The 105,766-nt window shown below is 37.8% G+C and overlaps 15 protein-coding genes and 1 pseudogene across 22 annotated transcripts; 11 read left to right on the top strand and 5 right to left on the bottom strand.

Moving 5' to 3' along the window:
* The first annotated feature begins 803 nt into the window (after positions 1-803).
* On the top strand, positions 804-5,497 carry LOC113770226 (uncharacterized PE-PGRS family protein PE_PGRS54). 4 transcript variants are annotated; one of them, XM_027314635.1, is made up of 3 exons: positions 804-915; positions 1,070-3,592; positions 5,023-5,497. In XM_027314635.1, the coding sequence occupies exon 2, from the start codon at positions 1,097-1,099 to the stop codon at positions 3,359-3,361; it is 2,265 nt and encodes a 754-aa protein (XP_027170436.1). In that variant the 5' UTR covers positions 804-915; positions 1,070-1,096; the 3' UTR covers positions 3,362-3,592; positions 5,023-5,497. The 4 variants fall into 4 exon arrangements, with proteins under 4 accessions (XP_027170436.1, XP_027170434.1, XP_027170435.1 ...); XM_027314633.1 differs by having other exon boundaries at positions 1,037-3,592; XM_027314634.1 differs by having other exon boundaries at positions 1,025-3,592.
* Positions 5,498-9,402: 3,905 nt separating this feature from the next.
* Positions 9,403-11,152, top strand: LOC113770228 (nuclear transcription factor Y subunit B-3). The gene has a single exon (XM_027314637.1). The coding sequence runs from the start codon at positions 10,207-10,209 to the stop codon at positions 10,837-10,839; it is 633 nt and encodes a 210-aa protein (XP_027170438.1). The 5' UTR covers positions 9,403-10,206; the 3' UTR covers positions 10,840-11,152.
* Positions 11,153-12,854: 1,702 nt separating this feature from the next.
* Positions 12,855-21,249, bottom strand: LOC113770189 (DNA ligase 1). The gene is made up of 12 exons (XM_027314583.1): positions 21,146-21,249; positions 19,993-20,650; positions 19,836-19,869; positions 17,361-17,440; positions 16,373-16,432; positions 16,179-16,289; positions 15,794-15,874; positions 15,578-15,661; positions 14,353-14,833; positions 13,937-14,049; positions 13,780-13,810; positions 12,855-13,333 (listed from the first exon to the last, which is right to left on the bottom strand). The coding sequence occupies exons 2-12, from the start codon at positions 20,605-20,607 to the stop codon at positions 13,173-13,175; spliced, it is 1,851 nt and encodes a 616-aa protein (XP_027170384.1). The 5' UTR covers positions 20,608-20,650; positions 21,146-21,249; the 3' UTR covers positions 12,855-13,172.
* Positions 21,250-25,032: 3,783 nt separating this feature from the next.
* On the top strand, positions 25,033-27,762 carry LOC113772144. The gene is made up of 3 exons (XM_027316710.1): positions 25,033-25,391; positions 26,909-27,006; positions 27,172-27,762. The coding sequence occupies exons 1-3, from the start codon at positions 25,340-25,342 to the stop codon at positions 27,445-27,447; spliced, it is 426 nt and encodes a 141-aa protein (XP_027172511.1). The 5' UTR covers positions 25,033-25,339; the 3' UTR covers positions 27,448-27,762.
* A 969-nt stretch (positions 27,763-28,731) lies between these two features.
* LOC113771974 lies at positions 28,732-31,017 on the top strand (annotated as a pseudogene).
* Positions 31,018-40,097: 9,080 nt separating this feature from the next.
* LOC113772185 (two-pore potassium channel 1) lies at positions 40,098-43,038 on the bottom strand. 5 transcript variants are annotated; one of them, XM_027316756.1, is made up of 5 exons: positions 42,937-43,038; positions 42,629-42,835; positions 41,840-42,016; positions 40,721-41,644; positions 40,098-40,572 (listed from the first exon to the last, which is right to left on the bottom strand). In XM_027316756.1, the coding sequence occupies exons 3-5, from the start codon at positions 41,869-41,871 to the stop codon at positions 40,422-40,424; spliced, it is 1,107 nt and encodes a 368-aa protein (XP_027172557.1). In that variant the 5' UTR covers positions 41,872-42,016; positions 42,629-42,835; positions 42,937-43,038; the 3' UTR covers positions 40,098-40,421. The 5 variants fall into 5 exon arrangements, with proteins under 5 accessions (XP_027172557.1, XP_027172559.1, XP_027172560.1 ...); XM_027316758.1 differs by having other exon boundaries at positions 41,884-42,016; XM_027316759.1 differs by having other exon boundaries at positions 41,906-42,016.
* Positions 43,039-44,542: 1,504 nt separating this feature from the next.
* On the top strand, positions 44,543-49,097 carry LOC113772209 (meiotic recombination protein SPO11-1). The gene is made up of 15 exons (XM_027316795.1): positions 44,543-44,606; positions 44,696-44,795; positions 45,202-45,275; positions 45,507-45,608; positions 45,987-46,060; positions 46,671-46,687; positions 47,193-47,262; positions 47,347-47,383; positions 47,612-47,659; positions 47,755-47,813; positions 47,944-47,975; positions 48,078-48,183; positions 48,353-48,473; positions 48,621-48,684; positions 48,765-49,097. Exons 1-15 carry the CDS (start codon positions 44,543-44,545, stop codon positions 48,889-48,891), a joined length of 1,095 nt encoding a protein of 364 aa, XP_027172596.1. The 3' UTR covers positions 48,892-49,097.
* Positions 49,098-49,979: 882 nt separating this feature from the next.
* Positions 49,980-51,063, top strand: LOC113771973 (heavy metal-associated isoprenylated plant protein 34-like). Its single transcript, XM_027316516.1, has 3 exons — positions 49,980-50,000; positions 50,522-50,597; positions 50,702-51,063. The coding sequence occupies exons 1-3, from the start codon at positions 49,980-49,982 to the stop codon at positions 51,061-51,063; spliced, it is 459 nt and encodes a 152-aa protein (XP_027172317.1).
* A 9,169-nt stretch (positions 51,064-60,232) lies between these two features.
* On the bottom strand, positions 60,233-61,423 carry LOC113770505. The gene has a single exon (XM_027314976.1). The coding sequence runs from the start codon at positions 61,319-61,321 to the stop codon at positions 60,476-60,478; it is 846 nt and encodes a 281-aa protein (XP_027170777.1). The 5' UTR covers positions 61,322-61,423; the 3' UTR covers positions 60,233-60,475.
* Positions 61,424-64,166: 2,743 nt separating this feature from the next.
* LOC113771972 lies at positions 64,167-64,485 on the bottom strand. Its single transcript, XM_027316515.1, has 2 exons — positions 64,420-64,485; positions 64,167-64,364 (listed from the first exon to the last, which is right to left on the bottom strand). Exons 1-2 carry the CDS (start codon positions 64,483-64,485, stop codon positions 64,167-64,169), a joined length of 264 nt encoding a protein of 87 aa, XP_027172316.1.
* Positions 64,486-65,509: 1,024 nt separating this feature from the next.
* LOC113770490 (mitochondrial import inner membrane translocase subunit TIM50) lies at positions 65,510-71,446 on the top strand. Its single transcript, XM_027314959.1, has 10 exons — positions 65,510-65,890; positions 66,945-67,033; positions 67,562-67,598; positions 67,944-68,005; positions 68,123-68,242; positions 68,746-68,850; positions 68,932-69,033; positions 69,906-70,062; positions 70,158-70,260; positions 70,776-71,446. Exons 1-10 carry the CDS (start codon positions 65,611-65,613, stop codon positions 70,813-70,815), a joined length of 1,095 nt encoding a protein of 364 aa, XP_027170760.1. The 5' UTR covers positions 65,510-65,610; the 3' UTR covers positions 70,816-71,446.
* A 1,946-nt stretch (positions 71,447-73,392) lies between these two features.
* Positions 73,393-75,784, top strand: LOC113770701 (zinc transporter 11-like). The gene is made up of 3 exons (XM_027315251.1): positions 73,393-74,085; positions 74,820-74,878; positions 74,976-75,784. Exons 1-3 carry the CDS (start codon positions 73,590-73,592, stop codon positions 75,492-75,494), a joined length of 1,074 nt encoding a protein of 357 aa, XP_027171052.1. The 5' UTR covers positions 73,393-73,589; the 3' UTR covers positions 75,495-75,784.
* Positions 75,785-75,886: 102 nt separating this feature from the next.
* On the top strand, positions 75,887-77,634 carry LOC113770703 (DNA-dependent metalloprotease WSS1-like). Its single transcript, XM_027315254.1, has 3 exons — positions 75,887-75,971; positions 76,732-76,899; positions 77,322-77,634. Exons 1-3 carry the CDS (start codon positions 75,943-75,945, stop codon positions 77,575-77,577), a joined length of 453 nt encoding a protein of 150 aa, XP_027171055.1. The 5' UTR covers positions 75,887-75,942; the 3' UTR covers positions 77,578-77,634.
* Positions 77,635-77,860: 226 nt separating this feature from the next.
* LOC113770702 lies at positions 77,861-79,203 on the top strand. The gene is made up of 3 exons (XM_027315252.1): positions 77,861-78,158; positions 78,232-78,353; positions 78,827-79,203. The coding sequence occupies exons 1-3, from the start codon at positions 77,861-77,863 to the stop codon at positions 78,968-78,970; spliced, it is 564 nt and encodes a 187-aa protein (XP_027171053.1). The 3' UTR covers positions 78,971-79,203.
* A 2,308-nt stretch (positions 79,204-81,511) lies between these two features.
* Positions 81,512-86,308, top strand: LOC113770746. The gene is made up of 6 exons (XM_027315316.1): positions 81,512-82,614; positions 83,445-83,509; positions 83,585-83,707; positions 83,987-84,721; positions 85,119-85,335; positions 85,468-86,308. Exons 1-6 carry the CDS (start codon positions 82,320-82,322, stop codon positions 85,959-85,961), a joined length of 1,929 nt encoding a protein of 642 aa, XP_027171117.1. The 5' UTR covers positions 81,512-82,319; the 3' UTR covers positions 85,962-86,308.
* A 300-nt stretch (positions 86,309-86,608) lies between these two features.
* Positions 86,609-91,133, bottom strand: LOC113771971 (pectinesterase QRT1-like). Its single transcript, XM_027316514.1, has 6 exons — positions 91,032-91,133; positions 88,017-88,243; positions 87,485-87,680; positions 87,158-87,361; positions 86,829-87,064; positions 86,609-86,759 (listed from the first exon to the last, which is right to left on the bottom strand). Exons 1-6 carry the CDS (start codon positions 91,131-91,133, stop codon positions 86,609-86,611), a joined length of 1,116 nt encoding a protein of 371 aa, XP_027172315.1.
* Positions 91,134-105,766: the final 14,633 nt, after the last annotated feature.

Here is a 105,766-nt window from a genome sequence, read left to right as displayed (position 1 = left end):
AATCCTAATTCATGCTGTGTATATCCTTTTATTCTTTGATCCACACTTGTTCTTAGTGATAGAGTTGAAGGACAACTAAACTCCTCGATATTTGAATTGCATCCGATTCAATAACAACTCGTTCAAGTAACTAGTCAAATTAAATTTGAATAACATTTTGTGTTTCGTAAATTTTTCAAAGTTGACTTAAACTTGACTCGATTACCATAAAATTATAATTTATGTTTAAAAAATTTAAGGCCTTGTTTGGATTATCAATTTTTTCAAAAAAATTTATTATATTTTCAGTGAGCACATTTTTAAATTATCTTTTTGACCCCATATAAATCAAATCGTTGTATTACATTTTTTTTAATAAAAATTTCAAAAAGTAGCAATCCAAAAGGGACTTAAGTTACTCGAGTTCAGTCCGATAAAAATTCATTTGAATTCAACTCGATAAAAATAAATAAACTAAATTTGAATATAATTATAAATTCATCAAAATAATCAAATAAATTTAAATATTAGAGTGCAACTAGCGTGGTTAATTAAACTCCTTTATATCCCTATTTGGTAATCGCAATAGAGCAAAAATATTTTTAGTATGAGGTTATTTGCGTTTTTTGATTTTTTTTTTTTGGAGGTTTTTTTGGAGGTGCAAGTAGTGTGGTATTGTGCTACAGGGGCACATGCACCGTGGCACACCGGAGAATTCGCAACGTAACCATACTCACTCAAGTAGTCCAGTGTACTATGACGTCCAATAGATAGCTCTGGCGTCTCCCTCTCTCCATTCTTCTTTACTTTTTTGCCTTTTTTTTTTCCTCCCCAAATACAAGTACTACGAGTACAAATCAAAATCGAGTCACAACACGACTTTCCGGATTAGGGTTTCTTTCTGCTTTCTTCCCCAAACTCCGTTTCACTCTTCTGGTAAGATCCTCAAAACCCCCCTTCTTCTGTACTTTTTTTTTTCCTTTTCCTTTTAGTGTCTGGTTCAGTAGTTTCTTGTAATTTTGGGTATTCATTTGGGCTTTCTTAGAAACTTATGTAGCTGGGGGAAAAAATATTGAAACCCTAACCTTAGGTTTTGTGAGAAAGAGGGGAAGAAGACATGGAGGAGAACGAAGGTGGAGGCGGGTTCGGTGGAGATCCGAACGACCACCACTTCCACAGGAACGAAGCGATCTCGGCCGTTGCGGACGAGGGTTTTCTTGGGGAAGAGGACGATGACTACGAGGATCTTTATAACGATGTTAATGTCGGGGAGAATTTTCTTCAGTCAATTAGAAAGACTGAGGATTTTGGGGTTCGAAAGGAGGAGGGACTGTCTGAGAAAAGGGTTGTTCAGATGGCTGGGAATCCCTCTTCGCAGGCGCTGCCGTTGCCTCCTCCACCGCAAAGGGCGCTGGATGGTGGTGGTGTTGTAGGAGGAGGAGGAGGAGGAGGAGGGGAGGAGAGGAACTTTGAGAGAGATGAGGTAGGGTCTACTGCTGTTAGGGCGCCATCTGGTAGAGTTGTTGATGGATATCAGCAGCAGCCACAGCAGCCGCAGCAGCAGCAGCAGCAGCAAAATATGGTGTTTAGGGGACCAGGTGTTGGTGCTGGAGGTGGTCCCACTGGGACATCTAGCGGTGGTGGTGGGCTGAGGGTTGAGTTAGGGCAGCCTTCGAGTAATAAGCGGGCAGGTGAGTTAGAAGAGCAAACTGTTAGCAATAGTGTTGTGAATCAAGGGGGTATGGTTCACCAGCAGCCTCCTCCACATCATCATGCACCATCTGGTGGTAGCTTAGCAGGTCCTGTAGGAAACATGGGGAGTGTAGGAAATATGGGTGGAATTGAGGGCACAGTGAGGCCAGGAGGTGCAAATGTAAATGGAGCTGGTGGAAACGGGTATGGCAATGTTGGTGGCACTGTCGGTGGTGGAGGTGGGGCTGGTGCTGGGGGTGGCCAAGGGACTATTCTTTTTGTAGGTGATTTGCACTGGTGGACGACAGATGCTGAGCTCGAGAGTGAATTGAGCAAGTATGGGCCTGTGAAAGAGGTGAAATTTTTTGATGAGAAGGCTAGTGGGAAGTCAAAAGGGTATTGCCAGGTTGAGTTTTATGATCCCGCAGCTGCCACTGCATGTAAGGAGGGAATGAATGGGCATCTCTTTAATGGCAGACCATGTGTTGTTGCATTTGCCTCTCCCTATACTGTCAAGAGGATGGGTGAGGCTCAGGTGAACAGGAATCAGCAAATGGCTCAATCTACTGTTACTCAAGGTAGGAGAGGGACTGGAGATCAGCCGGGTAAGCCTGGTGGTAGCAACATTGCAACAGGTGGTAATTACCAGGGTGGTGGTGAAAATAATAGAGCGTATGGGAGAGGAAATTGGGGTAGAGGTAATGCTCAAGGGATGGGCAATAGGGGAGCTATGAATCCAATGAGAAGTAGGGGTGGTGGAATGGGTGGACGGGGTATGATGGGGAATGGTGGGAATGGATTTGGGCAGGGCATTGGTCCAACTCCTCCCCTTATGCATCCTCAAACAATGATGGGCCAAGGCTTTGACCCTGGCTTCGGAGGGCCTATGGGAAGAATGGGTGGTTATGGTGGATTTCCTGGTGCCCCAACCCCTCCATTTTCAGGGATTCTGTCTTCATTTCCACCAGTTGGAAGTGTGGGTTTGCCTGGTGTAGCTCCTCACGTGAATCCAGCATTTTTTGGGAGAGGGATGCCTATGAACACTATGGGCATGATGCCCACAGCTGGAGTTGATGGACCTAATATGGGAATGTGGTCTGATCCTAATATGGGTGGATGGGCTGGTGAAGACCATGGTGGGAGAGCAGGAGAGTCTAGTTATGGGGAAGATGCTGTATCTGATCATCAGTACGGAGAAGTAAGTCATGACAGAGGGGCTTGGCCCAATGCCATCAAAGAAAAAGATAGAGGCTCAGAAAGAGACTGGTCTGGTTCTTCGGAGAGGAGATATCGTGACGAAAGAGAACCAGGGTATGACCGAGATATACCAAGAGAAAAAGATGCGGGACATGAAAATGAGTGGTCAGAAAGGAGGCCACGCGATGAAAGAGATGTTGGACGAGACAGGGATCGGGAGCGAGATAGGGATCGGGAGCGTTCTCGAGACCGTGAGCGTGACCGAGATAGGGATCGTGATAGAGAACGTGACCGGGATCGTCATAGGGATGACAGGGACAGATATGCAGATCATCATAGATACAGGGAACGTGATCTAGAATACGATGATGAATGGGACAGGGGACGGTCTTCTAGGACTCACAGCAAGTCACGAATATCACATGAAGAAGAGCAAAGGTCAAGATCAAGGGATGCTGAATATGGGAAGAGGCGGCGATTAACCTCTGAATAACCAGGCTTGCAGGTGTATTGCTGTCCGGATTTGATTACTCAAAGATGATGATTGAAGTTACACGAACTGTGACATTCATTGAGATTCTCACCGAACTTGCCTGTTTGGTTGCCTGGCTTTGGCTTCACCAAATGACTTGTAGTATTCTCTATCTGTCATCTTTCAGATGCTGTGGATTTTTCCATAGCTCCTTTCTCAAGGGAGCACTGTTTTCTGCAGCAATTGGAAGGAGTAAGTCAGTTGTCCCACTTCTATTAGTTTCATTCAGCTCTTTGAGTTTTCTTTCTTAGAACAAATGTTTAACTTTTCACTACTTTACGACTTGAACCTGCTAAAATTGGTTGCATGTCGTTGCGTCTTGACATCTTGAGCTTTTTCCATGTTGCACTTGTTGTTTTATACATAACTTTTCTGTTGTGTTTCCGTTGTGTCGTAGGAATGTGTTACTATTGCTTCATGGTTCCTTTAGTGATTTCAAAAATTTATTGTGGCCGTACCAATTGATAGATAAACTGTAAATGAAAAATAGGAAAATAGCATCTCATGCATTTATTACCTTTCTTTTAGGCATTGGTCAGTTTGAAAAGGATATTGGCATGTCCTTGTGGTTGATTTAGTTTATTTGATGTTGGCATTTGTCTTCTGCATTATGGCTAAGCTCCAAATACAAGTGTATTTCATTCTTTAATTATTAACAAGGAATAAACTAGTCATTTTTTCTCGGTTGCCATGGTTCAACTGAGATTCCGTATTTTAACTTTAACTTTTGCCTCCGCAAAGTGGTATATAATGGTTTTCGCTCCTTTCTGAATCTTAAATGTCTTTGAAAAAGTAAAAGTTTTCCACTTATGGTGGTGTCTTCCCGGTTAATGGAGTTAATTTTGGAATGCTTTATGTGTCAATAAAATCTGAACCCTTTATTGCCTTTCCCGAGATCTTACTCAAGTTGGTTACCTACAACCGTACTTGCTCAAAGAAAGTAGCCATACTTTAGTGTTTTTTCATTATGTTGGCTGTGGTAATTCTTTTGCTACGATGCTGGTCTATCTTCACAGTGAAATTAGTTTTGGTCGTCTTCCTGGCATGGCATGTCCATTTTCTACGTTCATGCATAATACCGTAGTCTTCAATTTCATGCATCTGTCAAGATTATGCATGATGCAAATTTTTCTTTGCTGTTGCTGCATCTGATCTGGTTTCACTCCTTGTCCAAAATGGTACATTGTAATGTTCGTCTGAGCAATAGCTAAATAGGATTTAGTGTCTAATCTTCTTGATTTTAAATGTCTAATCGTCCAACTTAGCTATTGACATAAGTTCAAAATTGTGTAAGTTTTGTGTTGGTATATGATACTACTAATTGGTTGGGGGCAGTTTTGATGGCTTTAAAGTGTGTGCACTGTGTTCCACTCAGTTTGAACTCTGACAATTTCTTTGTTGGATACTTTCAATACTTTTCATGGGGCCTGTGTGAGTTCACAAATTGATATGTTTCATGTTGTTGTTGTCTGAATTTGATCAAGAACTTGTGCAACTGTGTTCTTGCAAAATTTAAGTTCATGATTAGTTATTGTTAATCTGGCATTTAAGTTTTTGTACTGACAGTGTTATATTAAGACATCAGGCTTGATTTTGTGGTCTTACTAGTTTTTTTTTCATAGCTTGAAGGATATTACTTCAGAAACGAAGCTGTTCAGCAGATGCCTGGAGTCATTGAAGATGGGGTTGGACATGAAGTTTCTGATGTGAGAGAGCATCCAATTCCATGCGTTACTTGTTTACTCAATTCTGTTGCTAGTGAACATTCCAACTAAGTTGTTAGCCACTTTTCTTCTATTTCTGTTTAGCTAATTGTCACTTGAACAAACCAGTGTTATGGATGATGATTGTGGCTTGAATGCTGAAGTCTGAGATGTGGTGGATAATTAGAATTTACTATTTGAATTTGATGTACTAGGATTGATACGCTGAGGATGTGACTAATCTGGCCCCTTTTTTGTATTGATCTTTTTGTTGTATTATCCTCACCCTTACCCCTATTTTTTGTTGGGTATGCTGTGTTGACCATACAATTTTTCTATGTAGATTTTTTTGTAGAATCTGACCTGTTGTAGTAGTGAAATTGTGTTTGGCACAGGAATTGTACAGTTTACTCCAGTGTTTAAGAAATGTACTGGTCTGTATTCCTGAATCAGCAATTTAACAAAGCCCAATCTCTTGTCTTGGGCATTTGATCTTTGTGCTCGGTTAGCTCGCCTAGTTTTTGGCCCTATATTTTTTTCCCTCCAATAGGCAATACCTGCTATTATTTGGCTTCTTTGCACAGATTCTGTTGTATTGACGGCAAATAATTTGCGGTAAAAGTTTGAATGTCCCAGAGCTTTTTGCCGAATTTGCAGCAAGGAGTATATCTTTTGTTTAATAGCCTTAGAAAACAAAGGCAGGTTCTGTGCATAAATTCGCATTGTTGTCGGGGGTTGAAGAAGATAGTACTTGATATGAGGCCACCGCCTCTCTATTGCAAGAGCTGTTTGGCGGTGGTAACTCCCTCTGCGCCAAGTATTTCTTGCAAGCTTTTACCGACAAAATGCCAAACATCAGATCAACTGTAATGACGAGGGATTTTGCTCGTCCATAGAAAGTTTGTTCCGACTGTGAATTACCTGGTTGCTGGAGGCCTGGAACAAAAATAGGGAGATGAGCCCGGTTAATGTCCATTACTTTGGTATCAATTGATGGGGTACGACTTACTTCCATGTTGTGTGAGGAATGTTGGTACCAAAATTCACACGAATCAATGTTGGGTGTGGATCTGGCCTTGTTTATGTTGGTCCAGCCTAGCTTTATATGGACTCGGACCGTTAACCAGCAGAAAGTGGTCGGGTAATCTAAATGGGAATGCAACTCCTCAGTTTCTGTCTGTCTTTAATAGCTTTTTTTTTTTCCAGATCAATCGTGGTATTCTACTCTTACTCCTGCTTATTAACTCTATTCCTACTCCTACTTATTAAAGAGATCTTTGAATTTTATTACAAAGTGCAGAGATCCGTAGCAAGCCCTGCACTTTATGTGTTCCACTTGGTGGCTAACTCGCTTTGGGAGAATTGGTTATTGTCTTTGATAGCTTGTATACCTTTTGTTGTTAAATCTTCCTTTGAATGGCAATAGTAGTACTTTCTTAGCGGAATTTTGTTAAATCTTCCTTCAAGAAAAAAAGAAAAAAGAAAAAAGCAAAGCTTAGCAGCACCATCCGGGACACAGCGAAATCCCTCCGATATCTATCACTAGTTCTAATTCTGACGGGGTGTGCAGAATTCTGTTTGTTATTTTCAAAGCTGTAGTACTCTCTTTCTTTTCTTGGCAAAAGAGATTTTGATTGACCGCAAGCTTTGATAGCCTGATACTATTTTTGCTAATACAGGAAACACTTGAAGACTGCAGTTACTAGTAGGGAAACTTGAGACGTTCCACTTCCACATTACTCCTGGCTGTTCAAGAAAATTGATTCCCGAATAGATTTTGATCTAAACACGAAATTACTAGATTGAGCCTCAAGTTTTTCCATTTTCCACCTTTTATTGTAAGTCTTGCTTATGTCGATAAAAAGGTCCTATGTTTTACAAATCGTATAGGATTGAAAAAACCACTAACTGTAGGAAAATGTTACTACTGTCAGAAAAACAAGCAGTATCTGTAGTAGTAAATAGCAAGCTTTCATGCACTATTTTGGTCAAGGCGAATGAGCGTGGGCTGGCTTTTAGGGCTAAAAATCAAAATGATGTAATACCAATCCATTCCACTGAGATTGCTTGTTCATTTACATTTTCTTTTTGTTTCTCTTCTTCTGTGTGTGTTGTGCGTGTATTTTGGGCAGTGGCTCTAAGGGTTGTGGTTTGATGCATGGCTATAATCATAATTCACATGGAAGATGGCTGAAATTGCAACTACCATCAGGAAAACCACATATGCTATAGTATCTGTGCACTGCATGCCATAACTTAAAAAATCTTTCATGGACTCTCTCTTTTAACTTAAAGCCTAAAGAGAGTGGACGGCTTTCCAGGCTAAAAATCAAAATAATCTATTACCAATCCATCCCATTCAGATTAATGCTTTACTTTTTATGTGTTTATTTCTGGTTTCTGGGTTTTCTTTCCTTTTGTGGTTGGGGGTTTTGTTGGGGGGCTTGAAGAATCTGTATTCATAATTCACGTAGCAGGGGTTGCATTTGCAGGGCTGAATGTGGTGGTCTTTGACTTTTGTAGTGGCTTAGGAATGCAAAGGAAGCGACCATGATTATGTCTCCCTCCATTTTGTCTGAATAATCTTATTAGTCTCCTCCTCCCCAGTCCCAAGTCCTCGGTTTTGTCTGAATATTGAAGAGGAAATTCCTAGTATTGGTCGACACTGTTGTTGGCGACCTAGAAATAGCTAATCCTCGCCTTCTTTACGGCCTACGTTGGTCAACAAATCAACTCATTCCATGCGGAAACGCGGGGACCGACCGACTTCTTGTGTTAGAGGAAGACATGGGGCCCAACTTTTTTGATTGTGTGAATGATTTTTTGGCCACCAAAATAAAGTTGAGTTAGCATCTCATTTTTTTTCCCGCAGAACAATCTCATTCTTAGAGTCCAGGTACATCAAAACTAATAGCATATCAAGTTAACAACCCCTTCCCCCAACCCCCCCACTAACAAAAGCAAAAGTTTAGCACCAAAAATGAAACGTATAAATTTGATTGCTCCTCCGTAGTGATGCATGGACTGAGATTGTCACTTCATATGAAATGTATAATATTTTTTTTCAATTACAGTTTCGAAAGAAAAATTAGTCGAATCAAGTCAAGTGAACAACACACTCTTTTTTTTTTTGGCCTTCCGACTAGATTAAAGTGATGTTCCGGTATCTCATTTGAATTTTTTTTCACTACAAGTGATATTCGAACCCCCGACCTACCTACGGTATAAAGATAGGTTTAATCCCTTTTTGTGGTCATTGAGTTAAAACTCAATGGGGTTTTTTTTTTTTTTGCACTTTTCGCACTGCGGTTGAGTTTTAAGGCAAAAAAAAAGAAAAAAAAAACCTCATGATCACTTGATTAATAATACTCTACCAACTAGCCTTGGTTCTAAGGACAAAAACAATCCTTTATTCATTTGGCAAGTTAGTCCTTTTATCGTTCCCAAATTTATACATTGGCCTTACTTTGCTTTAATTTAAGCCCCGAATTCATGTTAGACCTCATAATTTGTTTGTTCTCCAATCCATAACCAAAGTATTATTAAAAAAATTCTTGAAAACAACCATGGAAAATGTCAAAGCATCATTATATTTTTCAAAAAGTATTAAATACCTGAGAAGTATATTTAGGTAGTATCTAAACTAAATTAAATAAAACACACAATCAAGGAGAGGTAGGGTTTTCCATGGGGTAACTTTATGATACCTAAGATTTTCTTTAAATGCTTAATTTCTCTCTCTCTTTTTTATCTGCTACTTGCTTTTGCTAGTAGTATTTCCAAATCAAACATTATTGTAATCAAAGCTATTAAATTAGTCGGTAGGATTAGTGGGTCTAGCCGTCCAATTTGGTCTGGCCCCTCTATAAATGAAGGGTCACGATCTTGCAAAATAAATAACAAAAAAAAAAACTTTCTAATAGTATACAAAGTAAACCTTACAGAAAGGACTAGCACAAGATGATCAAACCTTTTTGTTAAAATGGAAAAATGAAAAGTTAAAAAAAAAATTAAAAAAGAAAAGATCGAGAAAGAAAAGGGGCAGATGATCAAAAATGAGAACAGCGTGGTCCACGTCATCAATGATGCCTCATCGCCATTGGGCATTAAAAAAAAATCGATCACCAGCAGCAGCCGACCACGTGCCAGATGCCACAGCAACGGTCCGGATTTCTCCACTTCCAGCCAATCGAATGGCTGAAAACTCGTCTCCGGGAACACATAGTTATCGGCATACAAGGGTCCATATTTGGCCACGTATCACTACTGATCGCATTATTATAGCATTTGATCCAACGGACCTCAACCTTCTCTCCTTGTCCAAAATTTCCTGAAATATCTCCCCCTCTTTTTGCCCCTAAAAAAGCCTCCCCGGAGCCGCCCCTGCGGCCACCGGATAAATTTTCCGCCGATTATCCCAGTTTACAACTGGTGTCTGTAAAAATTTCAGAAGTCTTACTTCAAAGGTTCTGAGAGTCAAAAAGGAAAAAAAAAAAAAGAGAGAGAGAGAGAGAGAGAAAAGAGGTCAAAGGCTTTTTTCTTCTTAAATTCTTTGTTTCCGCGGATGGGATATGTATCCGATTGTTGATTTCCCTAGTTCTTTAATCTTACACTACTGAAAAGCCCATAAAACTGATGGTATGTTTCAAGCTGTACTATTCCTCTACTGCTGCTGCTTGTACTCTCTCAATCATTCATGATCGCTTCATCTGCAAGTTCTAAACTCTCACTCTCAAAGTTCCTTCAAAAGCCTTTTATTTTATTCACAGAAAAATCCCATTTCAGTGGAATTTCGGAAATGATCAAAAACTAAGCCGTCTTTTTAATTTCCTGCCATAGCTTCTTCTCTCTTTAATTATTGAAATAGTTCGCCACTCATAATTAACATCGGGTTTCTATCTGTAATCAGAGCCCAGTTGTGCCTTCCCAAGAGAAGCCTTTTTTTTTTTTTTTTTTTGCTTTTTAAATCCACCAAGACTTCCGCTTTACTCTCACTGCACTATATATTAGCGAATTAAAAAGGTAGCTTTTTTAGGGTTGGGGGACTCTTCTTCAAGCAAAATTAATTAAAAAAAGAATCCAATCTTTGACTACTTTGCAACAATGGCTGATTCTGACAACGAGTCCGGAGGAAACAGAGATGGCAACAACCTCAGTGAAAGCTCTCCCAGAGAACAAGACAGGTTTCTTCCCATAGCGAACGTCAGCAGAATCATGAAGAAAGCTTTGCCTGCAAATGCAAAGATATCAAAAGATGCTAAAGAAACAGTTCAAGAGTGTGTTTCTGAGTTCATCAGCTTCATCACCGGAGAAGCCTCTGACAAGTGTCAAAGGGAGAAGAGGAAGACCATCAACGGTGATGATTTGTTGTGGGCCATGACCACTCTGGGGTTTGAAGATTATGTGGAGCCCTTGAAGATTTATTTGCAGAGGTTTAGGGACATGGAAGGGGAGAAGAGTGCCATGGCCGGACGGCAGGAGAAAGAAGGCGGCGGGGGGAATGGCAGCGTTGTGAATATGGGGAATTCTGGGGGAAGTTATGTAGGGGAGGGTGGCGGTGGGATGTATGGGGGTGCAACCGGGCTCATGATGGGGACAGCGCATCAGCAGCAGCATCATCATCAGGGGCACGTGTACGGCTCTGGGGTTTACAATCAGATGCCTGGTGGGGGGCCCGGAAAGGTTGGATCGGGTTACCTGGGATCCGGTTCATCTGCCCCAGGAAGGCCAAGGTAGGCAATATACTGTAGCAGATTGCCATTGCCTTGCCGGGAATGATTGACAAATAGTAGTAGCAGCTGAAATGAAATTGGGAATGTTTTAATATTTTCTATATATGTTCAAAATGGAATATTATATAGGAATTGTTCCTATACATGTATAAGAAATATGTTGGTAGTATGAATGTACATGAGGATTTGAATTTGATTAGAGTAAAATCTCGTTTTTTTCGGTTAGGGGTAATAAGCCTTTGAAAGTTTTGTCAGCTTTCAAGACTGATGTAGAGCAGCAGTACTATAAGGTAGTAGTTCAGTTGGACTTCACTTCAGCACAGCAGTTAAGACTTAAGACTTGAGAGAGAGAGAGCCACGACACGATTTACTTCCTTGATGGATTATTACCCTCGTAGTATACTCATTTGAGACTTATTCTGCTTCCTTGGCATACAAGTGAGATATTATGAAGTACAATCAAATCATATGAATAACTTCCTTTTACGTTAGGTATCAGAATTGCAATGCCCTTTTTTCTGGGGGATTTACCTGCTGCTTACCATTTAAATAGTAGTACAAGCTTCTTTGTCATTAAACAATTTCTTTTTTGACAACAGTCCACCAGTAGAAAAACTATAGAAAGCTTTTGGCTGCGGTTGTGGTTAGTGATTGCATTAAACGCGCACATGCGAAGCAATAAAAGGAAAAGGCCGGGATGCCCATGATGCAAAGTCAGTCACTCAGTACAAAGTGCTTTCATTTTTTCTTCAATTTTGTTAATCTGGGAACCAAGTGGACCCTTGAGAGCTTGGCAAGTGTCAGCACATAAAGATTGAATGATCATGCGTCTTTCCACGTCATCATTATGGCTAAGCTTTCAACTGCCAGTCGGGGAGGCCTGCAACGATGAGAGGGCATTTTTTTGGTGATTTTCTGCTTTGAACGTGGATCGGCCCACGAGGCAGGCATAAAGAAGATAATTCATCTTGTTCTCCTGTCTTCACTCTGTCTATCTTAATCCAATGAAAGCTATGGAAGATATTTTATTTACAAGAAACGTGCATCGAATCGGAGCAATTTCCCCTATGCACGAAAGAGAGTAAAATCTCAACCATCTCCATATCTTCAAATTGATTCAGCGGCGCAGCAAAAACCCATGAAAGATGAATCAAAACAACGAAATTCAATCCTGCCAGCGGCCTTCATGTTTTTTTTTGTAATCCCTGCGGTTGAAGGCACCGTTACAGTTGCGACCACACTGTTTAAATGCACCCAACAAGAATTGGAATTTGCTTTGGTCAACCCAACGACCAAGTCCTACGATCCTATATCACCAATGGTATCAATGCATCCACTTTTGTCCCATTAGGCACTGCAACGACTACAGTCATTCTACACTTTTTTTAACGAGTGCTCCACTACCACAACCACAAGGTGGATCCATTTGTCCCGGGCAACTCAAGTACTGAACAGCTAGAAAAGTTTTTAAAATTAAAAAAAAAAAAATTGATAACAACACTGTGCTGACCATGACATTGACATAAAGCACCGAGATTACGTCACAATTTCTAAACTCACATTGTATTGTTTTCCACTTATTGTCCACTTCCACAAGTTTCACGAGAGCGATTACCTATTCCGCAAGGTGCGCCAGACATGTCACCAAAAACCAAAAAGGGGATACAAGACTCGCTCCTTGTAAATCAAGAGCATCTATATTGCGGTAAAATGAGAAGAAATAACACTTGCTATAGCGACAAAATAAAAATACAGTAATTCGCGAATTCTTTGTCGAAATCCAGTGAACACCACAGCTCAGTAGATCGTACCGACCAGAGCCTGGAGAAGTTCAACTTCAGACTTTTGTCATAAATTTGCATGTGATATACGACATACTAATCTTGGAAACAGAGATTGCCCAACCTACCCACCTTCCCTAAAGAAGAACATGGAGAACAGCATAGAGAGTAGTTGCATTGGCAAAGCCTAATGAACGCAGAGTATGGATGTTAATCCAGCATGATGATGCTCCCGACACAAAACAACACAGTTAAACATCTGTTGATACTCCACTAAGGTTCAGTTAATTAGCCCAAAAAAGGCCACGAAAACAAGAAAGAAAATAAAACTCCTACAATGGTATGGGTTGTACATAACAGGGTGCGATTTTAAGCAGATACAAAGGAGGCAACTATGGGGGGATCCCAGGATACACAAGTTTGCCAGTGAAATGAACGCTAGAAAATAGATTACAACTACCTTAACAATCAGAAACACGAGACTACAAAGAAAGAAAAACGTCAGTCACAAAAGGCTTTACCATTATATCTCTGTGGTCATTTCCTATCTAGATTCTCAGGCCACAACATCTTGGCTTGAAGGCTGTCTTTCATCTTTTTCAGCATCACCCTCGTCTTCCTCATCATCTGCTTCATCAGCTAGTTTTGTAAGCTCATCCTGGATCATGAGCTTTATAGATGATTTTCTGGGCGTGAGATCTGTATTGAATTTCTTGGCTGAAAATAATGAGAATACCAATTTTGTCATCCAAAAAGAGATAACTCCTCACTGAAGAAAGGATCTTTTCCTAAACTGTCTTACAGAATGAATCTCTCATCACCCTCCAAGGCCTAAGTTGTGATGTTCTATCAAATCCAGGAGCTACAGATACAAATAGCAAGGGAGAGGCCAAGTTACAGATTGCACCCCCAATTTTGTTAATGACCAAAGGGCAATCTCCAAATCAGTGACAGTTTTCAAATGGATGCTAAAGAACACGAGCATTTGCAAATAATTCCCACCTTACTTGATTCACCCACCCACACCCACAGAAGTCAAATTTTCAGAAAAATAAATGAAAAGAAAAGAAAATAAACCTAGTACCAGTATTCTATGAACAAAAAGGGCATGTAGGATGACATCAAATTAAAAATAATGAACACTATAATACAAGGAACCATACCAAGTTGCTTCAAAATGTCAGTAAACGTAGCCTGCAGATGCAACAGATAGATGAAACAGCATGAGCCAAAGCATCAATGAGGAATAGCACAAACGGCTACACGAAAATAAACCCCCAAGGCAGCAGCTAAAAGAGTAGATGAAGATCAGATACTCACCGTGTTAAAGTCAACCTCTTTAAGAATTTCACAAATCGCCTTTCTGAGTGCAGCATCGCTCGGCTTCAATTTTTCTTCTTTAGGCTTTTCTCTCCCTTTGTCAACCTTTTTACCTTCAAGGAGACCAAAAAACCACAAAACCAGATATGTAAATTTTGAGGGGAAAATTGTAATTTTTCAACTTCAACATGAAATTTGTGAATTTTTCTTTGGTAATTCAGCATGTAGATGACGCCAATAATGGAAACATAATTTGGGAGTACACCAAACAGATGACATAAAGGTGGTAGTGCGGTTTGACAATATTAACTAAATCACAAGGTGCATGTAATATCAACACTACACACAGGCCAGACAAACGACTTCATAGGCTTCATTGACTTTAAAAAATGCATACAAGGCAAAATATGAGTTACCAGTACTCTCTTTGGACGCAGATTTCTTGGCAGTTGAGGTCCTCTCCTTAGCATCTACTTCCATTGTCTTCTTCTTTGAGGACACCTTTGGGCTGGAAATGGTTTTTTGAGTGACCTTCGAACGACTTGGTGGTGTCTTGGAAGGTGTGGACTTGGATGGTGGACTCGACATTTTAGGTGTAGAAACTCTTTTACTCTTAGAGCTTCCTGCAGAGTCCTCCTTTGTTGGTGCCTTCTTAGAGCCATGCTTGTCCTTTCCTTTTTCCTCCTCAGAATTAGCTTCAGACTCATGTTCCTTGTCACTTTCAGCTTGATCAGACAACTCATCATCTGATTTTTCTGGTACACCATTAGCATTCTCCTCCTCATCTGCTTCCTCCTGTTCCTCTTCTTCTTCCTCTACTTCTTCTGATTCGTCTTCCGATTCAGACACATCCTTTTTCTCGCCTTTTTCAGATGCAGTGTCAGTCTTTTTTTGACTCTGATGTGTATTTCAAAAAAAAAAAAATAGAATGAATATGAGGTAATAAGCTCTTATTTCCTTTTGTTTTTCTATTTCTTGGTTTTTTAGGAGTGTGCCATAGACACTAGGAGAGAATTACAGTCACTTGTTTAGAATTTGTCCACATGCAAATGAAGGCATCTAAGATCAATATAGAGATAGAATCTACTATACACGGTGAAAAGAGCCCCGAGTAAAATCTAAGAAGAAAACAGTGAACACGAAAATTGAACCCAACCCAAATTAAGCAACTGGTAAAGAAATGCCTAAGCAAAGAAACAAGACAATTGTATGCCTCCATACCATGTTTGAAAGCCATCATTAAAAACAAATATCATCTTTTTAATTAATCTAACCCTTAAAAGGAATAACTACTGCATACCTATGCTGCCCCAAAGAACTGCATTTAAACAGAAATAAATCCATGAACCACTATTCTCAAACCCAATAAATTTACCCTGTGCAGAAATATCATGCTTGTATTGGACCAACATGGAAAAAAAGAGTGTCCCCAACCTCAACTCTGACAGCAAACAAACATTTATTATGGATTGCAGTACAGCTACTTAAAAAGTGATTTAAAGGCAGAAACTTTGAATTACAGATGTCAAAACCAAGGTGACGAAACTTAAGCCAGAGACCAGTTACAAGTAGAACCTTGTTCCTACTTTTCAAGAACTAACAAGAGCTAAAGTATTCCTCTTTATACCAGAGAGTCAATACCTTAGCTGAGCTTTTTGAAGGTGTGCTTCCCGTTGCAGATCCACTACCTTTACTGACCCTCTTTCGCTTCTTCCCTTTACTTGACTGATCAACATACAAAAGATATAATATGAGAAACATAACAGGAAAGAAAATTACGATCCTCATCTCTTGATGAGAGAAACAAAAGTTCCTCTTTAGAGTTAAAATTTTAGGTGGGAAGTCAAGGCAACCAACCAGTTCCTTGTCAGCAAGCAACTCATCAGATGTAGCATGAGGAGCCTCCAAAAATTCTATTAACTTTACAACAATATCTTCCTGTACAAAGAATTCAATCAAATTGAAGCTTGTGCATAAGAGATGCAATGCATTAAAATTCCAAATTTTGCAACATAGGCAACTTCATTATAGCATCCAAACAAAAACTATGACCGAGTGCTTGGAATCAGTGAATTGAACCTCGTTTCAAATAGAAATATCCAAATGATTGATGTTGCAGTTGAAATGAGAACAGATGTACTTCTCAAAATGAAATAAATGTCTTCTGTAGATCTTGGGCACTGCTATTACAATACTCGCAAAAGATTCCAACAGAAAGAGCAACACAAACAAAGAAACTAACCTTCCTTGTATTAGTCTTCACAACTGGTATATCAAGCACATCACATATCTCCAACAATTTCTCTTTCACACACTTGTCCAACTTTTCTTTTACTTTTATTTTTTGTTTTTCCTGCGAGTGTAATCATATTTAAGACGCTTCAAGATTTCATATCATGTGAAATAGAAGAAATAAGTGACACTATGTTTGTTTACCTCATTATCATGCCAAACAAAGCCAGAAAACCGTGAAATGTTACTCTTGATCTGAGTTGCCTGCACTAGAAAAAAATTACAATCATAACAACAGAGTTGTAGTCAACTGAAACAAACACAACATGCACAATAATGTATAATGTCAAGGTAGTTGCAGGTAATCATCAAAAGTTGCATGACAGAGAGTGTGATAAGTGGTTGAGTAAGTCAGTATCCTGATAAAACATTTCATAATATCTAATGCTCATCCTATATCTATTTCCTCTCTTTATAGCTTTCAGGGGCGGGTGTATGTGGAATCCTTACCAATATAGAAGGTTCTTTTGAGAACATTTTGCGAAGGATGTGAACACAGAAAATGTGCGAGGAAAAACCAATTTTTGGTCAGATCAATTCAAATTCTCAAATTTCACTTTTTAATACAATGATAATTAGTAATAAATCATCCAAAGGACCATTCCATTGATTTACAACACTTTTATGGACTATAGAATCGAAAGGTTAGTCACAGAAAATCTACCAGGCTATCACGTAACCACCTCTAATCAGTATATATATTTGCAGTTGGGAAATGATTAGCAACACAAATGTTAGCTCCAATCACAAATATAGTTAGAAATCTAAACAGTTTATTCCACTGCAACAATTTTTTACTCTACAGCACAGTCCTCTGATTACCATATGTGTAGGATAAAACGTAATACTTTTGCAGAACTGTTAAGATATGCATCCCGAATATTAAGCTTTTTTTTGGGGGGGGGGGGGGGGATTTGGAGGGGTTGGATTCCTAATGACACGGTCGGTGTGGAAGTGTCCAAACTCGAGTTAGTAAATTAGCTATCCCATGACACTTAGATGGACACCCAGATGTATCTGATATTATCCACGCAACTTACTAAAGCAGCAGAGAAAAGTTGTCAAAGCAAGGTATCAAATGAGCCAAACCAAGAGACAGAAATAATGCAAAATTCAATTTATGAAACATCACCTTTCCTCTCCTCCCAAACAGTATTGTATGCAGCAACTTGAAAGTATCATCACTCTTCTTCCTTGCTAATTTGTATGCCACTGGAACAGAAAATAGGGTTTAGATAATGGCTTTAAATTCAACTGTTCTTTTCAGCTGCATAGCAGGTATACCAGAAAAGTATATATTAATAACTGTAAAAGTGAGCTTTCTACGATTTTCTACAAAAAAAAATCCCTCCTAATAATCAAATACAGGGATAGATTTAGAACAACTATTCATCAATTTCCATTAAAGGGAATCAAAGCCATTTCAGAACCCATGTTGGCCATCTTTTCATGCCAATAACCAGTGAACCAAAATCCAGACATAGTGTAATTGCAACTAGCAGCTGCCTCCACACTTCCAGCTGCTTTTTAAGCACAATGCGTCACAGCCAACAAGCTGCAAGATCAGTGTTTAAGTCATCATTTTAGGACCTCCCCCTTCCACAAGAAGCCAGTGGTCAGGGGCCACACCCTCGTCGATGTCAACAAGGCTTTTTTTGGAATAAAGGATATTGTTATTAGGCAGCATTTGCATGGCTGCATACAGAGTGAGGTTGATCAAATCAAATAAACCATTAAGCTTTTGAGTGCCTACAGGACACAAATTCTTGACCAGGCAGATGAAGCCTGTCAAGATCTTCCATAATAGTGCTGTTGTGGTTCTTACACTTGTTGTGCTGTTAAAGACAGTCTGATTTATGCATCAGTCAGATGGCGTCCTAGATGGATTGAGGAAGGATAGGTTGTCACTGGTGCAGCTATGTTGTCATTCAGACCCAGAGGAGGAGAGTGCACAATGTCATAGTTCATAAAAATTTGTATCTGTGGTTTAGACTTGGCTTTTGTGCAGGGAGGTTAACACGTCTTTTGAGATGAATACTGGCCTAGATAGCAGTACACATTTTTTTACTAAGAAAAGCACGAGCATTCAGAATACTCATATTACTAAATTTGAAATTTTAACTTCCACATTCCCTAGCACAAAGTTTTAGGCACAAATTAGAATCAAAACGTTGACTACAAGATTGATATACTTAGGGCCCATTTGGGGGTTGCGGTGACTTATCAAGAAGCACTTCATTAATAGAACTTATTGTCAAAGTACTTATTAAGTGGTAAATCATATTGTTTGGATGCATACTTGCCTAAGTACTTTTTCTATTTCACAATACATATTTTTGAATTTCTAACATATTTATCTCTTGATTTAGTTCAAAATTTATAATAAAATTGTTAAAGTTAATTTTTTATTTTTGAACATAAAAGTTGCTCTAAAAGCACCAATTTTAAGCTTATGCCAAAACTGCTTGAATGGCCAAAAGTTCTACTCCTAAATTCTGTGAAAGATGCTCACCAAACCACAACCGAAAATGGGGCCTTAGTACCCCTGTCTACCCACCGCTTAGAGTGGCTGTAAAGCACCAAATAGGAGACCAATATCAGGCAGGTACATATTCCTGGATGCTCTAGTTTTGCTGAAAATTGGTACATAATTTACATAGAAAGTCTGTTTGTTGAGCGTATGCCTACAAGAATGTTAGAAACAAACCAAACAGTAACTCCACCCATTAAAAGTACAAAGAAAAAAATGATCTGCGTATAGACTTTTGAGAATTGTCTGTTGTGGCAAAGTCAATTAGAAGGCAAAGAGTCTTCGTAAAGATTCTCAAAATTGCACACTCCAGGGCAACGACAAAAACCTTAGTCCTACAAATAATCTTTTACCAATTTCTGATGTAACTAACCTATGGCCAACGTATTTTCTTCAATAACCAAACTTTGCTTAAGCAACTGTTTCGTTGTTAAGTTCTAACCAATCATCCCAACACTGTCCCTATGCTCTCATGTAGAGCAGCGATATACCATGACTGATAACTATGTTGAAACTCCTTGTACCACAATAACAAAGAGACCATTTATCCATATTTGGGAGAAGCATCCATCTATTTGACTAAATAGACAAGGACGAGAAAATTCCAAAAAGAAAAATGCTTTGAACCCAAGTAGCAGATAACAGATAGACATCCATTACAATTGGAAACACAAAACAGTTTACATACAACTTTTCAAAAAAAAAAAGCTTAAATAAAACATATCAAAATTGAGTGATAGTTGAGACAATAAATCCACCATAGACAAGCAATTTATAGCATTTAAGATATTCTCCTGGCATACCAATGGTTCAGCACTTACTAGCAGCAGTATTATTTCATTTAGATTTGGGCTACTACCAACATACCACATAATCCAACAACCAAAAAGAGGGAGCTGACTATGAAATTAGATTGATGGGCCAATTAGAAGTAGATAGTTGCATCACAGCAGGGAAGTATCTTTTGCCCGGTTAAAGGGTTGCATATTGCTCCCATCAGAAAGAAAATGACAAGCACATTTATTGAAAAAAAAGATTTGCAAATGCAAGCAGAATAGAAATTGTCTAGAAATATACCATTAGGGATATCTTTTAGAGCAGTTCCATGACCCTGGATAACAATTAAAACACAAAGTAAATCTCCAAGCAAGAAGGTAAATTAAAAAACAAAACTAATGTATTTTTCCCTCTAAGCCAACAAAACACAGAAATAACAGGAAAGGGGGATGAGAACCTTTTCAATACGGAATTCTTTGGCACCTTCATTGTCAATTGCTGCCACCAGCCTCTCTACAGATTTCCTTTCACGTACAGGCCGTTCAATTGCAGGAGCAGCAGGAGTTTTTGGCTCCTCTTTCTTTTTCTTTTCCACCTCCTTTTTCTTGCTTTTGTCCTTTTCCCCAGAAACGGGCTTTCTTTTTGAACGCTTTTTTGAACCTTTCTGCTCTTTAACACTTTCTTTATCCTCTTTAACATCTTCCAAGTTTTCCTTTTCCTCTTTCAATCCGTCAACTTCTGCTTCAACCTTCTCCTCCTCATTCTCTTCATTCACTTTAGTGCCTGCATCCTCTTCCACCTCCTCACCCTTATTCTCTTCATTTCCTTCTTCCACTTTGCCCTCTTTTTCTTCTCCCTCAAATTCTTCTTTCTTTTCTTCAGTTTCTTCACCTTCTTTGTCTACATCCATTTTCTGATCCTCAACATTCTCATCATCTTTCTTGTCCTCTTCCATTTCAGTTACTTCTTCTTTTTCCACCTTCTCTGCCCCTGTTCCACTCTTTTCCTCTGGAGCAGCTTCCCCATTTGCTGTGGCCTCTGCTACCTCAGGCACAGCATCTTCCTCTCCCATTTCAAATAAACTTCAAACAAATACTCCAAACCAAAAATCCAGCCTTTGCTCAACAAGGGGCAAAAACCAACAAAATTAATTAGTAAACAGCACATACGCACAAAATCAAATGAGGAGAATATTGAGTTAAACACAAAAGGAGAAGGGAAAAAAGGCATAAAAGCAGTAATTCATAACAAATGCAGCACAAACTTTGCAGAAAAGTTAACAGGCGCATGCATTAAAAAAATAAATTTGTAGGTACAATCTGCGCACAAAAAAGAGCGCGTATTATTAGCCAATCAAGATCTACAGTATCAACAGGACAGTAACTAAATACAAACACAAACAAAAAGCTCAAAATTTCACTAATGAAGTAACAATATCATCAAAAATTAACAAATTTCCCAAATTGAGTTACCGAAAAACCCTAAGCTGCACAAAGTCCCAACTTTACACAAAAAATACCGGCAAATAACTAATTAAGAGGAAAAACGAGCAAAATATTTAAAATTTGAACACAAATTACGAGTAAGAAAAAGGGGAAAAATGAACTCACGGTGATTGTTGAGCTCGCTTTGATAACCGAGAAGCTGTTCGAGTTGCACTCTTCACTCTCTCTCTCCCTCTCTCTCTATCTCTCTGCTTTCAACGATTTCACACTTCGAGCATTAGTGCTGGGTGCACCTTTTCGGGACAGTGAATTTATACTCCGGACTTCAATTCCGGATTTAAAATACGGTTTTATGCCATGTCGGACTGGAGTGTCAGTGACACTGGGCGGAATTTCAAATCGGGAACTAAATCGACGGCATTGATCTATTTACGAGTAGAGTCTGAAAATGACCGGCCCAGATTGGATATTCGGTTTACAATTTAGAAAATTAGGTTGATATTTTTGTACCTCTAATAATATAAAACGAAAATAATTTTAGCTTGCCTTTTAGTTGTTTCGCAAATAAGAACGGACCTGATGATTCCATTTAAATTGCGTTTTCAGAAGTAATTTATTTTTTATATAAAAAAAACTATACAATACTTTCACAAAAGAATGCAAAACAGTAGTTGAAAAAACATACTACTTAAAAAAAATTCCAAATAAAAGGCAACCTAAAATAGGGTATTTCGATACCCATTATTCAGAAAAACTATTTATAATGACATTATATACTTTTTATGATGTGATTTATGTGAGATAAAATAGTAGTTAAATAGATAAAAGTATTGTTGGAAAGCTTGCTTATGATGCAATTGAAATAGATTTTTTCAAATAATTAAAAAAATAATGGTACGAACTCTAGAGGTACATATTTTTTTCAAATATGTACGAACTCTAGGGTGTATTTGGACTGAGAATATTTGAAATAAAATAATTAGCTTTACATATCCCAATTACCTTTTTTATCTCACATGTATCACATCACAAAAATTGCTACAATAATTATCTCAAATAAATCATTCAAATAAACTCCTATCCAAACAATCTCTAGAATTAATGTTCTAATCCTAAGCTTTTTTTGTTCTGACAAGCTAATCCTAAGCATATAAATTCTTTTGTCCTTGTAAGTTATTAAGAGCGTTAGTAATTTACATATTACCTTGTAGACATATGTCAGAGTTTTCAAAATTAAGAATGTTCATCAGTTTTTTTATGATGTCTAGGGATATAAATGAATTTAATCGAACTTAGGAAAATAATGGATTGGGTGGTTCAGAAAAGAAAGTGTAAATGAAATGTCTCAAATTTAAGTCATTATACTTTAAAAAAATATTTGTTTTGAGCTTTTTTTATTATTTTAATGAATTTGATATTTTGTTTATTTATTTACCAAACCAAACTCAAAAAAAAATTATTGAGTCATGTCTGAGTAATTTGAAATTTTTATATATAAAATCTAATTTTATACTAATCAAATAAAACTTGAGCTGAGTTTAAAATTTATTAAGCATAAAATACTATTCAAACTTTATTTGACTAGTTCACTAATCAAAGTCAAATGAACTCTTATCAAATCGACCTTGATTCAAGTATCGAGTAATTTATTTCATTTTTTAATCCTACAACTTCAAATGGGATCCCAACTTTAATAAACCATAACTCATCAAAATACACAATGTGCTATTATATTTGTAGAATAAATCCAAGTTGAAAGTAGCATACAGTTTTCCTCGCGCCACAGCAATTTTGATCCGAAACATATAAAGTTTAATTTTCCATGTGAAATATCTCTTCTTCTTTTTTTTGTCAAAAGGTCATCATTTAATATATATGTGAGAAAGGTTACAATATTCCTAGCATATACATACTACTGGCACACGGCCAGGACATCTTTGTGGGCTTCAGTCCTAAGCCACATAGGGAAATCTAGCTCCCACCTTGTTTCATTAATTAGGTTGATGGCAAATTTTGTCAAACCATGACTAGTGCGATTATATTCCCTTCCAATAAATATGAAGGAACATCGCCAAAAGGATCGACTAAGATGTATAATATCCTCTACCAACACATCTAACAAAGATAGCCCAAAACATATGTGATTAATTCTATTCACTAGACCTTTACAATCTGAATGTATAAGCAAAGATGTCCACCCTTCTTCCAGAGCTTTGAGCATGGCTGATTTGATTGCTTCAACTTCTAGTATGGCAGCATCATTCATCATTCCAATAGGGATTGCCCATGTTTTGACAAGTTTTCCATTATGGTTCTTTGTTGCGATGCGCAATCCCCTTCTACTTCTCTTTTTGTCCATTGCTGCATCCGTGAACATTAGGGTGGTATGTTGATCATGAAGTTCTTTTGTGATGGTCATCATTGGTTCTTCTGGATCATCCTTTTTCCTTTCCATTTTCTCAAAGTCCCATATCTGTTTGTATTCCATCCATTCTTCTAGAGCTCTATTTGAGATCAGGTAACCTTTTGTGCTTCCCTTGTTGAAGTTCCAGGCATTCCTTGCTTTCCACAATTGCCACAAGAAGTTTGTTGTGGCTTTTATGTGACTGATGCCGTTAACTCTGCTTCTAGCACCTTGCAACGCTTCCTACCACTTCCAGAAATTCCATGAGCTTTCTTGAATACCATCCCATTTGATAGGGAATGTCTTCCAAGCCTCTTCTATAGCTTTACAGTTGATAAAAAGGTGCTTTCTACCTCTTCGCCACAGCATTTGTACCACTTGTCCCATTTGCCAGTTCTTCTATACACTTCTTCATTTGTAGGTAGTATGTTATGAAGGCATTTCCATAGGAAGTTTTTCAGTTTATGTTTTATGTTTAGATCCCAGACTTGATGCCATAGTGTAGGATCATACTTCCTTGCGTTGGATCCCTCATTTGGTTACATCTTATTGGCCTTCTTGCTCATTTTTAATTTGGCTTGAGCATATTCTGACATGGTGGTGTAATCTCCACTGCTGCTATGCCGCAAAACGAACCTGTCATGCCTTTCATGGATACTGAGAGGGATCATTTGTATTTGTTCCGCCTCTTCTCTTGAGAAAATGGACTGAAATATCTCTATTTGTTAGGGAGAATATGTGTCTCAATAAATTTTCAAGATTTTTTTTTTTCAATTTAAAGAAGAGAACAAACCTTACAAAATTTTCCACTGTTTGTATTAAACGCCAGAGTCAGCTTCAACGCCCAATCAAAGTATTGGGCCTGTCTTAAAATGACAAAACAAAGTTCCAATAATGAAAAATATAAAAGAAAAAAGGGGTGCTCCGGTTTATTATACCCAAACCATCGTAATATTTTTTCCTTAGGAAAATTACAGAATGGCTTATGCCTTTTCCTCGCCAAGAAACCATCAAAACAGTTACTTTGGTATGATCTTATAAAGTAATAGGCATATTTTTTTTTGTGCGGAAATTTTCGTCACTTCTTAAACTTTTGTTTTACCCTCAAAACAAAGGATAAAAACTAATTTCTTTCTCAATTACCTAAAAACGCATGTCATCAACATAATCACTCATAAGTGTTGTAATAATTTTGTTTAGTAGTAAAAAGTTTCTAAAACATTATTTGATATAAAATTTTTAGCCCTTGTTTGGATTGTCATTTTTAAAAAAATAAATTTTACGTTTTTTGTAAACATAATTTTTAATCTTCTTTTTTACCTTAAACACATCAAATTATTACAGTATATATTTCTATAAAAACTTAAAAAAATAACAATCCTTATTTCCAGATTGCACAAACAATATGCGTGTCATCAACACATATTTTTTAAAATTTATTCTAGTTTACTCTTCTTCTTCTTCTTTTTTTTTTTTTTTTTTTTCTGTGTAAGGGTACAATAAGCAGTGGATGTTACGACTCGCGAGCTAGTTAGATCGAGAGATGAATTTTAGATCATGCAAGTAAATAAAAGGGCAGTTTCGGCATTCCACTTAAACGTGCAAATGAGTTGCCACGTAGCTTTGCTGGCATTCTGCAATAAAGAAATTGGGAGTCGGGAGATATACAGGTCTGATGGAGGGCTAGGGTTTCCCCCATTTTTCATCGATTTACTTCGCTTTACCCAAAACCATTGACCCCGTACTAAAGAGAGAGAGAGAGAGAGAGAGAGAGAGAGGGGGAGGGAAATAAAAAAAAGTTGCCAGTGTCGTATATTCCAATCGTCAAAATTCTGTAACTCGTCTGATAAAGTTTTCAGCTTTATTCCAATTCTTAGCGAATTGACTCGTCAGTTTAATTCCTCCCAGTTTTTTTCTCTCTGGACCAACTCAAAATCCATGATCATCTGCATTCCATGGACCCATCTCCAGTGCATACCACTCCTTCCACTGAAGAAGATGAGTGGGGTAATTTTTTTAATTCTTCTTTTAATGAGATTTTTTTGGAATGAGTACAATATTGCAGTGATTGATGATGGTTTGTATAAAATTTATTCCTTTTTCCCGTTACTGATAGTGATTGGTATTTTCTTGTGTAATCTATGTGATTAATTGATTTCTAATCTGTGAAGTTGTTGGTTATGCTAATAGGATGCTCGTAGTTTCTTAATGATTGGAGCAATGAGTTTTTCTGCCTAGTCCGAGTCTGAGAAACAGTGCATATGATATGCTGCTGCAAGTTTAGCGCATTGATATTATTTCAAGAATACAGGAGAATGATGTTGGTGTCAGGGAAATTGTGGATTAACTGATTATTGTTAGTGAAGTTGAGGTCCAAGTTTCACCTTCTAGCTAAAGTTATTGCTTGAGCTTATTGGAAGTGTATGTTTATATTGAACCTCTGATATGAAGTTGTTATAAGGGTATCGTTAAATCTGTTGTTGGAACGTCCACAGAAAGTGTTTGGAATTTATGGGACAGCTACAGCATAATGTGGTTATCGGTCAATGCTGTTACTCTCCGGCTGGTGGTTAATTCACTAACTTTTATTTATTTTTTGTTTTTTGTTTAAAACCTAACAGCTTTTAGTTTTGAACAAGGTTGTGGGATGTTGTCTAGCATAATCAAATGAGCAAAGTTCATGGTGAATTCATAGTTTTGTTGAGTTAATAATATTTTTCTTCGTATGTGAATTTGCAATGCAGATGCTATTCAATATCTACTATTCCATGTATTTCTTGTTGGAGAAGGTGATATTTGCGTCCTTAATTAAGTCTGTGTTTCCTCTTGCACTATTTTTCTTTCCTTGCATACTTTCTTGGTTTAGGATATGGTAAGTTCATCCATGAGGGAAGTATGTATTTCGGTTAAAATTTGGAGTCGAAATTCATCCACGAGGGAAGTACGTATTTCGGTTAAAATTTGGAGTTGAAACAAAATTAACTAAGGGGGCTCATCTTTCTATTGTGTAATCCTCTTGTTTGAGGATCATATCTAGTACATGTAGGATGCATATAGATTATGCATCACATCAAAAGATCTTTGCTCCTCTTCTTTGGTTAACCAGCTCAGGAAACAAATGTAGCCCGAGCTTGAGAACAGGAGGAGGAGATATGATTAGGAAGAAGCCATTTGATCGTTATCTGTGCAATTATGGTTATATCCATCTCGTGACCCAGAGATAGAATATCAAATTTGCGGTTGTTGACTGCACATTTTCTGGATTGAAGAATGCTGATGTCTGTGTGAAATGCTGATCTGAGTGGCCATGAACAATGATGTGAAGTTACCTAACCAATATAAAGCTTGACTAGGCTTTTGGTGTACTACAGTTCATTCTTATTTTTAGCATTTTGAGCAGCAAGTCATGAAATCTGCTGCATGTTGCCGATTTGGTGTCTAATTAACCCACTCAGTCTCAAAAGCTTATCAGCTTTTGTTTACAAGTCTTAGAATACAGACTGACTTCTTATTTCTTGGACTAGACACTGATGGATTTGTGATTCCAAGCTTGGGAATAAGCAATTCCGACCAAAAGAAATCAGATTCTCCAGGAGTAGCAGATCCTAACGTCTCGGTAAAGGTGAGCTGCAGCAAATATATTTCTGAAGCAAATCAGAATAAGCAAGCATTTGCAGGAACCTTCTTATTTAACAACTGCAAATCTTTCAAATGCTGCACGTGCATGCATGCACACACACATAACAAGACAGTATAGGATTATCACAAGCTGATTGCACTTGTGCAGGCCAAAAAGGACGATTATATATACCTTGGACCGCATGGTGCTCCGCCATCACATACGAGACAACAGGAGCAGAATTCTTCTAGTCGGAAACAGAGGTTTAAACAGAAACTAAAGGAGGCAGATGGGAGATTTGGTGGAACTGGTCGTGAAGATAAGGTGGACAATTTGAGAGAGCTTGTGGGTGGGAAAATGCCTGTCAACCCATCAAAGAGTTCTTCTAGGGATTGGCTAGACCCACATTGTCACGAGTCTCAGTTTGAGAGGAAACACCTTTGATACGTTTTGTGGCATCTGTTGCAGCTGTTCGTTCATTTTGGTGTCCTTTTCTTTTCTTGGCTTGAGGGTCATACTTGCTGTTTAGTGCTACAATAAATCTCTTAACTTCCTTGTCCTATCTCCCAGGGGAGGCAAAAATTGGAGTTTATGTATTTTCAGAATAATCCTCCCAATGATCATATTTGGGCGAATAATTTTTCAAAATTTCTCAGTAGCATTAGTGATTTTATCATTGTATATCAGGATTTACCTGTCTTGACACTAGATTTCCAATTGAAACTTTCTTGCCCAAATTTTGCTGGTATCTTGTTTGAAGACTTTGTCTTTGCTGCCTTTTGAAGCTGGTGCTCTTTTTCCAGTTCTGAAGTAGATAGGGTGGACATTTTTACACGTACTAATTTGTAGTGCTTTGCAGAAACACGGATAAGGTCTGAGGAGTGAGGACTGCGAGTAAGGTACAAAATTTTTTTCATCTAATACTAGTATGCAACTTTCTAGACATTGATTTGCCACTTACAGGTTCTATTGATCAAACCGTCAACAGCAGATGGCAAGCTGTTCAAGAATGGCTGCAAATGGCGACAATAAATGAAATATCGCATGAATGCTAACTAATCACATTGTTATACGAGGATGGCTTGCAATTTTACGTCTGATGTGGGAAAGATGAAGGATGGTTTTTCTTTTCGAAATTTCATGGGCAAATCGATAGGTTAGTACATTTGAACAAAAAATACAAGAACATCACTGTAACTTTGGCAGTTTTGAAGCAAACGAGGCATTGAAACTCTTACATTGCGCAGAGTCTTTTGGCACATTAACGTATGCAATCATACGCCCAAGAACTAATTAGTCCAATTCAATATACTCCAATTTGTGTTTTCGTTTTTTCCTAAAAGAAGTCAATTCTTATGTTGGACCCAAGAACGAATAAATAAACCTTCTACATCAATCCTCTCTTTACTCCAAGTCCGTGGACATGTTTTTCTTAGTCTCCAAGGTAAAGAGTTCCCTTATTCCACATTTTACGAGCTTAGAAGACAGCAATTGGAAATGTAGTAGTGAGCTAATTAGTCCATACTTACGAAGACTCCCCAAGTCCTCGGACATGTTTTTCTTAGTCTCCAAGGCCAACACTAACATCAACTGATTGCAATGGGAAGAGCGATGCCCCATTGGCTGGTAGACAGGTAGACTATTCATTGTAAAAGTAGCCATTCCACCCCTAAATAATTCTTCCAAATGACTTTACCCCGTGGGAAAGTATGCATAATCAATTGCAAGATGGCAATAAATACCACTGCTCGAAAAGAAAGGAAATTAACCCTCTCCACTTTTCTCTATACACATGCTTGCCTTGTTCAGCCGCTCAAGCACATAATCTCTAGCTTGTTAACGAAGAATTTCAAGACTTCAAAAGCTTTGGAAATGGCACTAATGGTCATTTCCTCTCTCGTTTACATGCTCATTTTCTGTGTTTTGGCTATTGTTGCGGGGGAAGTTCCTGAAAAAAGCAACTTAGAAACTTACATCGTTCACGTTGAGGCCCCGGATGGTCAGCTTTTTTTCCGAGTCAGAAGACTTGGAAATCTGGTAACGTTCATTTTTGCCAACAACAACTGAAAACTCAAATTTTAAGTCTCGCTTGGTTTATTCCTATCGCAATGTAATGAAGGGATTTGCCGCGAGATTATCTCCTGAAGGAGTGAAAGAAATGGAGAAAAAGATGGGTTTTATTTCTGCGCGCCCACGAGAAAACTATCCCTAGCTACACACGACTCATCCTCCTAGTTTTATGGGGTTACAACAAAATTTGGGATTCTGGAAAGACTCAAATTATGGTAACGGTGCGAGTGATCATTGGCATCTTGGACACCGGGATCACACCCGCCCACCCTTCCTTAAGTGATGAAGGAATCGCTCCTCCACCTGCCAAGTGGAAGGGGAAGTGTGAACTCAAACCTGCATCCTTGTGTAACAACAAAATCATTGGAGCACAACACTTCGTCCAAGATGATCAAAATGGTACATTAGCTGATGAATATGACCACGGTACCCATAGAGCAAGCACAGCTGCTGGAAACTTCGTCAAAGGTGCCATTGTCTACGGAAATGCTAATGGCACTGCTGCAGGCGTAGCGCCTCATGCACACTTGGCAATATATGAAGTATGCAGCTTTGGTTGCTCTGACAGTGACATATTGGCGGCAATGGACACTGCTATTGAGGATGGACAAGGGTATTTTTGTCAGTTGCTCAGATGGAAATGCAGGCCCTTTTAATTTCTCCTGAGGTAACGATGCCCCTTGGATTCTCACTGTCGGTGCAAGTACCATGGACAGGAAGATCTGGGCATCAGCAATGCTTGGAAACAATGAGAAACTAGAAGGGGAATCAGCTTTCCAACCTAAGGATTTTGCCTCAACAATGTTTCCTCTTCTTTATCCCGGATATAATGAGAGCAATCTGTTTGCTGCTTATTGTGTTCCTGATTCATTAAACAACACTGATGTCAAAGGAAAGACAGTCTTATGTAAGGCAGGTGGGCTAACAGGAGTTGAGAAGGGGAAATATGTGAAGGCTGCTGGAGGTGCAGCCATGATCATCATGAACTCAGTGCATCGGGGTTACACCACAGAAGCTGATGTTCATGCGGTTCCTGCTGCACATGTGAGTTATGTTGATGGAGTTAAGATCATGGGTTATATGAACTCCACAAACTTCCCTAAGGCTGCAATCTTCTGTAATGGAACTGCAATCGGAGATGATCGAGCTCCAGCTGTTGCTTCATTCTCGTCTAGAGGCCCAAGTGTGTAAAGTCCAGGCATCTTGAAACCAGACATAGTCGGCCCTGGGGTGAGTATTCTTGCAGCATGGCATCTCTCTGTTGAAAACAACCCCAACACAAAATCCACTTTCAATTTCGCTTCAGCCACCTCAATGTCTTGCCCACACCTCCGTGGTGTGGCAGCCTTGCTGGAGAGTGCACACCCTGATTGGTCTCCCGCTGCAATTAAATCTGCAATCATTACTACTGCTGATTCTGTCAACCTCGAAAAGAAGCCAATTGCGGATCAACAAAACCTCCTCCCTGCTGATGTCTTTGCCATTGGTGCAGGCCATGTGAAACCATCAGGAGCCAACAATCCAGGTCTCGTCTACGATATTGAACCTAAAGATTACATACCTTACCTGTGCGGCCTGAATTGCACAAATAGACAGGTTGGCATGCTACTACAACGTCATGTGAACTGCTCAGCAGAATCAAGGATACCGGATTCACAACTAAATTGTCCTTCTTTTTCCATCGTCTTTGAAGCAACTGTGCAGAGATTTACAAGAACAGTGACAAATGTTGGCGAGGTTGGTTCGGTTTACACAGTTAAGATTGTCCAACCACGAGGAGTAAGTGTGAATGTGGATCCAAATACGCTCAAATTCTCTGGGCTGCACCAGAAATTGACGCATGAAGTTAGATTCATTCGACTTGCAAATGCTCCAATCATTTCAAGTTCTCAAGGATCTCTGACATGGACTTCAGGTAAACTCTCTCCACCGAACAGTAACTGATAATTGCTGTTGAAAATTAAGTAGATGAGAAAGAGAAATGGATAACAGTAAGAGAGAGAGAGAGGGGGGGGGGGGGTTCAAGATTAAAATTAATTTTTTAGATAACAATTTGTCATCTAAAGCAAGAGCATAAATGGTCCAATATTGGCTTGAACGTTCATTGTTGCACATCGTTTGCAAGACTTACGTGATATATCGTCCACTCAGTGAAGGCCAGTCACTTTTTTTTTTCTTTGGGGTTAAACCCATTAATACAAAAAAGTATAAAACTCGTCCGAAGGCATAATTACAAGTTGCCCCCTGTAAAATGAGGTGAGCGGCAGATTACCTCCTATAATCCAAAAACTCAAAAATGCCCCCTCCAGACAAATGGTCAAACACATGGATCAACATAAAAGGCATTCATGTGCTCAGTTACGCGATACTTTGATACTTTTATCTTTTAGAAATGATGTTATAATAAGTTTCCATAGAAGAATATTGTAGTGTGTAAAAAATGATGGCATAAATGTAGCTGTAATCATTGAAATTGTATAAATTATTTTTACTAAATAAATGTTGTAGTTTTTATGATAATTCATGTTAGTTAAACTTTTTTAATAAGAAAACATTAGTAGATATTTGAACATTAACAAGAATTATTAAGAAGCAAAGAAATATATATATATATATTTAATGTTATATTTATTGAAGTTTTGGCATTTCTAATTTTAGTTTTAGTCTTGACAAGAGCTAGGTAAGCTTCAAATCGAGTGTCTAAAGTAGGGGTTGTTGAATAACACTAATGTTATACATATACATATATATATTATTTTCATAATTAATTCCTTGTCACAAAAAAATGAAAATTACATATTCATAAGTAGTAATTCACTTTTATTTTTCTTTCTTTTCCCTTATTAATATTTATTTTTTGATGTTCAAATATATATTGGTATTTTGTTGTAAAAAAAATATTTAAATGGTATAAATTATCATAAGTAACTAAAAATTGATATAGTAAAAAATAATTTATATAGTTATTTACATTTGCACTTGTATCATAAATTTTTAGACACTATAAAATTCTTTATAGAAAAATAATAACAACATAATTTTCTAAGGACAAAACTACCAAAGCATTATGTATATGAGGACATAACTATCCTTTCGCACCTCACACATACAAAAGTTTAACCGGCACGTTTGTTCGATTGATTAGAGGGGCAATTTGTAAATTTATAAATTATAAGGTGCAAAATTTCCTACTCCACTTACATTATAGGGGGCAACTTGAGATTAAGCCTAGTCGAAATATTCCTTGAGCACAAAAATAGATATCCTTACGCATCTAGATGCCTGATTTCAAAATTTCTGAGGCCAATTATATTCTAAACTCGATAATACTCTTTTTTTTTTTGTTTTAAACCCGTACACAATAATAATGCCTCAATTGATCAGCTCCCTATAATTTAGCCCCTAAACAAACTTTGTAAGAATGAAAAGGTTATCTGTACATTACCAATTACTACAATTACTTATTGATGGGAGCTGATATTCGGATCGCGCTCCACAATTAACTACTTACCGTCCATATTTGGGGGTTTTTTTTTTAGGTGAAAGGACGATTCTGTCCTTCGATGTTCTGGACCTTTCAAAGATCTAATTGGCCATATTTTTTCTTACATCTTCCCATCCAAAAAAACAAAAAAGAGTTATTCCAATGCAAGTCATATAGAATCATCATAATATTGAGTGTGTTTGGATAGAGTATTTAGCTTTCTAAACACTCTCATAGTCCGCATGCGTCTAGATGCTGTGATGTGATTAATAAGAGAAAGGTTGAACTTTGAAATGGGTTTGAGTTTGATTTTTTTTTTTCTTCTTCTTCTCTTTTTATGTTAAACCGCTGGCTGCAATTTGGTTTTATATCCTATCAAAATTTGGGAGAGTCCTAACATGATTGTCGCACAAAAACAAAGGATGAGAATTGTACGTTACAATGTAGATACTAGCACAATGAATGTAAATGCTAAAGTATTAAGAGTAGATATTAAAACAACAACAATGGGTAAAAACACAACAAATTTTTGAAAGCAAGTTTTAATAAGAGAAAAAAAATTGTTTTGCTTTTAATTTCATTATACTAGTATCTGTATTTGTTATCAGTATATATGGTGCAGCGTACAATTACCACGGGTAATTGTAGAGGCTCTTAATCTTTATTTTTATAGAAAGGAGAGACCGATGATGGCAGTGCATTTTTGTGCAGAAAAAAAAAAAAAAGAGACAGCGGAGCGCAAGTGGATAATCTTGGAGTGCATATTTCCATCACAAGTCAATTATTTCAAGGACACAAAGCCAATTTCATAGAATCCTTTGCGTAGTTGACGGGGTCAACTACAGGCTAGCCAAGTCAGCTGATCAAGACAAAGAAGAGCTCACTGTCGGGTGCAGCAGCTAGTGAGAAACCGAAACAATTCGTCAAGTCAAGAACAAAATGACTTCTGTTCCCTTAGTCTTCCTTTCTCCTAAACCACAAATAGCGACTTCTATTTCTTAGTCTTCCGTGACTACGTGCTGCCCCTGATTATTGACAATGGCCGAAAGGGATATAGCAAGCATGCCCCTTAAAAAAGTTTTATAACTTTGGCAATCAAATCAACTACTTCACTCAGGGAGCGATTAATGACCTGTTTTTCCAGGAGCGGCTAGGTAATTATCCAAGTAAGATATATCGGGTTCGAACCCTCCTATATATTTTCACTTTTTTTTTTTGAAAAAAAGTCCTACTCACTCAATATGAAAATTCAGTAGCAGTTGCAACTCCACTTTTAGCGTATCTTTAGCTTTCTGCAGTAGCTGAAATACAAAACCAAGCTGCACAGTTCTTTGCTCCATTTAGGGGCTCAGACAGATTACATACAGTTAATTCTCATTTGGATGTTCGGCTTTCATTTTTTTAGCAATGATTGCCAGTGATTTGCCTCCAGAGAGCAGCTTAGAAACGTATATTGTTCGTGTGTGAGGCACCTGATGCTCAAATAGTTACAGAGCCATCGGAAGCCCTTAGAAAGCTAGTGTTCTTCTTTTTCCATCATTCTGGGATCAAGTTTGGTGAGATATACAGGGACAGTAACCAATGTTGGCGAGGCTCATTCATCTTACCCAGTCCAGGGCCTCCCCCCCCGCGGGCCGGCCGGGTGTAGATGTATGTGGCCGTCGAACCAAGCACATTCAACTTCTCGGGGCTGAACCAGAAAATCACATACACAGTTACATTCGCCCGATTGGCAAATTCCGGCAGTGCTGCCTATTCTCGAGGATTTCTTACATGGGCTTCAGATAAGGAGTCCAATTTTGGTGAATCTAAATTCCACGTAGTAAAGGTTCTGTCAAAACTCAGTAATGCAGGTGGAATCTATACCATCCAAGTCAAGTTATAGACATCTCGCCTGACTTGTTTTCTGAAGTTACCTTTTCGTGATTGATGAATAATGACTGTAAGCACTTCAAGCGCGCCCTTTTTTGAATTTCATAGGTGCATTTTATTTGTACTTTTCACTGATACCACTTTTGTGAAGTAACGAACATGAAATGAAAATATTGTTAAAGAAAATTAAAATGGTTGTGTTTGGATTGCATTTTTCGTCATTTTTCATGGAAAAATTATTATAACGATTTGATATATGTAAGGGAAAAAAGTGATAGGGAAATGTGATCACGAAAAACGATAATGTTTTTCGACGGAAACAAGCAATCCAAACAAGGCAATGTTGTGATTGAAGAATAATATATAGTAATAAATTAGTCAATAAACAATTGAAAAAAGAATTGTCTACTTTTGTTTACGGAACTTCAAGAATTTATTAAGTAGTACAATTTGTGACCTGGCTCCCGCAGGGACACACCAGCCACCCACCCACCCAAAAAGATCTGGGAATAGAATTATTCCTGCATGGTATAAGATGGTGGAACAACTTTCCCTCTTTTTTTTTTGGAACAACTTTCCCTCTAGCCAACGGGACCGAGCTGCTGGATCTAAGCAACCCCGCCTCAGTCCTCACCCACCATATAATAGACTTCCCCCCAAAAAAAAAAAAAAAAAAAATAGTTCAGTGCTAAAGGACACAGCCCTGATCAAAAAGTAGCCGACACATCCGAGAAAGGACATGGGGTTATGTGGCCGCGGGTTCGTGAAATCTCCAATTTCTCAGTCCCAAATGACTCTTACACCCTAAGCTGTATTTGTAATTCTACGGTGTTGTCAATAAAAGCATGGACTTCTGGTCTCTGTGGTTTACTTAATCGACTGAGACAAGTATTGAGAGCATTCAAACGTATTAATTAGTTCCAAACTTTTAATGCTAAAATGTATTTTAGTTAATCATTGTTAATATTTATTAAAAAAAATTTAATCATTTTTAATAGGCTTTTGTCACTTTCTTCTTGCATCCACAAATATGAAAAGTGAATCAAAATCCTTCCATAAATACAATAATTTATAAATGACCGAAAAAAAAGGTTAATCGAAGTGGGTTTGGATTGAGATGATTTGAAAAAAAATAATTTATTTCACAAATTTCAATTATCTTTTTATTTTTTTAATTATCTTTTTATCTCATATACATCACATCACAAAAAATACTATAGTAATTATTTCAAATAAATCATCTACTATCCATACAAACGCATGTACCTCAAATCTTCAATTGCCTTCACATGTTGTGGAAGGATCGTGTGCATAGATAGATGGTTGATCTTGCTAAGGTCAGAAAAATGGACAGGATTTTACCATTTTTATGGTCCTTTATTTTCCTTTTCATTTTGGCATGTTTTGGAACCTGTCATGGGTTCCTTCCAAAAAAAAAAACCGTCATGGGTAATATGGGAACAAAATCTCAATCTTTTAAAATAAAGGCACGAAAATAGACTGCACCATATTTACAGTCTTCGAAGTTCAAAGCCTTAGAAAAAGGAAACAAAAAATTTTCCCGGCCAGAGAATCTCTGCAAGAAAGATAAAAGCCCCCAAAACCTCAGGCCCCCACGCCCTCTCTTCCTTCTCTCTCTTTCTTACAGAAACCCACAAAAGCCTATCACAGGCCCATCTCCACCTCCATCTCAGCGGCTATGGATATCCCAGAAAAGCTTTTGAAGTTCAAGGTGCATATCTTAATTGGGGCCATTTTAAGCCTTTTACTTATTTTTCTGGTCTATCTTGCACCCAGTTTCCTAGATATTCTCAAGTACTTTTGGCCCCTTTTGGTCTCAACGGCTCTTTTCCTGGTGGCCATAGTGGTGTTTGGCCGGATTTCTCCGCCGCCTTCGGAGGCTTCGGGTGAAAAAGCCGGTGAAGGGATTTTAGATTACGTGGCTGGCGAGCCAGATAATCTACAAACCCAAGTAGATGAACATGATTCAGCAGAGGAGGCAGCCGTATCAGCACCAGCATCAGCAGCAGCAAAAGGAAAAGGAATAGCAGAAAATGATGACGAGTAAAAAGCATGGTGTAGTAACAAGTAACGCTTGCATAAATCAATTGCTAGTTTCTAACGTTTCTCTCTTTCCTTGGATTTTTCTCTCTCTCTCTCTCTCTTGACATTATTATTGTTTGTAGTTTAAGGAGATCAAGGACTTTGACAGGTTGGGAATTGTATATTGCAGAAATTAAATAAATGTCGTTCAGATCACTCTTGCTGCTTGATAGTTGGGTCCCCTAATTCCTTTGCGTTTGGGTGGTTCATATGTTGTTTAACGTACAATTATTCTCACCACTTTGAGTATCACCAAGTGCAATTTTTCTGGCAGAAGTTACAATTCATAAACATATTTTGAATTGGGTGGTGGTTCATAGTAAAATGGGATTTTGCTTTCGGCAAAGGGCAGTACTTTTTTTTGTTTTTATTCCATCGGTTTTCTCAATCAATGTGGAAATGATGAAAGGGGTTGAATTAGATTAGAGTTGGAGACGCTAGTTTGACTGTGATTTGACATCGACAGACACTGTTGGCTGACAATACCTTAGAAAGGACTTAGGTCCGTCTGCTCATTTCTCCATGTCGGGACAATGACTTTAGCTTTTATCTTAATCTTTGCCCAATCCCTTGATGATTTTTATTATTGCGTAGATGTTTATGAAGCAACGACCATATTCAATTTGTGAATTTCAAGTATGAAAATTATTTGTCGAACCCTTTGAATAGTTATGAATTTGTTAGGGTAGACTACTATTATTTGAAATAATTACTGTAACACTTTTTGTGATATGATGAATTTGAGATAAAGAAAATGGTTATAAATATAAAAAAGTGGATTGAAAAATATGTTCATGATGCCTGCGAAACATACGAGTAATACCATAATAATTTGATATAATGTGAAATTAAAAAATGATTTAAAAATATATTTACGAAATCGTAAAACTTTTTAGATGAAAAATTGCAATCCAAAAAGGCCTTAGCTTTCTATGCACAAGAAAAAAAAACAAAATATTATCATGGTTGGCCAAGCAACTCTTAAGGAAATTGCTCCAATATTATTTATTTGTCCGAAATTTAAGAAGTTAGGATTTTGTGGGTTTTTGGGGTTCTTGGAATCTCAAATTCAGTTGCTAGATTAAAGGCTCTTTGAATTACTTGTATTCCATCCAATTGGACTGATGTACGAAGTGAAGGGGGATACATGATTGTTTACTAAATCATGGGTTTTAACAACAATTTCAAGTAATTAAATATAACAAAGTAAAAGATTTTAGGTAAAAATTGGTCTGTCGCCTGCCTCTGCATCAAATATTTCGTCCAGCCAACCTCCAATAGTTGGGCACTCTGCATTCATTCTTGTTGGCAACACCAAGTTTTCGTGATGTCTAAACAAGAGTAATCAGGGGTTAGGTGCCAGTCTTTTTCATCAGGTCGGAAATTATGAAGCTGTCTTAAAATGGACAATATTCTTAGGTTGTTGGCCTTTACTGATTAACTTTAATTAGATAGGAGGGATGGGTTGGGAGATTCTAATTCCATTACACTTAAAAAAAGAGAAAAAAGAAAAGTTGAAAATTTTTTTAAGTAGATATAAATAGGGGTAGGGATAAATAAGACTTTTACCTTGTTCCAAACGGACGGTATCCAAACCAGTGTTTTCAGAACCGGACCGGACCGGCCGGTTCGACCGGTTGGACCGCGAACCGGCCATGTCACCGGTCCGGTCTAATGCTAAAGCCGGAAGTTCATGGAGAACCGTTGAAACCTGGATGAACCGGACGAACCGTGTGAACCGTTAAGAACCGTGAACCGGTGATTTTTTAAATTTTTCAACAAAATATCAAAAATGGTGTAGTCATGATTTGAACTTGGGTCTCCAGGTTTGCATATGACAATCTTACCGCTAAACTGTAGTTAAGTTTGTTGAAAATTCTACTTGACTAAAAAATATATTAAAACATCAAGTTCTTCTCTTATTTTTTTTTTTCAATTTTTTCTTCTTAACCATTTTTAACCCAAATATCCACAACAAGATTTTCTCAAGTCTTCACCATTATTATCAGGTTATTATCTTTAGCAGATTGTAAACAAGTTGAAAATTTCAACTTTTCTTGTTTTCCAACATCTTGGTAAGTTTAATTTTTTTTCTTTTCAAGGCTTTTTTTTTCTATATTACTATCTTTAGTTGATTTTTTTGCATTTTCTTCTTTTTCCCCTCAATTTTCATATGTTTCCCTCATTTTTTGTTTTATTTTTATTTGATTAATTAAGGATGAAATTTTTGCAAAAGTAGTGCACATCCATGTAGGAATTGGGTAGGAATTACAAATAATAACATTGGGCTGGTAAAAAATATGGTAGTTGGCACATAATCGAAGCTATTGATAATTGAATTTAAAATAATTAATGGTATAGGATCATTGAATTTAATATAACATGTTAATTAGTAATGTTTAGTAGCAATTAATTTTTTATGTGTTTAACTGTATATTTGTTTTTCAAAAATTTTTAGTTTTTTTTTTAGTTTGAGCAATTAGATTTATATTTTTATAATAAAATTTTAACTTTTTCAGCTTAAGTTGATTAAATTGTGAAGGTGGTGTGGTTGCTTATCATGCCACTCATAAAAGTTTGCTATTCAAATGGTTTGTCTTAACTTGAACTCTTTTATGGATTTTTTTAAGGGTTGTAAAAGAATTTCAATATTTAATTTATTTATTTTTTGTGTTTTTATTTGTGATAATTGGTGAACATTTGGATTGTATCTATTTATGTTTATAATGAATTTATGAAAACTTGTGGTGAATTATGATATTTTAATTATATTTATCATTCCATGTTTTATGTATAACTTTTAGAAATTTATTATTATCATAACTTAAATTAAGTTATGTTGGTAAAGTTCAAGTGTAGAATGAAAAGCTGCTTAGTACTTAACAAAAAAAAAAAAAAAAATAGTGAACCTATGAACCGGCCGGTCGGACCGCAAATCGGCAACCTTTCCGGTTCACTGACAGGTCCGAGTTTAAAAACATTGATCCAAACTGGCCCGTAGGCCGTAACCAGTGGAGAATGGAACTTCAGCAGCTGCTACGCCTCCGATCCTGTGGGCTTATGGGAGGTGGAGGTCCATAAAGGATTTCTTCATAACCCAACAACGTACTCTGGTAAATGATTGAATCATGACAGGCGACGCTCCAGATGCCCAATTGACAACACAGGTCCCTAGCCGTTTCTCCAAAGAAAAAAGAAAAGTGCTTGGCCACCAAAACCGTAGTCAAATGACCAAAATCTTGGGTACATTTTTCTCCTCTCGCTTCTTAAAATTCCACCCCTAAGTTTGGACAGCAGGAGAAAGAATCTTCTTTCTTATTTTTTGGTGTAACCCCAAGCCCCGAGTGTAATCTGGAGTGGAGTAGAACCCTTTAGGGATGAGGGAAAAACTGGTCTCCAAAATGAATGAAGGCACTAACAAGAAAATTCCATTTAAGCAGGATCCAGAGAGCATCTCTCTCTCTCTCTCTCTCTCTCTCCGCCAACCCAAGCCCCATCCTCCTCTAGAGCAAAGGGCATATCCATTTAGTTACGTGCATAATCGGATAGCTCTATTGGAGAGGTCTATCTTTAATGGGACTGCAATTGAACATAGAACAAACTGACAATCTTGGAAGCCCCTACAGGAGATGTTAACGCGTCCAGTGACTGAATTGGCTAACTTTTTCTAAATACTCATCATGAAGAAAGAACTTGTGCCATCATCCCACAGTTCTGAGACAAGAACATCAAGTTCATTTACATTCATGACAAGTTGAAAGGAGCATGCTTCTGCGTGAAGCATGGTAGACAACAAAGAAGAATTTCTATATGACGACAAGCAACTAGCAGAAAGGATATCATCACTATTTTTTTTTTTTTTTTAAAGATAAGGTAATCACATCGCAGTTTAAGATGATTGGGCGAGGGATATATCAGAGGTTGACAAAGTTCCAGACTGATCAACGTCAAGATATTCAAATTCTTCCAGCACAACTGAGATATCTTCTTGGCTGATCTTTCCCATCTCTTTGAGCTTGTATATGACAAACTCAGCAGCACTATCATACAAGCAAGAAAAAGGTAATTAGTAATTGGAAAACAAAGCCCCTTAATATCTGGCAACAACTTAGTAAATGAGGAGCCCAGTGACAAAAGAACCAGCAATAAGAGTTTGCAGAATCAATTCTAGGCAGCAGATATACTCACCCAACTATACCATTATCATCAAGATCAGCAGCTTCAAGATCCACGTTGGTCATCGGCTTAGTAAGGACCCATCTAACCAGTTCCTTCTGTCTCTTCTCAGTGTTCAGCTCAGCAACATAAAGGAAAAATTGAGCCAAACAAAGTGTACTTGTCAAAATCCAAAAAATTGCAAAAATACGCCCAGCCTTGGTCGAGAAACTTTTATCCCCGTAACCAAGGGTTGTGATGGTGGAGCAGACGCAGTAAAAGGCATCAACAATGTCTAGTTTCTCAACTATGGTCAGGAAGGCTGTCCCAACTACTATCAACACCAGCAAAAAGATAAATACAGTTGCACACTTGTAGCTGACCTTGCGTGTTTCAATCTCCTCCGTCGTTTCTGTTGGTCCAACTTTTGGGCGTAAATTCAATGCTTTAACCAACAATGCCTCCTGCTTCTCTACTAAGTAATCTGCTCCTCTGCTCAGCATCAGACCAACTAATGCCATCCCTGAGAATACAAAAACACAGGCTAGCAGTTTCGTAGCTACACTGTTAGGCACAAGGTCTCCATATCCCACAGTGGTCATTGTCACAATGCAAAAGTAAACCGAATCAAGAACTCCATCAGTCCTTTCTCCTGCAATCTGGTGCCTAACAATATAAAAGCAGATGGCGCCTACAGCCAGGTACAAGAATAAGTAAATGGCAACCTTCCTTATACTTGGATGGAGTTTATTGAAGATGGATTCAGAGCGAGGAAGTGAGCCATCCTTTCCATTCAATTCTCCAGGGGTAAATTCTGCTAGTGGTGCACTTTTGCATCGGCGGAATCTTCTTCTGTAATTAAGTTTTTGGTTGGTTTTTGGCGCAACATCAAGTGATTCAGTTAACAATGGTTGTTTTACACCACTCTCAGCCATCCAGCAAATGTAGAGCAATACCCTGCACGATATTAACAGCTTTAACATATTAAGGACCTAAGAAGCACAATATATCACACACTACAGACTGTGATGTAATATATAAGAAGTGGTTTTGCTAGCATCCTTGAAGTTCACCAATACTACTTTCAAAGAAATATATTTTGTTTGCATATTAATGCCAATAACGGTAGCTCATCTTTTAGATAAACGATACCTTAGCACTTTTCCAGATGTAATATATGTCATTAAAAATTTGATCTGAAAATGTGTTAGGGAAAACCTCCATATAGGATTGAATATGGCCAGATGGTCAAGGATCACTCTTCCTGATCTTCGACTGCTGGTTCAGCCATCCAAAACCCCATTCCAGCTCCTTATTTCCTACCCTTCCCTTCAAAAAAATTAACAAAAAAAGGAAATAGAAAAAACACCTTGAGAAAATAGCGCATCAAACCCCATTTAGTTTTGCAGCTCACGATTTGTAGGCTTCTATCCCTTTAAACTCCCAAGTTGATTGATCCCCCAAACGCAGTTTCGTTCTGTTTGATTAAAGATGTTAACTTTGACACAACTAGCTAAAATTACAGTAAGTTCTTGGGCTTCTTACCTTGTAAAATTCCTCGCTTTGCAATAAAGATCAGCTATTCAACAGTTACCGGAGCAGGACAAAAAGAAAAAGAAACTATTCTGAAGAAAGTGATTGGTTTTCAAATCAATTAGGCTAAAAGATAATACTGCAAAACCACAACTACAAGAAATCGATTTCCACTTCACGGCCTGATTAATCATCAAGAAAACAAAACATATACACTACAGTCCACATTAAAGAGTAACGAACCACTAGATTTGAAAAATGAACACGAGGGGAGTACATATAAAAGTGGCATTATAATCAGATGAATTCAGATATGTAAGCAGGGCAGGGAGAAAGCAATTTACAAGTTAGAGAACGATGGGGTCAAGTAGCATAAAACCGCAAATGATCTGGGCTAGAAAAACTCACACAGTGGAAGCACAGTTTGGCAATAAGGGTTCCGTCCAGGAATTCTGGTTTTCTGCCGCACTAGAAAGTAGAAAGCTCGGAATCCTGCTCAGAATTTGCTAGAACATCGTGGATTCGAAGGGCTTGGCATCGTTTTCAGGATGACCCCCAGTTCCCGGGAGAAAAAGTTTCTGGATCAGTGTTTCCAGTAGAGTAAAGCTCACCACGCTAATGTATAATTGACACATGCCCAATACCAAGTGTTAATTAATTGTACTTTGCACAAATTATAGGATCAAATTAAAAAGGGAAATGAAGTTACCATCAACCTGTATATGTAGTTATGAAAGCATTCGGCTGGACTTTATGAAAATATCCTACATTTGGCGAAAAAATAACAACAACAACAACAGTAATAATTTTAGTGCCCTTCAAAACTCCTTTTTTTTTTTTTTTTTCCATGTGGTGGGGTATTGGGAAGGGGAGGAGGGGTAGTTGGTTGGGGGGGAGGGGATGGGTTATATTATTGTAGGAGTTGAAAGTATACAAAAAGTTTCAAAGAATACTACACTATGGAGTTGTGGGGATGATGTACCTTCCTAATCTCTGCAGACTCGCTGACCTTCAGTTGTATAATTTACTTTCAGATTTGGTTCTGAATGGGGGAGAAGATCAGAACGGAATCCGATCTGATATCATTGTCGAAGCATATTTAGACTTTGGGACAAGTTGAGCTTGGCTTATCGTTTTCAATATAATTGATGGGTATCCACATAAGTCTATTGTTTTCCTTCCAAAAGAAAAAAAAAAAAAAAGTCTATTGTTTAAAGCTTTGCCATTGCAACATGCTTACCATCATCATCTCTTACAGTAGTATCAGACACTGTCAATCAGGGACCATTCTAGACTCTTGACCTGCATCAACTCTTTCTAACTGTCCTGTTTTTGTTTATTGTGTCAATTTTTTCAATTATCTTTCTTCTCTTTTTCTTTTACACATATATCGCATCACAGAAAGTGTTGTGATATTATTTTAAAAATCTATTTTAAATCATCTCCGATTCTTCATTTAGCTTAGGGTGCTTTCAAATACTTGTGATTTTTCAAAAGTCAATTTTTGAATAGCTATAGAACACAAAGTTAGGTATCTTATAGCTTATGGAAAGTCATAGAAGAGCGCAAAAAGTTTTTTTTTTAATCAAATTATGAATCATCATCCGTGGCAATCAACTTATTAAACTCAGATCGAATAACGACTGGACTAAATTATTGGGTCGGGGATCAATTGATCGGATCGGTTGAATCATTATCAAAAATCCGCTGACGTCAGTATGATGTCACAATTATTTTATATTTTTATAAGTTTTCAAAAATATTAAAATTAAATTCTTGGTTATATTCGGCCAATCATAGAAAATGTTTCAAATATATTAGACTTGCAATTAAATATACATCTAATAATTATATATAAAAATGTAAATTCATGGGTAAAATATATCTATTCTCCAAAATTACTTGAAAAACTAAATTAATAATCACTTATGCTAAATTGATAAAATCATAGGAATGAAACACATATTGATTTAGAGATCATTCAGAAAAATGAGTCATTTTGATATTTACATTAAATGAATGGCATTTTTTATTCCTATTAATAAATGAATATATTACAATTTAGGTAACTCAAAATTATGTTTGGACGAAAAAAGAAAGAAAAGTTTGAGACCTGGGTCTAACAACACTGGTGGCAATCGTTCCCTACAGGATGATAAGATGATGACCAAAATCAAGTAGACGGTTTCGGTGCCTGCCACATGGGCCCAGCAAAAGCCGAATCATGTTCGACATTTGAATGGCCCAATTGGTCCACAGCCCGCCTATGGTCACAGCGTTTAAACTTTAAAAAGGCTCGTTCCAACTTCCAACAGACAAAAAATGGAGGGAAAGCGTTCGTGCTTGAGCATTTCCATACCCTCCGACTTGCTCAGAAGAATTAGAGGTAATAGCACCACCATTATCTGCCCCAACCGAGGAACAGAAACTTCTCTACTATAATTTCACTTTTTAATTTTTGATTTCGTTTTGCAGAGCTGACGTTATCGATCCTCACGAATCTTTCCAATGGACAATCGCCGGTCGTTCAAATTGATCGATTCCGAAACTACTGCACCGAAACTTCTGGAAACTGGTTTGAACTCATGATTTTTCTCCTTGACTGCTTCGATCAAGTATTTTTTTAAAAAAATTTTGGAATATGCATCTCGAATTTCTCGATTAATCTCAGTTGTCAGTTCAATTTCGAAATTATGTTTCAGCGTCATTCTTAGAATTTCTGCAACATGTCTTTTGTTTCCGAACAACGGGCATATAAGCTATTCTTTGTAGGAAATTAAGTTACTTCCCCCTTTTCTGGAATGAGTATAGTAATGATGTTTCTAATTAGTAATTGACAGATGATGTGTGGAATTGAAACGAAATATAGTAATGACTAGTGGATTAGTGCCCTTGAGATTTAATTTTTTCTAGCTGAAAAAGAGAAGGGGAAAAAGAATTTCAGACGTATGAGATTCAAGCGTCTGATTGTGTTTGTGCAGCTACTGCAATTGTGGTATATCTGTGGGGAAGGAGCTATTGACGTTGCAGAGAGAATGTCATACTCGTAGACTGGGTGAGTGATGCACTTTGTTGCTGTATCCCAGACTATAATGTTTTTCTTTTTGGAAACCAGAAAGACAGTTCCTTGCTTTTACTTTGCTATCCTCTAAATATTTTTTTTCAAGAACCATGTCAAACCTTAGATGACTATCCAGAAGACTGTTCAACCAATTCTGAAATCTTGATTCCTGTTAGAGCAAACCAAAGTTCATATTAATTTCTATATTGTGAGTTCCCTATTCAGATGTCTTGCTTCGAGTGCTGCTTGTAGTTCAGACACTTCTGCAACAAAACAGGCATGGTTCGAAAAGGGATATTTACTACATGCATCCTACAGTTTTCAAAGGTACAAAAAAAATTTCCTTGTTTTGAAATCAATAGTGGTCCATTTCAAATTCCAGGATTTAAAAATTGAGGAATGAGTAATGAATATTGGTTCTGTCTTTGGGGTAGTTTCAGTGAAGGAACATGAATGATTTTATAAAATCTTCTCTACATTTAGCAAGTTAGCTCAATGATCTACATTCATCCCTAGGTATTGTCATACTTATAATAGGCTGATGAAATGGAGTCCCTATACCTGTTAGAGGAACGTATTTAACCACATATCATACTTTACTAGATCTGTGCATAAATCTGTTACTTAATTTTAACAATTGTAAGGAACTTTCTTCCCTGTACTTCTAAGACAGGCATCTAACTATCATTTTATTTTTGCGAACAGAGCAGTCTGTTGTTGACCGAGCAATTAATGACATTTGCATTCTTCTGCAGTGCAGTCGTCACAACTTAAATGTGGTAAATACTGTTAATGTGGTTTTCAATTTTTAGTTGATCAATGCTGGATCTACCTGTGATTCATAAACGTGTAACTGTAGTATTTAACTTGCCAAATGTTTCTAATAACATCTGAAACATGTTTTGGCTTGCTTTCCTATGAACGTGTATGACACGGGCAAAACTTAGGTTACCTCAATACTCACCTCTGTTATTTTCTCCTTTGCTCTGTTTGTTTAACCCAGAGTGGCTTCTTTTAGGATTTAAATTAGAGATATGTTTACATTCATTAAACTTTGTTCTGGCAGTAATTTATAAACGTCTTCTCTTCTGAATTAACTATTTTTCGCTTAAAGTTTCGGCTGACAAAAGATTTTAGTCTAACATACTTAGCTCTGTCTGTGACTATTTGCTTGCTTAGATGTTATAGGTTTTGCTTTGTTGCTTTGCTCAAGAGTTCCAAGTGTTACTTACGTATGCTATTGCACACGGCCATGTCAAAATGCTGCCTTGATAATGCATGTGACTTCACTGCTATCATTTTGAATAATTCAAACTCCTTCAAAAGATTGCCCGACTATTCAGAAACTTATGACCACGAAAGTAATGCATCTGTGATTCTCTTGTGCAGGTATCTGTTGGAAATGGGTTGGTAACTTCTTCTGAATATGGCAAAAGTAAATTTCCATATCAAAATCACTGGAACTATGTTTCAAGCATGACATGTAGAAATGATGTGGTCAATGTGACACACGTCTCTTCCGCAAGTGGATTGTCTTACTAGTACTTGAAATCTGACATGGCTTCTGTTGGCTATCTCTCTCAACTTCATGCTTGTTAGTTTCATGAAAACTGCAGCCCTTATGATTATTACTTTTGCCAAATAAGAGTACCCTGTTATGATACTGATATCCGGTGCATCTGAGCTGAAGTTTTTTTTTTTTTTTTTTTGTCTCTAACCAAAAAAGACATTTTCTGTAGTTATCCTCAACGTGGCATTACCATATTTTGTCAGCAAGATGTGATTTTACTGTATTGCAAAACTACCAATCACTTTTATATCCTGAAATTTTCTTCAGATTTTTTATACCGACTTCAATTGATATTATGACAGTTGTGGCCCTAATTTACATCACATATTTTTCTGATGTAGAATGGTTATGGGTTGGCTCAAATTTTCAGAAGCTGGGAGGAAATTTGATTGCATCAACAATCCTAACACGGTAAAGATGAGAATAAATGTTCACGTTGAAATTTTCAGATGAAGCTGGGATGAAAGTTATGGCTATTTTCTGGTTGTTGTGCAGGCTTATCCTGTGCCTGTTCACGTGGAAGATGTCGAAAGTATCCGGTTGACAAAGACATGGATATAGCCTTTCTTTGATACTACAATTCGGTTCAATAGCTTAGAGCATTCGGTCTCTTCCTTCAACAAGGACATACTTAACATGCAAATTGGCTGAATCAAAGTTTATCCTAGCATGCTATAGTGGTCTGCTATTAGATTTAGTTTGCTAGCAAAGGTCAATATAAGCAAAATGGAATCTTGTGATCCTTAATAGTTGCAAGTAGATATAATTGGTGTTGCTCGGTATATATTAGTTGTCGAAAAAGAATCAGGTATATGATTTTTTCTTAGCAAACTGGTGCTCATTATCATCATGATAATTTAGATTCTTATTTTTAACCATTTTTGTTCTTCATATACCCTTCAGTATTCCAGAGATTAGCGAATGATTCTTTTTGCACAAGAAACCGTTGCATTGTGGTCACAGTGAGTTTAGTATTCCAGAACTAGTGAATGATCCTTGTTGCACAAAGAAAGAGTTACATTTTCATCACAGTTAGTTTTCTTCTGGTTGAATTTCATTGCACAATTATATAATTTGACGTCTGCTTGTTAGGGAAGAGGCTATCCTGATGTGCCAACGAGAAGGTAAAGGCTATTGTTCCGATTGCTGTTGAGATATGCAACATATGACCTACAAGATTCTGGTTGGCCATCTTAACAGTAGCTATTGCTTTGCCTTTCAACCAGATTTTTGCGCCTCCTTATTGAAAAGCTGCATCTGCCCGCCTATTGTTTGGTAGATTGTGATCCTTATGGCATTGATATCTTGACAACTTACAGATTTGGTTCTATGGTGAGATCTCATAACTGAAGTATTTTTCACTCTCAATACATATTGACCGCGTGCTAGCATAATCAAATTCTTATGTACGTGTGATGGAGATGGGAACCTGCAATTCTGCTATAAAATAGAAGCCTGATTACCTGGTTCATTGACTGATATCTTTCTCTCGATTTTGAAGCAAATGGCCTATGATGCAAAATTTCTATGCGTTCCAGAGATAAGGTGGCTTGGTGTTTTTCCATCCGAAGTTGAGAAGTATTGCCTTCCTCAACAGTGTCTGCTACCTTTAACTAGAGAAGGTAAGGTGCATGCTCAAGGATAGCCTCTTACTCGTTCCCTTTCTATTCTTTTCTTGCTTTTGTTTTTTAGTGTGTATGGCGGATTCGACAACTTGAATTTGGCATACTTCATAATACATCTCATAAAAGTCCGGAATTCCTTGTCAGATAAGACTAGAGTTGAAGCAATGTTACTAAGGTGTTACTTGCGACGCGAAGCACCTCAGTGGAGGTTGAATTCTGTGTCTTTGTCTCATTGGTTCTATTTCTCTCGTTCAACGCTGACAATTTGGTCATTTTTTTTCAAAAAAGGTTTGAACTGGACTTGCTCCTTGCTCGAGGACTCAAATGTGAGATAGAAGCATTATCGGTGCAGTCACTTTCATTCTTGTCTGAGGAGTATCTTCCATCCAAGATCCAAGGAGGAGTCTACATCTAAAATAGTTCGTTATTTGGAACACGAGAGGACCTCCTTTTTGATTGATAGATTGTACACTGGCCCCTTTTATTTTTTTTTCCCTGATAGATTGTACATTGGCCGCTGGTCAGGTTAATATTCTTAGGATCAGTACCTCTATGCATGAATGCTAAGAAGTTTATAAATACACTGATCGGGCCTGTTGTGTGGAACTATTTTGCTCTCAAGCTCCGGACACCCAATCTATATATATTAAATTTTCATTGTTTCCAGCAAATCTTCAATGTAGTCATTATAGCACGATCATAAGTTGGTAAATGTTTTCCCAAGTCCCCTCATAAGATAAGAGACAGTTTCTAATGAATCCGATATAATCCTCTCCAGATTAAAGTTTTGCTAATTATCTGCAAGTCCAGAATTAAAGTTACAGTTAAATATGTTCATCATCATCATCATCTTCTTCTTCTTTTTTTCAATTTTTTCTCGTTCAAAGCACGTTTGATTTCACGGATATCATTTGCTAACAAAAATACTGAAGAGTATAATGTAAAGGAAGTCGGTGGGAAGGATGGTAAACAAATGCTTCTCTTAATCTGATGGGATAATTGGAGAGATGCAGATTTTTATCTTCCTTCGCAAGAAACGGAATGCTCTTCTTTGCCTCATTTAAAAAAAAAAATAGACGCGTCTTATTTTTGCCCCTCATTGTAACCTCTCATACTACTATACGATCAGAATTTATGACGATTGCGAGATCTTCAACTTGTAAGGAATAAACTCGGTGCATGCAAGAAAAAGGAATGTCCAAAAACGAGTGAAAGAAAACGCCAAAACATGGAAAGGAAATTTTCTCCAACATTGTTGGCAGAAATTACTAGGGTTTTTGAGTGCAATGAATCGGATATACATGGAAAGTCTTTAATTTAGGTAGCGAATAATATATTGAGTGTATCTTTAATATATGATAATGGAATTTTTCCTAAATTTCATTCCAAGAAGGCTAAACCGTATCTATAAATACCATTACATTCATACATCTTTTTCACGAAGCTAGATACTAGCATTCACCCTGTTTTTGAGGCAATTGGAGAACGCGAGGGCAAGTTCTGATGGCGTCGCACGCAGAAGCGGTAAACCAAGATTTATTTTTTTGCTTTTCGTTCAAGCCTGTTTCAGTTTTCTTGATGCATATGTGTTGATTATTATGCTTTCTCTATTGGTTCTGTAACGCAAAATTATGTCCCCCTAAAACAGTGGCCTTTGTCTAGATAACAATAATGTCTTCGTTATAAGCAGATATATTTCATATTCATTCACTCTAAATTCTGGGTTTTTCGTTAATAGTCGTTGGTGCAGGATGTGTGATGACTTGAATAGTTAATTATAAAAAAAAATTCATTTTTTTGTTTGATAAAAAGATCGACAATCTTTGATTCTACAGATTAATAATTCCTTGCGTGTAGATTTTAGTTTACATTGACTCCACTCTTTCATTTGATGGAGCTCCCATGTTTAGCGTTTTAAAATACTATTATTCTTAATCTTCCAGTTCTGGTTTTACCTTTACATGTGAGGATAAAGACTTATCCCTGCGTTATTTGTAAAAACCAAAATCTTGAATATTTTGTCTTTGATTGTTGCATTTGTGTAGAATTGTCTGATGAGAATTAACATCCGCTGTGAGGCATGCAAGATGAAGGCTCATGAAGTCTTCAGCTCTGTAGTCGGTATGTACTCCTAACAATTAATCCACTCACTCCATCAGTGCTCTTTGATTTCGCTTTCTCCTCATTGCAATTAATTTTTTGTTCTTGATTAATTTGTGTTTTAGGAGTCTATTCGGTCAGGATAGATCCCAATGAAGGGATAGCTTGCTTTTATGGTGAAGTTGAGCCTACAGAATTCATGAGTGCCATAACATCATTCAACAACAGGCATGGACAGCTGGTTCATGCCAATGTCAAGCATCCAGAAATCAACAGCGATGGTTCACGTAATTCTGGCCCCGGCTACAGTTACGGGTATCCCTGTTACGGCTACACTTACGGAAGAATACATCCTACAGCTGCATACCCGCATAGGAGGGTGTACCGGCTCCACCGCCCTATAGGGCTGATTCCACCACCTACGTACATGCCGGAGCTGCCTCGGCGACACCGCAAGGGGTCCTTCAAGTGCTTTGGCATGTGGTGATCTCCTCAACGGTTGATTGCAATGCCAACGGCTGGCTTCTTGCTATATCTTCTACAAATATATGCTACTATTTGTCTACGTAGTTAAATTTCGTGTTTGTTTGGGTTTCTGTTATTGGAGTTCGAACAATTAGTATGAGTTTGTAACTTGTTTGGTTCGGCCTTTTCAGGAGGTCTTATTATATATGCTACTAGTAATAAAGACATCATGCAAAGGCGAGTGTTTCAGTTCTTAATTAAAACTATTGGTACGTGGTTTGCTTATAACTGTGGAGTGTTTTGATCTCATTTCTTCCAAGCTTGTATCTCTCTCTCTCTCTCTTTGGGGACTAATTTCAGTATGCCAACTCTCAAGTTGAACTAACAAATTGTTCGTCTGAATAACAAGGGAACGTTAATAACACTGCAACAAAAGTGAAAGAAATTATGCAGACAGCTAGACAAAAGGATTGAGCTTATACTTTTAGATACTCGTATGAATGACGGGCGATATTATATATTGAGCCACAATTGGTAGTAGAATCATTGTTGTAGCGATTGTTACAAAAAGTAGCCTCATCCTTAAATTTGATTCACATTAATGGTTGCAGTGTCTGCAACTAGGGATGTAATCGAACCGAGCTTGACTCGAACTCGGTCAAACCGAGTTCGAGTAGAGTTTCGAGCAGCTCGATAAGGTTATCGAGTCGAGTTCGAGCATCCAGAAGTGATGCTCGAAGGCTCGACGAGCCTTATCGAGTATTTTAATTTTAATTATTTAATATTTTAATTTTACTTATGTAATATTTTATTATTATAAAATTACTCTTATACCCAAAAGAATTGTCGAATTTACGAAATGTTTCAAGTCATATAAAAATTTTAAAAGGATAATAATGTCTTTTCGCTCAAAAATTATCAAAAAAATGAAATTTAATAACTCGAACTCGAACGAGTTCGAGCGAGCTCGATAAGACTCGAATGGACTCGAACCCATACGAGTCGAGCTCGAGTATTGCGAGTAACCTTCGAGCTCGAGCACCCTATCCGCGATACTCGAGCTCCACTCGACTCAATTACAGCCCTATCTGCAACGACTCGATTCTTACATGCAAAGCGCGGTAAATCATTCATCGAGGCTGTGACTCTCCATGTAGAGTTATACTCTGGCTTTGACGGCTATCAATACCCACCATTTTCTTCCATTTACTTTGACTCATTAATACTTCTGTTTTTCAGCCAACCAAAAAAGAAAAAGGGAATTCATCATTGGTCACAAAGAATTTTGATACTATGAATTTTTGAAAAAAAAATTGCACCAAATCCAAAATATTCATTTTGTGATCAATGGGATGCATAGTATTCGTGATTAAATCAAATTTCGAGAATTCCCATATTTAACTGAAATATTACTTTAAATAGTTATCTGTCAACTCAACGCATGATTCCACTGTAACGCCGACTTAATGTGGTTTTGAGCTTATGAGATATATATTTCTTGTAACTTGGCTTGATGGTTAGCTAATGAGACTGAGTACAAACTGATCGACGCTATATTAATTCATGCAAGATTAGTATTTTGTCATTTCTTCTGATGTTTTACAGTATGGTTAAATCTACCTGTGTTTTTTTTTTTTTTTTATCAACGATTCACCGTGGATGCAAATTATATTATTAACCCTTCCGGTTTTTTTTTTTTTTTTTTTTGAACAGAACTTTTCGGGGTGGTATTTACCTTTGTTTACGTCCAGATCGTCTTGCACTTTACTTACCAATGGCAATGGTGCGACTTAATTCATGCCATTCCGTATTACATGCAATGCATTAAAAGAAATTATTTATCCCAGATCTTTTGCTAGTAACTAAAGCTTAGCCTAATTTTTGCAATCCGGTCGCTGACATTTAATGCTTAAACCGATTTTGGAGGCATCGACAGTTTTTTCCTCCGTTGATTGAAAAAAAAGGGGGGGAAGATATGCAAATATACCACCGACCTTGTAATTGGTGATTTGGGGTGCCTAGAATTTTGGATGATTGACGAGATCTTCTGTCGTGGAAGCAAAATGTTCCCATTTAATTTGGAACAGAAAATTAAAGAGAAGTAGAGTATCTAAGATATGGAAAGTAGAATCAATTGATTGATCTCCTACTATACATAATAAACCAGAAGAACTACTATGGGGTTTCGACTTTCAAATGAAGCGAGCATAGAACGTTCGCATGGAAAGTTTTTATTTAGGCATAAATAATGGTAGGTTTCTTACTATATTTAATGGCGATCACAAGGAAGGCTAACTTTAAATCTATAAATACCATTCTCTCCATCTTTTTATTTCTTACAAAATAATCAGTTTAGCATTCACCTCTTGATAGTATTATTGTTAGAGTAGGTATTTGGGCAGCGAGGGAGAAGAAGTTTCAAAACCCTTGATTTCGATGGCACTTCATGCTGATGCGGTAATCCCTTTTGTTTCAGATTCCTCTTTACTCCTATATCATATTAATATACAGTATTAAGCTTCTGATATGTTATATATAATAATCTACTACGATTTGAAACGATAAAAAAAATTGTAAAAAAAATTTATCCCCCCTAGCTTGTTAAAGAAATATATATTTTTCCAGATCTTGAAGTTAATATAAATTTCAATAATTAATGGCTCACCGGATATTTGTGTGTTTATGATTGATTGCCTTTGGTTGGTGGGAAATCTTCCACAAACTATTCTGCGGAAAATAATTAAACGACGGGAAGTCTGTGTAGTGTGGTGTTAAGATGATGAAGCCAGTCCATGAATCTACAGATGGGTTTGTATACAAATTTTACATTTGGCTAAAAGGAGTTATGTATATGAACTGCCTGCAACCTAACCATGTTTAAGTTCGATTATGTTCTTTTTTTAAAGTTTTCCTACTCAATCTTATTCTTGTCCAATAACCTGTTTCTCATGAAGGCTCAATACATTCATAAAGTTGTACGTGAGTTCGATGTCCAGAATCGATATAACAATTCTATTTGATGCATGCATGGTGATTCTATTTGTTTTTGACGCTGCAGTGATATTCTTTACATAGTTTCCTTTCATATCGAAAGCTTTCACAGTTCTGTCGTTAATGCCCTGCATGGTGATTCTATTTGTTTTTTGGCATGATTAACGATACCCCTTTTTTTTGTTTTTTTAATCTGGCATCCGCAGAACTTTAGTTTTGTGGTAAGGTAGAGGATGACAAAGATAAATGACCATTCTGGTTTTATCTTTCATAATGTTGCTCATCTAGCTAGATCTGTACCATTCATCCCAAAAAGCATTCATATTCTGATCCTCCATTTGTATATTTAGGCTTGTGTTTTGAAAGTGAACCTTCATTGTGAAGGATGCAAGATGAAGACAATGGAAATCCTCGGCTCTATAGTTGGTAATTCCCAGTTACTATATAGCTAGCGTCACAATCCAATATGCAAATATTCTTTTAAAAAAAAAAAACAAAAATCATGTTGCAGGGGTGTATTCTGTCGCCATAGATGGTGAGGAAGGGCTAGCAAAGATTTACGGCGAAGTTGATCCAAACATGCTTCTGAGGGCAATAGGAACATCCGGGAGACATGCAGAGCTGGTTCGTATGGACATCAAGCATCCACAGATAAACGAAGATGCTTCATGTAGGCGTCGCCACGGCTATAATTATGATGCACTTCTGGAGAACAACCCATGTGGCGGCGGCTATGGGCATGGGTATGGGAGGTCGTTGCCTGATCATACTAGTTGTTATGGGCACGAGCAGTACTATCCTAATTCGTACAGCCACACCGCAGGTGGGGGAGCGCTGCCGCAGCCAAGGCATGTGCCATCATATCCTCGGCGAGGATATGATCCTTATGACGATGAGCGAATCAACTGCTGCTCCATCATGTGAAATGTGAAGGGCTGCATGGCTTAGCTTGATCCAGCCTCTTGGTTTCTTCTGCAGAAAGAAACGAAACTAGCTAGTGTCTACATTCCTCCCCTTCTCTATCACCATTGCGTGCCTAGAATTTGAAGTTTCATGTTGTTTTGTTTGCCCGTTCACGAATTTTTGCAAAATTTCGGATGGGCTCTGTTTTTATTAGTTTTTTTTTTTTTTTGCTATTATTAGCTAGTTTAATTATATGAGTGATATAGGTACAAAAACTTTAATCTATAATTAATATTTGGGGGAGGAAAGTTTTTATCTATCCTTTAATAGTTGTGTTTACCAATTTCGCTACCTTTATTTGTTTATTGGTTTTTTGTGCCGCCTCTATTGCAGCAATGCAATGCCCTACTACAAGAAGCTCGTACACTCCACTTGATTTTTTTTTTTTTTTTTTTTTTTTGTCAATTGTCAACCCTACTCCTACCCTACTCTATCTACGGGAGGCTCAACTGAGCCTATGGGAACCGATGGGGACAGAACCACCACCGGACCAAACGGGTGCACGACGCACCTGTCTGGATTTGAAGCAAGCCACAAGAATGGCATATTGGTGGGAGGCAAGGTTTGAACCCTTGCCTCCCACCCCACCAAGCCCTTAAGCCTTAAGGGCTTGGTGGTTTCGTACACTCCACTTGATGCTTCCTATAGTTTGGGTGACGGACTTGTGAGTCAATTTACTGTTTGTTCTGCCCTTTTACTTCCTTGAGTTTGGGTTACTGCCGACGACTTACTACTGGGAATCGTGGGTGCGGGCCTTCGCTTGGAAGCCCAAGCGAATGGGAATGTCCCTCTATAGATTTACTTTTATTACAATTTGAAAGGTGAAAACAACTTGCTTGCTTTGGCGTTGCTGTTGACCAATTTCTGGTGTATCTGTCAACTTCAGCCGTAAACCAAAAGATTTGCAGCATTTCCACAACTCATTGAGTGGTCTTAGCAGTTAAAACTAATTGTTTGATGACACTTCATTCTAATAAATAAATGCCTGACACTTCATTCTGTGGATCCAGTAGATAGAGGCTATCTATTAATTCTCATGCACATATAAATCTCATAGCCGCCACGAACTTGTCAGCTCCCTCTCATCCACGGGAATTTGTCTATCTGGTTTCAAAACACTCCATTTCAATTTCTAAGAGGGTTGTGAAATAACTTGCTAATCTAGAAGGCAGTTTAAGGAACAATCAAATGAATGTGGGTCACTCATTTAAAAAGACCTTATTTTAATAGAACATTTATAGATTCAACCATGAAATCGCAAGAAAAATTTAAGAAATGTAGTTTCACATGAAAGTTTGAAGCAACAATCTAAAGATCCTTTAGTTAGGGATATACGTGAATTTTTTTTGTTTTACAATTTCATTTTCAAGAACGAGATTTTTTCGATAGGAATTTTAAAAAATTTGTCAAGTATGTATCAAATGTACTTAAAAATTGTAACATTCGGTAGCAGATTTATTTTCGTCCAAAGTTTGAGTATTAGAGTTGCTCAAGAGACAAAAATTGGGTATCAAAACTCAAAATTGCTCATGTTTGTATTAGTTATTTTGATATTTATGTGAATAATGGTGCTAAGATTTCGTAACTTATGTTTAGGGGAGGAAAGTTTCTGTTAGTATATTTTAATGCCTTTGTTTAGAGGTTTAGGTTTTGTCATTTCGACATTTTTCGACCTTTGTTTGGTTGGCGCTTCTTTCGCATCAATAGCCACCACAACAAGATCCTATACTAAATGCATACGGTACTTGGGTAACAGGCTTGTCAGTCGTTTAGTTTAGTTACTCAAGTGCGATGACTGGTTGTGCTTCAACGTCCGTCTCTCGAGGCAACCTAAGGATGGAAAATGATGCATCAACTAGAGAGTTACTGGACTTAATTAAAAGGCTGAAACAACTTGCTTTGGGGGTTGCTGTTGATGGATTTCTGGTGCCTCTTTCAGTTTCAAGTTTCAACCCCAGACCAAGATTTGCAGCATTTCTATAGCTCAAAAAGAATATGAGTGGTCTGATCAGTAGTCAAGGAGTGGTAGCAATTGGTTGAGGAGAATTGTGTAATAAATGCTCGAGTACGCTTCATTTTGTGAAGCCAATACTCAATAGAGGAGGCTGAAGCGCTCAAGGATTCTCATTCACATAAATCTCTTGACCACGAACTTGTCAGCTCCCTCTAGTTGAGGGAAATTAATTTGAATATCTGGTTCAAAGCACTCCATTTCAATCTTCACTAAACTAATTTTGCTGAGACATGGGTAGTGAAGGCTGTATAATGCACGGTACCAGCTAGCGTAAAATGTACTGTGCCAGAATTCCATAAAGCTTTGCTGATCATGCCAAATGCCAATTTGTCGTAGTAATCCGAATCGATGGACGTTCTGGGAACGGTAGTATCTAGTCGAATACGGAGACGCCATGTACCTGTTGAGCTTTAAATCCAGAATTGGCTAAAACAATCGATCTTAGCCAATTCATTGTTTAACCAGATTCAGGTTAATTATGGTTTCGAAAAGTGGTCAGCTTCCATTCAACCAGGAATCATTGCATTTACGAGCACTTTAGCCAGCTCTCGACGCACTTGAATCATCAAGCTTCTTATCCAGGACGTCCGCCTGGATTTTGAAAAATTAAGGAACTCAATTTTGTTTCCTTCCAAGACAGTTTCACCAATACAAAAAAAATGGATGCTTCAAAATCTAGAATTTACATGCATGTATGTTTATCAGAGTCAAATGAGAACCCTGTCGTACTCAATCATTGCCAAGTTCATGTGGTAATTAAGAAACGTCGTCACCTTCCTTCCATGTTAGGTGGCACAAAATTTCACCATTAGTTGTCGAGTTCAATTACGGTTCTTAGTGTTAAAACATCTCATAAGTACTCGATGTTTTTTTTGAGATAAACTCGGTAGTGCTCCCGCCATTAGCATCTAATCTAATTCACCCCACGTATCTGGCAGCCGGGGGTAAAAATCAGTGCCATACATAAAAGCAAAAAATGGACATCCATTTTATGACCATTTTGTGGGTCGTACATTTTAGTTTCAACTTGCAATCAAATGAGGTTTGCGAATGCAGAGTACGTCTCTTTTGAATGTCCGCCAATTCGGGGAGGTCTTTCTAGATCTTGCACACCTTTCCTTCTTCTGGGGTCGAGGTTATAAATGAAAACTTTTTATTCGGACCTTGAGAGATTGACCAAATTTGGCACGAGAAAAAGGGATCCCCTTCCCAATCAATGGGATGGAACCTCTCTATGATTGAAATCTATGCAGAGGGGGGGGGTTTTGAAAATGATGGCCATTGGATCACGGCCACACGTGTCTTTTCGCCGTGAATTGTTTGGCCACCTGTGCAATTATATATTGCAAGTCTCTTTCAGTCACCGAGATCAAGCTTATCATGATTCATGTCCTTGGTTGCAACACAGTCTTCGAAAGTACGCTGTTCTGTTTTGTTACGTATGGATTCTAGGAGGGGACAGACGCTAATAAATCCTATCAGCAAAACTGAATGGCGATGATCATCATCGGTTCCTTCATGATATCTACTACAATTGCTTCTTGTTTTTGTGAATATGCGTACGCGCACTGTTCATCTGACATGCATTTCCTGTAACTTGATATTTGATCTGTCTTGTTGGATAACAGCTGGTGATCATTTCTTAATTTCTTTCTTTTTTGGCATTGGATTAAAATACTAGCTAGTACTAGTAAAACAATCCAAGAGATTGACTTGTGACAATATATATAAATGATACTACTGTATTTTAAATCTCAAACAGCTAGCAATTGAATTTCTGAAATGATTTCCCTTTTTGGGTTGGTTTTTCTTTTCCAGTATTTCATTTCCCCCCATATATTGTGTATTTGTGGTTGCTGAAAATTACACTACAAGTTAAAATACCAAAAAAAAAAAAAAAAGTTGATCCCACTGAAGCATGCCACCACATTAATTGTGGGGTGGGAGGTCAAGGGTTCAAACCTTGCCTCCCATCAATGTCCCTCAATATGAGGTTTGTTCTAAATCCATACGGGTGTGTGGTGTACCCGTCTGGTCTGATGGTGGTTCAGTCCCCATCAGGTTCTCCCGGCTCAGTTGGGCCACCCCATAGAGTAGGTTTCCCCTCCCCTTAGGAGTAGGAGTAGGAGTAGGCTAGACTAGGCTACATGTGCCATTAAGCTAAAAAAAAAAAAGCAGGCTAAAGATTCCCCGCGAATAACCTTTTTGATTGAGGATTCCCAAACGAAAACTTTGTGAGATGCATTGCAAGCCGACCAAAAAAAAGAAAGAAAAAAAAAGAAGGGGAGCTTTAATCGATGATATATTCTTTGACTTGTTTAAAAGAAGCACGTCAGGTGAAGGCTGGTGACTGTGCAAAAATTCCAGGTGTCCAAACTTCAAGTACGATCGATCCGCTGTATCTGTGATTAACGCTAGACAAAATTATTTAACATCCATCATTTCGCTTTAGAACTCAATCAGACCCACTAATGTTAATTATTTCAACCTGTATATATGTTTTTTGTTTTCATGTGGTCGTATGTGTCTCCGGTCGCCACATCATACCAATCATCAACTCCTCCTCCAGAATCCTTTTTCCATAATTGCTCGCCGCTAAGTGACGTTGATCAGAACTAAAGCAAGTATTCAGTTCTCTTCTCTGGCATAATATACAGCTTGTTATTTAACAATGATAAACAATCCCAATTCAAATATTCTCTCGAGTTAGGCATTGAAAGATTTATCGGCAGAATTTTGAAGGTTGCTGTCTATTAGAGTACTGAGCAATTATCCGCCCAGGTGTGCGTAAAAAAGTTAGAAGCGAGATTTGAAACAGGGAAATTATCTGATAGGTTAGGATCAGAAAAACTCGGTTAGTAACAAGAAGCAGGGATTGAGCTTTGACCTTTAAGAAGCTGCAGAGAGAGATATACACCGCTTATCGATAATGATTGACTTTCATGTAGAAAGTACGTCCCAATTATTATGAAAATTAAGTTTCTGGATACTTGGTTCGTAGGGATTGGTTTGCGGTGCTTACAAGGAAAGGAACTGTACGATATACAATCTCTGAGGACAACTTGGAGATTTCCCATGAAATTTTTCCAAGTTTTTAATCAGATTTCGTAACAAAATCTTTTTGATAACGTATTCACACTCCCCAATCCCCACTAAACAACGTTGTGCAAGAACACAGACTTGACAGTAACATCAGGCTAATCTACCTCGCAATAACATGGAATTGACCAACTAAGGAATTGCACATACCATGCACAGACTAACTAATTTCATCTAAGTCATGAACAATAAGACTGAAACCATGTCTACAGGATGAAGACCTGCTATTGCTGCTGAAATAATTATTATGTAATTAACATGCATAAGGGCACACAACGATTTACAAAGGAGAAGGAAAAATGGAAAATTTTTTGATAACTAATTATATGATAGTAGATGTTACTGTATACTGTTACTGTCATCATGATTACTTCACCACCACCAGCTGCTGTTGAGCTTCAATCCTGAGTTCTTCCTTCATTTTCCTGATGAAATCGTCGAACTTCTTGTTTAACTCTTCTGTGCTCAGCTTCTCCAGTCCGCGTTTTTCTTCCTGCTCTTCCTCCTCTTCTTCCACCTGCACTTCTTCTCCCAAGTGAAATCCACCAGCCTCCAAATTTTCTTCATTCTCCTGACGGTGCGTTTCTTCCAGGATATAGTAGGTTCTAATTTCTTCAGCTTCGGCTTCAGTACTTTCTCCCGGCTCTTCCGGCTGCTTTAAGGGTGCTCCGCCTTCCAGCTCTTGTTCTTCATGATCTTCATCGATCACGATTAAGTGATCTCCTCCCCGCTCTTCTTCAAAGAGGGGATCATCTTGGTTCCCTTGGTCCTCTACTTTCAGAGTTTCTTCATCATTTTCCATTTCTTCTACTTGAAGAACTGCATTTGGAATTGGCTCTGCCAACCACTCTACGTCCTCCTTCGACTCCTCAGGTGTACGCGGCCCATCTGCAATAACATGATTCTCTGCCATGTCATCCATGTCAAACCCCTTAGATGGAGAAGAAACCAAGCCCGCAGAGGTGGTTGCTACGGCCATTAAGATCCCATTGCATATGAGGAATATCCAGCTTTTGTCCAAGCCGTGAAAGGAGATAGCTGATAAGTAGTAGTACTTCATAGAATTTAGCATGAAACAGCACCATGATGAGCGGTGGGAACAGTAGATGAAGGTAAATACCGAAATTGAGAGTAAAAACTGGGTCACGGTCCTTAGAGTCCGAGGGGTGATTGGTTGATGATGAGTTAAACTCTCCAAGTTATAATACTCCATTTCCTCATCTAAATGCAAGAAGTTGTACTCCTCCTTAATACGATGACAATCTCTAGAGAGAAAACAAACGTTGGCTCTAGTTTCTTGATTGAGAAGGAGGTAGAGAAGTTGAAGTTTTTAATTTGATAGGAGATGGGCTTCTCCCTTTTATAGGCGTTACTATATGTGTATTTGCGGTCATGTCGTTCTGTGCAATTTGATTTGACAAAAATAGCCTTGGATAAGGATAGGAAAATGAATGGGGAGGACCTGTAATTTTCTGGATACTAGTAGGGTTTAAAATTGCTAGTACTACTAATTAATTAAGGGGATCCAACTACCCCCAAAGAGAAGTGTGTGGATGGTTTAAGATTGCCTGTTGCCATGTGGAAGGGGTAATCCATGTGGGCATTTTACTTGAATATCGTCTTCTTCAAGTGTGTAGCTGTCCTCCTTCAACCGAGTTGTAAGGTAAGAGCGATCCTCCTCATGTTTATCAAATCTGAAGTTGACTGCAATTCAGCTCCCCCTTGATGGACGAATTCTGCCCACCTAGCTACTTCACTGTCTAGAAACGTTGGGATGGTGATGAATTGATGGTGCCTTTGGGGCAATAATACGTGTATTTAAGCTGGAGTGATACAAATGAGTTGAAGTATACAAGGCTCAAAAAAAAAAAAAAAAAAAAAACGAGAGAGAGAGACACTATTAAGATTAACTAGTAGATTAGTCCACCTGAAAAATGAAATCAACTACCCTCAAGTTTCTAGGAACATGATATCGGTCGTAGTTTGTTTCGACCATCACTACTAGATAGTATCTAGTAGGCAGGACTCGAGAAGGTTATAAATGGTGAAAAATTAGTCCTTCAGTAATGCAAAAAGAACCGGTTAAATGCATCTTCCTGATTATTGATCACCAATTTTTCTCCCAAAATACAAGCACTAAAATGAGGGATCCTACCTTTTTTCTATATATTATTGGGCTGTCTTCTTCTTGGACGTACGGTTTAACTTCTTATATCTTGCCTACCCCTTTTTAAGTGCCACGGGGTGAATCGTTTTCCACAGGCAAAAGCATTCCACAAACTTGCAACTTGCAACTGCCATAAATAATAGTAGCAATTAGCAACTCGAATTTTGGGCACAACCAACAAATATGTCGGGGGTAGATGGCTAATCTTGGTAGTGTGTGCAACTTTTGGACCTCAAATTGACACCTTTTCAATCTTAATATTTACACACTATATCATGAGTTCATGATTCTAGGTGAATAATAGTTGGCCTAACTCATTGTTACCGGGAATTGGCAATTTGATTAATTAAGCCTTTGATCCCAATGGTACACACACACGCACGCACCAAAATTTCTTATTCACTTCTCCCGGGCGGCGGTGATTACAATAGCTGAGTAACTACTTTTCCTGCTATAACTATAAGTGGTGTGTCTGTGTGAATGAGTTGTACAAATTACTAGTAACTGATCTGTCCTTGCAACCAAGTTGAACGTAATTTTACATTTCTATGCTTAATTTTTTTTTTTTTGGGTTACTAATAGCTAATTGACTAATAATTTACTTGAGCTTACCAGTAACTTATACTTGGTTTCTACCAGCCATATTAAGAGTAATTTTTTAAAGTCACCAATAGTAATTTACTTTTGGTTAATAGTAGTCAAAGCCCTTGTAAATTTTCGATGTTCTAGTAATTGATCTTTGGTTATTAGAAGTTGAGTAATTGTTCATTTTTTTTTAGAAGTTACTAACACCTGTCTTTGGTTACTTCTTACCAACTACTAGTTTAGTATTAGAATTAATTTTTCTTATACGATCATGTGTACTTGTGATTACTAATTAATTAGTAGTAGTGGCTTATAAAATGCTTGCTTGTGATTTGGCTACTAACAATCAAATATAGACTGAGTGCGTTTGGATAATGTATTATTTGAAATACTTTTTTTGAAAAAAAAAATACTAAAGCACTTTTTAATGTGATGCATATAAAATAAAAAAATTGATTGAAAAATGTCTTGATGATACAAGTAAATAAATTTTGACAAATATTTTTTTTGTAAGAAAATTATTAGTGATTCTCCACTTATGACTCAAAACTTGTGATTCGTCGATTAAAGGTGTTTGTGTATGTGTATTGATGCGAAATGTTTGGGTGAATTTGATTTCGATCACCACCACGAATTATGACATACTTACAAATTGCCCATTAATACAACCCTCACATCAAATAATGAGATTCAAATACACAAATTTTTTTTTTAAAAAAAATTTGTGCTTACCACCTGCACCAACTTATATTGGCTTCAGTTACAGATATAACGTTTTACCAGTTAAACCGCACTATGTTGTCACAATCAAAAATAAAGAATAGGTCATTGGTATATTCTAACAATTACAAGGAACATAACTATAATAGTTTCCATGTATTGAATTCCTTCAATTCCTTGTACAAAGTTGTTTTCTTACTAATGCAAGTGATAAATTATACCTAAAAAACTGTCACATAACAAGAACGATAAGCTTGCGCTTGCAAACCATCTTTAAATGTTCGTACCTTTCTAAAAGCTAAAAATAATAATGCAAATGGTACAACTACTTAAAGCACATGATCTGTCTTAACTATTTTCTAACAGCAATAAGAACCCACAGACATACATTTTCAGTTCAACAAAGCAAGAAGAGAAAGGAAAGGAGGGGAGGGAGGGGGGGGGGGGGGGGGGGGGGAAGAAAGGACCGGCGTGAATAACAGCCCACAAGCATTCCATACCTCCTAATTTTACAAAATGCATAGTAATTAATACCATAGGAACTTCCTAAATTTGTTCCCATGTTTGAGCAGTTGAGCTAGTGGTATCAGAGTTGATCAGGCCACAAGAAAGTTCCCATGGCAAACTTCCTCTTCTCCTCTAGGCTTCCCTTGAGATTGAGCCCATATTCTCTCTCTCTGAGAAGCACGTCCACCTTCCACTCCTCCATCTTCTCGTAGTCTGCTTTCTTGTACCTCGGACAGTGTAATGGCATTTCGAACGTAGCAAGAGAATAGCAGGACTCCTATTCTCAGTCTCTACGGCACCAGATGACCTCCCTTGTGGTTCAAGATCGTTACTATAACTGCCATGACCTCCTCATCTTGCTTCTGCACTTCCTTGACCGTTGATTTGCACTTCCTCATCCGTTGAAACCCATTTACCAAACACTCCCTAAATATGCATTCAATGTTACGTGCACATCAACAGTATTAATAAGTCGAACTACGTAATTTTTCATTGAACAGAAAAAATGGACAGAAAATCCCATCTGTAGGCTCAAAATCCACTACCAGCTGCTACCCATTTCCCTCCACAACTAATTTAATTTTTTTTTCCTCCTTTCATCTGTAAGCTGCAATTGTCTTCGAATTGGGCGTGTGCATAAACAGGCGAAAGAAATTGAAGGCGGTTGGACTTATTAATTTGCTGTATTAATTATTTTCTTAAAAAAAATCTGGTAATTAAGGCAATAGAATTAAGTATGTCTTGCAAAGTAATATCTTTGAGCCTATTGATTGGTCAGAGGCTTGTAGGACCTTCGAGTAATATTAATAATTCAAACGATACAAGCTCGAAAATATCTACGAGAGTAATTGGCTTCTTGCTTGCCACCCAAGAAAAGTGAATTGCTTGGCACCCAAGAAAAAATTCATGAGAGCAATTGGCTTTTATGCCGTAGTTTTCTTTACTATAAATAAATGAAAATGCATTCAAATAGCCTTTTTGCATATTTTGCGAATTCTGCAGACTGCTACAACAAATAAAGTATTTCATACTTGCTTGACCGGATAAGAGCTAGTTTCACATTAATTGGTCAACTCCAAGAACGTTTACCAGCAGTATTATTTAAGTAAGTATCATTTTCCAAAATTAAAATTTTTCATACATAAAATTTGACTAACGAAAAAAGGATCATAAAATGTGAAATTTGCCTGTGAGGAAGTGAAATTACCCAATTAGAGCTCATTTGACCGCTGCGGCGTTGAAGCCAATTATTGCAGGCTTTTACCGTTTTACACCCTCAATGAAAGGCAAAGTCAGCCAAGATCCATGGGCATATTCGTCCGTGAAAATGATCCCCGAACTTTTACTCCTAGTAACATTTTATTCTCTACGGCAACCCTGCACTGCCTTTATTTAATTTTTTTTTTCCCAAAAAAGAACAAAAGAAAACCCCCCTCGCAAAACCCTGCGCTAATTCCTGCTGTCGTCCTCCCGCTTCTTCCATGCTAAACCTCAAACCCTAATCGAATCTTTATCCTTCAACAATGTACTCCGTAATTCGGACTCGATCGCGAATTTTTTCACTAATTTCGAAATCTAACGGTCGTCGAGTATCTTATTCAAGTTACGCTAATGAGCCACATCGGGATCCAGAATTCATTTCCGCATCTTCTTTGTACCGCGATCCGCCTCCCGCAGGTTCCTCTCCGCCGCCGCCTCCTCCTCCCCCCGAGGTTGCCGAGAAGAAATCCTGGGGTTTTATGAAGTTCGGCCTGTTTGCCGCTATCACCGGTGGCGTTGCCACTGCTGGCTATGCCTCATATGGTTCGCTTCTGCCTAATTTTGCTATAATTTAATTAACCATGCGGAATTTGATGGAATGCCTTTATTCCGAGAAGAAGCAAGTTGCATTTTTTTTTCTTAGTTTCGACAAATTTATCTGCCATAGGATACGTAGACGTGTTTTATGGGATTTTAGGCAGGAATGGTGAGTTGTTTGCTAAATTGTGGTGACGATTGTCTATGTAAAAATTCGGTTCTCAGGTAAAAACTGCATTCTCCCATGCACATGATAAAAATAGAAAATATGCATATTTTGTTTATTGCTTATGTAAATTGACGTACACGTGTTGATATGGGTGCGACAATTGGTCGATGCGAATCAGTAGGCCCCAGGTCAAGTTTAAGAGGGGTATGGGTTTGCAACGAAGCGTGGGCTGTTATGGTTTTCTCCTTGCAGATAATGTGAAGAATGAGTTAAGGTTATAAAAAGAAAAAAGGCTCATGTTTGAGGTGTTTTGTTGGTAAGAAAGGAAAAGATAAAAATGCATATTGCTGTGGTTCCTATCTTATTTTTAAATCTGGAAAATGTTTTTTGCGGATGTAAATAGTTGAATATTTGGTTCATAGGGCAAGAACGGGAGTTTGTGGTATGAGTGTATATGTTATATTACACAAGGAAGAAACTGTATCGCGAACCATTTCCGTGTTAGAAAGGTTTAAAACCAAGACCTTTAGCTTGTTTGTTGTTTATTTGTTTTCCTCCGTCACGTCATGATATCAGGCTTCGAGTATTCAATTATTGCTTGATTGGGCTAATATTCCGTATTTTATCATACCGTATTGTTGATTGGAGTATTTTCCGAAGTTTCCAAATCTTTGGGTATATCTGATTCCTGTTAATTGTTTGGGTATGCAAGAAAGATGAATTTTGAGTTTTGAGAAACTTATACAACTTTCCTGATAAAAGTCAATAGGTCCAGGGCATTTTTTAAGTTTGGGGAATCAAGCTGGTGCCTGCATGAAATGTCGTTGTGATTTACAGCCAAGGAGATTTTGACTTATCTTTTTTACTTAAAGTCGTTGATATTTTCCACAGCATATACTCTTGAAGAGGTTGCGGAGAAAACAGAGGCTTTGAGGGCTTATACAAACTACACTGTCAAGGATGATGCACCTACTCTTGATGTGAGTATGCTACTGCATTTTTGAAACCTTTCATGAAAGCAGCCGTTATATCCACTTGAGAAGCTGCAAGCCTCTCTTCCATTTCGTTCAAACACCTCTTTCTGTATCAAGAGCTGAACTAAGCCATTTAGCAGATTGAGGGAAATATTCAAGTGCTTTTATATTCTTTTCTTGGCTGTATTTCAGTTAAGTGATTAAATACCTATCGTGGTGTTTGTGTTTACATGTATAAGTACTCTACCAAATGACAAGTACTCATTTTGAAGGAGGAAAGATAGGTAAAAGATAAGAACGTTTATGTACTGAAAGCATATAGTTTTTAATGATTAGAAAAGGTTATCTGCTGGTTTGGTGTTTTAAATGAGCATTAACTGTAATGTCACCTCAAGAGTCAATGATGAACTAGGTGCATGATATATTGGATATTGATAATTTTTTCTCACTTTCATTTTGGTTGGACATGTTATCTTAATTGCAGTAATGCCTGCATCTTTGAAGGATAATGTTCTTTTTATACTTTTTATGCAGAAATTGAAAGGATTGCTGATCTCAGGTGGAATGACAGGTGAATACAACCGTTTGTACTCTTTATTATTTGTTGTTTCAGATTGTGTACTTTTCTCACTTAAAGCTACAAGAATGTTGAGCTATTTTAATAGGGAACAGAAAATAAGCCTCTGAACATATTTAAGTGGGATAATATATGGTGAATGTCACCTGTTGTGTTTGACATCTGGAGTCTACTCTTAGATTTTTCAGTGGGGGAATTTTGGAGAAGAAAAAAGGTAACAAATTTTAATGAAACTCTTGACTAAAAACTGTTCCTATAGCTCCATACTGTCTACTATTCTCCTTCAATATTAATATTCTTTATGCTCCATCGTTTTAATTTGTTTATATGTTATTTCAGTGCCTGCTAAATTAGTTGAATTCTACTTGGATCTACGGAGGTTGGCTGAAGATCAGATTCGAGTTGAGTGGTTATGAACATTGAGAAATTCTGACCGTTATAGATTTGACTAGTTATTTTTATTTCCTTCTTTTGCTTTCTATTTTCCCTACATCTAACGAAATTTTGCATTGTGGTAGGATTTTTCTGAACCACCATCTGATAAGCTACTACCAGACATGCTGCCTGAAGAAAACCAGGCGCGCGTGCTCACTCTTGTTCTGGATTTGAATGAGACTCTAGTATATTCTGATTGGAAGGTAAAATTTTCAGTACTGAATAGATGATTAGTAATTGTGCTATTAATGATCATATATTGGTTGATGGTGTAGCTTATAGCATTTAAGGATCAACCAGAAGACTTTAAATTACCCTGTTCCCATTTTCTGGATATAATTTCTTCAGTAGTTGTATTGTGGTTCTTCCAGAGTTGTGTTAGAGATGATAGAGTCCTTGTACCTACAAGATGGCTGGTTCTTTATCTTATCTGAACAAATAGCACGAAATGTTGTGTTTCTAGAATTCAACAAATATGGATGCTACTATAACATAATAGAAACTGAAGTCCTGTTTTGTGGTAAAGGAACTTTCCCTTCTTCATTGAGTCTCAACCTCTTGCCTCTTATATTTTTTACAATGTGCAAATCCTGAACGAATTCCCAGTATGGTAGCTGGTTTTGAGAAGGTTCTTTGTAAGTAACTAGCATTTTGGATAATAGGCTAATTAATGTTACTTACTCTTATGTATTTTGGTCTTCAAAAGCGTGACAGGGGTTGGAGAACATTTAAAAGACCTGGTGTTGATGCCTTCTTAGAACATGTTTCGCAATTTTTCGAAGTCATTGTATACTCTGACCAAATGAGTATGGTAATTTCATGTTCCTTTTTGTATTGGGTTGCTTGGTTCTGGATTATCAAATTCTGTGATGATTACTCCTGTCATTTGCAGTTTGTGGACCCTGTGGTTCAGAGATTAGACCCACAGCAAACAATATTCAGACAGAAGCTAGATAGAGTTTCAACTAGATATATTAAGGGAAAGCACTATAGAGTATGTCTATGCTCTTCTTTATCTCTTTCCCTACCCCCCCCCCCCCCCCCCAAAAAAAACAAAAAAAAAACACACAAAAAGAAAAAATCTCTCATAAATTTTGTATATGTTGTTACTATTTCCTACATCTCATCTACATTTTCGTTTTCCCTTTTCATGAAGGGAGCTACATCCTACTGCTTACTGTTACCTTGTTTTTTGATATATTATTACCAAAAAAAAGAGGATTTGTTTAATATTCAACTGAATCGAAATATAATAACTATTATGCAACTGGTTACAATATTAGGGAAAATGGTTGCCTCTTCTGAGAGCTGCTCCTATATTCTAAATTGGGGTTCTATCGATCCTATTCACTTTATTAGAACACGAAACAAAGTCTGCCAAAAGAATTCTTTTGGACTAGTTTTGGTTGTACTCTCAGAATTGCCTAGGTTGGACAACAATATGCATGTCTCAAGGTCTTCTAAAACAGAGATCTACTAGGAATCTTACTTTCTTGCACTTAGAGAAGGAAATGCAACATCAACCTGTTGTCACTCATTGCCTTCCACAAGGAAAGATTTCGAGGAATGAACAAGTTGTTTTCTCTTACGCTGTGCATTTAGAGAAATTTAATCTAGGCCTATATTTAGAGAGGATACAATGATCAAGCTTAAATTGTAGTGCTTCGCAAAAACAAGACATTGAGTCCTGAGTCCAGACATTCTATCATACTGCAATGATCTGAAGTCTGTTAGTATGAATAGACTACCTGATCAAAGTTAGTCCAGTGGTAAATAACTTGTAATTTTCCTTGTTTTGTTACATTGTCTGATCAAAGCTTCTTTTGATGGATATCACTTGGTACTCTGTGCATTCCCTGGTGGCAGGACCTCTCAATGCTGAACAGGGATCCCTCCAGAATTATTTATATGAGTGCTCATGCAGCAGAAACTACCCTTCAACCAGAAAATGCTGTACAAGTAAAACCATGGAAGGGTGAAACGGAAGACACAGCACTTCTAGATCTAATTCCATTTCTTGAATGTGAGCCTGTGTATATGCTTTCAAAAAGATACTTGTGGTTGACAATTTAGTTGAGCTTACGAAGCAGGATTTACAGTCACCTTGTTTGATTGCAGATGTTGCTAAGGTGAGACCACCTGATATTCGAGCTGTCTTAGCTTCATACAAAGGGGATGATGTTGGTAAAGAGTTCATTCAACGCTCCAAAGAGCATCAGAGGTGAAGTTTGTCTTAGCTTCACTTTTAGTTTAAAAGTTAAAACTCAAGAGTGGACGTTGCTGATGCATCTGTTTCTCCTTGTCCAGTTATTTTTAGGTGCCCATTTGATAGGGATTCAAGTTTTTTGTAATTCAATGAATAAAGAAGAAAAAAAGAGACCCAACACAATAAAAAGAAAGAATTTTGTGGAAATCTAAATTTGCAGTTTCATGTTTGTTCATATTTATGGAAGCGTTACCATTTAATCTTGGTCATCCCGATTAGTGTCTGGGTAACAAATCTTTATTCATATTTTGATATGAAAAAGGGCGTGTCCAATTGTTCTGATCGCATGGGTGTGTCGTGCATTTATTTTAGACTGTTTGGCTGATGATGCTGAAAGCGGTCTTAAATTCCCTACTCGTCCCTTCCTCCTTCAAATCAAGCGTACTCCTAAGGCAGATTTATTTTGTAACTTTTATGCATGATGCAGAAGTTTTGATTGCCTGGCTGATGTATTTGTTTTGTTGTGGCAGACGGATGCAAGAGCAGAAACGTAGGTTCTGGCAACGCTAAGGAACACGGTTGGAATTTATTGGAAGTGAGTATTTGTCGGATTATGACTGCTGATGAGATACTAGTCAGTCCGTTGTGTAGTTCATTTCAGCTCGCTTGATGATTATTAAGACGATAGTCTATCATCCCTATGATTTTAGTCCATGTGGCAAGTAGAAACTTGTACGCATTTTTGAAGGCTGCAGCATCATGGGGACACATCTGACCGATGATTATTGTCAATTTTGAGGGGTTTAGGAAAAAGGGTGGTGGTCGTGGTTTGGGGTATGAAGAGTTGAATATAGAATGCAAGCAAATATAGAAAAAGGAGCGGAGGGTAGAAAGAAAAGCAGAGAAATTGCACCACCGGACTTTCAGCTGCAGAGGAAATATCTTCTTCTTTGTTGGTGGGAGAAAGTAATTCTTCGCGGGTCCTCTCCATAGGGCACTGTTGTTCGTAATGTTTCATTTTGATTTTCTGTTAACTGTGGAGGAACGGGTGACGGGGCCTGCTAGGCTTTACTTTCAAGAGATCCGGAGGAAAGAACACTAAGCTCGGCACCAACACGTATATTACCTGCCACTGTTTTTTAACGGGTTTACTAACATTACTTGCATATGGAGTCACATAATTGCCAATTGAATTTGCATATACCCAAAATGTTTCAGCCCCGGTAATTGTCGTGGTTTTGAACAAAGTAATATACAACATGAACCGGTAGACAAACAGCAGTAAGAGCAATTTCTCAGCTATTGAAAAAGAAATAGAATTGGAATAACAATAATTATTTCATCTAGTGAAAAATGAAAATAACTGTCTCAATAAACCGGCACCAACCAACCATATGTTAGTGGAGACATAATAAGTCGTAACGCAGGGAAGAATGCACGTTTGTGATCCCCAGTCCTCCGTGTACGCGCAGATGTGCTCATTGTGATCCGATTTTCTTTAATGTAGACAGGATGGTCAAAGCTAGGCTGCTATGGACTGATTTCAGCATCCTTGACGCATGCAAAATCAACATATTGGTTCGGTTGTAATGAATTCATTTAAATTGTTGGGCTTTCATGAAGCCTTACCCGTCTTATATTTCATTAATCCGGAGAATGCATCTTTATTGCAATGTTAGTATTTCCTTATTTACACAACAAAGGAGAAGAAAAGATCTGGAGGATGCATCACAGCAACGGTTACGGCATTAACCTATCCTTTTTGGGTATATATTCGGTTCTATCTGCAAACGTAGATAACTGAGATGTTGTTTGGACGGCTTCTGACTGCAATTGTATCGCCTAGATCGTTCTCTATGCATAAAGAAGGGGGGAAATTTTTTTTTTTTTTAAACCACGTAATGGTTTGGTAAAGGAGGAGAAAGGGAACTTTAAGGTAGTCAAAATGTTTGGGAGGGAATAATAAAAAGCTATCTTTGTTCCAAAGTTGAAACGGACATTGCCAGCGAACGGTGGAGGCATCACGGCATTAAAATGATCGTGATCGTCTTCTCAAAAGAAAATGACTGACTTGTTCTTCTTGGGTCGTAGGTTGCCCACATAGCTCGTCGGTTGCTGGGCTTTGATGTAATGTTTTACCGCACACTAATTTCTGGTTCCAAAGGCAAAAGGGCAAAAGATAGAATGCTTCTCAAGTCTAAACGCAGGTTGAGCTTCATGTTCTAGCTTTTCTTTGGATCAGTAATATTCCATTTTTTTGTTTCTTTTTCTTTTTCCATCTTTTGTCTTCTATTTGTAGGCCTACTTCACTAATTAATTTTTCAGGGGAATTCGACTTTGAGAGAAGGGAAAAAAATGAAGTGAAATGTGTGGATTTGGGTTTTTTCTTTTACTTCGTAGAGAACTATTAAACGTTGTGCAACTCGAGTTTACATTTTGTTCCCATTGTACTCACCACATTTGCTCACAATTAAACAAAATTTAGCGAAGTAAAGTTAAAGGAATTAGTAGTACACACTTGCATTAATTGTCTACAAAGCAATAGCTTCCTCGTTTCATTTCACGGAAGAATGAAATAGAATAGTGGCAACCTTTTTGTTGCGCAGAACATTGCTAACCTTTTTGTTGCTTTTACCAAAAAAAAAAAAAAATGCTTCGAAAGAGAATTGGAATGCTTTGCACCATTACATATTAAGAATTTGTTTGTATTTCTACGTACCAACATTTGGAATTCAAACCACAAAAATTTATTTTTTGAATTTTAACCAATGCATGAAAGGGTAATTATAAAGAATAAGGGGAAACAAAAGGAAATAAATGAACTGATATTCTCTGAGATATGCTGGTACTTTAAATAGAAATATTTTCTTTGAATGAGAATTGAGCGAATTTGAGATAAAATAATTTGATTATAAATTTCAATCACCTTTTTATCTTTTCAATTATCTTTTTATTTTACGTACATTACATCACAAAAAATGTTAAGGTAATTATCTCAAATAAATCATTCAAGTATTTTAGCAGGAAATACAGCAATTGGATTGCATTCCGGGTGATTTCCAATATCCACAAGAGGAATTAATGGAAATCACGCGCCAAATTAAAAGAAAGAAAGCTGTCTACTTTCCAAGTTCTCAGCTTAACCATCAAATCCATAAACGTGTTTCGGTGATCGTACGCTGTACGTTGTACTCCTGTCGTCTTCTACGATAAACCCAAAGCGATGATAAATCTTGTCCTAATTTCTGTACTACAACAGTTTTTCCAGACGGTTAGTACCAAAACCAAATTTTCCATATATATTCTCCAAATCTAACCCCGTCAAAAGATGCTCCCAGTTTTCCATGGCCAGACCCCATATAATCCTCGCCCTTATTCTCCTCTTCTTAGTCGTCTCCGCCACGGCGCACGGCGGCGCTCACGACGGCGATGATGATTCTGCAGACTCCGGGTCCGACCCATCTTCAGAAAAACCCAATCTTAGAGCGCGTTCACTGATTCTGGTGAAGATATGGTGCTTGATTCTAGTGTTTGTTGGGACTTTTGCTGGGGGGATGTCGCCGTATTTCTTCAAGTGGAATGAGGCGTTTATAGTGCTGGGGACGCAGTTCGCCGGTGGGGTTTTCCTGGGGACTGCCTTGATGCATTTCTTGAGCGATTCTAATGAGACTTTTGAGGATCTGACTCATAAAGAATACCCTTTTGCATTCATGCTGGCGAGTGCTGGATACTTGTTGACCATGTTGGCTGATTGCTTCATTTTCTATATATATGGGAAGCAGCAGGGTAATGACGGTTCTTCTTCAACCGGTGGTGCTGATCATCTTCATCATCATCAAGGTTGGATTTATATCTAAGTGTTTTTTTAAATGCTCAATTTGTATTTGCACAGAGTTAGATTCTGACAAATTCCGGCAAGTTGGTTTGGTTTGATATTGAGTAAGCTGTGTATGGTTGCCACGTGTTTTATGTATGTTGATTCAGAGCTTGACGATTACTTGTTTAGTTGCTAGAAGCCTAGAAGTTGAGTGGAGACGAGACATTTGTGAATCAAATTATACCAACTTGGAAGAATGGCTACTAAAAAGTTTTCATCCTGAATATGTTCTTGAAGTTTAGTGCTTTGGAATTAATTTGTCTGTGTTATAGCTTGTCTTTGGCTGCCAAGAAGTTGAGGAAAACAATAGAGATAGAATCTTGTCGTCGTGATGCAATTGATTTGGTAACTTGTAAGGCCCTTCGAGCGGTAGCATGAGTTTAGAGGTTTAGACTGCTCCGCTCAGAGGAATCTTTTGGTTTTATTTGACATAAAGAGGAACTTTTCTGATTCCAATGGAGAGTCTGCTGTAAGAAATTATGAAACTGAGTTTACAGATTGGATTATCTGATGCTGCAAAGCTTGCACGGTTACCATGTAAAACAGATGTAGCTATGTCTGAAGAGATGGTTAAAAAACAAAAGAGCTAGGTCAGAGCATGTTAACTTGATATTTTTAAGTTCCAATTGAGTGGGATTCATGCTATGTTTTGCGTTTAAAAGGTGATTGATAGTCCAAGTTTGTATGGGTGTTGCAGGGGTTGCTCACAGTGGAAAAGGAAGTGGCAACGGGGGAGCTTCTCAACCTGAGGTTCAGGTTGGTCTTTCTTCCAGTGCTTTAGCTCTCTGGTCTAGTTAACTTTTGAAGAAAATATCTTACTTCTCAGATCAATTGAACAACTCGTTGTTAACAGGTCCATGGCCCTTCAGATCACCACTTCAGTAAGGCACCACTTGTAACTGCTGCTTCTCTTGGGGATAGCATCTTGTTGATCGTTGCCTTGTGTTTCCATTCCGTGTTTGAGGGCATCGCTATTGGAGTTGCAGAGACCAAAGCTGATGCTTGGAAAGCTCTTTGGACCGTATGTCTGCACAAGATCTTTGCAGCGATTGCAATGGGAATAGCTCTCCTCAGGATGATCCCAAACCGCCCTCTCTTATCTTGTGCTGCCTATGCTTTTGCATTTGCAATTTCCAGCCCTATAGGTGTTGCCATTGGAATTATAATAGATGCTACAACCGAAGGTGCTGTTGCAGACTGGACATATGCGATATCCATGGGTCTTGCTTGTGGGGTGTTCATATATGTGTCCATCAACCATCTGCTCTCCAAGGGTTACAATCCTCAGGAAGTAGACATGCCTTATCACAAATTTTTTGCCGTCTTATTAGGTGTTGGAGTCATCGCTGTTGTGATGATTTGGGACACTTGAGCTCATATTGAGTCTGCTGTGTGTTTGTTTTGGGGTTGGGGGGGGGGGGGGGGTACGTCAGAGTATATTGCAGATAGAGTTTAATTTCTTATAAAGAAAATCACGTCTAGCTTTTGTCGAGTGATTAAGCAAATTTTAGACTGGTTTTGATAGCTCATAGAACAAAATTTAAAGGCGCCCTCTTTTTCTATTTTTTTAAGGGGCATCCATACCGGCAGTAGTGTATATCATCTGCATGCCTGAGATTTGCAGAGAGAATAAAATTTGCGTCTGAGCAGCTGCAGAACTAAGCCATTTTGATTTGCTTTTCTTGCAGGAGGTAAATTTGGTATCAAGATTTCCTTGTGTGGTTGAGTTGGATTTTAGTACAAATGGATCATCAATAGTTGAAACGTTGATCGACTCCATTCACTCGACAAATTTGCTTTGATCTCTAACACGTTGCAGAATGTCCAAACTCCAATTGTTCCGCCAAAGGTGTTCGAGAATCAAGAATTAACTTGTCTAATTGGAATTTTAGAAGCAGTCCCCAAATCATGCAAAATTTTTATTTTTATTTTTTTATCTTTTGTCAAGGGGAGGTTTTGAATTACGATCTTCTATTTGCAATCTTTTTTCTCTTACTATTTAATTCAACCCTCTTCAAATTCAACAAATTCTTAAGAATAATAATAATAATATAAACACATTTTTCCATTGTATATTTTGGGCTTGAGCCTTAAAATTTTTGAGAATTCTACAATACTTTTAGGATGCCATACTAATGAGTATCAATTTATTTTAGAATGTCATGCTATGAGTATCAATTCACCGTTGAATGTATAAAAAGAGATACAAATTCTTAAAATCATTTATAAACTCTTATGGTATAAGAGTTTATAAGATTAGAATCATGGGTATATGGTACCAAGGATGGCAGAATTTCCCTAAAAAATTCATATAGCTTGGATTAGGCTTCGACCTCCTTTGAAGGGAAAAAAAAAAAAAAAAAGGGCTTCGACCCATATAAAACAGCAGTTCGACCCACCACTCGAGTCAACTCCTACACCCTCTATTTGAACATTTTGAATACCCGCCCCGGCGCCAACTCAGTCTCCGACTCTGAGCGTCCATCAAATTTTCCAATTAGTGCAGTGTTGTAATTTTTTCTCCGTGTGTTCGTTCTCGTGGAATCAATCGATAGAGTGCAAGCATAAAGTATCTCTAATTCCGGTTTATCTGTTTCCATTACCATTAGATATCAGATCATGAATTCGGCGGATGGGAACAAAGTATGGGAAATTAGAGTTATGAAGACAAAGCCTAAACAAGAAGAAGCCAGGAAATTTCTACAAAAGATCGCAGCGCAAGTTCAACCAATTATGCAAAAACATAACTGGAAGGTCAAGCTCCTCTCCGAATTCTGGTACTAAATAAATTGTTTTATTCTTTTATCTCTCTTTTTTTTTTTGGTTGGCTTTTACAATTTTGTGTAATCACTTTATTGCCTGTTTAATCTGTTGAAATATAGTAGAAAGGATTAATTTTTTTGTATGGGATAGAATTTCTCTTTCATTAGATTGAAAAACCCAGAAACTGGGAAAGGTTGGAAATTTTTGAACTTTTTTAGGAGTTTTGAAATGGGCTTCTTTGTTCCCTTATTGTTGGCATGACCGTATGTGACTGGTTACTCACCGGCTGACGAACCACACTGGATTGGCTTTTCTCTTTTTTCTTGTTAAAGTTCTTCGTAGACTAATTTCTGGTTTGCATAAGGTGGGTCGATGTTTCATCTGCATTTTCTTTTCTGAATTGATGGAATTCTGAATGAGTGGATTGGTTTTGCAGTCAACAAAACCTTCTGGGGTTGAACATAGGAGGAGGCCAGCATGTAAAGTTGAGGCTTAGGAGTTATTACAGTGATGAGGAGTTTTTCCCTTATGATGAAGTTCTTGATACAATGCTTCACGAGCTCTGCCACAATGTTCATGGCCCTCACGATGCTGGCTTCTACAGGCTCTGGGATGAACTTAGGGTTCCCTGCGTCTGCTTTTATTTTGATAAGATGTTGAACCAAAGAAGTATATTTTACTTGCTCCAATAAAAAGATTGCTTTTTTAAAAAACCTTCTGTTTTTATCCAAATTTTGCATTAACGTGTATGCCCTTTATCTTGTATAATCTCGTATTTCGTCATTCAATTGTTATATGCATAGGAATGCGAGGACCTTATCAGAAAGGGGATAAGTGGGACAGGAAGGCCGTTGGGAGGTATCAAACCTCAACCCCCTCTTTCATTTCTCCGCCAGACTGTTTTGGCTGCTGCAGAAACGAGAGTGCATCCCTTACTGCCATCTGGACCCAAACGCATAGGTGGCGCATAGTTCTATGATGGCGGCACTTACTCCTACGCAAGCAGCTGCAATGGCTGCAGAGAGGAGATATAGAGATAATATCTGGTGTGGCTCTGAATCTTATGATGCATCTGAAAATGCAGAAGAAAACAACAATCAATATTCCTTGAATATAGTGCACAGTTCAAAAAATCCAAGGGATTTTGGTAGTTTTGATGGTCAGATTTTGAATGTGATATCTCGGAAAAGAAGGCGTGGATTAAATGGTATAGCATCATCATCTCTGTCTAATAATGGTCATTCAAAGTCCAAGTTTTTGGACCTAACTACAGGTACCTCAATCACTGAGTCTATGATTTATTATCATGTACTAATATTTGATAATGAAATAATCCACCTGCTCAGATGCTGATTTTGAGTCAAGTAGAGAGGATTTATCGAGCAAGACTGCTCCTAGATCTGTTTGTGGAAGCAATCCAACTAGGGGTTCCATGTGGGAGTGTGGGACGTGTACCTTGTTGAATCCTGTAAGTGCTCAAGGTTTTCCAAATTTCAACTTCTCCTTTGGCTGTTGTAATTGAAGTATTATGCCATGCTGTCCATTTCGCGACTTCTCTTCCTGGTTAAGTTGGTTTAGTGTCTTGATAGAAACTAGTGCGCTTGCATATCCTAAAATTTTGTGGTAAAACTTATAATCACTGGCCAGATCGGTCGAATTAACTTTTGGTCACTACTTTCTTCTCCATCGCCATGAACGAAAACTTCTTATAAGCAGTTTAGTTGCTGTGCTTCGAACTACCGAATGAATGAGTTGTCTCTTATGTTGCCATGATTTGTTGGTTTTCAGGCATTGACAATTGAATAAAGTTTTGCCTTTTTATAACAAATCAAGCCAATTGCTCTAATTTTATGACAACTTGGATTATCTGATGGTTTCTCTATTTTCCAATCCTTCCATGGATTTGACATGATGTTGTTCCTTCCAATCTGACTATTGCAGCAAACAGCGCTGATGTGTGAGCTTTGCAGCTCCGGAAAACCCAAAGACGTTGATGGAAAACGGAAGTTCTGGTCATGCAAATTCTGTACTCTGGATAATGTTGTAAAGATGGAAAGATGTGAAGCATGTGGAGAGTGGAGATAGTCTCGTGTGCCCCCCTGTGGCTAAGCTAGCACAAAGTCCTTGAACTGGAGCAGCTGAAATTCTATGTTTGTGGAGGCCATTTTCTTGGTAACATCTGTTGGATTAGTAGTTGAAAGGCGATTTGGAAAGCAGTCAGGCATCACAAGAGAAACTGATTGATGAAGCATTTGGATGAAATTATGTAAATGGCACGTTGTACATTTATCTGGTGCTATGCTAAGATGATTTTCTTTCTTGCTGATAGCATGCTGCTATTGGAAGCACATGAAAATGGAATAGCACTTGCAGCCGAAGCACGGACCTAGGTGCAACCCCCGTTCCTAGTGATTTTGTGCACTTTACACACGGCATAACTTTGTTTGCACACGGCGTAACTTTATTTGCACAACATGTAACTTTAAAACAAATTTTTGTAGATTCCACAAACGTTATAAAAAACGAGGTACAAAAAATAATTTGGATCGTACAATTAAATTTTGACCGTGCACTGTTCAGGGACGGTCCTTTTGACGACCGTCCTGCCTTGTCTTCCCGAAGCACAGGGAATAACGCTGCTGTGCATAAAGAAACTAGTACTGCTGCTAGCTTCGCGACCTTTCATTTCGGTTTCACTTGGCCGCGGGGCCCAAAAAAGCCTGGCCCATACATAGGCGAAGATCAAAATGATCTGTTGAACTTTGGACCACCATGAGTAGGTCTTTGGTCTGTTTCTAGGTGGGTTAGTACATTTTGGATCGGCCCTCCAGACCCTTGTGGACCCAATGATATACTGCTTCTAGCCGACCGAAACCCAAAATTACCGCAGAGTTCTCGGTGGATGTCACTGTTGTTGTGTTACAGAAGTTACTTTCAACAGCACATGTATTGAAATTGATAATTTATTTTTTTTTTATCTTTTTGGAAAAAAGGATAATAGCGTTGATGCTGTTCGTCATGTAAATCCAATAACTTTTTTTGAAAAGTCCCTAATTTAATAAAGGCAAAATCTTGTGCTCAAACAGGGCATTTACTTGACTTTTCCAGATTTCTGCCCAAAAAAGTAACTGTCGAGTCGAGGGGAGCATTAAACCAGCTCTCACAACTGTACAAGAATTAAGAACCATTCCGGAAATACTCTGCGACAACAGCCAATGCCCTGTTTTTGGTTAGCATTTAATTTTTTTCAACAATCGAAATTACTAGAAATCACACGACCTTTTTTGGTTAGCATTTACACCCGACCCAAAAATGGATGAGGTTTTAACGGTTGCATCCTTAAAAAAAAAAAGAAAAGGGAGACTAAGGTAGCATTGACCATTGAGAGTAGAAATTTCAGGGGGAAGAATGGGCTGAAGACACGAGCCATCCGCCGTGCTGGAGAAAATTAAAATTAGAGACCTACGAATTAGGCATGGCCATGGTTTCATTTGGAACCGGGAACTGAACCGGAACCGGATCGTTTGAAATCGGACCAAAATCGGAACTAAAATCATGGAACCAGAACCGTGGTAGAACCTTGGATAAAGGTTCCGGTTCTGGTTCTCTAAAAAATAGAACCAGAACCAGAACCGCTGGTTCCAGAACCGTTAAAAATAATTAATATAAGTAGTGAGATAATTCAAAAAAAAAAAAGTTGTGTTTAATAGGTTTTAAGAAAGTTTAAATTTTATGGACTTTCTATATATTTTATTAATTATTTAATTCTTTCTATTCATCTAATATCTATCATTATAATTTGTAAGTATTAAATTATTACTTACAAATTTTTTTTTTACTTATTTGCTATCAAATGACAAGTTTTGATGGTAGTAGCTCATCTTCAAAATCAAGCAAGCAAAAAAATATTTTTTGCAATATTTCTTCAAATGGAATCTTCAACATTGATGATTGTCCAACTCAAGAAAGTTAACACATGACAACCATTTGATAGTGTAATGTATTTTTTAATTTGACAATGTAATATACTTTTCATAAAATTTATATTATCTATTTATTACTTCTTACTTTGTAGAATAATAATAAAATTAAAATATGATCTTTATTTTGTATTTATTTTTTTACATTTTATTTGAAATTTTAAATATATTGTTATATTCGTATTAAAATTGGTAAGGATGAGGAATTAAATAAAATTATATACAACTATATAGAATCGAAAACAAGAACTAGAACCATAAGGAACCAAAATTATAACTATGTAGTTCTGATTCTACCTTTTTAAAGAATCAGAACCAAAACCATCTTATATGATACGGTTCTGATTCTACCTCTTTAAAAAATCAGAACCGACAATTCTGAAACCGTTGCCATGCCTACGAATGAGAATTACGGCGTCCGTGAGAAAGTAGAATTTACAGAATAACCGTAGGATCAAGATCAAGCTGATCAAGATGAAGTAGGAGGTCCCACTGTTTGCTCAAAGCATCTAAGCGAATCACATGATAGATTTACCCATCATTCATTATGATCATAGTTTACTGTTACCTCATTTGATCATTCCACCGGCTACCGGCTACGAGTCCCCAACCCATCCCCACTCCCTCTTGCCCAATTCCAAAAAAAAAAAAAAAAAAAATCCCGAAGGGTTTCCAGTTTCCACTTTCAGCTTCCCTTGACGACTCTGCAACTCTCCCTTCCCCTGCCTTCCCTCCCACTATGCTTTCTTTTCCCATTGAACCCCATTTTCTCTCCGGTGTTTCTCCTCAACGCTTCCTCCTCCTCCTTTTCTCTTTCTTCCCTAGCTAGCTTTTCAATGTTCAGCTTCTGAAAGCCAGGGAACAAAAACTGGTTCTTTTTTTTTATTATTTTTTTTTCCACGTTCAACTGGGGCATACTATTCTTTTGTCTATTCAACTCCGAAACCATTTGGATTTGCTAATTTCTTCTTAGCTCTGTCCCTATTGTTGTTAACCCTGACGCTTACTTCATTTTGTTGATGATTTTTTTTTTTTTTTTTTACTTAGGTAGGAGAAATGAAAAGTTAGGTGGCGTTTTCAACTGTTATCTTACTTAGGTTTCTGCCGTTCGTTCAGATCTTTTGAGCCATGGGCTTTTGTGGGTCGTCCTCAGTTTTGCCCCAAATACCCGGCTTTTTTGTCTGCTTTGAGTTTCTTTGACTTTCGGCTGGAATTTCGGAAAAGCCCTTTTGAGTGAACTTAGTTTGAGCACTCAATCGGCAAGATTGTAACCTTTTGTCCTTGAGTTCTTGCAAAGATTGCAGCTTTAGCTTTTGTGGACGGCTAGTTTGCTTTGGTCAACACCCTTTGACAGATTTCTTTTGTAGGGCAGCTTAAGTTTTGCAAATTTGGGGTTTTTTAGGACTTCGACGGTTCGTTTAGCTCCCTAGGTTAGGTTTAGTATTATTTGAATTATGGCTGCAAGTGATCAGTGTTTTGTAGAGTGGAAAGAACAATTTGTTTCAAAAGAGAGGGGTAACCGGGTGGTTCACTATTTCTTGAAGGATTCATCAGGGGAATCCATTCTTGCTGTTGTGGGTACTGAGAGAAGTGTTAGGCACATGTTCTATGTTGTTTCTGAGGAGTTTTTGAATGCTTATGGGGCTGAGAATTCTGTCCATGCTGGCTTCAGATGGAGATCAAGGAGAGAGGTCGTAAATTGGCTCACATCTATGCTTTCAAAACAGCATAGACAAAGCGATTGCTCAAGTATGTTTTTGCCGTCATTTGTAGTGCTAGCTGTTTTCCAGCTGTGTGTTGTGCGATTGCCCATATCTTTGATTTAGCAAGTCCGATATTGATTCAATTGTGGAACTCTCTTCTAAACTGCATATTCTGATACTTTTTGAAGGTTTGATAAAAATTAGAGAAATTGTTGTTGGCTTCTCCCTGTTTTATAGCTCTGAAGCTTTGTGTCTTCCACTTTGCCTCCCTTCTCATCGCTTTTCTATTTGCATTTGAGTTTTCACAATCGTGGTGCCCTGTGCAAGCGTTCATGGGTACGCGTTAACACTTGTTTGTTTGATAAGCATGCTTCGATACTTAGAAGTTTTGATTTTGGAAGGATATGACCTTGTTTACCCTGTTGAGGATTTGTGAGCCATCATTGAGAAATTAATCTTGATTAACTAAGTTATATTTGTAAGTATGGATACTTACCTGGCTATTTGATTTTTCTTTTTCTTCTTGGTGGGCCGGGGGGTTGGCAGGTTATTTTTAGACATGGGGGTTTACCGCCCGGATAAGCCTTTGCTGAAGGCTTTTAATTTCATTCGTGATATTTCTGGACATTAGAGACAATTTTTTCTCAGTTTTTTGAAATTGAACATTGAATTCATGGCAATGTTTTTGTGGATTAAATTCTCGTGCAAGGTAGAGGTTTGTATGATATTTTGCATATTCCTTCACTGATTCTGTCATATTACATTTTTACCTTTATTCAAGACCAGTAGCCATAATGGTTTGGTGCGAGTATATTGGCTTTGACATTTATAGATTGTTTAGTTCCTTCAATTGAAGATTGCCCTTCTTCTTTACAGGATCACCAAAAGATGATCCAATTTTTGCCGTCAACATTAGACAGCCACAAATTCGAGAACCTAAGGTACTGGTTTTCCTCTTCTTTCTTATGCAGTCTGAACTAGAAGTGAAACTTAATGCAGGTGCTCTTTCATTTCAGGGCCGTCTTGCTAGGAATTTAAGAGGAAATCCCTCGGATATAGTTTGGTCTGATGAAGCATGGGCATGTGGTAAACAACTTAAGCACTTCCCAGCATTTTGCAGAAATGGGGTTACTATAGCGGTGAGCGTACTGAGACGTCCTAAAGACTTGACATGAGGTTTTCTCAGTAGCATTTGCATAAGATGTGGACTTCCTTTTCCCCTTAAAGATTTTAATTATTTAATGTAACCGCTGAGTATGATGAGTCTGAAGGCTTGGGACATCCAATACCTGGGGAAATCAACTGCATGCTCCTTATGTTTTCCTTGAGTTGTTAATATATATTTCTTTCTATGTTGTTTTGATGCGTCATTTGGATTTCAATATTTTGCCTAGACTGATGTGCAGTCTAATTTTCAGGTTCAATCATTTGTATATGTCATGGCTGAAAAGGAGAACAGGTATCTTGCATATTTGGAAGATATGTATGAAGACAGAAAGGGCCACAAAAAGGTAAAAGTGAGATGGTTTCACCATAATCGAGAAGTAAGGGGTGTTGTTTCTGTACGGAACCCGCATCCTAAAGAAGTATTTATTACACCTTATGCTCAAGTTATCAGTGCGGAGTGTGTTGATGGTCCTGCAATAGTTTTGACTCGTGAACATTATGAGAAGTGCATAGCTGTTTTCCCAAATGATGTGTTTGCTCGAGCACATTTTTGTTTTAGACAATTCAAGAGCAATCGAGTCAAACCATTCAAGCTAAGTAAATTGGGTGGATATTTTAATCAACCAATTTTCTCATGCTTTAGCCGTGATTTCTTTGAAGATGAAGAATTTAGCTCTGGGGATGAGGTAAAAGTGGGTGTTAAAAGGACGAAGAGAGGTAGAGAACCTCAACATGTGACAAACAAATTTTCCTCTCATAAATTGAAGTATGGTCTGCTAAATGGGGGACCGAACTTGCAAAAACATGTTGAAGGTCAATTTTGGCAGACTTCAATGTTTAATGTCAATGATAAGATTGAATTTTTGTGCCAAGATAGTGGCATCAGGGGCTGCTGGTTCAGGTGCACTGTATTGGAGATCTCAAGAAGACAGATGAGAATCCAATATGATGACATTGAGGATGAAGATGGCTGTGGATATCTTGAGGTACTTAATGTTTTCTTTTATTTATTTATTTTTTTATTGCTAAGATGCAATTTTAAATATATAGCAAAGATCCTTGTGACTTCGTGAGTAATAGTTGTCATGTCAGAAATGTTACTAAATAATATCAAAGATATCCTTGTTAACCTTTTGAGGGTACAATGGGCTAGGTGTTTATGGCCATAAATATTCCTGATGAAAGAAATGTCAAGTTAAACACTAATTAACTGATTCCTTGCAAGGAAAGTTTTAGCTCTATAAAGGTTTTAGATTCTTCCAATTGGTATCACAAAGTATTCTCATTATTCACGCTAACTTTTCCTTCGTGCCTTGACGGCGGAAATTTTTAAATTAGATTTAATTTGAAAGATGTGAGTTGACGTTTTCTTGCACCTGGTAGGAATGGATCCCGGCATTTAGACTGGCAACTCCTGATAAATTTGGAATGAGATACCCAGGCCGACCAACTATTAGGCCTGCTGTCACTTCTAATCAAATGGATGATGTCTTCAAGGTTGGAGCTCCTGTTGATGCCTGGTGGAGTGACGGCTGGTGGGAGGGAGTAGTCACTGGAAATTACAACTCTGGCAAAGGCAGTTATCAAGTTTATATTCCTAGTAAGTGTTATTTATTATTTTTGTTGAAGACATCAGCTGAACTATTTTTTTTTTCACTTTATTGCATGATCTTGCCACATTATCTGGACCCCAGTAACCACTTTTCTAATCCTACCTTGTGTTTTATATCAGGTGAAAACTTGGTTTTGAATATAGACAAAAAGAAGCTAAGAATATCAAGAGACTGGGTGGGAGATCAGTGGATGGATGTTGAGGGAAACCCTGATATTCTCTCAATCATATCTGCAGCTATTAGTTTAGATAGTAAGCATTCTGTTTCATCAGCCATTACCAAGGAGGTCAAATCTGATGGGTCTCCTGTTTCATGCCTTAAGGCTCCAACTGACATCAAACTTGACGTTGTCCATGAGACCCCGAATGGTGCGTGTGCCGATAGCGATCAGCAGCAAGTGTTTGATTGTGAAGATAGGGAACATTGTGGTAAACAAGTTGATGACAGTGATGTAAGGGACAATGCGGAATCTCACCTTGCTGATAACAGTTCTGTTATGGCCAATTCACAGAATAGTGATGATGACAATGAGGGAAGCCATGAAGACAAGTTAGCAGAAATTGGGACTGGTGGGCGGCAATGTGAAGCTGAAAGAGCGGAAGCGGCTGAGTAAGATGCTGTCAGAATGTCTTTTAACAGTTGTATTAACTGTTGGATGCGGTGATGATTGTTAAAAGTACTAGGTTAGATGTAAATAGATAGGACTAGGAAATTGCGTTGCTTTTGACGGTTGCTTTGACGGGGAGGATTCGGGAGGCTGTAGCAAGGGAAAAGCTTTGGTGGTATGGGAACACCAGTATATGATGGATAGGGAACACAAGTCTGGTGATATGGGTTTGGACCACCTCTTCCTCTGTTGGCTACTCTTCGTAGTCTTTGTTGTTATGTGTTCTTGCTTATCACTTGTATTTAATCCCATTGTAACGTTCAAATTCAAATGGTTATATATAGTACCATATATCATGTCAGTTGTGATGTCTTCATGCCGCAAGGCCTAACCCACTTGCATTCGCCTTCGTTCTTGGACTGAAAAGTGGAAACATTTGGAACCATATGGTATACGATAGGCAATGTTTTCCAAAACGATGCTACAACTGACCTAGAAGGTGATAAAATTAGTCACTACATATGAGACACAACTAGTGAACTCGTTTATAACAATAATGTAAAGGCAGTTGATTGCTGGTGCTGCATTCTGTACCGTCTAATTAAGACACAGTTAATAGAACTCTCTTCATGATTGCAAAACATGAACTCTCTTCATCGCCGTAGCAGCCATTGATAAGCATGGATGAATTGGGTGGTTAAGAAGGGCAGCGCTTCATAGAAACTGAAAGATTTAGACCACGCCACCCGATTTCTCCTGCCGGCCCCCTTGCCTCTGCAACGGAATTCTCCAAATTCCACGGTCCTACGCCAGAGTAGCCAATTAAACTTTTGAGCAGTAACAATAAGAGAAACTGCAAGAACCTTCCTATACCTTTCCTTGGCTGTGCTGTTCCAATCACTCCACCCTTCAGGAGCGATTATGTCATCAAAATCGCAGAAAGAGTAGGCTACTTTGGAGTAATTTCCCCAGGCTCTGCCCAGGAGGATTCTGCCAGTCCCTTTGATTTGACAGTGGACAAAAGAGAACCCAGAATCCTGATTAGGTGTGTCTCTATGATTTGCTGCTATTGCTCCGGATCCGTTTGCTACAGAGTGAAGGATACAGTCCTGTACAACTCCAACCCATGATATTGATAGCCCGCTACACGATTAAAATACGGAAAGGAAAAAAAAAGAAGGGGGGTTTTTAGAAGAAAATACCCGATAAAGGGACTTGGCATTGCCAAATATGAAGTCTACGGAGCCTTGAATGAAACACTCTTCATAGAAATGTAACCCAGATTCATCCAGCAGCGTATCCTGTGTCCCTAAAATCCTAACTCTATACAGCCACGCTTTATCACCTTTTAATCTCAATGCCACAGCTTGCATATTGTTGGTTCCAGGAATTGCGACCACCGAATTCTGCAATAATAAATCCATGGAGGAGGAGAGGTACTAAGAAATTAATCAGTCTGTCCCAGAATTAACTCTCAACCTCGTATTTAACTGAGAGATTTTGCAGCAGAGACAACTAATTATTAGTACCTCGAATGTGACCTCTCTTGCACCAAAGTAATCGGATTCCACAGTAACGGAAGCCGTTCCAAAGGTCCCTATTTCATTACCATCTGCGTCTTTATCAGATGCTTTGTCGTGCCAAGTAATAACGGTTTCAGGTGCTCGACCTTCCTCTCCAATGAAAGAAACGTACGGTTTGGATTTTGGCACACGCACCTTTTCTCTGTCCAGCAATTTTAACCAGGCACCGAGGTCCATGCATGCACAAAATATATAACAAGTTAATTAACAAAACAAACCGAAAATGGCTAGCCCACTAACTATGTCAATAACTTCCTTGAACGCTAGCTACAACCCACGTCCTATTTTCTTGTCGTTGCATGCAAATATACTTGGGGAAAATGCAATGACTCTTGCTGGAAAGAAAATCTGCGCTTCAACCTTCCAAGGGGAGGGAAGATATCAAGAAAAAGTAAAACGTGCTGAAAAACACACATAATTACGGAAACAAGCATGAATTCTGCACAAATAAATGATGCATCACCATGTTAAGAGGAACCTGTATATTCCTGGAAGAATGTAAATTTTATGTCTCAACTGATTGTGTTCGGGAACAAGATCAACAGCACCCTGAACTGTAACTGAATCTCCTCCGCCATTTTTATCAACCACAATAACTTTGCTAGGTTTTCTTTGATCCAAGTCTAACCCTTGATCACTCTCATCAGCCACTGTCAAGTCATCCCACTCAATATAGTGCTTCTCAAACTCTTCCACAGCGTAAACCTTAGAAGGACCTTTTGGAACGTCACCCCAAAACAAAAGAACTAATAAAACCAAAGTCGCGCAAGTACTAAAGCAACTCAAATTCATCATCTTCACAACAAAAAGAATAATATCTTGGTGGTTAATTTGACGAGTAAAGAAAGCAGAGCTTTGCAACCCCGAAAAAACTTGTGATCAAGGGAAGAAGGCCATAAATGTGGGAGCGTCCTGGGAAGGAAACTGTGTACTACATACAATATATACGTCATGTGAAGAAGTAGAAGTTTAATACAAAGATGGTGTGCGTTTAGTCTATGGAGAGAAATGAGGACTGTTGAGGTCATTAAGTATTAAATGCGTTGAGCACAATTATGCATTTGTGCTACCTAAAGGACCAACGTACGTTAAAAACCATTGGGTTCAGTTTTTAATTTAAGATATTTGGCTGTAGAGTGGAGAAAAGGAGATTTGTTGAAGAGTAGTTATGGAACTTCAAGAGGTGGTGGACAGTTATGGTTTCTTTAGCTAAGAGGTGGAAGTGGAACTGGAACAGCTCTTCGACTCTGATGTTTTAAACCACGTCTAGGACCACTTGTCTTTGATTTCAGGTGCATTCGCCATTGGGTACTGGGAGATGAAGTCGGATTTTGAAATTTAATCTGAGAGGGAGAGGGCATGTATGTAATGTATGTACATCAGAATTACCTAATATTTGGTGCTGTTGGGCCAAAATTTTTACACTACTACTCGCTGTATTTTTTGTTTCATCTTTGGGAACAAAGTAAGAAATTTCAAAATCACGTTTGTGGGTGGGAATGAAGGAGATTATATAGGTTTTAGTTGAAGTATTACTGAATATTATTTTTCAAATTCTCTCATTTTCTTTTTCTTTCCTTTTTTGGTTTTTTGGGGTGGTGGTTGTATGGAGTATTAAAGAAAACTAGGCCTCACTTATTACTTGAAATTTTTTTTTTTGGTCTACTAAACCTGATTAAAACAACTTAAATCGACCAAAATCTTACAAAGCTTAACAAGACGATTCAATCGTTCAGTTACTTAATGAATAAAATGTAGTTTTGGTATTCAAAGTTTGACTCTTCAGCGATTCTGGTACCCGAACTTTGGACAAAAATAAATTCGATACTCAATGTTATAATATTTGAGCACATTTGATGAATTTTTTCAAATTTCTATGGAAAAGGTCATGCGTTGTTTCATGCCCAACAATAAAATTGTAACAAAATTATGAAAGAATTGGAAAATAAGCTATTAACCTAGTTGCCGATTTAAGGAATAATAAAACATGGGTGACTCATTTAAAAACAAAATGAATTAACACGAGAAATACCCAATTGAGCTAATCATATAAACTCAAAGCTCCCATCTCTTCCCCTCTCTTCTCCTCCTCGTACCCTTTGATAAAAAGGCACCCAAAAAAAAATAAAAAAAAAAAGAGCAAAACTTTGAGACCATTATTTTTAATCCAACATTTTATGGATTCAACCATGAGATCGAAAGAAAAAATTAACAAAAATTAATTTCACATGAAGAGGTAGAAGCAATAATTGAAGATTCTTCAATTAGATATAAACGTAGAATTTCTTTTCGATTTCATTACTAGAAATGTGATAGCACGTGATTTTTTGCAATAAGAATTTGATTTGCTTAAATATTATAACATTTGATATTAGATTTATTTTTGTCCAAAATTTGACTACCAAAATCGCTAAAAGATATAAAGTTTGGATATCAAAACTGCATTCTACGCTTAGAAAGTTATGATCGTTATTCTTATCCATTAATATTTCACTTCTCTCTTCTCTCTAATAGTATAGACTTCTTCTTTGGCATACTAAAACATCATTTGTACGATTCATCCAAATTTTTGAAAAGATCTTATTGATCTATGATCACACTGATCGAACGTAAACATCATTCTTCTTTGATATCATATTGATCTCTACGATTGCACCAGAATAACTTTGAATCACCTTTAAACTTAATAATCAACTAAGAACCAATACGAAGATTCCTAGAAGAATGATTCCGACTTTATTTTGGCTCATCATGTGATTGAACCTTATGAATTGCAGCTTGCGCCGAAGTAAAGCTGCCCTTTCCTTTCTCATCAGCCACGGCGTTGGCTTAATATCAAGAGGCCGTGGGCTCAAGTCATATACGAGAATCTCATGCCAATAGAAATTCGTCAACAAAACCACAACCCACATTTTAGAATTACTTGACTTTAGTATATATCATTTGTCCAAAGGAAAAAAAGATTAATTTGTTGGTGTGCTTGATCTCTCTCAAACAAACATTGAACTAGAAAGAAACATCTCTAGAGGAGTAAAACTTAAAAGTACCAAAAGTTGGGGTTGGGCTAAACTTGGGCCTAAAGTTGGGGTTGTCAGGACACAACAATTGATTTCCCAAATTAGACAAATTAGACAAATTGATTTTGCCCCAATGCGCAACGATGTCGTTCCTTTTAAATGTTAGTAGTAGCTTCAATAACTGAACGATGTCGTTCCACTTAAATGTAGTAGAACCAGCAATAGGTAGAACGACGTCGTGGAGGGTCCTCCAACTCATTAGCACGACGTCGTGTAGCGCATAACAGAATTAGTTAGCAAATTTGATTGTCGGTTACTTCATCCTATTTGTACTGCTTTGATTGGCGGAAAAAGGCATCAGAAGTTTATAACAGAATTTCCCTCTTCCCAATACTTTCTCTCTCTATTCCTACTCTCTCTCAATTCTCTCCCTTTCTCTTTCGCCCCTTTCCAACTCCAAAATTTCACGATTTCACCAGATTCAGAATCAATTCAAGATCTGAGGATGACAATGGATCCAGAGGCCTGACAAGTGGTATCAGAGCTAGCTGAATCCTTGGAACGAGATCGTGATCCATGGCCGAGAGTACCAGATTCAAGACCTTGGAGGAACAAATCAAGAAACAAGAAATCAGGCTTCAGGAAGTAATGGAAGGTCTGCAGGCCTCGCAGGTACAACAACAGCAAATGCAGATGGAACTCCGTACAGGATTGGAAGAAAACAGTAGGAAGGTGGAGAACTTGGTAGCTGAAGTAAAGCAGGAGTTTGGCGCCTTCATGCGAGCAGTAATCGGCAAAGACAGAGCTGTTCCAGATGATGACAGGCAAAGGAGTGAGCAAGCTCCTCTCCTACCAACTCCTCCACTCAATCAGAGGCTACAGATTGGTTCGGACAACACCAGGACTGGCAGGAAGGAAACAAGTAAGATCCTTGTACCAAATCCTCCTAAAATTGATTTACCTATGTTCAGTGGCGAGAATCCAAGAGAGTGGATTAGGAAATGCAATAAGTACTGCACAAATTACCAAAATCACGAGGATAAAAAAGTAGAGGTTATAGAAATGTATTTGGAAGGAAAGGCAGATAACTGGTTCCAGGGGGTTAAGTTGGAAAAACCATGACTGACATGGATAAGGTTTGAAGAATTGTTGTATAAGAGGTTTGACCGTAGGACTGGGAGAGATGTGGTAGAGGAATTCAACAAACTAAGACAATCTGGCAGGGTGGAAGAATACTGTAATGCCCGGTGCAACCCAATGAGTACAAACAATTTCACAATGATGCACAAAGATATATCAAATTTAAGCACAATAAAGAAAACTTAATTAAAGAGAAAAGATAAGAAATGCAAACCAAATATCAATCCAATAGCCTCTTCAATTGATGGCGATGCTAACCAAGATGTACAAGTGAAGGTTCACTCCTTCCTCACCCCAAATACTCTTTGGTTGAGCCAAGGAGTTTTACAACAATTCTAGTTAACCCTCAACAACCTACACTTGAAAGATCACTCACCCAATTAAGAACTATTTTATACAAATGAGGCAACCTTCACCAAGGTTTTACCACTCCAAGTGATAGGTTCACCTTCACCAAGGTTTTCACTTGAGCAACCTCACAACCCAACTTTCCCAACCCCTTATACAACCAACAAAGAATCTTTCTACTCAAAAATCTCACTTGTAAGCTTGTATTTTGTGTTGGCAAAAGTCCTTTTTCTTCTTGTGCTTTGGGGTGTTTATAGAAGGTGAGAAATGGCTTCAAAAGGCTCTCCAACGGTCAAATATTAAATGCTGTCAAAACTAGCCGTTGGCCTGTCGGACGTCCGAGACCTCCTGTCGGACGTCCGAACCCTGCGTCCAAACCACCTGTCGGACGTCCGAACCCTGCGTCCGAACGTAGGCAGAGAGTCATCAAATCTTTGCGAAATTTCTCGGACGTCCGATGCGATCGATGTGCGTCCGAGGCGTGCGTCCGATCCTTCCGGACGTCCGATGCTTCCTCACGAGCGTCCGACAGAGTTTCCTTCTTGATGTTCTTCATTCTTTCGGACGTCCGATAGCGTCCGACATGAGTGCCCTGTTTTTGCTTCTTCTTTTATGCCACAAGAATCTGTTCTAACAAATTACTCACATAAAAACATTAGCCCAAATCTACATTTTGGTTTGTTAATCATCAAAACCAAGGATTGATCGACCAAGGTCAACAATCTCCCCCTTTTTGATGATGACAAACAAAATGAAGATTTCTTTTATCAAATAAGTTCAAATAAAGCTCCCCCTTAGAAAGTGCCAACATACAAAGAAATTTCAATAAATCCTACTCCCCCTTTTGGCATCAATCAAAAACAAACTCTCCCTTTATTTTTCAAATCAAGACCATATTGAATATCAAAATTTTCAATTGTACTTACAACCATATAGCACTTCTTGGATCAAATCATCATGATGTGCCTAAATATGAGAAATTTCATTTGGTACCCTTTCTTTATAGGGTCCTTGGGAGTTAATACGACATGATCTAACAATCCTTGGTTTTGATGATTAACAAACAAAATGAAGATTTCTTTTATCAAATAAGTTCAAATAAAGCTCCCCCTTAGAAAGTGCCAACATACAAAGAAATTTCAATAAATCATACTCCCCCTTTTGGCATCAATCAAAAACAAACTCCCCCTTTATTTTTCAAATCAAGACCATATTGAATATCAAAATTTTCAATTGTACTTACAACCATATAGCACTTCTTGGATCAAATCATCATGATGTGCCTAAATATGAGAAATTTCATTTGGTACCCTTTCTTTATAGGGTCCTTGGGAGTTAATACGACATGATCTAGCAATCCACATGAATTTCATGCCTTTTCTCATATTTTTCTTTACATAGCAATCATTTTGCATATGTCCAAATTTGCAACAAAAGTTACACATGATAGAAGTATTTTGCACATAGGTGGATTTAATGCAACTAATTTTCTTACTTCTTATCATAGCAAACTTATTTGTGCCTTGAAAAGATTTGCTTTCTTTTGTTTGAGAAAACTTTTGTTTTTCATTTTGGAGAAACTCGTTCAAGTCATTAATTCTTTTCTTTAACACATTTTGTTCCTCCAACATTTTTTCATAAAACTTTGTTTTCTCTTCTAACTTCCTTTTCAAATTATTTTTGCAATCAAAAACACTTTTTTGATTTTTTAAATCATCATTTTCCATTCTCAAACATTTGTTTTCTTGAAACAGTTTGGAGTTTTCTTCCAACAAATCATTTATTTTTGTTTTCAAATCTTTATTTTTAGCATAAGATTTTCTCAAACTTTTATGCATTTTAATCATAAGAATTTTCACATCATCATCTTCATTATCTTCATCACAAGAAGAGTGATAAGAACTTACCTCATCTTCTCCAACGGCCATTAGTGCCATTTGGGCCAACTCTTCTTTTTTTTCTTTTTGAATTGCATTCATCCCATGTAATTTTGCAATCTCCTCTTGAGCATCTCTTGTTGAAGGTCTTCTTGGAACTTTTGATGTGAGGAGTTGTATCATTGTCCACTTCCATGAATTCATTACCCATGAAGGATGGGTTATCCCCCACTTGAGATGCTTTAAAAGCTACGCCTCTCTTATACATTCTTGCATTTTCTTCCTCTTGCACTTTGAATTTCAGCTTTAATTCATAAGAGGTTAGGGTATCCACAAGAGATTCAATGGACATAGAATTTAAATCCTTTGCCTCTTCTATAGCATTTATTTTGTTTTCCCATTCTTTTGGCAAGGCATTCAAAATCTTTCTATTTTTCTCACCCAAAGAATATTCTTTTCCAAGCAATTTAAGATCTTCAATAATGTCACAAAATCTACTACACATCTTATCAACATTTTCAAGAGGATGCATTTTGAAAAATTCATATTGAGAAACAAGCAAAGATTTCTTTTGTTCTTTAATATCTTGGTTACCTTCATGAAATACACACAATTTATCCCAAATATCTTTAGCTGATTTACAACCTTTAATCCTGCTAGATTCATTTACATCTAATGCATTGTACAATATACACATGGCCTTGGCATTTAAAGAAAGGTATCTCTTGTCTTTTTCATTCAATTCTTGTCTAGTCTTTAATCTACTCAAATTGGTGGTGGAGTCAACTATTCTAGCTTCATAAGGACCATCTTCTACCACATACCATAATTCAATATAAACGGATTGTAAGAAAATCATTATTCTTTGTTTCCACATGCTAAAATGAGAACCATTAAACATAGGTGGTCTATCAATAGATTGCCCTTCTAAAAAAGAAACTTTTATGGTTGCCATGATCTTTACTCTAAGCGGTTAAGCTTGATCAAAAGAGACCAAGCTCTGATACCAATTGTAATGCCCGGTGCAACCCAATGAGTACAAACAATTTCACAATGATGCACAAAGATATATCAAATTTAAGCACAATAAAGAAAACTTAATTAAAGAGAAAAGATAAGAAATGCAAACCAAATATCAATCCAATAGCCTCTTCAATTGATGGCGATGCTAACCAAGATGTACAAGTGAAGGTTCACTCCTTCCTCACCCCAAATACTCTTTGGTTGAGCCAAGGAGTTTTACAACAATTCTAGTTAACCCTCAACAACCTACACTTGAAAGATCACTCACCCAATTAAGAACTATTTTATACAAATGAGGCAACCTTCACCAAGGTTTTACCACTCCAAGTGATAGGTTCACCTTCACCAAGGTTTTCACTTGAGCAACCTCACAACCCAACTTTCCCAACCCCTTATACAACCAACAAAGAATCTTTCTACTCAAAAATCTCACTTGTAAGCTTGTATTTTGTGTTGGCAAAAGTCCTTTTTCTTCTTGTGCTTTGGGGTGTTTATAGAAGGTGAGAAATGGCTTCAAAAGGCTCTCCAACGGTCAAATATTAAATGCTGTCAAAACTAGCCGTTGGCCTGTCGGACGTCCGAGACCTCCTGTCGGACGTCCGAACCCTGCGTCCAAACCACCTGTCGGACGTCCGAACCCTGCGTCCGAACGTAGGCAGAGAGTCATCAAATCTTTGCGAAATTTCTCGGACGTCCGATGCGATCGATGTGCGTCCGAGGCGTGCGTCCGATCCTTCCGGACGTCCGATGCTTCCTCACGAGCGTCCGACAGAGTTTCCTTCTTGATGTTCTTCATTCTTTCGGACGTCCGATAGCGTCCGACATGAGTGCCCTGTTTTTGCTTCTTCTTTTATGCCACAAGAATCTGTTCTAACAAATTACTCACATAAAAACATTAGCCCAAATCTACATTTTGGTTTGTTAATCATCAAAACCAAGGATTGATCGACCAAGGTCAACAATCTCCCCCTTTTTGATGATGACAAACAAAATGAAGATTTCTTTTATCAAATAAGTTCAAATAAAGCTCCCCCTTAGAAAGTGCCAACATACAAAGAAATTTCAATAAATCCTACTCCCCCTTTTGGCATCAATCAAAAACAAACTCTCCCTTTATTTTTCAAATCAAGACCATATTGAATATCAAAATTTTCAATTGTACTTACAACCATATAGCACTTCTTGGATCAAATCATCATGATGTGCCTAAATATGAGAAATTTCATTTGGTACCCTTTCTTTATAGGGTCCTTGGGAGTTAATACGACATGATCTAACAATCCTTGGTTTTGATGATTAACAAACAAAATGAAGATTTCTTTTATCAAATAAGTTCAAATAAAGCTCCCCCTTAGAAAGTGCCAACATACAAAGAAATTTCAATAAATCATACTCCCCCTTTTGGCATCAATCAAAAACAAACTCCCCCTTTATTTTTCAAATCAAGACCATATTGAATATCAAAATTTTCAATTGTACTTACAACCATATAGCACTTCTTGGATCAAATCATCATGATGTGCCTAAATATGAGAAATTTCATTTGGTACCCTTTCTTTATAGGGTCCTTGGGAGTTAATACGACATGATCTAGCAATCCACATGAATTTCATGCCTTTTCTCATATTTTTCTTTACATAGCAATCATTTTGCATATGTCCAAATTTGCAACAAAAGTTACACATGATAGAAGTATTTTGCACATAGGTGGATTTAATGCAACTAATTTTCTTACTTCTTATCATAGCAAACTTATTTGTGCCTTGAAAAGATTTGCTTTCTTTTGTTTGAGAAAACTTTTGTTTTTCATTTTGGAGAAACTCGTTCAAGTCATTAATTCTTTTCTTTAACACATTTTGTTCCTCCAACATTTTTTCATAAAACTTTGTTTTCTCTTCCAACTTCCTTTTCAAATTATTTTTGCAATCAAAAACACTTTTTGATTTTTTAAATCATCATTTTCCATTCTCAAACATTTGTTTTCTTGAAAAAGTTTGGAGTTTTCTTCCAACAAATCATTTATTTTTGTTTTCAAATCTTTATTTTTAGCATAAGATTTTCTCAAACTTTTATGCATTTTAATCATAAGAATTTTCACATCATCATCTTCATTATCTTCATCACAAGAAGAGTGATAAGAACTTACCTCATCTTCTCCAACGGCCATTAGTGCCATTTGGGCCAACTCTTCTTTTTTTTCTTTTTGAATTGCATTCATCCCATGTAATTTTGCAATCTCCTCTTGAGCATCTCTTGTTGAAGGTCTTCTTGGAACTTTTGATGTGAGGAGTTGTATCATTGTCCACTTCCATGAATTCATTACCCATGAAGGATGGGTTATCCCCCACTTGAGATGCTTTAAAAGCTACGCCTCTCTTATACATTCTTGCATTTTCTTCCTCTTGCACTTTGAATTTCAGCTTTAATTCATAAGAGGTTAGGGTATCCACAAGAGATTCAATGGACATAGAATTTAAATCCTTTGCCTCTTCTATAGCATTTATTTTGTTTTCCCATTCTTTTGGCAAGGCATTCAAAATCTTTCTATTTTTCTCACCCAAAGAATATTCTTTTCCAAGCAATTTAAGATCTTCAATAATGTCACAAAATCTACTACACATCTTATCAACATTTTCAAGAGGATGCATTTTGAAAAATTCATATTGAGAAACAAGCAAAGATTTCTTTTGTTCTTTAATATCTTGGTTACCTTCATGAAATACACACAATTTATCCCAAATATCTTTAGCTGATTTACAACCTTTAATCCTGCTAGATTCATTTACATCTAATGCATTGTACAATATACACATGGCCTTGGCATTTAAAGAAAGGTATCTCTTGTCTTTTTCATTCAATTCTTGTCTAGTCTTTAATCTACTCAAATTGGTGGTGGAGTCAACTATTCTAGCTTCATAAGGACCATCTTCTACCACATACCATAATTCAATATAAACGGATTGTAAGAAAATCATTATTCTTTGTTTCCACATGCTAAAATGAGAACCATTAAACATAGGTGGTCTATCAATAGATTGCCCTTCTAAAAAAGAAACTTTTATGGTTGCCATGATCTTTACTCTAAGCGGTTAAGCTTGATCAAAAGAGACCAAGCTCTGATACCAATTGTAATGCCCGGTGCAACCCAATGAGTACAAACAATTTCACAATGATGCACAAAGATATATCAAATTTAAGCACAATAAAGAAAACTTAATTAAAGAGAAAAGATAAGAAATGCAAACCAAATATCAATCCAATAGCCTCTTCAATTGATGGCGATGCTAACCAAGATGTACAAGTGAAGGTTCACTCCTTCCTCACCCCAAACACTCTTTGGTTGAGCCAAGGAGTTTTACAACAATTCTAGTTAACCCTCAACAACCTACACTTGAAAGATCACTCACCCAATTAAGAACTATTTTATACAAATGAGGCAACCTTCACCAAGGTTTTACCACTCCAAGTGATAGGTTCACCTTCACCAAGGTTTTCACTTGAGCAACCTCACAACCCAACTTTCCCAACCCCTTATACAACCAACAAAGAATCTTTCTACTCAAAAATCTCACTTGTAAGCTTGTATTTTGTGTTGGCAAAAGTCCTTTTTCTTCTTGTGCTTTGGGGTGTTTATAGAAGGTGAGAAATGGCTTCAAAAGGCTCTCCAACGGTCAAATATTAAATGCTGTCAAAACTAGCCGTTGGCCTGTCGGACGTCCGAGACCTCCTGTCGGACGTCCGAACCCTGCGTCCAAACCACCTGTCGGACGTCCGAACCCTGCGTCCGAACGTAGGCAGAGAGTCATCAAATCTTTGCGAAATTTCTCGGACGTCCGATGCGATCGATGTGCGTCCGAGGCGTGCGTCCGATCCTTCCGGACGTCCGATGCTTCCTCACGAGCGTCCGACAGAGTTTCCTTCTTGATGTTCTTCATTCTTTCGGACGTCCGATAGCGTCCGACATGAGTGCCCTGTTTTTGCTTCTTCTTTTATGCCACAAGAATCTGTTCTAACAAATTACTCACATAAAAACATTAGCCCAAATCTACATTTTGGTTTGTTAATCATCAAAACCAAGGATTGATCGACCAAGGTCAACAATCTCCCCCTTTTTGATGATGACAAACAAAATGAAGATTTCTTTTATCAAATAAGTTCAAATAAAGCTCCCCCTTAGAAAGTGCCAACATACAAAGAAATTTCAATAAATCCTACTCCCCCTTTTGGCATCAATCAAAAACAAACTCTCCCTTTATTTTTCAAATCAAGACCATATTGAATATCAAAATTTTCAATTGTACTTACAACCATATAGCACTTCTTGGATCAAATCATCATGATGTGCCTAAATATGAGAAATTTCATTTGGTACCCTTTCTTTATAGGGTCCTTGGGAGTTAATACGACATGATCTAACAATCCTTGGTTTTGATGATTAACAAACAAAATGAAGATTTCTTTTATCAAATAAGTTCAAATAAAGCTCCCCCTTAGAAAGTGCCAACATACAAAGAAATTTCAATAAATCATACTCCCCCTTTTGGCATCAATCAAAAACAAACTCCCCCTTTATTTTTCAAATCAAGACCATATTGAATATCAAAATTTTCAATTGTACTTACAACCATATAGCACTTCTTGGATCAAATCATCATGATGTGCCTAAATATGAGAAATTTCATTTGGTACCCTTTCTTTATAGGGTCCTTGGGAGTTAATACGACATGATCTAGCAATCCACATGAATTTCATGCCTTTTCTCATATTTTTCTTTACATAGCAATCATTTTGCATATGTCCAAATTTGCAACAAAAGTTACACATGATAGAAGTATTTTGCACATAGGTGGATTTAATGCAACTAATTTTCTTACTTCTTATCATAGCAAACTTATTTGTGCCTTGAAAAGATTTGCTTTCTTTTGTTTGAGAAAACTTTTGTTTTTCATTTTGGAGAAACTCGTTCAAGTCATTAATTCTTTTCTTTAACACATTTTGTTCCTCCAACATTTTTTCATAAAACTTTGTTTTCTCTTCTAACTTCCTTTTCAAATTATTTTTGCAATCAAAAACACTTTTTTGATTTTTTAAATCATCATTTTCCATTCTCAAACATTTGTTTTCTTGAAACAGTTTGGAGTTTTCTTCCAACAAATCATTTATTTTTGTTTTCAAATCTTTATTTTTAGCATAAGATTTTCTCAAACTTTTATGCATTTTAATCATAAGAATTTTCACATCATCATCTTCATTATCTTCATCACAAGAAGAGTGATAAGAACTTACCTCATCTTCTCCAACGGCCATTAGTGCCATTTGGGCCAACTCTTCTTTTTTTTCTTTTTGAATTGCATTCATCCCATGTAATTTTGCAATCTCCTCTTGAGCATCTCTTGTTGAAGGTCTTCTTGGAACTTTTGATGTGAGGAGTTGTATCATTGTCCACTTCCATGAATTCATTACCCATGAAGGATGGGTTATCCCCCACTTGAGATGCTTTAAAAGCTACGCCTCTCTTATACATTCTTGCATTTTCTTCCTCTTGCACTTTGAATTTCAGCTTTAATTCATAAGAGGTTAGGGTATCCACAAGAGATTCAATGGACATAGAATTTAAATCCTTTGCCTCTTCTATAGCATTTATTTTGTTTTCCCATTCTTTTGGCAAGGCATTCAAAATCTTTCTATTTTTCTCACCCAAAGAATATTCTTTTCCAAGCAATTTAAGATCTTCAATAATGTCACAAAATCTACTACACATCTTATCAACATTTTCAAGAGGATGCATTTTGAAAAATTCATATTGAGAAACAAGCAAAGATTTCTTTTGTTCTTTAATATCTTGGTTACCTTCATGAAATACACACAATTTATCCCAAATATCTTTAGCTGATTTACAACCTTTAATCCTGCTAGATTCATTTACATCTAATGCATTGTACAATATACACATGGCCTTGGCATTTAAAGAAAGGTATCTCTTGTCTTTTTCATTCAATTCTTGTCTAGTCTTTAATCTACTCAAATTGGTGGTGGAGTCAACTATTCTAGCTTCATAAGGACCATCTTCTACCACATACCATAATTCAATATAAACGGATTGTAAGAAAATCATTATTCTTTGTTTCCACATGCTAAAATGAGAACCATTAAACATAGGTGGTCTATCAATAGATTGCCCTTCTAAAAAAGAAACTTTTATGGTTGCCATGATCTTTACTCTAAGCGGTTAAGCTTGATCAAAAGAGACCAAGCTCTGATACCAATTGTAATGCCCGGTGCAACCCAATGAGTACAAACAATTTCACAATGATGCACAAAGATATATCAAATTTAAGCACAATAAAGAAAACTTAATTAAAGAGAAAAGATAAGAAATGCAAACCAAATATCAATCCAATAGCCTCTTCAATTGATGGCGATGCTAACCAAGATGTACAAGTGAAGGTTCACTCCTTCCTCACCCCAAATACTCTTTGGTTGAGCCAAGGAGTTTTACAACAATTCTAGTTAACCCTCAACAACCTACACTTGAAAGATCACTCACCCAATTAAGAACTATTTTATACAAATGAGGCAACCTTCACCAAGGTTTTACCACTCCAAGTGATAGGTTCACCTTCACCAAGGTTTTCACTTGAGCAACCTCACAACCCAACTTTCCCAACCCCTTATACAACCAACAAAGAATCTTTCTACTCAAAAATCTCACTTGTAAGCTTGTATTTTGTGTTGGCAAAAGTCCTTTTTCTTCTTGTGCTTTGGGGTGTTTATAGAAGGTGAGAAATGGCTTCAAAAGGCTCTCCAACGGTCAAATATTAAATGCTGTCAAAACTAGCCGTTGGCCTGTCGGACGTCCGAGACCTCCTGTCGGACGTCCGAACCCTGCGTCCAAACCACCTGTCGGACGTCCGAACCCTGCGTCCGAACGTAGGCAGAGAGTCATCAAATCTTTGCGAAATTTCTCGGACGTCCGATGCGATCGATGTGCGTCCGAGGCGTGCGTCCGATCCTTCCGGACGTCCGATGCTTCCTCACGAGCGTCCGACAGAGTTTCCTTCTTGATGTTCTTCATTCTTTCGGACGTCCGATAGCGTCCGACATGAGTGCCCTGTTTTTGCTTCTTCTTTTATGCCACAAGAATCTGTTCTAACAAATTACTCACATAAAAACATTAGCCCAAATCTACATTTTGATTTGTTAATCATCAAAACCAAGGATTGATCGACCAAGGTCAACAAATACCAAGAGAAGTTCGAGGAGCTTAAGACCATGATGATGATTAGAAATCCACATCTGGATGAGGAGTATTTTGTGTCAAGTTTCAGTAGTGGTCTCAAGGATGAAATTAAAGCTATGATCAAGATGTTGAAACCTGCGACTCTCTCAGAAGCCTTTGAATTGGCAGCACTGCAAGAAGAAGCATTAAGGCTGCAGTCAAGAACCTTCAAGGAGGGAGGAAGGGCTGTAACAGAGGACAGACTGGGAATCTCTAGGAATTCTTACCAGCACCAGTCCCACAGTTCTCAATATAAAGTGCCTTCAACCAGTACCTTTAGAAATACCCCCTTCAGAGGCAAACCTGTGACCAACACAGGAGTAGAAACTAGGAAACTCTCACCAGAAGAGTTACAATACAGAAGGAATAATGGACTTTGTTTTAGGTGTGGAGAGAAGTTTGGCCAGGGCCATCAGTGCAAGCCTGGTCACCTGAACCTTCTAGTTACTGAGGAAGAAGAGGAAGTTGAGTTTGAAGATGCGGTGGGGGAGCAGGATGAGACCACAGGTAATCCAGGACAAGTGATGAAAATGTCATTATATGCATTATCAGAGGCCATGAAAAGGAAGACAATAACGCTCATAGGAAACTGGGATGCTGAGGAGATGCTCATATTGGTTGACACAGGGAGCACTGATAGTTATATTAGCAGTGAAAAAGTAATTGGATTTGATATTCCCTATCAACTAGTGGAACCCTTTTCTGTGATGGTGGGCAATGGAGCATGTGTGACTAGTAAGGCCATTTGTCCCAAAGTGACATGGGGAATTAATCAGCATCAATTTCGCTTTGATCTCAAGGTAATGGATTTAAGTGGTTGGGACATGATACTAGGTGTGGATTGGATGACACACTATAGCCCAATCACTTTTGATTTCCACCAGTTGACCATATCCCTGCATAATCAAGGGGAGATAGTACAGCTCAGGGGACAAGCTGAGAACTGTGACTTGGATCTTATTAGAGGTAGTGACTTGAGACGATTCATTGAATACAAAAAGAGGATGTGCTTGGCTCTAAGAATGGGACAGGATAGGTTGACAGAGGAATCTGAAGTGCCTATTCAAGTACAGCAGATACTTGAAGACTTCTCTGATGTATTCCAGACTCCTACTGAGTTGCCACCCCCTAGAGAAATAGACCATGAGATTCCCCTAAAGCAAGGTTCCCAGGCCTTCAAATTGAAGCCATATCGATATCCGCATTCTCAGAAAGGTGAAATGGAAAAGCAGGTGAAGGAAATGCTGCAGCACGGAATAATTATACACAGCAACAGTCCTTTTGCTTCTCCAGTGCTACTGGTCAAGAAAAAGGAAGGGACCTGGCGTTTTTGCGTGGATTACAGGCGCTTAAATGAAATGACTATTAAGGACAGGTACCCCATCCCCAATGTAGATGAATTAATCAATGAGTTGGCATGGTCAAAATACAAGTCCAAGTTGGATCTCACTTCTGGTTATCACCAGATCAGAGTTAAACCTGGGGACACTCACAAAACTGCCTTCCAGACTCACAGTGGACACTATGAATTCTTGGTTATGCCATTTGGGCTGACCAATGCCCCAGCAACATTTCAGTCTCTCATGAATCAGATATTCCAGCCTTACTTAAGAAAGTTCGTACTAGTATTTTTTGATGATATCCCGGTTTACAGTGCTACACTTGAACTGCATCTGGAGCATCTGAAGATAGTGTTAAGTGTCCTGAGGAAGCACCAGCTGTTTGCCAAGAGCTCCAAGTGTTCCTTTGCCCAGCTGAAGGTGGATTACCTTGGTCATACTATTACTGAACATGAGGTGTCCATGGACAAGTCCAAGATAGAGAATATAGTGAATTGGCCAACTCCACTGTCTATAAAGGAGTTAAGGGGATTTCTGGGACTAACTGGCTATTACAGGAGGTTCATTAAGCACTATGGGGTCATCTGTAAACCTCTAACAGAATTATTGCGAAAGGACAACTTTGGGTGGAATGAGGAAGCACAGGGGGCCTTTGATGCACTGAAACGCATCATGTGCACAGCTCCTGTGCTCAAGCTACCAGATTTCCAAAAGACTTTCACTATTGAGACTGATGCGAGTGGAGGGGGAATTGGGGCAGTATTGATGCAGGAGGGCCACCCTATAGCCTTCCTCAGTAAGGCTCTATCCACTAGAAACTCGGGGTTATCAGCTTACGAAAAGGAATTATTAGCACTGGTAATGGCTGTGACCAAATGGAGACATTTTCTGCTAGGCTATCATTTTATCATCAAAACAGATCATCAATCCCTCAAATATTTGCTAGATCAGAAACTTACCACTACCCTGCAGCACAAGTGGTTGGCCAAGTTGCTGGGATTAGATTATGAAATCCAGTACAAGAAAGGGTCAACTAACAAGGTGGCGGATGCACTGTCCCGACTGTATGGCAGATGTTCAGATGAGAAACCTCAGCAAGGGTCCTGTCTAGCCATTACTGCAGTCACACCCCTATGGATACAGGAACTGCAACAAAGCTATGCTTCTGATCCTCAATGCCAGGGTATAATCTCCCAATTACTTCTAGATCCTACTACCAAATCACAGTATGAGTGGGATCAAGGTCTGCTGAAACACAGTGGTAGGCTGTATGTGGGATCTGCCAATGGCCTCAGAGACAAATTGATTCAAGCTCTCCATGCCTCTGCCATTGGGGGTCATTCAGGGCAGAGAGGGTGTTGGCAAAGGTTGAAGTCCCTATTCTATTGGCCCAACATGAAACAGGAGGTCATCAAATACATCCAAGCCTGTGACACCTGCCAGAGGTTCAAATCCGAACATATTCCTTATCCAGGATTACTACAACCTCTACCTGTGCCTCAGTCAGCATGGACGCACCTTACCATGGACTTCATAGAAAGCCTCCCAGATTCTCAAGGGCATAATGCAGTAATGGTTGTCATTGATAGGTTTACCAAAGTAGGCCACTTCCTTGCCTTGACTCACCCATTCACAGCAAAACAAGTGGCTTTACTCTTCCTGGATAAGTATTTTTAAGCTACATGGAATTCCTGAGTCCATTGTAACTGACAGGGATAGGATCTTCACTAGTGCATTCTGGCAGGAACTATTCAGGATGGTAGGCACAGAATTGAGGTATAGTTCTGCTTATCATCCTCAAACAGATGGGCAGAGCGAAAGACTCAATCAGTGTCTAGAAACTTATCTCAGATGCATGACTGGGGAATTCCCTCACAACTGGAGCAGGTGGCTTCCTCTGGCAGAATGGTGGTATAACTCCTCCTATCATTCCAGCCTCCAGTTAACACCTTTCGAGGCACTATATGGCTACAAACCCCCCTCTTTGCCCTTGGGGCCTCACCTTGACACCATTATTCCAGCTGCATCTCAACTACTCCAGGAAAGGCTGAGAATTTCCAGTAGTATCAAGGATCATCTTGCGAAAGCTCAGCAACGCATGAAGCACTTTGCTGATCAAAATCGCACAGAAAGAACCTTTGAAGTGGGGGATTGGGTTTTCTTGAAATTACAACCTTATAGGCAACAGTCAGTTGCCATCAGGA

This window comes from Coffea eugenioides, chromosome 5 (genome assembly GCF_003713205.1).
Source record: "Coffea eugenioides isolate CCC68of chromosome 5, Ceug_1.0, whole genome shotgun sequence".
Lineage (NCBI taxonomy): Eukaryota > Viridiplantae > Streptophyta > Magnoliopsida > Gentianales > Rubiaceae > Coffea > Coffea eugenioides.
Note: the sequence above shows the minus strand (reverse complement) of the source record. Positions and strands in the feature narration are given on the sequence as shown.

Excerpts from the sequence above, each read along its gene's own strand:
- LOC113772144 (XM_027316710.1), top strand. The coding sequence starts at position 25,340 with ATGGACCCATCTCCAGTGCATACCACTCCTTCCACTGAAGAAGATGAG. Across the intron at positions 25,392-26,908 it reads CACTGAAGAAGATGAGTGGG|ACACTGATGGATTTGTGATT; the intron begins GTAATTTTTTTA and ends TTCTTGGACTAG. Across the intron at positions 27,007-27,171 it reads ATCCTAACGTCTCGGTAAAG|GCCAAAAAGGACGATTATAT; the intron begins GTGAGCTGCAGC and ends GCACTTGTGCAG.
- LOC113770505 (XM_027314976.1), bottom strand. The coding sequence starts at position 61,321 with ATGGAGTATTATAACTTGGAGAGTTTAACTCATCATCAACCAATCACC.
- LOC113771973 (XM_027316516.1), top strand. The coding sequence starts at position 49,980 with ATGGCGTCGCACGCAGAAGCG. Across the intron at positions 50,001-50,521 it reads TGGCGTCGCACGCAGAAGCG|AATTGTCTGATGAGAATTAA; the intron begins GTAAACCAAGAT and ends GCATTTGTGTAG. Across the intron at positions 50,598-50,701 it reads AGTCTTCAGCTCTGTAGTCG|GAGTCTATTCGGTCAGGATA; the intron begins GTATGTACTCCT and ends TTTGTGTTTTAG.
- LOC113770703 (XM_027315254.1), top strand. The coding sequence starts at position 75,943 with ATGTCCAAACTCCAATTGTTCCGCCAAAG. Across the intron at positions 75,972-76,731 it reads CTCCAATTGTTCCGCCAAAG|ATATCAGATCATGAATTCGG; the intron begins GTGTTCGAGAAT and ends CATTACCATTAG. Across the intron at positions 76,900-77,321 it reads AAGCTCCTCTCCGAATTCTG|TCAACAAAACCTTCTGGGGT; the intron begins GTACTAAATAAA and ends TTGGTTTTGCAG.
- LOC113770746 (XM_027315316.1), top strand. The coding sequence starts at position 82,320 with ATGGCTGCAAGTGATCAGTGTTTTGTAGAGTGGAAAGAACAATTTGTT. Across the intron at positions 83,510-83,584 it reads CACAAATTCGAGAACCTAAG|GGCCGTCTTGCTAGGAATTT; the intron begins GTACTGGTTTTC and ends CTTTCATTTCAG. Across the intron at positions 83,708-83,986 it reads GAAATGGGGTTACTATAGCG|GTTCAATCATTTGTATATGT; the intron begins GTGAGCGTACTG and ends TCTAATTTTCAG.
- LOC113770226 (XM_027314635.1), top strand. The coding sequence starts at position 1,097 with ATGGAGGAGAACGAAGGTGGAGGCGGGTTCGGTGGAGATCCGAACGAC.
- LOC113770228 (XM_027314637.1), top strand. The coding sequence starts at position 10,207 with ATGGCTGATTCTGACAACGAGTCCGGAGGAAACAGAGATGGCAACAAC.
- LOC113771972 (XM_027316515.1), bottom strand. The coding sequence starts at position 64,485 with ATGAGGAAGTGCAAATCAACGGTCAAGGAAGTGCAGAAGCAAGATGAG. Across the intron at positions 64,365-64,419 it reads AGGAGGTCATGGCAGTTATA|GAGTCCTGCTATTCTCTTGC; the intron begins GTAACGATCTTG and ends GACTGAGAATAG.
- LOC113772185 (XM_027316756.1), bottom strand. The coding sequence starts at position 41,871 with ATGACATATATTACATCTGGAAAAGTGCTAAG. Across the intron at positions 41,645-41,839 it reads ACATCTGGAAAAGTGCTAAG|GGTATTGCTCTACATTTGCT; the intron begins GTATCGTTTATC and ends AATATCGTGCAG. Across the intron at positions 40,573-40,720 it reads GATGATAATGGTATAGTTGG|TGCTGCTGAGTTTGTCATAT; the intron begins GTGAGTATATCT and ends CTTGTATGATAG.
- LOC113771971 (XM_027316514.1), bottom strand. The coding sequence starts at position 91,133 with ATGGATCACGATCTCGTTCCAAGGATTCAGCTAGCTCTGATACCACTT. Across the intron at positions 87,362-87,484 it reads CAAGAGAGGTCACATTCGAG|AATTCGGTGGTCGCAATTCC; the intron begins GTACTAATAATT and ends TTATTATTGCAG. Across the intron at positions 86,760-86,828 it reads AACAGCACAGCCAAGGAAAG|GACCGTGGAATTTGGAGAAT; the intron begins GTATAGGAAGGT and ends ACTCTGGCGTAG.
- LOC113770701 (XM_027315251.1), top strand. The coding sequence starts at position 73,590 with ATGGCCAGACCCCATATAATCCTCGCCCTTATTCTCCTCTTCTTAGTC. Across the intron at positions 74,086-74,819 it reads TCATCTTCATCATCATCAAG|GGGTTGCTCACAGTGGAAAA; the intron begins GTTGGATTTATA and ends TGGGTGTTGCAG. Across the intron at positions 74,879-74,975 it reads CTTCTCAACCTGAGGTTCAG|GTCCATGGCCCTTCAGATCA; the intron begins GTTGGTCTTTCT and ends CGTTGTTAACAG.
- LOC113770189 (XM_027314583.1), bottom strand. The coding sequence starts at position 20,607 with ATGGGAGAGGAAGATGCTGTGCCTGAGGTAGCAGAGGCCACAGCAAAT. Across the intron at positions 15,662-15,793 it reads TGCTTGCTGACAAGGAACTG|TCAAGTAAAGGGAAGAAGCG; the intron begins GTTGGTTGCCTT and ends TATGTTGATCAG. Across the intron at positions 13,334-13,779 it reads TGACATTTTGAAGCAACTTG|CCAAGAAATTCAATACAGAT; the intron begins GTATGGTTCCTT and ends CATTATTTTCAG.
- LOC113770702 (XM_027315252.1), top strand. The coding sequence starts at position 77,861 with ATGATGGCGGCACTTACTCCTACGCAAGCAGCTGCAATGGCTGCAGAG. Across the intron at positions 78,159-78,231 it reads GTTTTTGGACCTAACTACAG|ATGCTGATTTTGAGTCAAGT; the intron begins GTACCTCAATCA and ends CCACCTGCTCAG. Across the intron at positions 78,354-78,826 it reads CGTGTACCTTGTTGAATCCT|CAAACAGCGCTGATGTGTGA; the intron begins GTAAGTGCTCAA and ends TGACTATTGCAG.
- LOC113770490 (XM_027314959.1), top strand. The coding sequence starts at position 65,611 with ATGTACTCCGTAATTCGGACTCGATCGCGAATTTTTTCACTAATTTCG. Across the intron at positions 68,851-68,931 it reads ACTCTGACCAAATGAGTATG|TTTGTGGACCCTGTGGTTCA; the intron begins GTAATTTCATGT and ends TGTCATTTGCAG. Across the intron at positions 70,261-70,775 it reads CGCTCCAAAGAGCATCAGAG|ACGGATGCAAGAGCAGAAAC; the intron begins GTGAAGTTTGTC and ends TTGTTGTGGCAG.
- LOC113772209 (XM_027316795.1), top strand. The coding sequence starts at position 44,543 with ATGGAGGGAAAGCGTTCGTGCTTGAGCATTTCCATACCCTCCGACTTG. Across the intron at positions 44,607-44,695 it reads CTTGCTCAGAAGAATTAGAG|AGCTGACGTTATCGATCCTC; the intron begins GTAATAGCACCA and ends TTCGTTTTGCAG. Across the intron at positions 47,263-47,346 it reads GCATCAACAATCCTAACACG|GCTTATCCTGTGCCTGTTCA; the intron begins GTAAAGATGAGA and ends GTTGTTGTGCAG.